Source organism: Schistocerca gregaria, chromosome 1 (genome assembly GCF_023897955.1).
Source record: "Schistocerca gregaria isolate iqSchGreg1 chromosome 1, iqSchGreg1.2, whole genome shotgun sequence".
NCBI lineage: Eukaryota > Metazoa > Arthropoda > Insecta > Orthoptera > Acrididae > Schistocerca > Schistocerca gregaria.
In genome coordinates, this window is record NC_064920.1 from 554,163,413 (window position 1) to 554,307,591 (window position 144,179).

Genomic DNA, 144,179 nt, shown 5'->3' on the forward strand with positions numbered 1-144,179 from the left:
CAATGCTCCTTCACATATGGCAAAACTGGTTCATGACACACTGGAAGCACTCAGCTGGGAAATTCTACCCCATGCGGCTTACTCATCAGTCTTGGCTCCTTCCAATTACCATTTGTCTGCATTGATGGGTCACATACTTGCTGAGCAGTGGTTTGGTTTGTATGAAGATGTTAAAAAAATGGCTCAATGAATGGTTCACAGCAAAAGGCGAAAATTTTTACTGCCGTGGTATTCACAAATTGCACAAAAGTGGGGAAAATGTATAACAAACAATGGAGCATACTTTGAACAAAGCACTATTTATCATTCTTGTGAATTTAACATGTTTTTCAGACAAAAAAATCCACATTTCATGCTTGTACACCTGGAGACAGTCACAGAAAATAATAACTACTGCTATCTTGTTATTTAATGTTTATAAAATTTGGTGAGTGAACATGTAAATTGGCATTCTCAATGGAGCAATTCTTCTGAAATCCAAACTGTGGTTTACTGAGAATATTATTCTTGTTCAGGTGAGATACTATAATAGAATTCTAGAATATCACCTCAAGACTTTTGAAAACTAGTGTCAGCAATGATACCGTACAAAGAATAAACATATATGAAGTTTGGAGACGTACTCATGACAGGAGTTACAAGAGACTTTAGAACCAATTTCAGATATGATACAGAACAGATTTTTTTTTTTTTTTCCACGGCACATCATGAGTACACTCCACCTTCAGGCCACGAGTGTGCCTACCGGGACCATCCGACCGTCGTGTCATCCTCAGTAGAGGATGCAGGGAGGAGGGGCGTGGGGTCAGCACACCGCTCTCATGGTTGTTATGTGGTATTCTTGACCGAAGCCGCTACTATTCAGTCAAGTAGCTCCTCAATTGGCATCACAAGGCTGAGTGCACCCGGAAAAATGGCAACAGCGAATGGCAGACTGGATGGTCACCCATCCAAGTGCCGGCCACGACCGACAGCACTTAACTTCGGTGATCTCACAGGAACTGGTGTATCCACTGCGGCAAGGCCGTTGCCTCACATCATGAGTACAGATGACAAAATGTTGATCAAGAAGATATGGAACACAACACGCTTAACAAGGAACAATCGGCTGAAAGGAGCAATGGTGTAATGGAAAGGAAATGGAATAAAGGGAAAAGAAGCCATACAAAGCAGGCAGAAGCACATAGGTGGACTGAGTTAAGGATCAAAATTAAGATCATATAAACACAAAGAATTAAAGGGTAATGGGAAGACAAAAGATGTGCTGAACAATTAACTTGTCATGCTAAAGGACTGGAACAAATAAATATTAGCAGTTAATATCCCTCTTCTAGTATATCAGTTCACATCCCTTTCCCAAACAGCTGTCATGTGACTCAAGTGTTCATTTTATGTATCTAAGAGACTAAGACTTGATGAAATAACCAGGTTGTATTCATCAATATCAGTAAAACCTCTACAAGTACCTAAATTACAAAAAATTAATTTTTCATTTTCTTCAGTTTTACTTCCCAATAAATTATTAAGTAACTATGCAATTACAATTTACTACAGGAATACATTAATAAGGAACGTACCAGTTTAAAATCCTGTTAGTGTTACCAACATCAGAGAGAAACATTAGCTCAGAAAAGAATGGGAGAACGAACCTGATATTGCCTTGATGAAATAGTCATCCTGCCATTCACCTAAAGTGACTCAGGAAAACTATGAAAATTCGAAATCAGTATGGCTTGAAAGGGATTCAATTCATTTGAATAAAAGTCCATGTAGATGCGAAAGGTTACTTCAAAAGGACAAGGAGGAGGAGCAAACAAGAAAGAGAAAAGTAACAGATAGCCACAGATCTAATCTGCACTTAAGGTGGTTCAAAAGCTCTTAAATAAAAAATGTTATTTGCTATTAATTTTTGTGCACTTTAGTTGAAGATTTGTCTCTCTTATTTACACAATTTCTACACTTATTATCATCTGGACTTAGAGTCTTTTTTTCTTTCTGTGTTTAAATTTTGGTGTCTCCTCAAAACGAGCTTTCTTGTTCCTGTGAAAATCAGTTCCTCTTTTTCTTTTAACTCCTTTGTCATTGCCAGTGAACAAACCTGAAAAAAGAAGTTAACAACCTAAATTAATTTCACATACAGTCAAGAATCCCCGTTATTTTATAAAAATAAAGTGAAAAATGAAAAGCGCATTGCAACAAATACATAAAATGATCACATTAGACTGAAGATTTGTGATTATTCTTCAACGATGTGCACTACGCTTCAATTCGATTTATTTACTTTTTCAATTAAAGTCTTCCTTTTCTGATTCAGCATTATTTCTTAGTTTTGCTCCTGTTATTACACAAATGTAATATATGTGACAGTATGAAGTAATTATGCAGAAGAATCTCCCATTCTGCAGTGAGGAGTGTGCTGTTTCGAAACTTCCTGGCAGATTAAAATTGTATTCTGGACCAGTAACTGAACCCAAAAGTTTGTCTTTGTGGACAATGTTCTATCGCCTAAACAACCAAAGAGCAACTCATTATCTAACCTCACGACTTCAATTCTGTGAGTCCCTAGGCTGTGGCTAAGCCATTTCTCTGCAATATACTTCTAGCAAGTCCCACAAAGCGTACAGTAGTGCTTCTGCAAAGTTTGGAAAGCAGGAGATAGTCGCAAAATTGAAACTGTGATGATGGGTTGTGGTCACGCATGAATACCACAGCTGGGCACTGAGTGTTCGACGTTTGAGTCCACCAGAAACAAAGTGTTCATTTGCTCAGGAGTTTCAGAACGGCGTACTCTTATATGTAGATCATAAAACATTTTAGAAATGTTATGATATGGGATGATTTAAAAAACTGCATGTTGAAGAGAGCATATGCTGAGCAAGATTATTTGGATGGTTGTGATCTACATCTACATGACTATTCTGCAATTCACATTTAAGTGCTTGGCAGAGGGTTCATCGAACCACAATCATACTATCTCTCTACTATTCCACTCCCGAACAGCGAGCGGGAAAAACGAACACCTAAACCTTTCTGTTCGAGCTCTGATTTCTCTTATTTTATTTTGATGATCATTCCTACCTATGTAGGTTGGGCTCAACAAAATATTTTCGCATTCGGAAGAGAAAGTTGGTGACTGAAATTTCGTAAAAAGGTCTCGCCGCGACGAAAAACGTCTATGCTGTAATGACTTCCATCCCAACTCGTGTATCATATCTACCACACTCTCTCCCCTATAACGCGATAATACAAAACGAGCTGCCCTTTTTTGCACCCTTTCGATGTCCTCCGTCAATCCCACCTGGTAAGGATCCCACACCGCGCAGCAATATTCTAACAGAGGACGAACGAGTGTAGTGTAAGCTGTCTCTTTAGTGGACTTGTTGCATCTTCTAAGTGTCCTGCCAATGGAACGCAACCTTTGGCTCGCCTTCCCGACAACATTATCTATGTGGTCCTTCCAACTGAAGTTGTTCGTAATTTTAACACCCAGGTACTTAGTTGAATTGACAGCCTTGAGAATTGTACTATTTATCGAGTAATCGAATTCCAATGGATTTCTTTTGGAACTCATGTGGATCATCTCACACTTTTCGTTATTTAGCGTCAACTGCCACCTGACACACCATACAGCAATCTTTTCTAAATCGCTTTGCAGCTGATACTGGTCTTCGGATGACCTTACTAGACAGTAAATTACAGCATCATCTGCGAACAGTCTAAGAGAACTGCTCAGATTGTCACCCAGGTCATTTATATAGATCAGGAACAGTAGAGGTCCCAGGACACTTCCCTGGGGAACACCTGATATCACTTCAGTTTTACTCGATGATTTGCCGTCTATTACTACGAACTGCGACCTTCCTGACAGGAAATCACGAATCCAGTCGCACAACTGAGACGATACCCCATAGCTCCGCAGCTTGATTAGAAGTCGCTTGTGAGGAACGGTGTCAAAAGCTTTCCGGAAATCTAGAAATACGGAATCAACTTGAGATCCCCTGTCGATAGTGGCCATTACTTCGTGCGAATAAAGAGCTAGCTGCGTTGCACAAGAGCGATGTTTTCTGAAGCCATGCTGATTACGTGTCAATAGATCGTTCCCTTCGAGGTGATTCATAATGTTTGAATACAGTATATGCTCCAAAACCGTACTGCAAACCGACGTCAATGATATAGGTCTGTAGTTAAATGGATTATGATATGCATAAATATAAAGGGTTTATGGAAGAGCACTTGATATTGTGGTTGTCTGCCAGCAATACAGCTTGCACTCACAAGGGTGAAATTGTAGCCTGCACAGCACATAATACTGTTGCAGTGAGATATGCTACATACCATATTTATCTGGCAGATGCGGTCCCCAGAGGTAGACTTTTTGAAACCAAACATTCGGTGTTGTAGATTAAGATCCCAGGTATCACAGCCTGCTTTTTGACACTTAATAGCATTAAACAGCTGTATTATACAGTGAGCTTGTGTGGTGTGATAGATACAATAATGGCTTCAAATGCACCAGGTTGTGGATTCGAATCTCATCAGGTGCAGTAATTTATTTTTATTTTTTAAATGTAATTTTTTATTTCCATTTCTTTGTCACGCCATTTTAATCATAATATCAACTTCTTCATTTGATTTCATTTTTCTTCCTATCATTCTTTTTCCAGTTGAAATCTTGGTTCATTTGTTTTTAATTAATTTTTTGTGTTAATTTTGATTTAATTTCCCTTGTTTTATCATCCTGATTTTTCTTCCAGGTTATTGCAATCATTATATCTATTTCTTATTTGCTTGAATTTTGTTTTACTTATAAAACCTTCTTTCAGTTACACCTTTGGCTTTATTTTGTCCATAGTGCAACAGGAATTTAGGTTCTGTTTTAAATGTTTGTGTGACGATTACCATGCAAAAAAATTGTACATCTGGTAATGAAACACACATTTTTCACACCACTTCTCAGTCAGTACAAAAAGATGATTTTATCTTTTGTTTTTAACTGATAGATTGGGATTTTAAGTACCTGCTTAAAAAGTTAACATTATACCTATTCCAAATTTATGCCGTGTCAACATTTTGATACTACAAAGAGACATAAACTAAACAGAAAGAAATAGATTACATTAATTTGTAGACCTTTCTGTCCCCTACATTTTTTGCTTGATAACCCTGTCATCTGTGGTGTCACTATTTTTAATCACCACCACCACCACCACCACCACCACCATCATCCTATTAGAAAGACTGTGAAATTTCTCTCTTAGCTGTCACAAATATTTGGCTATTTCTTCTGAATATGTTGTGATTCCTGAGGTTATGGTTACTATGGAGTACAAGATTAAAGCTGTTTTAATCTGAATACATATCAGATTTCACTTCTATATTGACATGAGAATGTTACAATGTCTCTTGCTTTGAAACTTATTGTCTGCCCCCCCCCCCCCCCCCTCTTTCTGATCTGCGGTGTAGAAGCAGCAGTTGACACACACAAACCCTTTCAGTCCCATCATAAGTCATGATGAGCAACAACAAACTGCAGCACAAAATACATAAATATGCCAATGGCTCCTATATAGACTTTTACACCTTCTGCAGAAATGAGTATTACTGTTGCATATCTGTCCAATTTTAAAGTCAATTCAGTTCCATATAAAAATGGATTTAGGCAAACTGCATTTTAAATGTGGTAGATGTTTCTAAAATGCCAAATTACCCAGTATAGATTTCCATGGTTGGCAACATGGCATAATTTGCTGCTCATTCACAACCCCCCCCCCCCCCCCTCCCTGTACTAATCCTATTTCTCAGCCAAGCTAACATCTCTGATCCATCTACAACCCATCCGTAGTGCTGTGTTAGAACAACTGTGAGAAACTGACTGCAACATCATCTAGAGTGCAAGTCATATGCAACAACTGCAAGTAACATTTCATTGCAACTAATATTTCACATGTTTTAGGGAAACCTGCTTTGTACGGTGTCAGGAGAAGGCAAACACAAAAAGGGTAGGATTCTATTAATTGTCGGTAGTTGAAAGGTATGGTGAATGATGGTACCCCTTAGTGAAATGACAGAAAAGGACACCAGATGCACTCAGTGTGTAATTCCAGCAGCCGTTGAGGGAGCAGATTGCAACTAACTGCGGATTGTGGTGTAGATTAGAACAAATGATACCTGTTGTCTGGGCTCCAAGGTCATTCCAGTGAATGGCAGAAAAGGTTGAAAAAACCACCCTTGTGCAAGGAGTTTCAACTAAGTTCACAATTTGCAGCATTGTCCCCAGAACTGATCGTGGCCCTCTGGTTCTGAGTCAAGTGGAAGGACTGAACCAGATACTTCAAAAGTTCTGTGACAAGCTAGGCTGTAGCTCTCTGAAATAGTGCCATGGGGTTGAGAACTGTAGTCCTCCCCTGAATGGGTCGCTGTGTACTACACATCGGAGTCTACTACTCAGGGAGCTGACTGTGTGTGGGGTGCGCACAAGAGTTTTGTCAATTAGGCTACTCCCCATGCAATCCAGACAATGGTAACCGTATGAAACCCAGAAGTATCAGTGTAAGATCGAAAGAAAGGCCTCCCACCAGCGAGAGTATTAAAATCCTAATGATAAACTGCCAAAGTATTAGCAACAACTGCCAGAGTTTGAATCACTCATTAAAACCAGTGAAGCTGAAATAATACTAGGTACAGGAAGCTGGTTGACACCTGAAATTGATAGGAGTGAGATTTTTGGGGAAAATTTAAGTGTATATCAAAAGGATAGGCAAATAGGAAACAGAGGTGTGTGTTTATCACAGTAGACAAGAAATACAAATCCACCAAGATAGACATTGAACATGCATGCGAGATTGTTTGGGCAAGATTCAGTATTAGGGGCGGGCATAAAATAATAAATGGATCTTTCTATTGCCCAACAGGCTCATCTCCTAATGAAACAGAAAACTTTAGAGAAAACCTTAGTTCACTTGTATGTAAGTTCCCAAAACATACTGTATTCATTGGTGGAGACTGCAATCATCCAACAATTAACTGGGAAAATTAGTTTTGTTCGTGGTAGGCATGATAAGACATCCTGTGAAACTTTACCAAATGCCTTCTCTGAAAACTACCTAGAACAGATAGTTATGAACCCCACTCATGATGGAAATATATTGGATCTAATAGCAACAAACAGACCTTACCTCTTTGCAGATGTCCACATCAAAACTGGTATCAGTGACCATGACACAGTTGTGGTAACAATGATGTACAAAGGACAACTAAAACAGGCACAAAGATGCCCATCTTATCAAGATCTGATTGAATATTTATGCAGCTTCTTTCAGGTAGTGCTTCATTATAGATGCCTGCATAACCTGCAAAAACTCTGAGATAACTATTAATATTGTCTCCAAGATCATTAATATACTACATGAACAGCAAGGGTTCCAACACTCTTGCGTGGGGCACACCCGAAGTTTCTTCTATATGTGACGATTACTCTCCATCCAAGAAAATGTGCCGCACCCTCCCTACCAAAAAGTTCTCTGTCTAGTCACAAATTTCACACGCTACCCCTTATGATTGTACTTTTGACAGTAAGCCTAGGTGTGGTGCGGAGTCAAATAATTTGGAAAATCAAGAAATACAGCATCTACGTGATTGCCTTGATCCAATGATTTCAGTAGTGTCATATCTCAATGAGGAACTTGAAACTTTCAACACAGGGTAGTGTCATGTAGAGGAACTATGGCTCAAGTTTAAAAGAATAGTTGACCATGCACTTCATAGATATGTACCCAGTAGAGCAATACGTGATGCCTTTAATAACTATGAGCAGAATATTGTAAAGCGATCTTTTGCAGAACCCAAAGAAATTCTGGTCATATATAAAGGCAGTTAGTGGTACCAAAGTTTGTGTTCAATCCCTAGTCAATGATACAGGAACTGAAACTGACAGTAGCAAAGCAAAAGCCGAAATGTTTAACTCCTTTTTCAAATTTTTCTTAACAGAGGAAAACCAAGGAGAACTACCCCAACTGAATCCTTGTACCACTGAAAAGATGAATGAAATAAGCATTAGTGAGAGAGGTGTTGAGAAGCAACTGAAATCATTAAAACTGAACAAAGCTCCAGGGCCCGATGGAATCCCCATCCCCAGGGCCCGATGGAATATGGAATCCCTATCAGATTCTGCACTGAGTTTGTAGCTGAGCTAAGGCGTCTTCTAACTATAATATATCATAGATTTTAAAAAAAGTTCTTGGAAAAAGGCACAGGTCACACCCGTCTACAAGAAGGATAGTAGAAGTGATCTACAAAACTACTGTCCAATATCCTTGACATTGATTTGTTGTGGAATCGTAGAACCTATTCTGAGCTAAAACATAATGAGGTATCTTCAACAGAATGACCTCCTCAATGCCAACCAGCACAGATTCCAAAAACATCGATCATGCGAAATCCAACACACACTTTTCTCAAAACATACTGAAATCATTGGATAAAGGCAATCACGTAGATACTGTATTTCTTGATTTTCCAAATTATTTCACTTCATACCACACCTAGGCTTACTGTCAAAAGTACAATCATAAGGTGTATTGTGTGAAATTTGTGATTAGACTGAGGACTTTTTGGTAGGGAGGGTGCAGCACATTATCTTGGATGGAGAGTAATTGTCACATGTAAAAGTAACTTTGGGTGTGCCTCACGCAAAAGTGTTGGAACCCTTGCTGTTCATGTTGAATATTAATGATCTTGGAGACAATATTAATAGTAATCTCGGAGTTTTTGGAGGTGATTTAGTTATCTATAATGAAGTACTACCTGAAAGAAGCTGCATAAATATGCAGTCAGATCTTGATAAGATTTCAAAGTGATGCAGATATTGGCAACTTGCTTTAAATGTTCAGAAATGTAAAATTTTGCACTTCAAAAAATGAAAAGTATCCTATGACTACAATATCAGTGAGTCACTGCTGGAATCGGCCAACTCATACAAATACCTGGGAGGAACACTTTGCAGGGATACGAAATGCAATGATCACAAAGGTTCCATCATGAGTAAAGCAGCTGGTAGACTTCTGTTTAGTGGTAGAATACTTGGGGAGTGCAATCAATCTACAAAGTAGATTGCTTACAAATCAATTGTGTGACCAGATCTAGAATATTGCTCAATGTGTGGGACCCACACCAGATTCGACGAACAGGGGATACTTAATGTATACAGAAAAGGGAAGCATGTTCGTTTGATCCATGGAACAGTGTCACAGATATACTGAAGGAACTTAACTGTAAGAGTCTTAAAGATAGATGTAAACTATCCTGAGAAAGTCAGTTAAAGTTTCAAGAACCAGCTTTAAATGATTACTCTAGGAATATACAACAACTCCTTACACATCACTCACATAGGGATTGTGAGGGTAAGATTAGAATAATTACTGCATGGACAGATGCATGTAATCAATCAGTCTTCCCACAATCCACATGAGAATGGAATAGGAAGAAACCCTAATAACTGTTACAATGTGATGTACTCTCTGCCATGTATATCTCATGGTGGTTTGCAGACTATAGATATAAATAAAAATATAGAATACATTCAGACCAATTCTTAAATTTCTTGTCATCCCATTATCTACTGACGTCTATTGGTATGCGATGAGTCTTGCCGCTGAAATTTATTCTCACGATAACAGTTACAGTCAGTTTATTATTACTTATTCTGTTTGTTAGACAGTTCAACTGGATGAATTTCCCTCCCCTGTTCCATTTGAGTGCCACTATCAAGTACTAAAGCTGATTAAAAGCAGATAAAGTTTTTACCCGGGACTCTAATAAATGAAAATCCAACCATATTTCTCATTTGCAACCCACTCAGTAAATCATTACATCCTCTCATAATTAAATAAAATACTGCTCTGGGTTCAGAATCAAGCTCGCACTATTCGTCCATGAGATTCAGAGGGCCATAGACACAGGTTCACAGGTAGATGCCGTGTTTCTTGACTTCCGCAAGGCGTTCAATACAGTTCCCCACAATCCTTTAATGAACAAAGTAAGAGCATATGGACTATCAGACCAATTGTGTGATTTGATTGAGGAGTTCCTAGATAACACAACGCACCATGTCATTCTCAATGGAGAGAAGTCTTCCGAAGTAAGAGTGATTTCAGGTGTGCCGCAGGGGAGTGTCATAGGACCGTTGCTATTCACAATATACATAAATGACCTGGTGGATGACATCAGTAGTTCACTGAGGCTTTTTGCAGATGATGCTGTGGTGTATCGAGAGGTTGTAACAATGGAAAATTGTACTGAAATGCAGGACGATCTGCAGCAAATTGACGCATGGTGCAGGGAATGGCAACTGAATCTCAATGTAGACAAGTGTAATGTGCTGCAAATACATAGAAAGATAGATCCCTTATCATTTAGCTACAAAATAGCAGGTCAGCAACTGGAAGCAGTTAATTCTATAAATTATCTGGGAGTACGCATTAGGAGTGATTTAAAATGGAATGATCATATAAAGTTGATCGTCGGTAAAGCAGATGCCAGACTGAGATTCATTGGAAGAATCCTAAGGAAATGCAATCCGAAAACAAAGGAAGTAGGTTACAGTACGCTTGTTCGCCCACTGCTCGAATACTGCGCAGCAGTGTGGGATCCGTACCAGATAGGGTTGATAGAAGAGATAGAGAAGATCCAACGGAGAGCAGCGCGCTTCGTTACAGGATCATTTAGTAATCGCGAAAGCGTTACGGAGATGATAGATAAACTCCAGTGGAAGACTCTGCAGGAGAGACGCTCAGTAGCTCGGTACGGGGTTTTGTTAAAGTTTCGAGAACATACTTTCACCAAAGAGTCAAGCAGTATATTGCTCCCTCCTACGTATACCTCGCGAAGAGACCATGAGGATAAAATCAGAGAGATTAGAGCCCACACAGAAGCATACTGACAGTCCTCCTTTCCACGAGCAATACAAGACTGGAATAGAGGGGAGAACCGATAGAGGTACTCAGGGTACCCTCCGCCACACACCGTCAGGTGGCTTGCGGAGTATGGATGTAGATGTAGATGTAGAAGTAATGCTTTTTGAAGGGCAAAATTTCCACTTTTCAATGTTACCTTTACCTAAAAAGCAACTTTAATGTTTGTATATGGTATCCACGTATGTATGAGAACTTTTACTTTGTTCAAATAAAACAAGAGTTTGTAGGATGGTAGAACTTAGTGTTTCCTCCTGTGTTTCACAAAACTGTCCAATTTTAACTAGTGCAATAAATTGTTATAGTGTCTAGTTCATAGTTTCTCACCTGTCCCTTGGACTAGTGCCATATGAATCGATGTCACATGATTGTTTGAGCAACGCTGATACTGTATCAAGCATTTAAGGAAATCTTGAGGCTAACTGATTGTGAATACTGTTCGCCCAACCCTGCCCTTCTGAATTCTTCAAAATAAATTAGTATGTGACCTAGATAGCCAAAGTTTGATCTGTAAATGTAAGATGACACCTATATACTCTATGAAACAACATAAAAATGTTCACCTCAGCAGCAATATTTTAATCTGTATTTTTATCTGTATTTTAATATGTATTTTTAAAATGATGAATTTGGTAACGAAACCTTGTCCCATAATTGGGGAAATATGGTGCACTGAATAAAGAGAATCAAACAAGCTGACAATGGGCAACAAAATGTTAAATACATAATTATAGATCATGTAATCACTATGTTTTACTTGAGCTACAGGCATATGATTGGTCCCATATGTTTCAGGCATCAGCTGTAGCTCTGTCTGTCAGCATATACAGGGTCTGCCTTAGAAGATTTTTGGTGGCAGTGAGACACGGTAAGGATAGTGAACATGAAAATTACTAGCTTCTGCATGGTCTATAGCGAAAGGAGTCTAATGACTAGGGACTGGAAAATGTAGCTCCTTTTTTATTATTAGCCACACAAATTTAGAAGTGAAGACAAACAAAGCCTTAGTTCTTTGAAAATGGCAAAAAAGTGCAAAATGGGAACTTTGTCACTGGAATGTTTATTTTTGCAAAAACTTCAACACTTTTTCTTCCAAAATGGCCTTTGTTTCCTTCTTTTGGCTGTGTTTGAGATTTCAAAAGCAGCAGCAAATTTGCACCGGTGAATTGAGTGCATCTCCGAGTTATGATGTTTCAGGACATGATTTGTTTTTTCCCCAACCAATTTAACGAACATATAATATGCAGACTATTAATTTTGACCTTTCGTGGGCATTCATAGCCTTGCAACCCATGCTTCTTCACAATGCTACAGATATAACTGATATGGCAGTTAGTGTAAAACTAGCACCGAACACACAGTGACTCTATTTTAACATTATGGGAAGAATTTTGGCACTGTTGAAACATGTTACAAATTTTGTTTTCCATTTGCTATAGGGCAAAGTGCAGGCAAAGGGATTGTAAGGGTTGCAATTGAAATCTGTGGACCAGGATTGTTCGCTTCATTTATTCAAAATAAGAAAACAGCAAGCAATGTACAACACAAAGCACTTGCGAACAGTTACCGCACAATTGCTTGTTGAGTTTAGCAGAGTATTGTAGGAGACTTAATTCAGGTCAGCACTATAATAATATTCGATGCAACTACAGTTCAAAACATGTCACCTAAATTGCCACATTATAAGAGCCCACATAATTAGGTTTAGCTAAACATACATCCTACCCCCATAAACCATGGACCTTGCCATTAGTGGGGAGGATTGCGTGCCTCAGCGATACAGATGGCCGTACCGTAGGTGCAACCGCAACGGAGGGGTATCTGTTGAGAGGCCAGACAAACGTGTGGTTCCTAAAGAGGGGCAGCAGCCTTTTCAGTAGTTGAAGGGGCAACAGTCTGGATGATTGATTGATCTGGCCTTGTAACACTAACCAAAATGGCCTTGCTGTGCTGGTACTGCGAACGGCTGAAAGCAAGGGGAAACTACGGCCGTAATTTTTCCTGAGAGCATGCAACTTTACTGTATGGGTAAATGAAGATAGCATCCTCTTGGGTAAAATATTTCGGAGGTAAAATAGTCCCCCATTCGGATCTCCGGGCGGAGAATACTCAAGAGGACGTCATTATCAGGAAAAAGAAAACTGGCATTCTACGGATCGGAGCGTGGAATGTCAGACCCATTAACCGTGCAGGTAGATTAGAAAATTTAAAATTTAAAAAGGGGAATGGCTAGGTTAAAGTTAGATATAGTGGGAATTAGTGAAGTTTGGTGGCAGGAGGAACAAGACTTTTGGTCAGGTGAATACAGTGTTATAAACACAAAGTCAAATAGGGGTAATGCAGGAGTAGGTTTAATAATGAACAAAAAAATAGGAATGCGGGTAAGCTACTACAAACAGCATAGTGAATGCATTATTGTGGCCAAGATAGATACGAAGCCCACGGCTACTACAGTAGTACAAGTTTATATGCCAACTAGATCTGCATATGATGAAGAAGTTGAAGAAATGTATGATGAGATAAAAGAATTTCTTCAGGTAGTGAAGGGAGACGAAAATTTAATAGTCATGGGTGACTGGAATTCGACAGTAGGAAAAGGAAGAGAAGGAAACATAGTAGGTGAATATGGATTGGGGGAGAGAAATGAAAGAGGAAGCCGTCTGGTAGAGTTTTGCACAGAGCATAACTTAATCTTAGCTAACACTTGGTTTGAGAATCATGAAAGAAGGTTGTATACATGGAATAATCCTGGAGATACTAGAAGGTATCAGATAGATTATATAATGGTAAGACAGAGATTTAGGAACCAGGTTTTAAATTGTAAGGCATTTCCAGGGGCAGATGTGGATTCTGACCACAACTTATTGATTATGAACCGTAGATTAAAACTGAAGAAACTGCAAAAAGGTGGGAATTTAAGGAGATGGGACCTGGATAAACTGAAAGAACCAGAGGTTGTACAGAATTTCAGGGAGAGCATAAGGGAACAATTGACAGGAATGGGGGAAAGAAGTACAGTAGAAGAAGAATGGGTAGCTCTGAGGGATGAAGTAGTGAAGGCAGCAGAGGATCAAGTAGGTAAAAAGACGAGGGCTAGTAGAAATCCTTGGGTAACAGAAGAATTATTGAATTTAATTGATGAAAGAAGAAACTATAAATATGCAGTAAATAAAGCAGGCAAAAAGGAATACAAACGTCTCAAAAATGAGATTGACAGGAAGTGCTCAATGGCTAAGCAGGTAGGGCTAGAGGACAATTGTAAGGATGTGGATGCTTATCTCACTAGGGGTAAGGTAGATACAGCCTACAGGAAAATTAAAGAGACCTTTGGAGAAAAGAGAGCCACTTGTATGAATATCAAGAGCTCAGATGGAAACCCGGTTCTAAGCAAAGAGGGAAAAGCAGAAAGGTGGAAGGTGTATATAGAGGGTCTATACAAGGGCGATGTACTTGAGGACAATATTATGGAAATGGAAGAGAATGTAGATGAAGATGAAATTGGAGATACAATACTGCGTGAAGAGTTTGACAGAGCACTGAAAGACCTGAGTCGAAACAAGGCCCCAGGAGTAGACAACATTCCATTGTAACTGAAGGTGGCAGGGGTGAAGTACAGGGAGCGAAAGGCTATTTACAATTTGTACAGAAACCAGATGGCAGTCGATGGGCACGAAAGGGAAGCAGCGGTTGGGAAGGGAGTGAGACAGGGTTGTAGCCTCTCCCCGATGTTACTCAATCTGTATATTGAGCAAGCAGTAAAGGAAACAAAAGAAAAATTCGGAGTAGTTATTAAAGCCCATGGAGAAGAAATAAAAACGTTGAGGTTTGCCGATGACATTGTAATTCTGTCAGAGACAGCAAAGGACTTGGAAGAGCAGTTGAACGGAATGGACAGTGTCTTGAAAGGAGGATATAAGATGAACATCAATAAAAGCAAAATGAGGATAATGGAATGTAATCCAATTAAGTCGGGGCATGCTGAGGGAATTAGATTAGGAAATAAGACACTTAAAGTAGTAAAGGAGATTTGCTATTTGGGGAGCAAAATAACTGATGATGGTTGAAGTAGAGAGGATATAAAATGTAGACTGACAATGGCAAGGAAAGCATTTCTGAAGAAAAAAAATTTGTTAACATCGAGTATAGATTTAAGTGTCAGGAAGTAATTTCTGAAAGTATTTGTATGGAGAGTAAGCATGTATGGAAGTGAAACATGGACAATAAATAGTTTGGACAAGAAGAGAATAGAAGCTTTCGAAATGTGATGCTACAGAAGAATGCTGAAGATTAGATAGGTAGATCACATAACTAATGAGGAGGTATTGAATAGGATTGGGGAGAAGAGAAGTTTGTGGCACAATTTGACTAGAAGACGGGATCGGTTGTTAGGACATATTTTGAGGCATCAAGGGATCACAAATTTAGCATTGGAGGGCAGCGTGGAGGGTAAAAATCGTAGAGGGAGACCAAGAGATGAATACACTAAGCAGATTCAGAAGGATGTTGGTTGCAGTAAGTACTGGGAGATGAAGAAGCTTGCACAGGATAGAGTAGCATGGAGAGCTGCAGCAAACCAGTCTCAGGACTGAAGACAACAACAACAACAACAACAACAACAACAAACATACATACACCCATGTTTCTTTGTCATAAAATGCTAGGTCCCATGGCCAAGTACCATAGTGTGTATCTTAAATAGACCATTCAACTGCCCACAGTTGGCATGGCACCAGATCATTGAGTGCATTTTTATGTCACTGTGTTCTTGCTCATTTTATTTTGCAAACAGAGATATAGAATGTAAGTTACTGAAAACTGGTTAAATTTTTGATATTTGTATGCAGAAAATAAAGCTATTTCAAACTATATTTGGTAAAATAGTTCATACGGATACAATTCATTACAAAACAGTGTTAATTAAGTAATTTCGCATTTTGAGGCAGAATTTGCATCTGCCTTGCAGTTATCGCAAAATGTGATTTTTTCCAGTCGCTGCACATGACGTACAGTACAGACATAACTATTTTTTAAACATTTTTTAATATTTAGTCACATTCTTTTATGACAATCTGAAAAGACAGATGGCTATTGACCAGACAGAGGAGGAGGAGGAGTCCAGTCGCAGACAGGCACAATAAAAATGGATGACCTGTGACTCAATGCCTCCTCTAAGGCTATCCTTTCCAGGTGATGTTATTCCATCCTGGATTTTCTGTTCTTTAATGTTTTTAAGTACAGCGTGTGACTCATGCTGGATTTAGGTGTAACAGCTCACTTTGTGTTTTAATGATAACATCTTACTTTTGAATTTGAGGAACCCAAATACCGAAACAGCATTATGTTCATACACCTGTTAAAGTTTTTCACAGATTCACTTGCAACTGTTACAGGCAAATGTGCTTGAAAATGGGCATTATGCCCTATTGAGAAAATTGGCCCACTTCAATGCCTTTGGTTTCATCAATAAACAATACTTCCAGTTCTAGGTGGGAGAAATTTCTTGTTCACTTCATGAGAAGCCTCATCATGCTCAAGAAAGCAACAGTGTGGTGTGCAATTTCAGTGACTAGCATGATTAGTCCTTTTTCTTTTCCTGACTGTGGCTGGTAATGCAGCAACTAAATTCTCAGGAATACATTAAAATGATTCATAATTCCCCACTCCCGTCGGAGATTCGAGTCCTCCCTCAGGAATGGTTGTGTGTGTCGTCCTTAGTGTACGTTAGTTTAACAAACTATGGTGCAAGAGATACTGCTAAGTTTCCAGGCAAGACTCAAACATTGCCTTACATACAATGGAGGACATTTGCTGGATGCAGTGTTAAGAAATGTATTTATTTATTTAAAATTTTTCCCCAAGTGGCTCGTCTTCTTCTTCTTCAAATTTACATGGAATAAAATATTCAAAAACTAATTCTTCAACAATAAATCACTTTCTGAAATCTTCCTGTCTCAATGGTTATCCCCATACATGGCTTTAAGCAATTATCATGCTCCAAACCAAATGAGTCTGGCTATAATTGCTCCATAAATGCAACTGTGTGGTAACTAGAAACATGGCATCTTTTCCCAATTAACTAGTGCTGCTTATTAAGGATACAGGGTACTTTACTGGCTCAATATTATGTAAAAATCAACACCTATTTCTTTCAGGGCCTGTTTATAATGTATATGTTTCACAGATTTTTTGTTGATATCAGGTAACGCAGCACACTTTCTAAACAAATTAGAAGTATATGTAATATTTTTGAACCTGCTTATGGCTATTTAAAAAATTACACAGAAATTGATGCTATTTTTTCCCAAAAAGCTTCCTCAAATTGAGGTACCACATTATCCAATGTTATACATTTGAAGAAGACCAAAATTTTACCAGATATGCATGACATGATAGCTGAGGTACTAGACCTATTTAATTCCACGTATTATGTATATTAAAAAGATAAATATCACACCATACATTTTAATTTTTAGACTTTTTTCCTAATAAAAATGTTATTTTTCTATAATTTAGTTGATTCTGCAATAAAGCTTAGGTGTACTACATGTATGGACTACTGCAAGTTACAGAAAACAATTCAAGAATGCTTTATAAACAATAGGAAATATTTGTACCTGAATTCTGAAAAATATAACTTGCGGGAAATTGCAAATGAAGATATGAGTCAAATTAAACTGTGCCTCGGAACACTACTGCAGCATTTCTTCATCTTCAAGCTTCCTCTTGGCACTCCTTTTAGCACTTCTTGCTTCTTTGGTAACTTGAAGAGCGAATATTTCAGCTTCATGCACTCGTTGTCTGTCACATGGAAGCAATTGATCTTCCATATTAGAGACACATTTTATGCCTTAATTTCTCAGGACTTCCACCCTCCCTATCACTCCATCATTGAAACATATCACTGCATTTAGTACACCAACTTTTAATGTATTTAGTCCTACAAAAACATGCATGGGTAATCTTTCCCATATGCAATGGTGGGAACTTTCATTTGTATTCTGAGTGCCTCCATGAAGACATTTACTAAGCAAAACAGGTCACTCAGGTCTCTAAAAATTGGTTTTATTTCATTCATAACAGGTTCAGGAAGAGAATGCTTATGATGGTATATTTGACCACTTTCTTCTGATTTTTGGTAACCACACCAAGAATCTGCCCCTTTAGGAGAAAGTCCATGCACAGGGTGGTCATCTGTGGGCAACTTATGAAATTAGGTGGCCCATACGGCTTTTCTCATTGCCATAACATCATTCAGAGGTGCAGTTAATCTAATGGTCAGTACATAATAACTCTGAAGGAGGTCTATTTCAGTTTTTGTCAATCTGCCTCGGCCACAGATTTTCCATCACATAGCAACTTTCCTTTCATTTCTCCTTGTAGCTTTCTCAATCTAGCACCCATTCTCTTTTGCACATGTCCACGACACTCCAGTTTTGTTACCAAGGTATCACCATAAACATTGAACTCATTAATTTTATTGAAAGCTGTAGAGTTCCCATCGCCCAGTTTTTAAATTTGGTATATATAGGTCATTTTTCATTGGAAACCCTATAACATACACATCAATGTAATCAGTAAAGACTGTAGAATTTAATAATAAAGTCATTTAAAAAAAATCAATTTTTCCACCATTTATAAGTACCCTGTATCGTTAAGGGTTTAAGGAGACTAAGCAAGTAAGGTTGTCAGTTTCCTTTTCATTCTCCAGGGTGGAATCAGTGTACCCAATTGCATGTGCCAAGTAAATTCTACGTGCAAGTGCGATAAAGTTTCATATGGGTACCTACATGCAGTAGGATGTGGGAAACTGTCTAAAAACCACATCCAGACTGGCCGACACACCAGCCCTCATTAATCCACCAGCTTCATTGCACTTCCCAGGGTTTTCCAAATGAATCTTGCTTGAATATGTCTGTGGAGATAGCTGAGTATCCATGAAATCTTACTGAGGTAAATGGCATCTGTCAGTGCACCACACACCATCATTATGGACAAATATGTGGCACTTTAAAAAGTGCAGGTATTCTCTATAGTGAGATCACAGAAGTTGTGGAGACAAAACTGATTTCTTTCCTTCAATACCTTCCTGTTTCATTATATCAAAAGGACCACATTTGTGCTCATGATCTCTTCTCAAATCATCTTCTCTGAATGACAGATAACACTTTTTCCTTGTGTTGTCAGTTCACTTGCCTTGACTTGCATTGAATATGCCTCAGTTTCTGTTGCGCAATGTCTGCATTATAACCCTTCGAAATCAGATTTAGATTTTAAAAAATAAATAATAAAAAAAAGAACTGCCATTCCTCAGGGGCACATTCAAAGCTTTCTAGCTATGATATTAAACATGGAGGCTCCCAATACAATATGTAGCCACTTCATTGCATATTCATTTTATTTATGCAATATGTTTTCTTGTTCCATATATACTGTTTCTTAATATAACTATAAATTAGACTGCACAAGAACAAAATGTCATTCACTGTCAATGGTTCTGTCACGATATTTCAGAAGCAACAAACAATGGAATTAATACGATGATGAGAACTCGGGAAGAAACCAACAAACAAAATTGAAGGAAGTCTACCACTCACCTGGAGCTGATTGTTGGCTAGTCTTACAAACCACTCCCCCCCCCCCCCCCTTTCCTCTCTCACATACACACACACTGGTCCTGGGAAAGACTACTTGTAAGTGTGTTTCATTGTGTATCTTTTGTTGCTATGTAGCAGCACCTGTATGGAATTAATTATCTGATATTTCACAGTTGCCCAGGGCACGCCCAATTGTAGTTTCCATAACATTTGGGGAGGCCTTTCCGATTCCAAATCCAAACGGGACAAGCTAGATGTGGATACTGTGAAAGTGCTGTGTGGGATGGTGGTCCCAAGAAATGGACAATTAGACATCTTGTGGAAAACTGCCCACTGCAGCGATCATAAAGCAGTTACTGCATCGATGATTTCAGCCGTAAATAGAAATATTAAAAAAGGTAGGAAGATTTTTCTGTTTAGCAAAAGTGACAAAAAGCAGATTACAGAGTACCTGACGGCTCAACACAAAAGTTTTGTCTCAAGTGCAGATAGTGTTGAGGATCAGTGGACAAAGTTCAAAACCATGGTACAATATGCGTTAGATGAGTATGTGCCAAGCAAGATCGTAAGAGATGGGAAAGAGCCACCGTGGTACAACAACCGAGTTAGAAAACTGCTGCGGAAGCAAAGAGAACTTCACAGCAAACATAAACATAGCCAAAGCCTTGCAGACAAACAAAAATTACGCGAAGCGAAATGTAGTGTGAGGAGGGCTATGCGAGAGGCTTTCAATGAATTCGAAAGTAAAGTTCTATGTACTGACTTGGCAGAAAATCCTAAGAAATTTTGATCCTATGTCAAAGCGGTAGGTGGATCAAAACAAAATGTCCAGACACTCTGTGACCAAAATGGTACTGAAACAGAGGATGACAGACTAAAGGCCGAAATACTAAATGTTTTCTTCCAAAGCTGTTTCACAGAGGAAGACTGCACTGTGCTTCCTTCTCTAGATTGTCGCACAGTTGACAAAATGGTAGATATCGAAGTAGACGACAGAGGGATAGAGAAACAATTAAAATCGCTCAAAAGAGGAAAGGCCGCTGGTCCTGATGGGATACCAGTTCGATTTTACACAGAGTACGCGAAGGAACTTGCCCCCCTTCTTGCAGCGGTGTACCGTAGGTCTCTAGAAGAGCGAAGCGTTCCAAAGGATTGGAAAAGGGCACACGTCATCCCCGTTTTCAAGAAGGGACGTCGAACAGATGTGCAGAACTATAGACCTATATCTCTAACGTCGATCAGTTGTAGAATTTTGGAACATGTATTATGTTCGAGTATAATGTCTTTTCTGGAGACTAGAAATCTACTCTGTAGGAATCAGCATGGGTTTCGAAAAAGACGATCGTGTGAAACCCAGCTCGCGCTATTCGTCCACGAGACTCAGAGGGCCTTAGACACGGGTTCACAGGTAGATGCCGTGTTTCTTGACTTCCGCAAGGCGTTTGACACAGTTCCCCACAGCCGTTTAATGAACAAAGTAAGAGCATACGGACTATCAGATCAATTGTGTGATTGGATTGAGGAGTTCCTAGATAACACAACGCACCATGTCATTCTCAATGGAGAGAAGTCTTCCGAAGTAAGAGTGATTTCAGGTGTGCCGCAGGGGAGTGTCATAGGACCGTTGCTATTCACAATATACATAAATGACCTGGTGGATGACATCGGAAGTTCACTGAGGCTTTTTGCAGATGATGCTGTGGTGTATCGAGAGGTTGCAACAATGGAAAATTGTACTGAAATGCAGGAGGATCTGCAGCGAATTGACGCATGGTGCACGGAATGGCAATTGAATCTCAATGTAGCGAAGTGTAATGTGATGCGAATACATAGAAAGATAGGTCCCTTATCATTTAGCTACAAAATAGCAGGTCAGCAACTCGAAGCAGTTAATTCCATAAATTATCTGGGAGTACGCATTAGGAGTGATTTAAAATGGAATGATCATATAAAGTTGATCGTCGGTAAAGCAGATGCCAGACTGAGATTCATTGGAAGAATCCTAAGGAAATGCAATCCGACAACAAAGGAAGTAGGTTACAGTACGCTTGTTCGCCCACTGCTCGAATACTGCGCAGCAGTGTGGGATCCGTACCAGATAGGGTTGATAGAAGAGATAGAGAAGATCCAACGGAGAGCAGCGCGCTTCGTTACAGGATCATTTAGTAATCGCGAAAGCGTTACGGAGATGATAGATAAACTCCAGTGGAAGACTCTGCAGGAGAGACGCTCAGTAGCTCGGTACGGGCTTTTGTTAAAGTTTCGAGAACATACCTTCACCGAAGAGTCAAGCAGTATATTGCTCCCTCCTACGTATATCTCGCGAAGAGACCATGAGGATAAAATCAGAGAGATTAGAGCCCACACAGAAGCATACCGACAATCCTTCTTTCCACGTACAATACGAGACTGGAATAGAAGGGAGAACCGATAGAGGTACTCAGGGTACCCTCCGCCACACACCGTCAGGTGGCTTGCGGAGTACGGATGTAGATGTAGATGTAGATGTAGATTTTAAAGACGGAATGAAAGCCTTGCATTATGTGACAAATTGCTGCCATTTGTTTCTCAAATGTAAATATTAATGTGTAAATACATCATGTACCTATGTGTGTATGTTTTATAATGCAATATGATGATAATAGCTTTAAAGTAGTAACTTCAGAATAAAGAATGTTTCCTACTAAAGTGAATGGTCTTGCCACAGAAATTAAAAGAGTAAATACCGTAACGCAGAACAATGCTGCCTGTTTGAAACTTACATTTACAACATACTGCAGGACGAAATTAAGAGTTAGGAAGTTTTATTCTTTGTGAGTACTACAAAATCCATGCAAAACCAATTTTTATAAATGACAAAACCTCAAGTTATACCCATGGTGCCCAATCTCTGCTGCAAAACAGGAAATGTGTATAGAATTCAATTTTCACTCTACAGTGGAGTGTGCGCGCTGATATGAAACTTCCTGGCAGATTAAAAATGTGTGCCGGACTGAGACTCGATCTTCCAGGAAGTTTCATATCAGAGCACACTCTGCTGTAGAGTGAAAATTTCATTCTAGAAAAATCCCCCAGGCTGTGGCTAAGCCATGTCTCCGCAATATCCCTTCTTCCAGGAGTGCTAGTTCTGCAAGGTTCGCAGGAGAGTTTCTGTGAAATTTGGAATGTAGGAGAAGAGGAACTGGCGGAATTAAAGCTGTGAGGACAGGGCGCGAGTCATGCTTGGCTAGCTCAGTTGGTAGAGCGCTTGCCCACGAAAGGCAAAGGTCCCGAGTTAGAGTCTCGGTCCGGCACACAGTTTTAATCTGCCAGGAAGTTTCAGGAAATGTGTAGTTTAATATTAGGGTATATCAACTGGTCTCAAAATAATTATAGGATAATTATCTGCCGATAGGAAAATGCTATCTATTTTCTTTGCTCTAGGGGAGTACCCAAAACAGTCACTGAGAAGTAACACATGAAACAATATCACATGCCTCAAGTCACTGAGCCAACTCTACAGCACACAGATGCTTCTTTTAAATATGCTAAGGAAAGTTCTGGCAGAATGTATATAATTTAAGACTAAAGAAGGCCACACAATGGATAGCAGTTCATGAAAGGAGAAAGGATTTGTGTACCTTTCGACAAATTCTTCTTTTATCATAGCATGGTAGGTAGTGGCCCAAAATGTTGCAGACTGTTTAGCTGCAGTAGGATTTACAGGTTTTGGGCCTACAGCCTCGATCTTGCGTCATTTTGTCTTTACTTCTTAAATGAAGACTTGGCTCAAACAGAAATGAATTAAGAGGTACTCCAAGTCTAACAAGGTGTGTGTAAAACTGCCTAATGGTTTTTGGAGCAGCTGTCTGTAAATGTTGCTGAATAAAAGAATTTTATAGCGTCAGGAAATGAAAGGACAGGAGGTGCACATTTCAGGCACATGTCACTTATTTATCCATTTTACGTGTGAAAAACTATTGTCACTTAAATAAAATTATACAGACAGTAATTTACAGCATGAAATTTCTTAATTAAGGTTCCTCACTGGAGCCACAAATTTTTTTTTCCTTGATCCCCTATGTTAATAATAGATAACGAAGTAGTTGAAGTTTCCACAATATAATTAATATAGTATATGCTTATTGTGAATGAAAAGAAATTAGCCACTAGCAGTAATGTCCTGTGAACCATGACTCATGGTGTAATTTAGTCACTAGCTCTCTGTTGCTTTTTAGCACTTGTGATGCACTCAGTTTATCATTTAATTCAGTACTCTTTTCTTGTCTGACAGAATAGGATTACTTGCAGTAAAATTAGTTTCATCAAGGATATCTTTAGAATTCTGTTTATTTGTCAATGTTTTAAGTCTCAGTAAGACTGTACAGAATGGAGTAAACAAGTCAAATTGCTAGTACACAGTTCCTGGTGTCAAAAATGCTTGTGCAACTGACACAGCTCCAGCTTTGGACCTAAGTGTGAAGGATATTTTACTACTTCTCAGATTTAAAGGGACTGATAAGATATACTGGTTGGATTGCAATGGAGGTCACCTTAGATGTCAAATTTAGTGAATCTGTTTAAAAAAAACACACACACACTTACGTGGCTGCACTGTGCCAACTGAACACACAATACCTGGACTGCAGTTTGGCAGGTAGAATGAGGTGTTAGGTGGGTGGATATGGGAGAAAAGATGCAGAAAGTGGAAGGTGGTGCTGGAGAAGGGTGACTGACAGCTTGGAGGGAGGCAACGCATGTTCAAGATAGGAATGGTAAAGGTAGAGGCAGTAGGTGACCAAGACAGGAATGTGATGCAAGAACCAGTGCCAGGGAGTTCATGCAGCACAAAATAACTATGCTGCGGAGGAGTGTTTGGAGGGAGTGCTCATCAGAGGAAGGGAAGACTGTTGAGTAGAGGGCGTCAGTGCAATGCGTCAGCAGACAGAGAGGCCCAGATGATTGTGGAACAACAGGTGTGTTGCAAGAATATCTCCAAGGTGTGTTGCAAGAATATCTTCAAACTGCATTGTTCAGAAAAGTTAGTGCTGGAGGGAATGGTCCACATTGACCAGGCTGTGAAGCAGCCAGTGAAATCGAGCTTGCTATTGCTCAGCAGCATGTTGTGCCACAGTTTGGCAGTGGCCATTCATTCAGGTGAACAGCTGGTTGGTTGTCACACTGCCTTGTAAAGCTGAGCAATTATTGCTGCAGAGTTTGTATACAACATGACTGCTTTCACAGGTGATCCTGCCTCTGATGGGATAGGGCAAGTCTTATGACAGGACTGGAGTTGGAAGAGCTGGGCAGGTTGACTGGATAGGTCTTGCACCTGGGTCTTCCAGAGATATATGATCCCACTGGGAGTGGCAAAGGCATAAGGATGGACCACGATGTTGTGTAGGTTGGGTGGCCAATAAAAAACCACTTTGGGAGGGGTGCAAAGGATCTTAGGTAGGGTGACCCTCATTTCTAGTCATGATGTTAGACAATCAAAGCCCCAACAAAGGATGTGGTTCGGCTGTTCCAGTACATCATGGTATTGGGTGACGAGAGGGTGCTCTTTTGTAACTACGGAGGATTGAAGCATGTAACGATATGGCATATGAAATATGTTTGCGAACTAGGTTTGGAGGGTAGTGCCTGTCTGCAAAGGCCCCATGAGACATTCAACATACTGGGCAAGGGAGTTCTTGTCATTGCAGATATGCCGTCCTTGGGTGGCAGGCTGTGTGGTGTAATAGCTGTCATAGGGATAAAATTATGGATGGAATCATCAGAGAGATGGGTGTCAATGTCGAGGTGGTGGCATGTTGGACTGAGGAGGACAAGGTGTTGAAGCTGTGGAGGAATGAGGGTAGGGTGTCTTGGCCCTGAATCCAGATCATGAAGATATTCAACGAATCTGAACCAGACAAGGGGTTTAGCATTTTTTGGGGGGGCAGGGCAGAGTAGAAAGGTTTCTTTTGGATTGTCTATAAAGAATGTCATAGGAGGATAACTGTCAACTTATTTCTTACATCTCTAACCAGTTACATCCTCGCATGTAACAACTTTTTTTTTAAGGAGAAAATATATCAACAAATCTGTGGCACAGCCATGGGCACCTGCATGACATTCAAAAAGAGCATTCTTTTCAAGTTATGAGAGGAAAATGTTTTATCTTTTCGATTGAGATGGCAAATTCGTAATCAGTATTCCAAGAAAAAGGAATTGGCAGATTTTCAGAACCTTTCTAAAACTTCTCAGATGATGATAACCATTTTCCAGTAATGACAGGATACGAATCCTGCAAGAGCCACCTTTGTAGAGTTATTGAATAAGTGTGCTACAATGTACATGTGGTCAGTAGAAACAACAAAAATGGCACCCACCCAATTTTCTTCATTGTTCCTTTTTTGACAGTCTGCAGGTGATGGGAGTTACATTTTGTGTTGCATTAGCTTAGACAAACAATGGAAAATCCAGGATGGAATAACAATATAAATTAGGGTAGATTGTTACTCACCCCACAGAGAGAGCACTAAGCAGTGAACAGGCAACTTTAAAATCAGACTAAGCTATTAGACAAAGTCTTTAATTAGATTTGAAAAAACACACACACACATTCCTAAAGGCACAAATCACGCACACATGAACGTTGTCACCTCAGTGCCCGGAGACAACAGTAGCCGTGTGTGTGTGTGTGTGTGTGTGTGTGTGTGTGTGTGTGTGTGTGTGTGTGTGTGTGTGTTTTAACACTGGAGAAGAACTTTGATAGCTTAGTCTATTTTTAAATGTGCCAGTCTGCCACTACATGCATCCTCTACGTGGTGAGGAGCAACCTATCCTAATTCCTGTTGTGAGAATTACTTTAGAGTAAGAGTGGAAGGAAAGAAAGAAAACCAGAAGGATTTTTATGTGCCGTTGACAAAGAGGTCTTCAGATATAGAGCACAAACTCAAACTGAAGGTGGACAGTGAATTAAATTGACCATATGCTTTCCAAGAACCATCCTAGTAGTTGCCATGAGTGATTTTGGGAACTCACGGAAAACCTAAATCAGATGACTATTTGGGGATTTGAACCACTGTCGTCCTGAATAAATGTCTGAGGTCTTACTCTGTGCCACCTTACTTGGTAGTGAAATTGAAACCCGTATAAGATAACCTAAAACACAGTCCATTCATATTTGTGCACAAAGAAATGTGTATGCTTCAGTGAACCAAATACGTTCAGGCATTCTGTCTCTCACTGCCCAATGTAAATCTGCATGTATTATTCACATTCACTTTTGCAATGTTTCCAATGTGACAAAACCAGAGGTGTACATATTATTTACCCACTATTACAGATGGTGGTGTTTATAACACAGCCGAGCACAGGTGAAACAGACCTCGGAGCAGTCACATAAGTCCGGAACCGCGCTGCTGCTATGGTCGCACGTCCGAACCCTTGATGTGTGTGATGTCCTTAGGTTAGTTAGGTTTAAGCAGTTCTAAGTTCTAGGGGACTGATGACCACAGATGTTAAGTCCCATAGTGCTTAGAGCAATTTGAACCATTTGCAGTCACAGATGAGTACTGAGTTCATATCATTTCCCACAGTAGCCTTAAAAGGGCCTGACAAGAATGATCAAATGTACCAACAAAATAGGTTCACATTGTTATGGACATTGTTATTAACACCCATACTGTTTAGGAGCTGTTATATTTTTACTAGGGATGAACTGTACATTTTACATTTTTGTAATGACTTACAATGGTCTCAAATCCTCATTATTTTGTTCTCCCTGTTGCAGGAACCCAAGTAATGTTGTAAGCATTAGGTGATGAATTTAGTGAACTGTGATATGAGGATGTAGACAGTGTGACACATGGAAGTTTGGGTCCGTCCTCGGAGTATGTATGGATAGCCAAGATGGTTAAGGCAACCACTTGATATAAATGGAAAACCCAGATTCAAGACCCAGTCTGGCACATATTTCCATATGTCATTATTGGATAGTACATCTGTACCTAATACAGCTGTTGTCAATCAGCAAATTAATTTTGAATTACCTGAAGGATGTAAAATATAATCTGATATTATGTAGTTCATCAACACACTGTGGCATTATAATGTTCACCCTTACGTAAGTGAATTTTAGTCAAAATGCATTCTCTCCTTACTGTGAAATTTTCGCAGAGCTTCTGTGCCACACTCCCTGTTTTGCCACATATCACTTATTATTCCTGTGTACTAAAATGATTCGCTAATGTTGTTGGTTACAATCCTAAAAACACTGATGAATATAAAAATAACACAAACCTTCATCTGGATCCTGTCCCACTTCTTGCCTATACCACTGGGCATCATCATCTTCATTTTTCATTTCCTGTTCTTCATTTGCTTCTTCAACTGCCTTCCGCATTAAAATATCACTTTCCAGTTGTCCTTTCTGCATGCCCTTCAGTGATTTCTGCTTTAAAATTTCCTTCTTTTTCTCCTTTGCTGCTTTATTTTCCATCTGAATCTTCTTTCTCTTTTCCTTAAGTTTTCTAGAAGAGAAAAATAATTCTCTAGGTAATAAATAATAATTCTCTAGGTAATAAATGATATATTATTATTATTTGATGTAAATGTTGCAATATATATATGAAAGACACAACTGTGTTTACTTTTCAAAGGCTTTCTTAAGCGTCACAATTTATTTTTCTAGTTAAGTAATTTTCATTTATAAATATCCAAATGGGCGCCAGATGAAGGATGGATAATCATCAGACACATGGATGAAGTCAAGAGTGATATATGGAACATGGTGCACCCATGCATTTATAACAGAAGAGTGTATGCTATAGCGGCTTTTTAAAAAAACTACAGAGAACAATTAATGAAGACTGTTTACTCAAAAATTCACTGACAAGTATTCAACTAAGTTTTATTTTACATTGCTTCATGTTTCTTAAAACAAAGCAGATAAGACATTTTTGCTGATCTGTACATATTTATTGTTCATTAATAAAAATTGTTACACTATTTGCCATTCCTGTGATCCACACTTTACTAATAAATGGCTATAAGAAAAAATGTTTTTTTTTTTTTTTTTTATATCTGAGACCACTAATCCAGGCAAAACATACAAACAATCAGTTCATATCTTGGTGGTGGACATTTTATCTACATATAAACGATTTACATTGTATAGTATGTGATAGGCAAGTTCAGAGGCAGAACATACTATCATATGCACAGATTTTTTAAAAGTATCTGCAGTTCAATGAATATTTTAGATGCACTTTGTACTTTGCTTACAAAAATAGCTGAATTGTATAGAAAGCAACATTTCTAATTGTTATCATGCTATCACAGAGAAACAATATGCTGACAGCATCCATATATAAGTTGTAGTGGATGAGGACTATGACCTGGTCACTAGTATAATTTCATGGAGAAATATTAAATTATCAACCCATAGGACATTAACTGTTACATTGCAGTTTGCAGTAACAGTAGTAAAACATAAAATAGGAATTCTAACCCCTACAAATGGTCCACTGACATCCCAACAAGATTTATAAGATAATTCCATAAACGTTTCTTTTTGCACAGAATAAAAAATAGTTAACTGCTCAAGAAGAGTTTTGCAGCACCTAAATGCCTTGCAGGAAGTTTGTGGTTTATTGAACAGAAATCTCTTCTTCGATACTTGTTTCACTACAGGAAATTGCAATGCACAACCACCTGTGTAATGAGGGTAAAAGTAAACCTGCATTCTCAATGCAGTTCAATAGAGAGCACTATCTCTTCGATCACAAATGCGGCAATGAGTTCAGTCTTTGAAGACAAAGGGTAATTCCATATAAAGCTTTGGCCATGGTGAGTTTGTTGTCGCATTATGGCAAGCAGGACGGTCAGTACAGCCAGCCATCTGCCAAATTTACAAACAACATATCACTGTCATCTGAACACTCACCACTATCGTGAGACATAGTTGAAGATACGCCACTTGCAGTCACACACAGAGAACACCACTAGCAGATGATGGAACACAAACCTGTCATTGGCCGCACTGTTACTGAAATTTAAAAGTTGTTATGTGATTTCATGTAACTTTTACCATTCTGATAAGATAGTTTTAGAACTATTGAAACCTGGTATGTGTGTGTGTTTTTTTTTTTTTTTTTTTTTTTTTTTTTAAGTTGTGTGCAACCTGTTACCTGACTTATTACATTTTATATAATTGCTAACGTATTTGTTCAGATGCAGACTCTTTACAGCAATACACCACCATTCTCACCTCAGTCTTCACTGGACTTAAGGGGGGGGGGGGGGGGGGGGGGGGTAGGACGTCGAGAGGCACTACAGGACATTTTAATTTACACTGTCTATACATGTACAAATAAATTCATAAAACTTTGTTAGCATGACCAGGAAGGGTTCAGAATTCACACTCATAGCAGTGCAAGTTCGAAAACATAACAAGTAATTTCTTTTACATGTGAAATTTCATCATTTTTTCAGTTACTAATGGCAGCATTTGTTGCTATAGGTACACTTTTCTTCATAAGTAAGACAGATTCTTCGATGAATTTTGCACAGCATAAAAACCATACTTAAGGTGTATGAAACTAGAATTTTCCAAATCTATTAAAAACTGTAGTAAAAATTGAGGTAATTAACTATAAACTTTGTGTTTTTCCTTAACATTAAGTTTAAAATATAACAGCTCATTCGTTTTTTCATAAATTAAATGAATTCCAGAGTTTCATATAGCTGTAAGTATGGTATGTATGCAGTGCAAAACTCATCAAAGAATCTCTCTAACTTATGAAGAAAAGTGTACCTATAGCAACAAATGCAGCCATTACTAAGTGAAAAATAATGAAATTTTGCACGTAAAAAGAAAATTATTTTGTTATGTTTTCGAACTTCCACTGCAATGAGTGTGGATCCTGAATTCTTCCTGGTGATCCTGACAAAGTTTTATGAATGTATTTGTAAAAGTATAGACACTGGAAATTAAAATGTCGTGTGATGCCTCTCCTGCTCCAACTTGATGTCTAACCCCCCTTAATTTCCACACCAGCCTGGTTCAGAAGCAGATCACATCCAATCCTGGTACTGCTGATTTCTCCACATCAACACTTGGCACTTACTAGGGAAACTCCCCATTGCACCCCCTTCGATTTGGTGGTATTAGTGGTAAAATGGAACCAGTGGATAGCCCATCAAAAACTGAACACAGATCAAGCATGAAAATAGGAAGAAGATGTACTGAATTGTGAAAAAGAAGAACATTCCAAGCACAGGATGTGCAACATCGAGCGAACTGCTAGAGCCACAGTGTCATGGTTGTGTGGTCGCGGTGTCTGATTACAAATAGGGAGATCCGTGTTAAGACCTACCTTGTGCCCATTTTTAATTTACTTTTTCACAAACTTATGAACTGTCCATCTGGTCACTGACATGTCTGCTCTCCTCTTGTAGTCTTGACAATTATCATACTATAAATTGTTTGTAGACTGGCAATGGCAAGGAAAGCGTTATTGAAGAAGAGAAATTTGTCAACATCGAATATAGATTTATGTATCAGGAAGTCGTTTCTGAAAGTATTTGTTTGGAGTGTAGCCATGTATGGAAGTGAAACATGGACGATAACTAGTTTGGACAAGAAGAGAATAGAAGCTTTCGAAATGTGGTGCTACAGAAGAATGCTGAAGATTAGATGGGTAGATCACGTAACTAATGAGGAGGTATTGAATAGGATTGGGGAGAAGAGAAGTTTGTGGCACAATTTGACTAGAAGACGGGATCGGTTGTTAGGACATATTTTGAGGCATCAAGGGATCACAAATTTAGCATTGGAGGGCAGCGTGGAGGGTAAAAATCGTAGGGGGAGACCAAGACATGACTACACTAAGCACATTGAGAAAGATGTAGGTTGCAGTAGGTACTGGGAGATGAAGAAGCTTGCACAGGATAGAGTAGCATGGAGAGCTGCATCAAACCAGTCTCAGGACTGAAGACAACAACAACAACAACAACAACAAATTGTTTGTAGAATGAGTCATGTGGTAAGAATATATTACTGTTACAAGTAAATGAGATGAAAAGTGAGAGGAGGTAAGATGCCGATAGACCTCTTACAGAATGAAAACAATAAATAAATGGGTGTGAACTATGTTACAACAAAGGGATTCAGAAGTCAAAACTTCCAAAACAAAATGCAAGTGTCATAACATGCAATACCTGTGTAGAACAAATAGAAGATACACAAGTATCAGAATCCTTTACTTACACCTCGCAATAGCAAACTTATGTTACATAATGAGACAAACATACTGGGTGATCAAAAAGTCAGTATAAATTTGAAAACTGAATGTCAATTTTTACCTCTCTATTTACATTATTCCGTGGTTTATTAAGGTTTTAAATTTATACTGACTTTTTGACCACCCTGTATATCTGAATGCAGCGAACAGACACGTCAATGACGGGATGAACAGTTCATAACTTTGTGAAAAAAATATAGGGCACAAGGGAGAATTGAACCCAGACCACCGCCTTCACAATTCAATTATTTTTCACATAACCACGAAGTCACTGCTATTCAAATGCACTCATTATTGTCTATCTTGAACTTGGACTGTTCACTGTTTCTATTTTGCCTTTTTTTTTTGCAGTTCAGTACACCTCCTTCCTGTTTTCATGCTTTATCTGTTTCAGTTTTTGACATACTGTTCACTAGGTCATCTTAACACTAAATCTGAGGAGGGTGCCATGAAGAGTTAGTTTTATCCTGGCCTTGAATGTATTAACTACCTACTTTGACAAGGCTACCAAAAATCATGCCCTGAAATGAGTCCATTCTGTCTGACATTTTGGCCATCACAGCTACAAATGCTTTTTGTCGTCCTCCCAATCTCCACAATAAACTTATCAGACACTATGATGTGAGTACCTAATCACTAAGAAAATAGCGGTAATGAAGAAGCTGATAAGTTGGTCTGGGGAAGGGTGATGACTCCATGTCTTGGACTAGAACCAGTCCCAACTATCACTAAGGCAGTCATAAAATCTGAACTACTTGTTTGAAGGAGGAGGCTGCATGTAAAACATTGCACTAAAACCCAAAAGCAAAACAGTGTAAGCTAATGAAACCAAAACTATGTTTAAAATGAAGTTCTGTAATCCTAGGCTTTAACGGGAGGCAGATTACACTCGAGTAATGATAAGTATAATGACTGGCCATGGGAAATTTAACAAATACCAGTACACAATGGGAATAGAGATAGGAGGCTCTAAGTGCAGACTATGTGGTATGGGGGATGAAACTGTAATCCATTTAATCTTCCAATGCAAAGCACTGGTGGCTGAAAGAGACAAAATATTTGAAACATTAATTCCTGAAGAAACTGTGCTAATGGAGACCTAGTAAAGAGACTCCTACAACTCTCTAAGGATACTCGTTATGTTTATTAGAATGACAGGGAGATATACTGTACAATGAACACAGTTTCTGTGTGGGTAACAGGGAGGTAAGACTATAATTATTTTGTCTCCCTGGTTAAATCAAATCAAATCCACCTTCATGGCAGTTATGATACTGAACTTACAACTGTTTATAACTGAACAAAAGAAAATCTATGAACGAATAACAAAGATGGATTGCTACTCAACATATAGAGGAGGTACTGAGTGGCAGACAGATACATGGAAAAAAAAGACTGCTGGATATTATAGTTATTGAGTCAGGCCTTAGTGCCCAGAGATGACGAAGGCAATGACCGTGTGTGTGTGTGTGTGTGTGTGTGTGTGTGTGTGTGTGTGTGTGTGTTTTGGTTTGTCTACTAATGTGAAGAACACAGTCCAATATCTAATAATATCTATCTAGCAATTTTTTTTAAAAATGTGGCTGTCTGCCAACCAACACCTCCTATGTTTTTGTTGTTGTTGTTGTTGTGATCTTCAGTCCTGAGACTGGTTTGATGCAGCTCTCCATGCTACTCTATCCTGTGCAAGCTTCTTCATCTCCCAGTACTTACTGCAACATGAATCTGCTTAGTGTATTCATCTCTTGGCCTCCCTCTACGATTTTTAGCCTCCACACTGCCCTCCAATGCAAAATTTGTGATCCCTTGTTGCCACAGAACATGTCCTACCAACCGGTCCCTTCTTCTTGTCAAGTTGTGCCATAAACTCCTCTTCTCCCCAATTCTATTCAATACCTCATTAGTTATGTGATCTACCCATCTAATCTTCAGCATTCTTCTGTAGCACCACATTTCAAAAGCTTCTATTCTCTTCTTGTCCAAACTATTTATCGTCCACGTTTCACTTCCATACATGGCTACTCTCCATACAAACACTTTCAGAAACGACTTCCTGACGCTTAAATCTATACTCGATGTTAACAAATTTCTCTTCTTCAGAAACACTTTCCTTGCCTTTGCCAGTCTACATTTTATATCCTCTCTACTTCAACCATCATCAGTTATTTTGCTCCCCAAATAGCAAAACTCCTTCACTACTTTAAGTCTCTCATTTCCTAATCTAATTCCCTCAGCATCACCCGACTTAATTCGACTACATTCCATTAGCCTCGTTTTGCTTCTGTTGATGTTTATCTTATATCCTCCTTTCAACACACTGTCCATTCCATTCAACTGCTCTTCCAAGTCATTTGCTGTCTCTGACAGAATTACAATGTCATCGGCGAACCTCAACATTTTTATTTCTTCTCCATGGACTTTCATACCTACACTGAATTTTTCTTTTGTTTCCTTTACTGCTTGCTCAATATACAGATTGAATAACATCAGGGAGAGGCTACAACACTGTCTCACTCCCTTCCCAACCACTGCTTCCCTTTCATGTCCCTCGACTCTTATAACTGCCATCTGGTTTCTGTACAAATTGTAAATAGCCTTTCGCTCCCTGTATTTTACGACTGCCACCTTTAGAATTTGAAAGAGGGTATTCCAGTCAACATTGTCAATAGCTTTCTCTTAAGTCTACAAGTGCTAGAAACGTAGGTTTGCCTTTCCTTAATCTTTTTCCTATAACAGTTTATAATTACACAGAGATGGCCATTAGCTAATGGATCTTTACAACAGTTTCTTTGATCATAAGCATAATGATAGAGGAATAATGCTTAGAATATAGAGCAAAGTGTGTCACCTTTTCTCTTCCCTTTTCTTCTTAATCAACTGTTTTTCTTCTTCAGTCTTTTCAACAAGTTCATGGAAGAGTACTTCCCCTGTCAGCAAACCCTCTTCAATCTTGATTAACTGAAATTTAAGGAAACAGGGTGTTTCTCATTAACCAAATTATAATGTGTGCATATGTATTCTATTCAAAATAACAGAGAATCTAATCTATTTCTAACTATAAATACTGTAAGTAGACTACCCTCAAGCAAAGGGCAACCAATATGGCAAAATGATCCAGTCAACAATTTATACTGTTACCTTTTAATTTTATCTTTTGTATGAAGTTTTTTAATGGACCACAAATTTAAATGTTACATTGAAGGCTATAGTAAATCTTTCACACAAAGGCACTGCCAGGTTTTTACAATATTTTCACTATGAAAATTACTTTCGTTTTCAGGATGAATATTCAATGGATGCATGACTTTGCCCTTTCTCTCTGACATTACACAAAATACGATTATTTTATAGGATAAAAATATGTTTATTTCCAACATTAAAGATTTTATTCACAGTTAAAAAATGGAAAATCCAGGATGGAATGTAACAATATTATGAAAAGGAAAGTTGCTATTCACCATATAGCAGAGATGCTGAGTCGGAGATAGGTACAACAAAAAAACTGTCACAAATAAAGCTTTTGGCCATTAAGACCTTCGTTCACAATAGGTGTATAGGTGCACACACACACACACACACACACACACACCCACACACATGATCATGTAAATAAAATAGAAAGAAACTTCCACATGGGAAAAATATATTAAAAACAAAGATTCCAAGACTTACCAAGCGGGAAAACGCCAGCAGACAGGCACAAGAACAAAACACACAAACACACACACAGAATTACTAGCTTTCGCAACCAATGGTTGCTTCTTCAGGAAGGAGAGGGAAAGACGAAAGGATGTGGGTTTTAAGGGAGAGGGTAAGGAGTCATTCCAATCCCGGGAGCGTGTTATTTTGTTGTGCCTGTCTGTCGGCACTTTCCCGCTTGGTGGGTCTTGGAATCTTTGTTTTTAATATATTTTTCCCATGTGGAAGTTTCTTTATATATGACTGCAGTCTCAGGCAACTGAAACCACAGTCATTTGATTAAACTCTCTTTGTGAAATAATGAACAACTAGGAAATGGAAATACTGCTTATTTCTCCAAGATGTCATTCCTAATGATGGAAGTATGCAGTTTCTGCCACATGAGTTTGGGAACATCTCAGGCTACCTACACATGTCTACCATGTCTACATGCTTGATTAAAACTTTGTCACTAATGTGACAATACTATTTTGCGTAGTTCTTGCTTGTGCTCGTGCTGTTTTCTCTCTCTCTCTCTCTCTCTCTCTCTCTCTCTCTCTCTCTCTCTCTCTCTCTCTCTCTTTTCCCAAAGAGTTGTATTATATAACTGTCCAAAATATACAAACCAAAAAGTTCAGAGTACAGTATTTTTGCAAGAACTTTGACTTCAGTTTATTTTACACACACATAGTCAATCCTAAACTAAAAAAATATTTGACAACTATACACTATAAATAGATTCACGAATCATGTCAGCTGAGTTTCCCCTTGTGAGTTATTTAGTGTTTTTATTCAATTTGTTGTGTGTTGTCACAGCTGATGGTGGTGGTAAGCGATAAATTTTACATAAGCAAGCAAGATGCATACTTTACAGGATATACACTCCTTTCAGGCACAAAGCAGACATTTGCGCATACCACAACTGTTTCTTGCAACTGACAACAGTACAATCCCCAGCTGTGGCTCTACCAGCAAGAACTGCCATCATTCGTGAATCGGACTATAGTTAATGCATGAAACTGGAGGCATAAATACAAACCTGCAAAGTTAATCTTGGGCCCATTTCCACAAGCCTTATTGCAGACTGCCCAGAAGTTATGTTTCCTCTAGAGGCTATCTTTTGTGGTAGTGTCACATGACTTGAGGGATCGTCTTCTGCCTCACTTTCTGACAACTGGTCGGGGCTAACAAGTAAAAAGTCATATTTGTACCACACTGTAAATTGAAATCATTTTTATATGAAACGAACATGAATTGCATGGATCATGCTGAAAGCTTTTACCTGAATCAACTGCAAAGAATTTATGTAGTAATTAAGCATTTCTTTCAGAATATTACCTATGAATCCTTTGTCCTTTATCGTCAAAAAATGTCATTATAAAAATAGAAACGTTTTTGGTTGGCTGTTTTGGGGGAGAAGGCAAACAGTGACTTCAAGAGTCCCAACAGTCTAGGGAGGAATGGGAAAGGAAGTCAGCCATGCCCATTCAAAGGAACCATCCTGACATTTGCCTGAACTGATTTAGGGAAATCACGGAAAACCTTAATCTGGTTGGTCAGATGCAGGTTTGATCTGTCGTCCTCTCAAATGCGAGTCCAGAGAGCTAACCACTGTGCCACCTTGATCGATGAAACATTTTTCTGGTGACTGCAAAATATTATTTATTTGATGAAGATTTGGCTTTCAGCTTTTGTAATTTTACATGCATGTAAGTGTGCTCAGAGCTGTAGACATTACTGAAAGCAATCAGTCTGATACTCTATAGTTCTGTCTGAAAAGCAGGTTCTAATAATAGAATCTGTGGGTGCTGGAAGCATGCAGGATTACAGTACTGATAGCTATTGTTTTTCTCTAAATGTGTTACTTTGTAATAATGTCTACATTAAAGTACAAGAAATTTAGAAATGCCTCCCCAGCTCCACTGCAAAATGAATTTTAATGTTTTGGGAGTTCACATGTTGCACATGTTGCAGGGAAGTATTTAACAGGCTAGTGGTACCAGTCCACATACACAGCAAATCTGCATAGATGATCCAGTATTTAATTTTGCAACTCCATGGCTCTTTCAGTATGAATATTTTTCTTTCAGTATGAATATTTTTTTCAAAATTGTTCATGAAAAATTCAGATAGGATAGAACTAAAGAGGAAAACTCATGTCTAGGCCATGAAACTGTGTATAATAAATCTTCTAAAACTGGATAATTATGTATTACAAATGCTTGAGAAGCAATGCCTATGTCATGTATTTCTACAGGATTTACAACAATAACGGAAATTCCTGGATGGAGCAATACGTAAAATAAAGAAAACGCAACCACTCACTTACAGCAGATCAATGTGGAGCATAGAAACATATAACAACAGCATTAAAGCACAAGCTCTTTTTCTAGCAGAAGTACACACATTGACACACACAACCACACAGATAGCCAAACATTAACTTCTGTGGCCATGCCTTTCCCTTTTTCTATAGGATTTACTTTACGTTTGAGCAAAAGTTCTGTTAATATGTTAATACATTTATCAGTGGGAACGTTTGTAAACAAGCAATTAAACAGCATATGATACTTTTTTGGAACTGGGTGTGACCAGTATATATTATCAATAAGTATCGATATTATGAGAAGGAAAGTTGCTACTCACCATATAGAGGAGATGCTGAGTCGCAGCATGGTTTCAGTTGCCTGAGACTGCAGTCATGTGTGTGAGTTGTGGTTGCATGAGTACGTGTGCATATGTGTGACTGTTGTGGACAAAGGCCTTAATGGCTGAAAGCTACAATTGTGAGTCTTTCTGTTGTGCCTATCTGCAACTCAGCATCTCCGCTACATGGTGAGCAGCAGCTTTCCTTCTCATAATACTGTTATACTCCATCGTGGATTTCCCATTAGCAATAAGTATTAATTTTCTGATACAAAGCTTAAGTTTTAGATTTTGTTCTCATTTTTATGATGTAATCTAGTTCTCTCACTAGTAAACAACAAAGAGCAGAGAAGGATGACTAACAGACGTAGTGGAATGCCATATTTACAGAAATTAGGTAAGTCATATTATTTGGGAGCCACAAGACTCATACAAGCATACAGTTGTTAGTTCCTGGTATAATACTTTTACATGATTTGATAGTGATTTTTACACAATCTCTGACTGTTGCAGCCAGATCTTTATGTAGGGGGAAATCACAGACAATGGATAGGTCACATCTCTCTCAGGTGATTCTGATTGTTGATCGTTATAACTTACCTGTAATTGTATGTCTTAACAGCTGATATGTGTTGACTGTTACTGGTAAGGGACTTGTGCCAGCACAAATCACATAAACTACTGATATTATTGCAAGGTACAGCCTTCCACAGAGAGTGTAATTGTTTTGTTTTGGAATTCCAATATTAGATGGGTGATGAGGCCAGGAAGTATTTAATTACCTCAAATACATTTCCCAAGGGATCTGGTACGGGATGGAGGTAGTTGGTACAGCCAGCTTCAAGTCTGGACTCAAGTTGTCATCAACCGTTTCTCATCTGGATTTACAGGCTATCCTGGCTTCCTTTTACTGATTTAATAAAGCAATAACAGCTACCCTTGCTCACCTGCAGTACACTATTTGAAGTCATGAGGAAGTTTCTATGAGAATATGAGCTGGAGATTCCTTGACTTGCTTTATCGGATGGAGAGTTGAATGGTTCCCTCAAATATCTGATACATGCACTATGGGCAGGAAGCACCAAATCGGGTAGCAAAGTAGGTGAGGCACTGTACGCATGCATCTGTTGGCCCTAGTAGTACACCACAAAATTTCTCATTTAATGTACTCAATTTCCATACAAGATGAGTTGCTTCTTTGCTAGTATCTCTTCTTGAGCAGCTCTGGAAGCTTTGCAAAAGTTTTTCAGCGTTAAAGATTTTGCATGACTTCATCGGATTACAAGAAATTCAGAACAGAAAGAACTGTCGAGCAGGGAGATTTTATGTTACCACAGTTATTTTCAGCAGTCCTACAGAAAGTTGTCACATACTTAAATGGGAAAAAGGAAGAACGAATGTTTGTTAATGGATCATATCTAACCCACTTTTATTTTGCTGGTGACATTATCTACCTTTAGAAAAGATGAACTTCAATAATGAATTAAATGTCTAAAAGTAGGGTTGAAACTCAATTACTAAAAGACATATCCAAAATAAAATCATAAAAATGAGCAATTAAGCCACAGAAACAGAAGAAATATTAGTGCATAATATCATGTCAACAAAATGGTCGTTTGAGACAGAGCACAAGCTCAGATTGAGGACGGATGGTGAATGAAACCCACCATACCTTTTTAAAGGAATCATGTCTTGGTGTAGGATTTTATATTTAGGGCACTTTAAGACAATGACCAGATGAGCAGGAAAAGAAACAAACAGAACTTTTTTAGATCAAGCTTAAAATGTATCCAAAAAGGAAAGTTTACAATCACTAAGAATTTCAAAAGCCATCCAAAAACTGAAGTTGCTCAGCAAGTAATGGAGAGATGCATGTTGGAAATTACAAGGAGACACATATAACAAACAAATAGATTAGAGAACAGACTGAAAAGGATGCTGTAATTAAAAACAATGAAAAATAATTGGAAGTGGATGGGACAAGCAACCAGGTCAACGAACGCAAGATAGATGAAGGAAGGCCTTCATTGGATTCTAAGGGATAAGAAAACTGGCTAGGCGACATTATGAAACACTGAGGAGCTACATGGCAGAAGGCTGTAAAGCCTTTATCCAGCAGTGGATGTTAAATGGATGATCAACATCTCATATGCTGGGCATAATAAATAACCATTTTGGAGGTGGAACAGTGTTGGAATGTGAATGGAGCCTGTTTCTTCAAATTATCAGGTCCTGGAGATGATTACTGTCATTTGTAGAAAACATTGAACTGTCTGGTGATGAAAGGTATAACATAAAACACACATAATACACTGTGCCTACACTGTAATTCAAAGTAACACACTACAATTCATTGCATAACTTTATTCTAATTTGGTTAAAATCTGTATTTCCTTCCTTCACAAAATCTGGAATACGCTTAGGTAGCTGCGTATTTGCATTGGTTATGGCAGAAGCAGGTGCTATGATGATACTAAGCACTATTTATGACATTTCCCTCCTCATTATGTGTTTTACTTGTAGAACTTTGTCTCAACAAAGTTTTGGTGTATTCATGATTTTATGAGTTGAAACGTCACTTTTGTTTCTTTCTTCAAAGTGGATGGTAAGCAATAGGTTGCCTATTACAAGGTGTAAGAGACATTATGAACAGTGTGTAATTCCAACCCTTTTAAATGTGTAGATTTAATCTAAAAAAGAAAAAAAAAACATACTACATTTTTTTATCCCCAACCATCAATATGAGTTTCACAAATCTCAATTCTAAAGACCGCACGAAGTGTGGTGAACATTATTTACCACAATAACAAAGACAATCATGTGCCAAATTATTGTCAGTTTATCATCACTGCCATTGCTTTAGTTAAGAATTTTTGTTTTATTTCTCTCTTTCTGTGGTTTATTTAACAGCAAAGGGTAATTTTTAACAGAATGGTTCATATAAAGACATTACTCACTTTGTTAGAAATTCAGATACATCACTATATCTGGCTAGATTTGGAACTTTACTCTGCACTAACTTCTTGACACTTCGAGACAGGCCAACAGGCACAACTTTTATTGCATAATGTCTGAAATCAATTAATTTTGATGTAGAGTTGTAGTTCAACATTACACATCGTCTTATGTTGTTAAGGTTCACCTGCAAGTATACAATAAATTAGGTGAAGATAAATAAACAAACAGCTTCAACATTTATTTACTGTATGCAACATTTTAAAAAAAAATTCCCTTTCCAAAAAAAAGTTATTTTTCTGCACACAAAAAGAGAAAATGTGACAAAGAAATGTGGAAGCAGAGAAATATTACACAAAATGGCATGATCAAGAACATGATGATATATCTTTATGCAGTGGACAGGAACACAAGCTCCTAAAAATGATGCAAATGCCCTGGAACATGTTCTGCAACAGAATTACAGGAACAAGACCGCCAGAGAAATCTGAATATCTCCTTCAAGCATTCTCATAAGATTTGCTCTCCAACATGCGAACTGTTTCCCTATGTACATTACAGAACATGGACATTTAACATGATTTTTGCATTCAAAATTTGCCTTGCTAATGCCTAACCCCTTCACCCACCATGAACAATGGACCTTACCGTCGGTGGGGAGGCTTGCGTGCCTTAGCAATGAAAACAGGTATACTGTAGGTGCAACCACAGTGGAGTGGTACCTGTTGAGAGGCCAAATGTGTTGTTACTGAAGAGGGGCAGCAGCCTTTTCAGTAGTTGCAGGAGCAACAGTCTGGCTAATTGACTGACCTGGTCTCATAACATCAACCAAAATGGCCTTCCTGTGCTGGTACTGAGGACTGCGGAAAGCAAGGGGAAACTACAGTCATAATTTTTTCCGAGGGCATGCAGCTCTACTGTATGTTAAATGATAATGGCATCCTTTTGGGTAAATTATTCTGGAGGTAAAATATTCCCCCGCTCGGATCTCCGTGTGGGGACAACTCAGGAGGACGTCATTTTAAGGAGAAACAAAACTGGCTTTCTCTGGATCAGAGTGTAGAATGTCAGATCCCTTAATTGGGAAGGTACGTTAGAAAATTTAAAATGGGAAATGAATAGGTTAAAGTTAGATATGGTGGGAATTAGTGAAGCTCCATGGCAGGAAGAGCAGGGCTTCTGGTCAGGCGAGTACAGGGTTATAAATACAAAATCAAATAGGGAAATTGCTGGAGTAGGTTTAATAATGAATAAAAAGATAGGAATGTGGATAACCTCCTATGCACAGCATAATAAACACATTATTGTAGCGAAGGTAGATATGAAGCTCAAATCTACCACAGTAGTATAAGTTTATATGCCAACTATCTCTGCAGATGAGGAGGAGATTGAGGAACTGTATGATGAGATAAAGGAAATTATCCAGATAGTTAAGGGAAACGAAAATTTAATTGTTATGGGAGAATGGAATTCTATAGTAGGAAAAGGAAGAGAAGGAAAAGTAGCAGGTGAATATGGACTGGGGGAAAGGTATGAAAGAGGAAGCCATCTGGTAGAGTTTTGCAAACAGCATAATTTAATCATAGTTAACACTTTGTTTAAGAATCATAAAAGAAGGTTATATACATGGAAAAGACCTGGAGACACCAGAAGGTTTCAGATTGATTATATAATGTTAAGACAGATTTTAGAACCAGGTTTTAAATTGTAAGACATTTCCAGGGGCAGATGTGGACTCTGACCACAATTTAATGGTTATGAACTGCAGGTTAAAACTGAAGAAACTGCAAAAATATATGAATTTAAGGAGATGGGACCTAGATGAACTGAAAGGACCAGATCTACATCTACATTTATACTCTGCAAGCCACCCAACGGTGTGTGGCGGAGGGTACTTTATGTGCCACTGTCACTACCTCCCTTTCCTGCTCCAGTCGCGTATGGTTCACGGGAAGAATGACTGCCGGAAAGCCTCCGTGCGTCCTCGAATCTCTCTAATTTTACATTTGTGATCTCCTCAGAAGGTGTAAGTAGGGGGAAGCAATATATTCGATACCTCATCCAGAAACGCACCCTCTTTGAAACCTGGACAGCAAGCTACACCACAATGCACAGCGCCTCTCTTGCAGAGTCTGCCGCTTGAGTTTGCTAAACATCTCCGTAACGCTATCACACTTACCAAATAACCCTGTGATGAAACGCGTTGCTCTTCTTTGGATCTTCTCTATCTCCTCTGTCAACCCGATCTGGTACGGATCCCACACTGATGAGCAATACTCAAGTATATGTCAAACAAGTGTTTTGTAAGCCACCACCATTGTTGATGGGCTACATTTTCTAAGCACTCTCCCAATGAATCTCAACCTGTTACCCGCCTTACCAACAATTACATTTTATAAAATCATTCCACTTCAAATCATTCCGCACGCATACTCCCAGATATTTTACAGAAGTAACTGCTACCAGTGTTTGTTCCGCTGTCATATAATCATACAATAAAGGATCCTTCTTTCTATGTATTTGCTATACATTACATTTGTCTACGTTAAGGGTAAGTTGCCACTCCCTGCACCAAGTGCCTATCCGCTGCAGATATTCCTGCAATTTGCTACAATTTTCTAATACTGTAGCTTCTTTGTATACTACAGCATCATCCACGAAAAGCCACATGGAACTTCCGACACTATCTACTATATATATATATATATATATATATATATATATATATATATATATATAGAGAGAGAGAGAGAGAGAGAGAGTGAAAGGCAATGGTCCCATAACACTCCCCTGTGGCACGCCAGAGGTTACACATGCTGTGTTGTTTGCTAAAAACTCTTCAATCCAGCCACACAGCTGGTCTGATATTTCGTAGGCTCTTACTCTGTTTATCAGGTGACAGTGTGGAACTGTATCGAACACCTTCCGGAAGTCAAGGAAAATAGCATCTACCTGGGAGCCTGTATCTAATATTTTCTGAGTCTCATGAACAAATAAAGCAAGTTGGGTATCACACTATCGCTGTTTCTGGTATCCATGTTAATTCCTACAGAGTATATTCTGGTTTTGCGGAAATAACACGATACGCGAGCAAAAAACATGTTCTAAAATTCTACAACAGATCGACGTCAGAGATATAGGTCTATAGTTTTGCGCATCCACTCGACGACCCTTCTTGAAGACTGAGACTACCTGTGCTCTTTTCGAATCATTTAGAACCTTCCGTTCCTCTAGAGATTCGCGGTACATGGCTGTTAGATGGGGGCAAGTTCTTTCGCGTACTCTATGTAGAATCGAATTGGTATCCCGTCAGGTTCAGTGGACTTTCCTCTGTTGAGTGATTCCAGTTGCTTTTCTATTCCTTGGACACTTATTTAAACGTCAGCCATTTTTTCGTTTGTGCAAGGACTCTGTGAAACAGCTTTGGAAAAAGGTGTTTAGTATTTCAGCTTTTCGCGTGTCTCCTCTGTTTCAATGCCATTATTGTTCCAGAGTGTCTGGATTTGCTGTTTCGATCCACTTACTGATTTAACATAAGACCAGAACTTCCTAGGGTTTTCTGTCAGTCGGTAGTAGAGTTTTACTTTCGAGTTCACTGAACGCTTCACGCATAGCCCTCCTTACGCTAACTTTGACACTGTTTAGCTTCAGTTTATCTGAGAGGTTTTGGCTGCATTTAAACTTGCAGTGAGCTCTCTTTGCTTTCGCAGTAGTTTCCTAACTTTGTTGTTGAACCACGGTGGGTTTTTCCCCGTCCCTCACAGTTTTGCTCGGCACATACCTGTCTAAAACCCATTTTACGATTGCCTTGAACTTTTTCCATAAACACTCAACACTGTCAGTGTCAGAACAGAAATTTTTGTTTTAATCTGTTAAGTAGTCTGAAATCTGCCTTCTATTACTCTTGCTAAACAGATAAACCTTACTCCCTTTTTTTATATTCCTATTTACTTCCATATTCAGGGATGCTGCAATGGCCTTATGATCACTGATTCCCTGTTCTGCGCTTACAGAGTCGAAAAGTTCGGGTCTGTTTGTTATCAAATAGGTTCAAGATGTTATCTCCACGAGTTGGTTCTCTGTTTAATTGCACGAGGTAATTTTCGGATAGTGCACTCAGTATAATGTCACTCGATGCTCTGTACCTACCACCTGTCCTAAACATCTGAGTGTCCCAGTCTATATCTGGTAAATTGAAATCTCCACCTAAGACTATAAAATGCTGAGAAAATTTATGTGAAATGTATTCCAGATTTTCTCTCAGTTGTTCTGCCACTAATGCTGCTGAGTTGGGAGGTCAGTAAAAGGAGCCAACTATTAACCTAGCTCGGTTGTTGAGTGTAACCTCCACCCATAATAATTCACAGGAACTATCCTTTTCTACTTCACTACAGGATAAACTACTACTAACAGCAACAAACACGCCACTACCAGTTGCATGCAATCTATATTGAGTTTAATTGATGAAAGGAGAAAATATAAAACAGCAATAAATGAAGCAGACGAAAGGGAATAAAAACATCTGAAAAATGAGACTGACAGGTAGTGCAAAATAGCTAAGCAGGGATGGCTAGGGGACAAATCTAAGGTTGTAAAGGCATATATCATTAGGGAAATTAAAAAGATCTTTGGAGAAAAGGGAACCTTCTGTATGAATATCAAAAGCTCAGATGCAAAACCAGTCCTGAGCAAAGAAGGGAAAGCAGAAAGGTGTAAGGAGTATATAAAGGTTCTACACAAGGGAGATGTACTTTAGGGCAATATTTTGGAATTGGAAGAGAACATAGATGAAGATGAGAAGGAAGATATGATAGTGCGTGAAGAATTTGACAAAGCGCTGAAAGACTTAAGTCAAAACAAGGCCCTGGGAGTACACAACATTTTGTTAGAGCTCTTAATAGCCTTGGGAGAGCCAGCCATGACAAAACTCTCCCATCTGGTGATCAAGACATATGAGACAGGCAAAATACCCTCAGGCTTCAAGAACAACATAATAATTCCAACTCCAAACAAAGCAGGTGCTGACAGGTGTGAAAAATGTGGAACTATCAGGTTAATAAGTCATGGTCACAAAATACTGACACGAATCCTTTATAGAAAAATGGAATAACTGGTAGAAGCCAGTCTTAGGGAAGATCAGTTTGGATTCTGGAGAAATGCAGGAACACGCAAGGCAATACTGACCCTATGACTTCTCACAGTAGATGGATTAAGGAAAGGTAAACCTACGTTTATAGCATTTGGAAACTAAGAGAAAGCTTTTGACTATGTTGACTGAAACTCTCTCTTTCAAATTCTAAATGAGGCAGGGGTAAAATACTGGGAGCAAAAGGCTATTTGCCATTTGTACAGAAATCAAATGGCAGTTATAAGAGTCAAGGGGCACAAAAGGGAAGCAGTGGTTGAGAAGGGAGTGAGACTATTGTAGCCAATGTTATGCAATCTGTATACAGAGCAAGCAGTGAAGGAGTTGTTGTCGTTGTTGTTGTTGTGGTCTTCAGTCCTGAGACTGGTTTGATGCAGCTATCCATGCTGCTCTATCCTGTGCAAGCTTCTTCATCTCCCAGTACCTACTGCAACCTACATCTTTCTCAATGTGCTTAGTGTAGTCATGTCTTGGTCTCCCCCTACGATTTTTACCCTCCACTCTGCCCTCCAATACTAAATTGGTGATCCCTTGATGCCTCAGAACATGTCCTACCAACTGATCCCTTCTTCTAGTCAAGTTGTGCCACAAACTTCTCTTCTCCCCAATCCTATTCAGTACCTCCTCATTAGTTATGTGATCTACCCATCTAATCTTCAGCATTCTTCTGTAGCACCACATTTCGAAAGCTTCTATTCTCTTCTTGTCCAAACTATTTACTGTCCATGTTTCACTTCCATACATGGCTACACTCCATACAAATACTTTCAGAAATGACTTCCTGACACTTAAATCTATACTCGATGTTAACAAATTTCTCTTCTTCAGAAACGCTTTCCTTGCCATTGCCAGTCTACATTTTATATCCTCTCTACTTCAACCATCATCAGTTATTTTGCTCCCCAAATAGCAAAACTCCTTCACTACTTTAAGTCTCTCATTTCCTAATCTAATTCCCTCAGCATCACCCAACATAATTCGACTACATTCCATTATCTTTGTTTTGCTTTTGTTCATGTTCATCTTACATCCTCCTTTCATGACACTGTCCATTCCATTCAACTGCTCTTCCAAGTCCTTTGCTGTCTCTGACAGAATTACAATGTCATCGGCGAACCTCAACGTTTTTATTTCTTCTCCATGGGCTTTAATATCTGCTCCGAACTTTTCTTTTGTTTCCTTTACTGCTTGCTCAATATACAGATTGAATAACATTGGGGAGAGGCTACAACCCTGTCTCACTCCCTTCCCAACCACTGCTTCCCTTTCATGTCCCTCGACTCTTATTACTGCCATCTGGTTTCTGTACAAATTGTAAATAGCCTTACGCTCCCTGTATTTTACCCCTGGCACCTTTAGAATTTGAAAGAGAGTATTCCAGTCAACATTGTCAAAAGCTTTCTCTAAGTCTACAAATGCTAGAAACGTAGGTTTGCCTTTTCTTAATCTTTCTTCTAAGATAAGTCGTAAGGTTAGTATTGCCTCACGTGTTCCAACATTTCTGCGGAATCCAAATTGATCTTCCCCAAGGTCTGCTTCTACCAGTTTTTCCATTCGTCTGCAAAGAATTCGCATTAGTATTTTGCAGCTGTGACTTATTAAACTGATAGTTCGGTAATTTTCACATCTGTCAACACCTGCTTTCTTTGGGATTGGAATTATTATATTCTTCTTGAAGTCTGAGGGTATATCGCCTGTCTCATACATCTTGCTCACCAGATGGAAGAGTTTCGTCAGGACTGGCTCTCCCAAGGCCGTCATTAGTTCTAATGGAATGTTGTCTACTCCCGAGGCCTTGTTTCGACTCAGGTCTTTCAGTGCTCTGTCAAACTCTTCACGCAGTATTGTATCTCCAATTTCATCTTCATCTACATTCTCTTCCATTTCCATAATATTGTCCTCAAGTACATCGCCCTTGTATAGACCCTCTATATACACCTTCCACCTTTCTGCTTTTCCCTCTTTGCTTAGAACCGGGTTTCCATCTGAGCTCTTGATATTCATACAAGTGGCTCTCTTTTCTCCAAAGGTCTCTTTAATTTTCCTGTAGGCTGTATCTACCTTACCCCTAGTGAGATAAGCATCCACATCCTTACAATTGTCCTCTAGCCCTACCTGCTTAGCCATTGAGCACTTCCTGTCAATCTCATTTTTGAGACGTTTGTATTCCTTTTTGCCTGCTTTATTTACTGCATATTTATAGTTTCTTCTTTCATCAATTAAATTCAATAATTCTTCTGTTACCCAAGGATTTCTACTAGCCCTCGTCTTTTTACCTACTTGATCCTCTGCTGCCTTCACTACTTCATCCCTCAGAGTTACCCATTCATCTTCTACTGTATTTCTTTCCCCCATTCCTGTCAATTGTTCCCTTATGCTCTCCCTGAAACTCTGGACAACCTCTGGTTTAGTCAGTTTATCCAGGTCCCATCTCCTTAAATTCACACCTTTTTGCAATTTCTTCAGTTTTAATCTACAGTTCATAACCAATAGATTGTGGTCAGAGTCCACATCTGCCCCTGGAAATGTCTTACAATTTAAAACCTGGTTCCTAAATCTCTGTCTTGCCATTATATAATCTATCTGATACCTTTTAGTATCTCCAGGATTATTCCATGTATTCAACCTTCTTTCATGATTCTTGAACCAAGTGTTAGCTATGATTAAGTTATGGTCTGTGCAAAATTCTAACAGACGGCTTCCTCTTTCATTTCTTAGCCCCAATCCATATTCACCTACTATCTTTCCTTCTCTCCCTTTTCCTACTGTCGAATTCTAGTCACCCATGACTATTAAATATTCGTCTCCCTTCACTACCTGAATAATCTTTTATCTCATCATACATTTCTTCAATTTCTTCGTTATCTGCAGAGCTAGTTGGCATATAAACTTGTACTACTGTAGTAGGCATGGGCTTCGTGTCTATCTTGGACACTATAATACGTTCACTATGCTGTTTGTAGTAGCTTACCCGCATTCCTATTTTTTTGTTCATTATTAAACCTACTCCTGCATTACCCCTATTTGATTTTGTATTTATAACCCTGTATTCACCTTTCCAGAAGTCTTGTTCCTCCTGCCAACTAACTTCACTAATTCCCACTATATCTAGCTTTAACCTATCCATTTCCCTTTTTAAATTTTCTAACCTACCTGCTCGATTAAGGGATCTGACATTCCACGCGCCGATCCGTAGAACGCCAGATTTCTTTCTCCTGATAACGACGTCCTCTTGAGTAGTCCCTGCCCGGAGATCCGAATGGGGGACTATTTTACCTCCGGAATATTTTACCCAAGAGGACGCCATCGTCATTTAACCATACAGTAAAGCGGCATGCCCTCGGGAAAAAGTACGGCTGTAATTTCCCCTTGCTTTCAGCCGTTCGCAGTACCAGCACAGCAAGGCCGTTTTGGTTAGTGTTACAAGGCCAGATCAGTCAATCATCCAGACTGTTGCCCCTGCAACTACTGAAAAGGCTGCTGCCCCTCTTCAGGAACCACACGTTTGTCTCGCCTCTCAACAGATACCCCTCCGTTGTGGTTGCACCTACAGTACGGCTATCTGTATTGTTGAGGCACGTAAGCCTCCCCACCAATGGCAAGGTCCATGGTTCATGGGCAGTAAAGGAAACAAAAAAAACTTTGGAGTAGGTATTAAAAACCGTGGAGAATAAATAGAAACTCTGTGGTTATCCAATGACACTGTAACTCTGTCAGAGATAGCAAAGGACTCAGAAGAGCAGTTGACTGGAATGGACAGTGTCTTGAAAGGAAGATATAAGATGAACATCAACAAACACAAAATGTGGATAATGGAATGTAGGTGAATTAAATCAGGTGATGCTGAGGGAATTAGATTAGGATATGAGGCACTTAAAGTAGTAGATGAGTTTTGCTGCTTGGAAAGCAAAGTAACTGATGGTAGTCGAAGTAAGAGGATATAAATGAAGACTAGCAATGGCAAGAAAAACATTTCTGAAGAAGAGAAATTTGTTAACATTGAGTATTTGTACAGAATGTAGCAATGTAAGGAAGTGAAACATGGATGATGAACAGTTCAGACAAGAAGAGAATGGAAGCATTTGAAATGTAGAGTTACAGAAAAATGCTGAAGATTAGATGGGTAGGTCACATAACTAATGAGGAGATGCTGAACAGAATTTTGGACAAGAGAAATTTGTGGCACAATCTGACTAGAAGAAGGGTTTGGTTGGTAGGACACATTCTGAAGCATGAAGGGATCATCAATTTAGTATTGGAGGTATGTGTGGAGGGTAAAAATCATAGAGGAAAACCAAAAAATGACTGCATTACGCACATTCAGTAGGATGTAGGTTGCAGTAGTTATTCAGACATGACGAGACTAGCAGTGGATAAAGTAAGGATAAAGTAATCTGGAGAGCTGCATCAAACCAGTCTTTGGACTGGAGACAGCAACAACAAGAATGCCTAAATTTCTGGTATACTCTAGAATGAGTCTCTCATTCTGCAGAAGGGTGTGAACTGTTGTTTAGTTTTGTTTGTTTTTAGGACACAAAAATAACTAGGGTCAAATGTGCCAATAATAAAACTGTAGAACACGAAGACAAAGAGGAGTTAAAACGACTACATGTCAGTCCCAATCGACGGAAGAGATGAGAGCTAAAAAACAGGGATGTGTAGAAATTCTATAAAATACACCATAGAAAAATGGAGGTCCAGAACTAAACATTAGCTACAAAGGATAAAAAGTAAAACGTGGTTGCCAACCTGCATGTCGTTCGCTAAAACGGTCATTAAGTCATACGGCGATCATAATAAGGGACGTAAGTGGTTAAAAAAAAGGGCATTCCATCAGAAAATGATGGACAGTCGAACATTGAGCACAATTTGCACTAAGAGAGGGGGGGGGGGGGGGGGGGAGAGCACCACTTAAGAAATGGTGATGGCTAAAAAGACAGTGCCCAATAAGCGACCTAGTTAAAACGTTCTCCTTGTGGCGAGAGGGCCGAGAGGAGGTTGTCCAAGCCATTGGAAGAGGCTTAATTCCCTGGAGCTTCTTCTCATGAAGGCTGGACAAGTGGTGATGCCAAAGTGACACCAACCGCTGACAGACAGCAACACAGAGATCATCAGAGGGAATGTAAGAACCAGCGGGCTGAGATACAAGGACAGCAACCTTGGCTACAGCATCAGTGGCCTCGTTTCCAGTCAGATGGACATGACCATGAATCCACATAAACATCACAGTGGGTCCATCAAGAGTGAGCAAGTGACAGCATTCCTGGACCCATTGCACTAAGGGATGGACACTGTACAACACACAGAGGCTTTGAAAGGCACTGAGAGAGTTGGAGCTGATGATGCAATTGAAAAGCCTGTGTAACAGGATGTACTATGTGGCCTGATATAGGGCGAAGAGCTTTGATGTAAATACTGAGCAGTGTACGAGAAGCTGATACCAGAAAATGTCAGCGCCAATGACGAAGGCACACCCAACACCATGGACAGTTTGAGAGCCATCAGTGTACGCAAAGTTCCTTCGGAAGGTTATGAAACTAAAGGCAACAGAGCGAGGCTGGAGTAGTGTTCTTAGGAAGCGAATGAAGCTCAGGTGTATACGGGCCACCGCATGAAGCCAAGATGGTGAAGAGTTCACACCCAAGAGAGGGACGCTCCCCATACTGACAACCAAAGGAGTCATCAAGGGATGGGTGGCCACGCATGACAGACAAACAACAAGTATATCTCCTCAGGAGAAAGTCACGGCAATAAGACATCAGTAATTCAGCAGCTTCTGCATACAGACTGTCAAACAAGCTAGTGTACAAGGTGCCAGTGGCCAAACGGATGCCATAATGGTGGATAGTATTGAGACAGTGTAAGAGGGACAGACGAAACACCCATAATCTAGTTTGATACAGATAAGAAACTGGTATAAATGGAGGAGGGTGGTTCGATCTGCACCCCACTAAGTGACATGGAGGACATTAAGGGACCACACTCAGCAGGCTGCCAGGTAAGACACATGGGAGCACCAAGAAAGTTTTCTGCCGAGCATGTGCCCCAGGAATTTTGTTGTTTCAAGGAATTGAAGAGCAACAGACCCAAGATGTAAAGACAATGGAAGAAACTAATTTCACTGCCAGAAATTCATACAAACAGTTTTGTCAGTGGAAAAACAAAAGCCATTGTCAATGCTCCATGAGAAAATACAATCAGGAAATCACAGAAAGTGCCACTCAATGACATAAAGCCGTGGAGAACTGCACTGGATGGCAAAATCATCAAAGAAAAGGGAGTTGGAGATGCCCGACAGGAGACAAGCCATTATAGCATTAATCTACAGGGTAACTGTGCAGTGATTAGTAAACTGCAAGACTCGGGCCACCATATCAGCCGGGCATGACTTGTACATTCCATCATCTTGCAAACACAGCTGGTGAGAGAAATGGGGTGGTAGCTAGAAGGAAGATGTATGTCCTTACCGGGCTTAGGTATGGGTATGAAGGTGCTTCAAACCAGTGTCTGGGAAACAGGCCCTCTGCCCAGATGTGGTTGTATGTATTAAGCAGAAAGTGTTTGCCTGCAAGAGAAAGATGCTGCGACATCTGCATGTAAATAAAGTCTGGCCCTGAGGTGGAGGGCAAAGTGAGAGCCCGATCTAGCTTCCTCATAGTAAAGGTGGCATTGTAGCATCTTGATTCTGAGAAGAGAAGGGCATCGACCGAGTCTCCTGCACTCATTTCTGATGGAGGAGGGCAGGTTGATAGTGGGAGGAGCTCCAAATCTCCACAAAATGGAATCCCCAGGTGTTTGAGAAAGCAATACGGTCCACAATGACATCATCTTCTATTGTCAAACGGGGAATGGATCTTGGCCCCAGACAGCAATCGGAAGTTGGCTCACATGACAGAAGAGGGAGTGGAACTGTTAAAAGAACTAGTGAATGAAATACAGCTAGCTTTTTTGCTATCCCAAAGAATGCAATGACACTGTGCATGTATCTGTTTATAATGAATGCAGTTTTCCATCATAAGATGATGGTGAAAAGCACGGGGAGCATGTCTCTGTGTGCAAATTGTGTTGTGGCACGCCTTGGTCCACCAAGGCACAGGGACATGGCATGGCGTGGTAAAGAGGAAGTGCCAGGAACGAAACGTTCTGCGGCGGTAAGGATAACATTTGTACGATATTCCACCTGGTCATCACAACTGGGGAAATGTTTGTCGAAGGTCGCTAGGGAGGAATAAAGCCTCCAATCAGCCTTAGTAATCTGCCATTTGGGTGTGTATGTAGGGGGGTAGGTGTCAGCAAATGGACAGCACACGGGAAATGGTTGCTCGAGTATGTGTCAAAGAGAACGGATGATTCGAGATGACGGGCAAGTTGGGCAGTGCAGAAGGATACATCCAAATGGGAATAGGTGTGCATGGAGTCTGTACGCGGGTGCTCCTCTGTTAAGGCAAAAGAGGTTACGTTGATTCACAAGGTCAGCCAAGAGGGCACCTCTCGAACAGGTTCTGGAAGAACCCCAAAGGGGATGGTGCACATTAAAGTCACCAAGCAGCAGAAAGGGGTGAGGTAGCTGCCCAATGAACTGGAGTAAGTCTGCCCTGGCGATATCAAATAACGGAGGGATGTAAACGGTACAAAGGGAAACGCTTAAGTGGGGAAGGAAAAGGTGAACTGCAACAGCTTGAAGGCAGGTAGTCAGAGTGATGGGTTGACTATAAATGTCATCCCATATCAGCATCACGACTCCCCCATGAGATGGAACACCATCAATAGGGGGAAGGTCAAAATGGACCGAGAAGAAATGCGAGATTCAAAGTGGCCATGAGGACGCAATTTTGTTTCCTGGAGGCAGAGAAAGAGTGGAAGCTGCGATTCTAAGAGCAGCCGTAAATCCGCTTTGTTGGATCGGAGATTGTGAATGTTCCATTGGAAGAGAACCATGAGGAGGAAAAAAATGAAGAGGTTTAACGGCGGCGGTTGCCAAATGCCAGCCTTCAAAGGCTGGCTGCTGTAGGGCACAGAGGCAGGAGGATCCTGCTCTGTGAGGTTCACAGAACTGTCGGCATTCTTCTGCTGTCAGCCTGTGGAGTCCAGGGCAGAAAAATGGTTAGTGGTGTGCACTGGCGACACAGAGGTCATTCAGACAAGGGTATCACATGGTGACACTGTTGAAGAGGATCTTCGAGTCAGTGAAGCCTTTGTTGGACTTCTTTGGGCCTTTCAGATTAAAAAAAGGAAAATTCAGATGTTGGTTGGCTAGAGGGACATAGGAAATCTTCATGGGAGCATTCCTTCTATCCTTTCTGGCCTGCCGGTTGTGTAGTTGGTGATTTCGCCCCGTGAGGTGGAAGTTTGGTGGCATGTTGCACATCTGAGAAAAATCAGGGACACTATCATGATGCTGGGTGATACAACAACTGGAGTACTAAATTTGAGGTTGCGTGTCTGCGTGGGCATGACCTTCGTGGAGTCAGATGTAGCAAGAACAATAATGTAGGTGCCAGGTGGTAGAATGTAGGGTTTCCGACTAGACAACTTGTGAGTGACTGGGTAAGGCACTTTTTCCTTCACCTGGATCTTCTGGACAGCTCGCTCATCGAGATATGCGGTTCAATTTTGGGAGGAGGCAGCATGGTTGCCATTGCAGTTGATGCAACAGTGAGAAGGAGGCAGACAATCGCTCTCGTGGGCATCCCTACCATAGATTACACATTTGGCAAAGCACCAGGTTCAGAATTTATGGTCGGAATGTGATTACTTTATAACCTGCATTAAGGAGGCATCTTCCTTTTTTCATCGTCTGATGGACAGCAATGACATTCTGACCAGAGAGATACATTTGGATTTCTGCCTCACTCCGATCATCGAGCAGCATAGTGTAAATAACACCACATGAAGAATTCAGTGTTCGATTGGCCTCGACACGAATAGAACAGCCACGGATGAGTGAAGCTGCAAGCAACTGTTGTGGTTGAGAGTCAGAAGCAGTCTCCAAAAGCAAAGTGCCATTGCATAAATGAGAGCATGATTTCACAGAGCCAGCAATTGCATCAGCACCTTCCTGAATAATAAACGGATTTACCGTAGTGAAGAACTGACCATCTTCTGTATGTGAAACCACAAGGAACCTTGGTTCAATGGGAGGGTTTTTGAATTGTTAGCTTCAGTGTTGACTGTGAAGATGATTGGCTCATTGCAAAGAAACTACCCCATGATTTCCAGCATCTCTGATGACGCGCTCCTTCCAACTGGGGCCCCCCCTTCAGAATGGGGTGCACCCACCTTAGGTGATTGTTCACACCTCCCGAACACCTGGCAGAGGGACCAGTAAGCAAATTGGAAAGGTAGCAGCCCAGGCAGTCACCCCTCCATGGACCTGGCTTGTACCACGGGGTACATGCGAACCCCACATACCATCCCAGGGGTGGGAATTGCGCTTTACCCAGTAACCTGTTATGTATCAGACGTATGCGCCATCCTGCAGGGACTCACAGGGAGGAAGAAGTAAAAGAGGAACCTCAAACGCTGAAGTGAAGGAAGTTTAGGAGAAGGTGAATGAAGAAAGAAAAAAAGGAACAGTGGAGAGTATTCTGATACTGACTACCAAAAATGCAGAGTACATTTCCAAAAACAGCTCAGACATGTTCCCCAAGGGAGGGGAAAAAGAACAGCATGAGGAAAGACATGCAGCATCAAATAGAAAAGATGCTGCAAAGTCGGGGTATCTTGCTAACCAAGCACAAGCCCGCCAAAGAGTAGCAAGCCCCCTAGGGGGGAGGGGGGGGGGGGGGGCTGGGGGCGGGGTAGTGTGCACTGTTGTGAAGCTCACTAATAATGTCCATGACTTTAACCTGGAGCTTTACCTTCTGTGGGCTAAGCTCTTACTAACTGAGCTATCAAGGCATGATCCACAAACTAGAGCTTCAATTCTTTCAGTACCTCTCCACTACTTTCCAAATTTCAATGAGCTCTCCTGTGCACCTTGCTGTGCAAGTACTCCTTGAAGAAAGGATATAACAGCCTATGGATTATTTCCAGGATGAATCTTTCATTCTGCACTGGAATATACACTGTTATAAATCTGTGTACTGGATTGGGACTCCAAACTTCACCAATCACGTACTGTGAGGATGTTCTAGCACCTTTCTCTGTCCCACATTCCCTGGCTAATTTGTCACTCCTGCTCTGAAGAAAAAAAGAAATGAAACATTTAAAAGATAATAATAAAGCCTGGCAGTCATCATTTCCTTTCATATACCTATACACAATTAGATGTTTTGTCTAAATGGCCTCACCTGAATTATCCTTCAGAAGCAGACGCTTTGAAATCATGTGGCTAGCAAGGCACAGTGAAGACAATGTGTGTCATTCATTCAAAATAATTCTATACAGTTCAGCCTGATCACAAGTAGTCAACTTTCATGTATACTGGATAAACATAGGTGACTGCCTGAATATTTTCTTGAGTGAAACAAATACAATTTTGTAGCTATGTAAATAAACCCACAGATTTCAACACCTTAATTAAAGAACAATATACACTGAGTGAAGCTCTTGGTATAGGTAATCACAAAAATGTGATTAATGCCAGAGCAAATTTTTAGGTCATTAGATTCGAAAGAATGTATTTAGACCAGTCTAAGATCATACCTGACAAATCTCAGAATGTTCAGTGAAAACAAATGAAAATGAAATTTGTGAAGAGAAATAATTTCCAAAAATCAAAGAGGAGATGAAATGAAAAAATAAAGAGGACTAAAACATAAGGTCAACACTTAATTTCTGCAATTATTTTCTAGAAAAAAAAAAGGAAAACAAGAAAGTTCACGTTTCTACAGTACTTATTTAAAAAATTAATTAACAAATCAGTTAATACAAGCACTTCACAAAAGCTGTGGTTCTTCAAAAACTGCTTGAGCACACATTTACCACAGAAAATAAAACACAAGTACCTTTGTAAGATTAATTGTGGGAAACATGTTCTGGAACATTGATGCTATAAGTTTCAAGTGCCTCCCTTCCCCAGCAAAATTGTTAAGAACCACCAATGGGGCATGTTCAAACTGACGATGGAAAATAAGTTGTCTGCGCAAACTGGAAACAACATCTCTTGCCAGTGTGTAGTTTTCAATGCGAAAAGTAAGTGTTGGTCCACGAGGCAGACGGGCCAGCTTCATGTATGGGCTTAATTCAGTTCTTGTAAATATTCCCATGTGTGAAACATGTAGAAGCCCAGCCACAGAGACAAAATCTTTAATTACATTCTTCTTGCGAGCCTGTAAACAATGTTTGAAATGTATTGGTCAGTGTCAAAAATTAAAAGTGAAGTCCAGTAACACTGTTACAACATTCACAAAGGCAAAACTTACATGACAAACAAAGCACAGGAAAATGTAATGGTGATAATAGAAATGCATATGCATATGAAATATATAATTTTGTTAGCGTAATCTAATTATGTTTACACAAAATAGGTACGCTCTGAACTTGTAAAAAGACTGTTACCCAAATTCTCAAATATATGCACTGATCAGATGCCTTTTACTATCCCACAGCAACAGTGCAAAATGAGCTGAATTCTATATTTCATTTCACAACAGTTTTCAATGATTACTTTGAACAGGGAAATGAGATACATATATATCGCCACCTTTGTAAATACAGTAGACTCTTGACTATCTGGCCTAATGTGGCAAAAAGTCAAGATGGATACGCCACAGTTCTATAAATTCTATTTTCTGACACCAGCTGTACCATTCAGAACACCTTTTTTTATAACACCACCCAATTTCATTAACATTTTCTGACTTATTACATAATACATGCTAGTTGTAACTGGTTGTTACGTACATACTTCACCACTGAAAAGTTACTACAGGAATCACAAAACGATCTGCAATATAAAGTATAATTGTATGATTACACACAAGAAAAGCCACATTTAACAAAAATTGTGAGACATACAAGTCTGAGATTTTAAAAAGTCTTTGACAGATGACTTGAGTGAGTTCCTCATGCTCACTAAAACTGCTGTCTCAATTGTCTTGAACCCTTCTGAATGTGAGATGAGATTTCTCCTGTAATCTAAGTTTACTGCCTCCTCTTGTGTTACTTCCCACTGCATCACCATTTCCACAATACTGTTGTCAGTTGGTTCATGAACTTCAACATCTGCCATCCATTCTGCAACATCTGCATCGACATCTTCACAGCCCAGCACATTTATGAGCAACAAAATGCTACTGTTAGTTCCAACTTCAGTTTCACATGTAAATTCGAATTTAAAATGGTCATGACCTAAAATAGTTTTTCCAACACCTTACAAGTGATATGTTTAGAATCTTTTCCCATGATTTGGCCAACCACCTTATGACACACGGTAAGTCTGTCTTCTTCAGGTTGGCTACAAAGTCTTCATTATTAAATCACTGATATCAACAAACTGGGAAGACAGTGGCGATATTACTACTTAAGCATTTTAAGGGTGCCTCAGTACACCGTCTGACAAAAAGCAGCCACATTTAATGGTAAAAATAATGCTTTGATACCTCCATCTGTGAATGGCGGGATGTGAAATATTTATGTACAGCTGATACGACTTCATTCTGGAATCAAGTTTTTAAGATTTCTTAATGAATCCATGCTTTCTTTTGCTGTGGGCAATGTGGGGGCAGTGATTTCTAATTTTTCAGGTTTTTGAAAACTCTAGGTTTCCGTGATTTTTCTATTAATATAAGCCTAAGCTTGTGGTTACCAATTCCATTACTGCAAGTCAATACAGTAAATCTTTCATCACTTTTCTTGTATATGGGTGCTGCAACTTCATTTTTTTGAAGCAATCATTTTCTTAGGGAACAACTTGTAATTTTAACCACTCTCATTGTAACTGTACAGCTGTTCACCAGAAATTCCCTCTTGATCAATAACTTTGAAAAGACGATCATTAAATGATGGAACAGCCACTTTTATCAACAGATAAAATCTCTCCACTATTGGTAATCTAGTGAATACCAAATCAGTTTTTCCACCGATCCAACCACCCATCACTGGCAGTAAATTCTGAATCTTCTCCTTCTACCTGCCACTGAAATTGCAATGCTTTTTCCTGAAATATGGGCCCAGTACAGGCAAACATTTTCCTCTTAAATGTTTATGCCACAAAGATAAAGCTGCCTCAATTTCTTTATGCTTACCTTTCAACATTGCCTTTCTTACTTTTCAGAATGAGATTTTCACTCTGCAGCAGAGTGTGCACCGATATGAAACTGTGTGCTCGACCGAGACTCGAACTCGGGACCTTTGCCTTTCTTACTTTTATTCAACCTCCACTAGCTTGGGGAGCATATCACTTTTCAATTTCTACTTGTCAATTTTTTCCCCCACTCCTAAATCCAATCTGCTACCTCAGAATCCAGTAACAATACAGCACATAGTTTCTGATTCATATCACTAGAAGGTTGTTTTTTTTTATCACCAATTTCAGACTCTTTAAATAAAACACAATGGAATGCTCAAAACAATAATTTAAGAATACATGCACTTGATGTATGATATACATCTGAAGAAACAAGGAACATAGGGTAGCAAACACACCTACTCTTTATTTGTGTTCATTGTTGTTTGGGAGGCCCGTAAGAGGGTTTCTAAGTATCATTTTTTTGAAGAGTGGCTCTGGTAATTTATTTAATATTAACGACAGAATATGTATCTTATAATTGTAGCTCCAGATGACACAGAAGCACAAAAGATGTATAAAACATTTCAAAAGACCACACAACATTGTAGCTAGCAGCCACTTGCTAGAGTTCTATAAAAGTATAGTACAAACAACAAATTATCCTCAGTTACCATGGAGAAGTGTTACTATGATATTAATTAAGTAGGCTGGGATTAAGGAGTAAGATAGCACAGAGGCTAGATAGTCACGAGCTGGATAGTTGAGAGTCTACTGTAATGATATTCTGGTTGAAGCCATACAAACCACCTGCTATGACATCGGTCTGATGAAGTGACATTAGTTTGTCAATTTGCTGATTTGAGGCATGCTGCCTTATGATGGTGGGTCCACAAATGTCTAGTACTGAAGAAATTTGGTATTCTTTGTTTATTTTGTCTGTCTCAGTTGCACGAATATACAAATTTTGATGCAGTGGTTACCAGTTTCAGGCTGACACACCCACTGTCAAACCCTAGACCTTGTAATTAATAGTAACTAGTCACATAATATGGAGCCAAAAGGCACAAATAGCTCCTGTACAGAAGGTCAAACTGTGAGCAGCAAGTACTCTCAATGATAAGATCCCTATGTTTCTACTGTTGCACCTGAAAGACACAAGAATATACAAAGAATAAAAAATAAATTATCAAATTTCCTCGCTTTGTGAAATTATTTCACAAGTAAGTACCTGAAGCCACTAAGGATAGTGTGGGAAAATATACACTGCAAATATGTTGGATCTAAAACTTTACCCAGCATATAGATTGTTCCATGAAATTTTGAATGAAAAGACACCAAACAGAAACAGAGGTCCAAAACTAAAAATTAAATAGCCTTCACCATATTGCTTTAGCAGATAAAAAGTAAAATGTGGTCAACAGCTCGCATGTTATTTGCTACAACGGCCAATAACTCAGACGGCAAACCAAAGCGTGAACATAAATGGTTAAAAAATGGGCATCTCGTCAGGAATTGGCAGACTGTTAAAACTTGGGTGCAATATGTACAAAGTGGTGGGGTAGCAGCGATGGCTAAAAAGGCAGGGCCCATTACGCAGCCTAGTTAACATAACCTCCTCCCAGCGGGAGTGCCGAGAGGATGTCAACCAAGATGCTGGAAGAGGCTTAATAAGCTGGAGTTTATCCCTTGAAGGGAGGATGATTGGCAAAGCCAAATGACACCATCACCTGACAGGCAGCAACACAGAGATCATCGGAGGGGATATAGGAACCAGTGGGCTGAGGTACAACGACAGCAGCCTTGAAAGCAGTGTCAGCAGCCTCGTTTCCTCGAAGACCGACATGACCAGGAACCCACAGAAACATCACACTGGCTCCACCAAGAGTAACAAGTTACTTGGACCTGCTGCACTAAGGGATGGGCGGTGTACAGCACACAGACTTTGAAGGGCGCTGGGTGAGTCCAATCAGAGGACACAAATGAAAAGGCTGTGTCGCCGGATGTACTCTGTGGCCAGATACAGGGTGAAGAGCTTGGCTGTAAATACTGAGCAGTGTGCCGGAAGCTGATATTGAAAGACACGGGTGCCAATGACATAGGCTCACCCAACCACACAGTCAGTCCGATAGCCATCAGTGTATACAAAGGTACTACCGCCAAGTTCCATGTGAAGGTCACGAAACTAAAGGCGATAGAGTGAGCCTGGAGTAGTATTCTTAGGAAACCAATGGCGGCCAAGGTTAACATGGGCTGCTTCACGGAGCCAAGGTGGTGAAGGGTTTACACCCACTGGGAAAGTTGCAGGTAGTGTGAAGTTAAGCCACCGTAGCAAGTGCCGAAAGTGGAGTTCAGGAGGTAACAGAGAATCGCCCATACTGGTGATCTAAGGAGTCTTCGAAGGAGGAGGCATAGGATGGGTGGTCATGCATGGCAGACAAAAGGCTTGCATACCTGCTGTGGAAAAAGTCATGGCGGTAGGACAGTGGTAGTTCAGCAGCCTCAGCATACAGACACTCAACCGGGCTGGTGTAAAAGGCACCAGTGGCCAAACGGATGCCACGATGGTGGACAGTGCTGAGACTGCATATGAGGTATGGACATGCAGACGCATAAACAACAGTTTTGAGTGGACAAGGGACCAGTACAAATGGAGGAGGGTGGTTCGATCGGCACCCCAGTAACTACCATTGAGGGCACGGAGGAAATTGAGGAACTGTGTACAGCGGGCTGCCAGGTAAGGCACATGGGAGGACCAAGAGAGTTTCCTATAGAGTATAACCCCAGGAATTTCATAGCTTCAACAAATGGAAGGACAACAGGCCCAAGATGTAAAGATGGTGGGAGAAACCAATTACATCACCAGAAATTCATACAGATGGTTTTGTCAGTGGAAAAACGAAAGCTATTGTCGAACTCCATGAGTAAAGACGATCAAGACATTGCTAAAGACACCACTCAGTGTGACAGGTCCATGGAGAACTGCAATAGATGACAAAATTGTCAACAAAATGGGAGCCGGAGAGCGCAGGAGGAGACAAGCCATTATAGGAATAATGGCGACGGCAAAGAGGATGATGCTCAGAATGGAACCTTGAGGCACACCGTTTTCATGGATAAGTGTCTGACAAGGTAGAACCCACATGCACCTTGAAAACTTGGCCTTTTAAAAATTCGTGAAGGAAAGCCTTCTCTAAATCGAAAAACATGGCCACGGTCTGGGATTTCCACAGAAAACCATTCATGACATGGGTGGACAAAGTAATGAGCTGGTCAACTGCAGAACGCTGCACTCGAAATCCACACTGAGCATTCATCATCAAAATCCACACTGTGCACTAATCAGTAAATTGCGAGACTCAAGCCACCATACCAGCTGAGCGTCAATCATACGTTCCATCACCTTGCAAGTGCAGCTGGTGAGAGAGATGGGGCGATAGCTAGAAGGTAGGTTTTTGTCCTTACCAGGCTTAGGTGTAGGTATGGGTATGATGGTGGCTTCACAGCAACAGCTAAGAAATGTTCCCTCTGCCCAGCTGCGGTTGTACATGTTAAGCAGAAAGTGCTTGCCTGTAAGAGAAAGGTGCTGCAACATCTGAATGTGGATGGCATCTGGCCCTGGGATCGGGATGAACTGAAAGCATGTTCTAGCTCCCTCACAGTAAAGGCAGCATTGTAACACTCGCGATTCAGAGAAGAGAAGGGTATCACTCGAGCCTCCTCCACTCGTTTCCGATGGAGTAAGGCAGGGTGATAGTGGGAGGAGCTCGAAATGTCGGCAAAATGGTGGCCCAAGGTGTTTGATATAGCAATAGGGGTCACGATGACATCGTCTGCTACTGTCAGGCCAGAAATTGGGGAAAGGATCTTGGTCCCAGAGAGCCACCGGAGGTTGGCCCACACGACAGAGGAAGGGCTGAAACTGTTAAAAAAACTAGTGAATGAAATACAGCTAGATCGTTTGCTATACCAAAGAATGCAACAACACACTGCACACATCTTTTTATAATGAATGCACTTTGACATCAAAGGATGATTGTTAAAAATGCAGAGAGCACGTCTCCATGTGTGAATTGCATCGTGGCATGCCTCAGTCCACCAAGGGATTGGGACACGGCGTGGTGAAGGGAAAATGCAAGGAATGGAACGTTCTGCAGCAGTAATAACAACATTTGTGAAATATTCCACCTGGTCATCACAACTGGGGAAATCTTGTATGTCGAAGGTCGCCAGGGAGGAGTAAACCTGTCAGTCAGCCATTTGGGTGTGTACAAAGATGGGGTAGGAGTCAGCAAACGGATAGCACATGGAAATGGTCGCAGGAGTAGAACGGACCACTAAAGACGATGGGCAACCTGGGCAGTGCAGAAGGATAGGTCCAAATGGGAATAGGTGTGTGAGGAGTCAGAAAGGAAAGTGGGTGCTCCAGTGTTAATAAGGGATAAAGTATATTAAAGTCTCCAAGTAGCAAAAATGGGGGGAGGTTGATGCACAATAAGAAGAGGGAAGGAAAAGGCAAACTGCTATGGCTTGAAGATGGGTAGTCAGGGAGATGGGTTGACAAGGAATGTCACCGCATATGAGCAGCATGATGCCCCCATGAGATGGAATGCCGAACTCAGGGGGGAGATCAAAATGAACCAGTAAGAAATATGAAAGCTCAAAGAGGTTGTGACAGTGCAATTTCGTTTCCTGAAGGCAGAGTACAAAAGCACCCATAAATCCTCTTTGTGAAAGGCCACAAACATTCCATCGGAGGAGGGTGAATGATAAGGAAAAGATGTAGGGGAATCACCTCGATGGCTGCCGAGTGATGGACTAAGAGTCGCTGGTATAGGGCACAGAAGCAGGAGGATCCTGTTCCATGGGGTCCACAGAAGCATCGGCTTGCTCGTGCGGTCGGTCTGTGGAGTCCAATGCTGAAAAACTGTTAGTGATGCACACTATGACACGGAGGCTGGCCAGTGACACCATCAAAGAGGATCTTCGAGTCAGTGAAGGAGAAGACCATTTGGCTTTGGTGGACTTCTTCGAACATTTCTGGTTAGAGGAAGACTCAGGTGTTGGTTGGCTGGAGGGACATAGGAAGTCTTCACAGGAGTTAGAGGTGGGCCAAACGGTTATTCTGGAGTTTCGCTAGCAAATACCGAATACTCCGAAGGGGCTACAGTTAAATAACGACATAGTTGGAATCCATCAGTTTAGTTATCAGTATAACTGCGAATAGTGTGAAATGGCAGGAATGTCGTCATAACCTTAGCTAATTAACTCCGGGTACATTTTAGCTGATGTTAGAACGATTATTAGTGTTTCATATTATATGTTTGTAGGTTATCGGTCGCTACTAGAAATATTATCTTCGCAGCCGCAACAGGAAGTACGCGGAACTTCGCCACAGCACTGTTTAAGTAAAATGTTAACAACGTGCGTTTTTAAGTATGAAGTAATATGTAAACTGAATACTGTAGGTTAAATTGGAAGCTTAATTTCTTGTGCTGCACACTTAACAGAATAAGTGTACAGCCTTGTAATACAACAAAAAATATACATAATGTGACAGATTCATTTACTCCTGTCCTGTAAAAGATAGTCCTATTGGGGAAAGTGTGTGTACGCTAATCCAAGTTTTATGTGAGATTTCTCCAGTTACAGCATGTTTATAACATATGAAGACAAGCAGATCGAAAAGGTTGACAGTGTTACATTTCTGGGACTACAACTTGACAATACGTCGAAAATATGTAGCGCTACACAGGCATGCTTTGCAGGAACAAAGATAAATACTGGGACCAAAACCTCTGAGTCAGTAAATAAATTTAAAAAAAGGTGGAAGATGATCTTTTTTTCTCCACCCCGAGTTTCGACCACTGCATTTTCATGCATTATCCAACGAAGTAAATACAAATTCCGTATTGTTCACCTTAGAATGTAGCAGCATTTCAATGTACTATGAAAATCCGACTGGCAAGACTGTTTGGGATGTTTGTCAATATGGCCAACTCTGCATTCTGAATTTTTTCCTACCTGTGAGAAGAGATGGTTGCTAATAGGAACTTTTATGAATTGTGAAACAGATGCAGTATTCTCTTCACCATAAGAATAATATGAATATAAACATTTTGCATGTATTCTTTTGTGTTTGCTGCTATCTCATTTAAATCCTGCCTGCCTAATAAACTATGAAACTAGTATGAGACAACAGCAAACACGGAAGAATATACATATCACGTCATGTTTATATTCGTATTATTCTTATGCCTAATAGTGATACAGTCAGAAATGAAGCACGGCAATTGACTAGATTTTTAAATCTAAGATGACTAATTTCTGTGCAGAATGTAATGTACAAAAGAGGCTCTGCAAAGATTTTCAAACAGCGGAAAATTTTAGCTAAACTCTCGTTCAGAACATCTTCTATCATACGCAGTCTATTTTATTTATTTATTCTTTTTTTATTATTTTTTTTAATCGTAAGCGGCAGTAGCGCACACAAAAGCAAGCCATGCCGCGAGCAGCGACAGGTCGTAAACACACATTATCAGAATGCGTCAAACAATGCATGACACAATACAATAACGCATTTTCAGCTTGGAGTGGCGTGACCACCTATAACAAAGACAACAGCACTTATTAGATCAAAGAAAAATAAGCAATCAATTCAAACCAGACGAAGCACGTGAAAAAGGAAGGGTACCCTATAAATACGGACGGAGTGCCAGACGCATAGCAATGGCTACCTGGTAAAGCTTAACTGCTAAGCTTACGACTCGAACAAAACTACTGAAGCTGTATTGTCATTCATTCGACCGAAATTGGGTCTCATATTTCAATGAACCAACTTTGTTTCGATTTGGAGGTGCGGGCTAAAACTTTTCTCTCCCTTGAATTTCGAGTCTCAAATTTCAGGTGTGGCTTAATTCGGGAAAAATCTTTTTCCTTGATTTCGAGTCTCATTTTTCAGGTGGGGCTTAGATTCGAGTGTGGCTTAGATTCGAGTAAATACGGTACATAAAGACCTAAAATCACTTACCTTGGTCCAAAAGGGGTCCAATATTGAGGAACATGCATTTTCAATAACCTCCCAGCAAGTCAGCAACCATTAAAAACTTGGTTTCAGATAAAGGATGGTTTCCACTGTGTTTGAAAGACTTTTTGATACAGAAGTTTCTGATTCCACCCGTCTGCTTTGACCCAGGACATCATCAATATGCCGGAAATGGCTATTTTAAGTGTGTGTATGACGTCACTACATACACATGGCAACAAACATGAAGATACATATAAATAATACAATAACATCTCCCACCAAAAATACAATCAAACCAACGGGACAACTACGGGAAGTTGGGGGTCTTAGGGTGAGGACAAGCTAGTATAAAAAAAAATAAAAAATAAACACACACCATGATCCCAAAACACAAAGTGAAGAATAAAAAGAAAAAAAATACAGCTTTCCTCTACACCAACAAAATCTGTAGGAATCTGACACTTCCCTTGAACAATATAGGTCAACCATAGATGACCACACCAAAACACTAATATCCATAACTAAAAGTACGAAAATTGGAATCAGACATTTCCGTTGACCTACATAGATCAATCTCAGATGATGATAGCAAAACATCAACACCTACAACTATGAAAATGGGAATCGGTCATTTCCGATGACCTATATAGGTCCACCACAACTACTGATGCCAAAAAACCAACACCTACAACTGCGAAAAATAAAACCACAATCCCAAAAATCCACAAATCAAACATCCCTACATAATTTAAATCACATTCAATACTCCATAAATACACAGAACATGACAACTAGAAAAAAAAATTAATTACCACCAGCAAATTCCGGCACTGCAAATTAGATCGGCCAGCCCCCCCCCCCCCCTCCCACACACACACAATAACAAACTCAAACACCATGCCGTAATGACATTCACACATCACAACACCTTTACATCAAAGCAGACGCGTGGAATCAGACACTTCCATTGACCCTCCTTCTACTCTGCAGATGAATATCTTAACATAAACTGATAGACCAGCTTAGGTAAAAATTCTGCTATATTTCAGTTTTGACAGCACTTGGTCGCAACAGTCAAGATCGGGTATTCTATGTATGATAAATTTATTAAAAGTGCGTAACTGTGTTTTACTCTGACAGTGTATCAATTCTGTAAATATTAGCAGTTACTGTAATATATTCACATATTTTGACAATATACTGACAAATGATGAGGATAATAATTATTATATTCAACTGTATTATGTTACTAACAAAGAGATAGAGGGGCTGGCCAGTACTTACCTCAGCTCAGTACAGCCGATAGAGACACAAAAAACAACCGAAAATTTAAGCTCCTAGCTTTCGGAATAAATGTTCCTTCATCAGGGAGGAGAGAGGGGAAAGAAAGGGAAGAAGGGAAAGTGGATTTAGTTACTCACAACCCAGGTTATGAAGCAACAGGGAAAGGAAAACAGGGAAGGTAGCAAGGATGGAGGCATGGTTGTCAGAGGGAAGCCAAAGATATTCTACTGCAGGTACTGTGCCAGCTTCAAGCCAAAGAGGATGCATACAGAAGTAAAGAGGTGTATAGTATAAAGATGTAGGATGGAAAGATGCATGAATGGCTAAAGAGGAAAGGGAAAGAGGAGAAGACTGAAAAGTAAATGGGAGTGAGGTTGTTTAACGTAGGTTTAGTCCAGGGGGATGGCGGGATGAAAGGATGTGCTGGAGTGCAAGTTCCCATCTCCGCAGTTCAGAGGGACTGGTGTTGGGTGGGAGAAGCCAAATGGCACGTACAGTGTAGCAGGTTCCTGGTCCCTAGAATTATGCTGGAGGGCATGCTCCGCTACTGGGTATTGGACATCTCCTAGGCGGACAGTTCGTCTGTGTCCGTTCATGCGCTCAGCCAGTTTAGTTGTTGTCATACCGATGTAAAAGGCTGTGCAGTGCAGGCATGTCAGCTGATAAATGACATGTGTAGTCTCACACGTGGCCCTTCCTTGAATTGTGTATGTCTTCCTAGTAGCGGGGCTGGAGTAGGTGGTTGTGGGGGGATGCATGGGGCAGGTTTTGCAGCGGGGTCGGTTACAGGGGTAGGAACCGCTGGGTAGAGAAGGTAGTCTGGGAATATTGCAGGGTTTAACAAGGATGTTACGGAGGTTAGGGGGACGACGAAAGGCAACTCTGGGTGGTGTGGGGAGACCACTGTATTATGTTATACATTCTAACATGTTATTTGTCAGCAGCTATTTCCGAAGAAGTATGTAAATATTTGTTCACTCCAGTAACTATTGTCTTTGGAAATATCACCAGTGTCTAAGACTGGAGTCACTGTGTCAGGAACACAGACACACAGTTATTCCATTACCAACTTCCAGGTTACCTGAAATGGTAGCCCGATAACTGCCAGAGAATGAGAACTGTGAGCCAATAACGATAACTGCCAGAGGAAAACACCGATCTCTCATAGTTATTTCCATAGTCACTCGAATTCCTTATGATAACTCTCTTTATACTACCTGTACAAGCTAAACTGACAAATAAGGCGGTGGCTCAAGGGAACAACCGTACTTGTTAATGCCTGTACTGCAGATCCTATCAGCCACCACTCAGACATTAACTTTATTTAATTGTTTGTGCTAAAAGTAACGAAGGCGCACAGTATAGTACACAGTTCTTATCAACAGATGGCGCGCAGTCTCACAGTTATTCCCATGGCCTATAAAACGCCTTCCAAATGGTCTATCCCTCTCCTTCGCTCGTAGCCAGATCTCCGAAGAGTTGATGGGAAAGCGTAGTACGATCTTCGGTCAACAGATGGCGTGAGGCACTGTTGACACTAGACAGTTACTGAAATAACTGCCTGTATCAGAGGAACGGTTATCGCAGTAACCGTTACTTCTCAGTAACGTTATTTTTTGCCACCTCTAATGGGAGTACTCCCTCTGTCCTTTCCAGCCTACCGGTTGTGTAACTGGTGGCTTCACCCCTTGAGGCGAGAGAGTGATGGCTTGTTGCACAGCTGGATGGGGAGATGGTGATGCTACCTTGACACTGGGCGACGATTTCACAACCTCAGAGCTGAATTGGAGGTCACATGTCTGCATGGCCATGTCCTTCATGGAGCAAGGGGTAACAAGAACAGAACTATAGGTGCCAGATGAGAGAACACAGGGTTTGCAACTATTCAATAGCCTGTGAGCAATTGGGTAAGGCACTTTTTTCTTTACCCGGATCTTTTGGACAGCTCACTCATCAAGATACACAGGACAATCCTGAGAGGCGGCAGCATGGCTGGCATTGCAGTTGATACAGTGGTGAGGAGGTGGCGGACAACTGCCCTCTAGCTCATCCTTACCATAGTTTACACATTTGGCTGAGTGTCTACAAGATGTTCTAGTGTGGTTGAAATGATGACACTGGTAGCAGCGCATTACGTTCAGAATATACGGCTGGGCTGTGATAATTTCATAGCCTGCTTTGATCTTGGATGGAAGCACCACTCTACCAAAGGTGAGAGAAAAAGTGTGGATGGGCACTAAGGAGGAATCTACCTTCTTCATTACATGATGGATGGCAATGACACCCTGATGAGAGAGGTAAGATTGGCTTTCGGCCCCGGTTAGACCACCAAGCAGCTTAGTGTAAATAGCACCACAGGAAGAACTAAAAGTTCTATGGGCCTGGACATGAACAGGGTAGGTGTGGAGAAGTGAGGCAGCAAGCAGTTGTTGTGCTTGAGAATCAAAAGTAGTGTCCAAAAGCAAAGTGCCATTCTGTACATGAGAGCAGGATTCCACAGGGCCAGCAATTGTATCAACATCTTTCTAAATAATAAACGGATTTACCATGGCGAAGGACTGACTGTCTTCAGTATGCGAGACCACAAGGAAGCGTGGTGCAGCAGGAAGGGTCTTTGAATCATTAGCCTCATTACATTTACGTTTTGTAGACATTGATTGTGAAGGTTATCGACTCATTGCGGGAAAATCCCCCATCATTGCTAGTGTCTCCGATGGCATGCTCCTTCCAACTGGGGGCCCCTTAGGTGATTCACACCTCAGGCCACAAGTCCCGAACACCTAACAGAGGGACCAATCGGAGATTTGGGAAGGTTGCAGCTCAGGCACTCACCTCTCCCTGGACCTGGCCTACACCAGGGGGTTGTGCGAACCCTACCTGTCGACCGGGGGCTGCGAATTACACGTTACCCAGTAACCTGTTACGTGTCTGACACATGGGTCAGCCTTCAGGAGTGCACGGGGATGAAGAAGAAAAAGAGGAACTGCAAACACCGAAGCGGAGGAAGAAGAGGAGAAGGGAGACAAGGAAAGGAAAAGGGAACGGAAAACAGTGGTGAGACTGTACTTATGTCGCGACAGACAATCTGGAACATTCCCAATAACACCCCAGACATGTTCCCCAAGAGAGGGGAAAAAGAATAGCAAGAGGTGAGACATGCAGCACAGAAGGGAAAAGATGCTGCAAAGGCTGGGGGCATGTTGCAGCCAGGCACAAACCTGCCAAAAAGTGACAAGCCCCATGGGGGGGATGGAAAGAAAGGATAGAGAGAAAGCAGAAAGGTGGAAACAAGAGGAATCAACGTAGAAAGGTGCTTGCATGATTGTAGACAATGTGAACAGGTATGGTGAATGAAAGGTTGTGGAAGCTCCTGTAAGTTTACTTGATACAGAAACTATTAGCATTGTGGAAGTAACAAAGTAATGTAATAGCGTCAGCTCCAATATCTTGAGAAAATACTGAACTACCTGAAATGCCAAAAAAAAAAAAAAGTCTGTGCTGTATGGGAACAAATGTGTGTGTGAGTAGCAACACAGGCGAAACTGATACAGATGCAGTGGTACCACTGGGTGATAATGGTGGTTGTTTTGAGGCTGTGGAGTCTGCGCCAGATTTACAGGGAAGTATACATGCCACTAATTTTTGCCTCGTGCAGAGTGGAACAGCAGATGATGATTCACAGATAGATACTATGGTGAATGCACAGCAAACTTCTGATGATGTTAGTTGCGGATAATGAAGCAGTACAGACAAATTTGTTTTCGAAGGATGCAGATTTATTACCACAAGGGGTGCACCACCTTCACGATAGGGGTGAGGGAGGAAGTGAAGTAGAAAAAAATGACTGTAGATAAAGATCACGTGACAACACTGAATCCTTTCAGGAACATGTGCCGACAATCTGGGTCAATTTCCCAAAACTTGTAATGATATAGGGAATGTGGTTGAGAGGAAATGTCGTGTAATTGTTCTTAAAAGAACTGTCAAAATTGAGGAGACATTGTTTCAGCCAAAGGAGAAGCTGCAAGCAAGGCATAGTCGCAAGGAACTAAACTGTGTGTAATCAGCTGTTTATTTTGGGAAAATGTATGGGAATCTTTTGTTTCAAAGACAAAGTTGCAGATTATAAGTCAAAACAGCAGGTTAAAAAAACACATGATAGAAAAAAAGAAAACCATAAACTTGCTGTAACTTGTTAAAATGTAAATAAAGATAATGTAAAATAACAGTAAAAAGGGTTCAGTAAACTGAAACTTAAGAATAATGAACAGAATTAGTTATAACAAGACAGTCCACGTAAGGCAGCTCTCACGATCAAAAAAGTTGGTACTACATGCACAATGTACAATTGTGTGCAGAGGATAGGCAATGGGAGGGATGTTATCAGCAGAAAAATCTTATTGTACATTTTTAATTTTTTGAATGTTCTATCTGGCAAGCTCTGGGCTGGTTAAAAGACGAGGGCTAGTAGAAATCCTTGGGTAACAGAAGAAATATTGAATTTAATTGATGAAAAGAGAAATGCAGTAAATGAAGCAGGCAAAAAGGAATACAAATGTCTCAAAAATGAAATCGACAGGAAATGCAAAATGGCTAAGCAGGGATGGCTAGAGGACAGATGTTAGGATGTAGAGGCTTATCTCACTAGGGGTAAGATAGATACTGCCTACAGGAAAAAAAAGAGAGACCTTTGGAGAAAAGAGAACCACTTGTATGAACATCTCAGAAGAAAGATTAAGGAAAGGCAAGCCTACGTTTATAGCATTTGTAGACTTAGAGAAAGCTTTTGACAATGTTGATTGGAATACTCTCTTTCAAATTCTAAAGGTGGTAGGGGTAAAATAGAGGGAGCGAAAGGTTATTTACAATTTGTACAGAAACCAGATGGCAGTTCTAAGAGTTGAGGGACATGAAAGGGAGGCAGTGGTTGGGAAGGGAGTGAGACAGGGTTGTAGCCTATCCCCGATGTTATTCAATTTGTATATTGAGCAAGCAGTAAAGGAAACAAATGAAAAATTCGGAGTAGGTATTAAAGTCCATAGAGAAGAAATAAAAACGTTGAGGTTCACCGATGACATTGTAATTCTGTCAGAGACAACAAAGGACTTGGAAGAGCAGTTGAATGGAATGGACAGTGTCTTGAAAGGAGGATATAAGATGAACATCGACAAAAGCAAAACGAGGATAATGGATTTCTGTCGAATTAAGTTGGGTGATGCTGAGGGAATTAGATTAGGAAATGAGAGACTTAAAGTAGTGAAGGAGTTTTGCTATTTGGGGAGCAAAATAACTGATGATGGTCGAAGTAGAGAGGATATAAAATGTAGACTGGCAATGGCAAGCAAAATGTTTCTGAATAAGAGAAATTTGTTAACATTGAGTATTGATTTAAGTGTGAGGAAGTCGTTTCTGAAAGTATTTGTATGGAGTGTAGCCATGTATGGAAGTGAAACACGGATAATAAATATTTGGGACAAGAAGAGAATAGAAGCTTTTGAAATGTGGTGCTACAGAAGAATGCTGAAGATTAGATGGGTAGATCACATAACTAATGAGGAAGTACTGAATAGGATTGGGGAGAAGAGAAGTTTGTGGCACAACTTGCCCAGAAGAAGGGATCGGTTGGTAGGACATGTTCTGAGGCATCCGGGGATCACCAATTTAGTATTGGAGGGCAGTGTGGAGGGTAAAAATCGTAGAGGGAGACCAAGAGATGAATACTCTAAGCAGGTTCAGAATGATGTAGGTTGCAGTAGGTACTGGGAGATGAAGAGGCTTGCACAGGATAGAGTAGCATGGAGAGCTGCATCAAACCAGTGTCAGGACTGAAGACCACAACAACATGTTGGAATTAAGTAAAATGTTACCTGCCTCTTCTAGGGACAATCTTTGCTAAAGAGCATCCCACAACTATGGTCAAGAAACCTAGATTAACACGTAGTCTACTTCTAAAAAAAAAAAAAAAAAAAAAAAAAAAAAAAAAAAAAAAAAAAAAAAAAACAGTGTAGAGGTGGATTGACCCAAACAAAGACTGTTCATTATCAGGTGTTTTATTGGCTTCCCAGTGGCCTCTTACACATGGAATAATGTTGAAAGTATAATTTTATGAGCCCAAAAGGCACAGCAGCCTCAAATAAATGTGGTACAATATTCTGTTTGGGGATTTTATAAGATGACACCCAAACCCAAAAAATAACCAGCATTTCCAGCAGTGACTGAGGAATATTGTTGCTTGCACTGAAAAGTGTGTCCGCTCACTCACTTGACAGCATTCAAAATAAAGCTGAGAGGTAAGCCGAAGATGAATTCCTAATTAATGGTTATGCAGTCAGTTTATATACCACAAATGTAAGCAGTAATGTGAAAAGAGGACTGTAGTGTGCTGGGCACACTTGGGGGTGAGTGAGTGTTGGTGACAGGCTATGGGGACCACAGCAAACACTTTAACGAGTAGATGATGATGTAGACTGATCTAAAACAATAACAAATATTACAGCAAATATCAAGGCAGGGATCAGTCAGTTTCCACAGAAGTCAGGTGACATAATTATAATGGAAACAGCTAGAATTTTATGTACCTCTAAGCCACCTAACTGTAATTTGTCACAGGCAAAAAGGAAGGTGCTAAGGGGTATCAATGCAGATAAAACCATGATCCTTCTTACAATAAACAATGATAACACCATGGTCCTGATGAGGAGTGAATACTATCATGAAAAGATCAATAATATTTTGGATCCCACCAATCATTTAAAAAAAAAATCAAAAGGACCCAACAATGAAGATTTTAAACATCATTGATAGTCTGGTGAAAGTGTCTTTAAGCTCCTCTGACGACAAGAAGTTACTCTGCAAAACAGAAGTGTACCCGACTAGGCTCTATGGATTACCAAAGGTGCACACACCATAGAGTACTTTGATGTCTACTGTGTAAGTGCTAAAGGTTCTCCCATACACAAAAATTAGCTACACACCTTGCCTCATTGCTGCAACCTTATGTGAGTGGAGCTGACATACATATTAAAAATACATGTCATTTCATTGTAAAATTAAGAGAAATGCACAGGACCAAGGTATATCCTTGTTAATTTTGATGTTGGGTCATTATTAATTATTAAAATAACTTCCGGCCGCCGCACAGCGAGCGAGTGGCCTTATCAGCGCCATTGCGCAACCGGAAGTTAATTTTTCTGCAACACGGGCCTAGTAATACTAGGGTCCGTGTTGCCGCGGCAGCCTCGCCAGCGGCTAAGTCCCGTTCAAGGTCACCCGCCTAGCAAGCAAACCAGAGGGCCATCTTAAAAAAAAAAAAAAATTCACGAGCGGTCTGGTGCAACCCATAACCACCTAAATCATTATTTTTTTAGAAAGGAAATAAGGAAAGGAGATAAGGATCTTTATTGTCTATAATAAATCATACAATCGCCGTTGATCTTTATTTTACAATTGCCATTACCAACTTTGGCCCATATAAAGAGGTACTCATCAGCATTTAATTTCTTCTTCTTTCTAGTACTCAAAACAAATGGCATGCTTGGAACTAGAGTACCATAAGGCTGTTTAGCCAACAGTCCTGTAGTCTCCGAAATACTCCATGTCTTCCAAGTCAGAATGTTAGCATCAGGAAAAGCTTCAAGGCCACCATAATCTGCTTGATTGCCCCACAAAACAGCAAGTGTGAGCCAAGTACTACCTCCAAACACTGCTTGTACATCACAGGTAAAGTTCAGATGGAGTCCACGAAATACATTCGGACCTCCAATCAACTGCTGTTTATTAATTGACCAGCAAGGTCAATATCAATAGCCTTCAAACTGCGATAGACAGGTACACTGCGCCGCCAGCGACGACGCCATGCACGTCACAGAGGCATTGCTGTGGCACGTTTTCCAGTAGATATTGTGGTGTAGATATTTAGACACTGCTTCACCACGGCCTATTTTCAATTAGTGATTTTTATCAATAGATTGATGGGATGGTTATGGCAGTCCTCTTAGTCCAGCTGTTGCCAATTTGTTAATGGAAAACCAAAAAATAGGTGTTGCAGACTACCAGAAAAAGCCCAGCCAGGTGGTAATGCAATGTCGATGATACTTTCATAATATGGACATATGGTGCAGAGGAATTGGATGCCTTTCTGGTACATCTCAACAGTATCAATCCAAAAATATGATTTACTATGGGGACAGAGAATAACGGCCAGCTGAATTTCTTGGAGGTGTCTGTTATCAAGCGAGGGGATGGGACACTGGGCCATGGAGTAGACAGAACATCACGCATACTCACAGTTACCTACATAAAGATTCTAACCACAACCCCAAACAATAAAGTTTGATTAAAACCTTGGTAGATAGCACACAAAATTTGTGAATCAACTTACTTAAAAGATGAGCTTGAACATATACGGTCGATATTCAAGAAGAATTGTTATTCTAACTATAAGATAGATAGAGTGCTTCACCCTATGGAGAGAACCCAGGACCAATGAGGAAAAGTTTTCCTCAGTACAATTACAAAGGAACAGTGTTCAGCACACATTGGGAAAGTGTGGAGAAAGTGTAGTGTGGAAACTACTTTCAGACCCACCAGAAAGATGAAAGAATGTTTAAGATCGGCACAAGACATATGACACCTTTGGCGACACTGGGTGTATATAAAATTCTTTGAAGTTGCAGACTGGTTCACATTGGTACCACAAAAATAAGTGTTAACACTCATCTAGTTGAACACAAGAGGAATTTCTGCCTGCAACATATGGATAAATCAGCCATAGCAGAACACCTTTATCGAGAGGGTGACCATGAAATAAAATTCACTGAGACAACTGTCATATCGAAAACATTGTATTACCATGCGCTTATGTATAGAAAGGCTATTGAGATATATAAATACCATATCCATTTTAACAGAAAAGAGGAGCATCCCAAATTAGATGAAATTTGGATGTCAACAATGCAATGTAAGAATGACGATGTATTAGTTTCAATTGAAAATGTTGGCAATACCAGCAATAAACTCACAGCTGACATCACTTGATAGACTGTGGTGCCCTCTACAAACCTATACACTTAGTGCTCCTTACAGTTCTGGTTGCAGTTCACCATTTTACCTCTGAAGATGTCTCCCACAGTCAGAGAAGAAATGTTAAGAGAAAGTTTTCAACATCAACATTCGAGGTGAGCTCGTCGACATTGATAAAGAAACAACAAACATCTGAAAAACATCAATACATGCAACATGGGCTGAATAAAGTCACACTTTCACTTGTGTTTGTTTCAACTGAATTTACATTGAGTATTTGGTGAAATTATTACACTGAAACATAATTTCATTCTGCCCAGATTCTATAAAAAGGAAACTTTTTCGATCAACTTTCTAGTTTTTACTGTACACAAAGTAAATGCAATGCTAGTATTAATTTCTTACTATAGATTACCGCAATGGCAAAGACCCTACTTACTTACCTTTAACGAAGTAGCTGTAAATGGCTCCATCACTCTTCGAAAGTCTTTCACTAGCTCCAGAATGGAGTTGCCAACAATTCCACGGTGAATTATAAATGAATGAGGTGCTCTTGTGAATTCCTCTGGTTCATCTTTGTTGACCTTATTGTTTTTCACTGATTTCCCCTGAAACGATTTGTTGAGTTTACTATTATTTATTTGTTACATGGAAATATACACATCAAAAAGAGTTTTGCGTCATCCCGGTTCCCAGAACTCCTGAAGACAGACACTGATTGTGGATATTGCATAACAGACACAGTCCCTTTGACTGTTCAGAGATGTCACTAAACCCACCCACAGATGTAAACAATCACATATGAACAGTGCCTATTAGACGGAGGGGGTCCGGCAGCCGATCAGTTGGCTCGTGTTGTCTGTAGTTCAACCACGCCTAGATGGTCAATACCGCAGTTCGATTGTATCCATATAGTTACTTTGTGCCAGGAAGGGCTCTCAACAAGGGAAGTGCCCAGGTGTCTCGGAGTGAACCAAAGTGATACTGTTCGGACATGGAGGAGATACAGAGAGGCAGGAAATGTTGACAACATACCTCGCTCAGGACGCTCAAGGGCTACTACTGCAGTGGATGAGCGCTACCTAAGATTATGGCTCGGAGGAACCCTGACAGCAACTTCACCATGTTGAATAATGCTTTTCGTGCAGCCACAGGGCATCATGTTACGACTCAAGCTGTGCGCAATAGGCTGCATGATGCACAACTTCACCCCCCATGTCCATGGCGAGGTCCATCTTTTCAACCATGTCACCATGCAGCGCGATACAGATGGCCCCAAAAACATGCTGTATGGACCGCTCAGATTGGCATCACGTTCTCTTCACTGATAAGTGTTGCATATGCCTTCAACCACACAATTTTCAGGGATGTGTTTGGAGGAAACCTGGTCAGGCTGAAGCCTTAGACACATGTCCAGCGAGTGCAGGAAGGTGGAGGTTCCCTGCTGTTTTGGAGGGAGGGAGGAGCATTATGTGGGGATGACGTACGCCACTGGCTGTCATGGAAGGCACCGTAATGGCTGTACGATATGTGGATACCATCCTCCGACTGATAGTGCAACCATACCGGCAGCATATTGGCAAGGTATTCGTCTTCATGGACAACAATTTGCGCCTCCATTGTGAACATCTTGTAAATGACTTCCTTCAGGATAATGATATCGCTCAACTAGAATGGCCAGCATGTTCTCCAGACATGAAGCCTATAGAACATGCATGGGATGGATTGAAAAGGGCTGTTTATGGATGATGTGACCCACCAACCACTCTGAGGGATCTACGCTGAATCGCTGTTGAGGAGTAGGACAATCTGGACCAACAGTGCCTTGATAAACTTGTGGGTAGTAATGACAAATACAGGCATGCATCAATGCATGAGAACGTGCGAGAGGTACCGGTGTGTACAGCAATCTGGACCACCACCTCTCAAGATCTCACTGTTTGGTGGTACAACATGCAATGTGTGGTTTTCATGAGAAATAAAAAGGGCGGAAATGAAGTTTACCTTGATCTCTCTTCCAATTTTTTGTACAGGTTCCAAAACCGAGAGGATGCAAAACTTTTTTTGATGTGTGTATACATATTATCACATGCAAGCAATAAACAAATCTGAAAGAAATGCATTCTGAGGATAGAGTAAGCAACCATTCATTACTTTTCTCGAGAAACACCACAATTCACACCATTACTACAATAGATAATGCACTACACTTGCACCTATAAAGGGGTGATTCCATGAAAAGTAGCAACCAGATGCATATTTTAAAAGAAACATTTTTGTGTGCTGTAACTGCATTAAATGGTAATTAAATATATCAACATAGAACTTAAGGAAATTCACATATTATCAATTTGTAGCATTAGGTTACCCAACAGCTGATTTGTATATGCTGAATTAGTATATCTCCAAGTGGTACAACTGCATACTCGAGGTGTGATACACTGAAAGTGGTTCTAGTTTCCGAAAATAGTAAGTATTAATATACTCAACATGGATATTTTAATAATATATGTATAAACATATCTTAATTTCACCTTTGTCCCACCTGTGACACTATATATTTATTTATATTTTATTTATGCATTTATTTTACCTTGCAAGATTAGGGCCTTCAGGCCCTCTCTTACACCTAACCAGGCATGCTCAGATTGAACGAGTTACAGTTTCTACATAACATTAAGGACATATAATGTATTATGCAATATTGATGTTAAAGAAAAAAAAAGAGAGATTGTAACAGTAGTACAATGATAATTATAACAATAAAAAAATAATTATAACAATCAAGAATAATAATAATAACAATAATAATGGCTATGTATATGAAAGTAAACAAACTTTTCTTTTGTGAATGTCAGTCCCATTGGTAGTTGGGAATTTTCTCGTTATGTTCTTGCTGCTTGTGAGTTATTCTCATCGAGCAGAGACATAAGACGATAGAATGGGGTGAAAGAGATATATAAGAGGTAGATAGGTTAGAGAAAGAGAAATAGAATGGTAAAATTCGAAGCTGTGATGGAAAGGAGAAAGGAAGAGATGGGAGGGGCACAACAATGGTGGCTATACTGTCCCTAATATGTAAGTTTTGAGTTCCCTCTTGAATGTTGAGTAGTTCTGGATAAGACGCAGATCACAGGGGAGCGCGTTCCATAGTCGTATTGCTGAGATGGAGAATGACACGGAGAAAGATTTTGTGTTATGTACAGGTACAGCCAAGATGCTAGACGTATCCGATCTGGTACTGAGATTGTGGAATGATGATAGGTGTTTAATGTCAGAAGATAAGTATTGGGGGCACCAGTGGCTAAGAAATCGATGAAGTAAGCACATCGTGTGGAGATCGCGTGCCTTATGTGGGCGTATCCAACCTAGCTGGGAGTATGAAGGACTGATATGATCATACAACCGAATATTGCACACGTATCTAACGCAAGCATTCATCACTAGCTCGAGGCATCTAGAATTTTCACTATTTGTGCCGTGTTGAACTACATCGCAGTAGTAAAGATTAGGCAAGACTAGTGTTTGGACTAATTTTTGTTTAACATGGGTTGGAAATATTTTTCTAAATTTTTGAATTGCATGTAGGGAGGAGAGTGATTTCCGGCAAACTGTGACTGTTTGTTCTTCCCAGTTTAGGTGTTCATCCAAGATTATTCCAAGGTCTTTTACTGTTTTTTTGGTATGGTAGTTGGGTACCACTGAGGAGTATTTTAGGGACTGTTTCGCGAAAGTACCGGCTGATTAACTTTGGATGAGATATAAGTATGACCTGGGATTTCTTGGGGTTTAGTTTCAGACTTAGGTTCTGTATGCACATGAAAATATATAGAGGATGCTAATTTTACTTGAACAGTGCTGTAAGAGTATGAATTTACTTCTTTCTATCCATATCTACAGTCAAATAATTTAATTTTAAGATGTTCAGAAGTTTAATTTGGTTGACGTTTTGACAGAGACAGCAGATCAACCAAAACAGACATCAACAAGTGCAGCAAGGTGAGGAAAATGAGAAGTCACCGCAAAGAAGAAAATCTATGGTTACAGAAAGAAAAAAATAAAATGGTAAATGAAATAATAAAAATAAAAAAGAATGTATGACCGAACTGGAACTCCAGAAGTTTTGAAAGAAGGAGCATGATGGCTAGCTCCTTCAGAGGACAAAATAGAAGAATGCTATTCTTCTGTCCAATCCAATGCCAACTATACTACCATGCCGGTGTCCTGAGACATTCGGCAAGGCTCTATCAAAATCTGTCAGTGCACTATCCACATTCCCTTGGAGAAAGGTAGCTGTAGTTTAAGGACTGACAAAGGAAGTTGGTCTGGTCCCTACAAATGATACAAATGATATGCACAAGAAAATGTCCTCTAATCTCTATAAAGATTATTCCCAAGTTGCTGAGTTTTTCTTTTGGCCTGATATTGTACACACATGTCCAGGGAAGAAAGATAGTATGCGTATTTGGTTAAACAGAAATTTGATGCACACTAATGCTTAGATATGAATGTGTTAATAATACCTATTTTTAAATTGATACTTTGTAAAACTTATGTTTTAACATTTACTAACTTTTCTACACATGTAAATCTGACAATGTTTTGAGTGATACAGAAAATAAATAATGATGTACATTAATTGTGTTCTGCACCAGAAACCATTCAAAATAGAACATATGCCCATATGAAATTTTTTGCTTAAAATCAGTTCCTGCCATATCACTGGATATTGACCACTCCTTCTGTGACACCTAGTATATGTAGCTATCAACAACTTGTACAACAGGGTCTGAACATACATTTTTCAGGGTGCATGAATAATTATAGTTATCTTTCCTTACTATAACTGGAATTCAAGACAATCAGAGTAGCTGCAATAATGCACAAACAACTACACTGCTGAACACCCGAAAGCTCAATATTAATCAAACATGCTAAGAAAACCTGAGAGGTCAAATGATTTACTGATTGAACAGCAAAATAAGTTAACAGTTCTCAGAAAATTACAGGACAACAGCCTATTTTTAAATAAATTGTTTATATGTAAACCAGAATAACAAATTGACTGATGGTCAGTGGTTCATGAGACAGTCGTGACACTTGAGCATGTGGGATACATGAGCCAGTCATGTTTTCTCATCAGTACATCAATTTATTTCCCCATAGGTAGTATCACTGTTTAGTTTTCATTAGTATTTCACAAGGGACAAATTATCAGCTGTCTTGAAGCATGATGGAAGTAGTGCTGTCTGCTTACTGTCTTTGCTATCTAAACAGTAAACAATTAGGTAAATGGTTTCAAACAATGCAAACTCCAGGTAGGAACATCAACAATGTAGGAAAAGGTCAAGAGTGTAGGAAAAGACAGATTGGTACTCACCATAAAGAAGATACACTAAGCTGCAGACAGGAACAGCCTTCATCAGCAAAAAGAGGAACACACACCATTCATACACACAGCAAGTACACCCCATGCGCACATAACCACCAATTCTGCCCCGAGGTGCCGGAGTTGGTGATCTTGTGGGCATCAGGTTTCCTTGCTTGTGTGTTTCTCTTTTGCTGATGAAGGCTATGGCCAAAAGCTTTATGTAAGTGCCTTAATTGTGCCTGCCTGCAGTTTAGCATGCCTTCTTCTTGTAAGTAGCAATCTGTCTCTTCATGCATTGCTGCTGTAGGTAAATGGTTTCCAGTTTTTATGTTTAACTAAAAGAAACTTAGCAACTTATAGTTAGAACCATTTTTTCATTGTCTAACAGTCTGAATATTTGCATACATATGTTACATACATGAGCCATGGCTCAACTACCCCTAAGCTAAAATTAAATTCATTGCTACATATTGTACACAAGAACTTTTCTCACATAAACAGTCTTATAATATTGTTATTACAGAAACATGTTTGTAAAAGTCTTTAGATAGTTACAAAATCTTTAAGCCTAACAGAATAATTTGTTAGTAGGTAAAGCTTATCCACTAGCTTTTACGAGTATGAATATCTGCGAACACTTTCAAGTTATTGGTGTTTTCACCCTGAATACTACTACTTTCACTGATGATGAATTTCTGAGACAGTAACTGATAGGGCACTGGCATTCGTATGTCCCTGTGGAAACTACTCTGGCTTCTTCAAATAACCGAAAAGATACTGAGAAAACTGAAACCAGTGGGGATGGGCTTAGGTCAGAGCCCTCGCCAAGTGCAGCCATTGTTTCACCACGAATTGTGAGACTTTTCCTAAAACCTTGCCTTCCTTAATGAAGGCAGTAGGAAAAAGAGTAAAATCATAAAAAATGGGAAGTCAATTAAAACAATGCCCTACATGAAAACAGAAACAGTTCAAAGCGCAGCGTCTCCCACAAAAATCCAAAATGAAAACTTCCGCAGAAACATCTGACAAACAACCTGAGAATTATTCAACAAAAAGCACGAGCTCATCCGTGGCATAGTGTAATCTGAATAGCAGTGATGATTTAGCAGTGGACAGAAATAGTTTTTGGTAAAATTTGAGGGGGAAAAAGTGTTAAGCAATTGGTTGGAAAAGCTATTAATAAAGAAGAGGTAGGAGCGAAAGTTAAGTTTGCAAGGCAAACTGCGGACTAACATTAATTGGTCTCCATATGAAGGCAACACTGCTGTTGATAAGATGAAATAGAACTGATTCTTCAACATTCCATCATCAATACCAAAACGATCATGTGACTATTTTCATTTTCTTAACTAGTTTTGAAGGACTTCCTGTTTCTTAGAGTTTAAGTTTTTAACATTATAGTGTTATTAACGTGAGATTTTAAATTCCACACATAAATGCTTTGAGAATAAAATGATGGTTTAAGTGTGTTATTTTCGAGCTCAAGTTTCCCCACATGGGAATCCTTGAGCCATGGTGTAAAGAACTTTTTTAAACATTTTTTTCATAGTTACATATTTTCCAATTCATTTTTTTAAATAAATAGGATTTAACGGGAAAATGTAATGCTCATTATCACAGTTTCAGTTTTGTTTTAAACACACAAAAAAATTAAAAAGTGAGTCAACTATCCCCTACAGATCAGGTATCATAGCAATGGGAAATTAGAGGACCAATTATGCCACAATATTTGATCTATTCCCCAGATGTTATTGTGAAACCCAAAGCCCAGTTGACCACAATCAGTTGCAGATGACAACTGCAACCAATAATGTTATTCCTGTTAATTATTTACCATCCTTTCTTTCATTACACTGTATTGTCAGCTTATGTAATAGTGTGTCTGAAGGCAGCAGCAAAGTGCACAGAAAAACAAAAATATTATGATCCCGAAAAAGAGAACCTGATACTGCACAGTACAGGAGCCTGTTAATGTCAACAATCAATTGGTAATTATACAATAGTTATTACCACAGCTATAATGCACACACACACAAAGTGACAACATTTTAACTTTTAAGGTCAACTATTATAGCATTGTGCAGGTAGGAATATGATACCCGATGTATCTTGTGCAAAGAAGGATGGAAAATACTTTGCAGCAGTGCCAGTGTGCTGCCAGCCTCTGTCCTGCACCATCCTCTTCAGCTCTCGTATAACCTGGTAACATTGGGGTAACTGCAAAATTGATCCCATTTCTGATTCTGCTTTGAAAACTACACTTGGAAAACTCTTTGTGTCACTCCTCAACATCATACTTGTCCCATCTGCATTATACCACATATAATGAACACTGCAATGGCTCAAGTACCTTTTACATACCTAAACTACCACCAAAATCAGAGTTAAATGTTCTATGTGCACCCCAAGTGCACACTACAGGCAGCTACGGGAGAAACACACCATTACCTGCAGTGTCATGTGATACACTGTGCCTTGCAACTGGACTTATTACTTCACCATTTGCCTTCTTGGTGCATACCACAATAAACACTTTGTAAAATTGTCAAGATACATTTTCCCACTTTATTGTGGAATATCCGTAAAACCATAAGGGTGTATGGAGAGAGCGAATTGTGCCAATTTCCTAATGTTGGTTCTTTTATTAACTCCTCATCTTTTTCTGCATTTATTGTATTCAGTTTTATAACTTTTTTTATATCATCCAAAGCTATGTGTGTAAAAAGTGATGGACAATTCACATGAGCATAGCTAGATGTAAAGGCAAACTTCCATATAAACTACGAAATATATTCCCACATTTCTATCATATGTCAACACACAGCTCCATAGCAAGTAAGCCAAAGAGAACAGGTGATACTAGGCAAATTCAATATTGTCTATACGTGTACACGCGCGCGCGGGTGTGTGTGTGTGTGGAGGGGGGGGGGGGGGGGGGGGGGCGGTAAGTGTGTAACGTCTCATAAAATTTTTACTAAAAGATAAAAACAGTCACCCGCTGTTTGTGCAGAACTTATTCGATGTACGGCACTATTACAGTAATCAGGTGCATACATATCATTTTCTTACCCCTCGTTTTAAAAAGATTTCAGTTTCTTCGAATAAAACCTGCAAGCCTTACAAATACAATTCTATGTGGTATCAGAATAGGCAAATGCTTAATTCTGTTTCCCGAGTCACTCTCGGGGTTCACAGATATTACTTAATATTGTTTGAAACACCGCGGGAAGTGGCTGTGTACTTTCCGAACCTACTTAGGAGTACATACATGAAACATATTTACAAAACATTTTAAAAGGCCAAATGCATTTCCTTAGCCCAATAGCTTTTACTCACCTTCTTATGTTTCTTTCCCATGACGACGCTTTAAATTAGGCGAAAATACTAATGTAAAAAGGTTAAAAGTTCTTTCGACCAAGGCCTTCCTTCCACTCTACACCCTCATTCGCACTTGACAGCCAGATGATAACAGCTGAAGTTGCTACCCCACGAACTATCTTGTATTCGCGCTGCATGTAAACCACATTATCAACAAAACACCGTAGCACGTGCCTATAAAAGTAAACACTAAACAATCCAAAGCTAAAGTCATATACTCTTTGAACAAGAGATCACCCGCTACATTGCCATCCTCGTGTCTTTATTTGTATATACTTCGTGAAAGATCTTTGGTTTCAAACAAGTAAAGAGCAATAGTTACTCTCCCATTTCTTTGTGAAAAAAGCAGGAAAAAGTTGTTAAAAAACATACAAGTCGAGTGTATTAAATAAAAACAGCAGGACCAGAACAATAATTACGGACAGTGCCCCCGTCGTGGAGCTACACAATCGAGAATTACAGGGAGCGGCAGCTCTCCTGAACATGAGTATGGACATCGAGCGAACGACGAGCGCTGCAACAAATCGCACACTGGAGCGGAAGGAAGAATTATTTAAAAGAGAGGAGACGAGCAGTCATCATTCCACAACTCCAACAACAAATAACGAAGGAGATAAAACATCCGACATCGCTCAACACAGGTATGTGACAATTTTAATTAAAATAATGGATCAAGTTCCCTTCCACGAAGGGGGACTTGGAGGTCGGCAGCGTGTGATTCTGAGTACAAGCAGAAAATCATAAATCTCAAGTTTGTGGCGAATTCGGATTGATCTAGCAGAAAGAGAGGCTGCAAACAAGCGTGTGGAGGACAACACGCTTCATCAGAAACAGATGGTAGCAAACATATCAGCAAGGAGTTATTAGAAATGTAGATCCCAAATTAACAGAGTTAAAGTTGAAACATGCTATTCAGTCTACTTTCACAGTCACCCATGTACGCAGAATGATCAAAAGAAAAAGTAATTTAGAAACAACGAACTACATACCCTGGCAAACGCAGTTCCTACCAGAATATGTGACTATATACGGTATGAAGTGTAATGTTAGACCCTACATACCCCTAGTGACACAGTGTTTTAAATGCCTTTGATATGGTCATCTTAGTAATCAATGTCAGTCACAGTCTCAATGCAGTCAGTGTGGAATGAACCATGGACATGTGAAATAATGTGCTGTGTCCACTGTAAAGGGAACCACACATCGAGAGATAAGTCTTGCTCAGTGCATCTCAAACAACAAAAGATTAAGAAAGCGTGAGCTACATACAATATATCCTTTAAGAAAGCTGAAGAATATGGAAACCAAAGACCTTATGCTGCTGTGGCAGAGAACCTTGATACGAGTAAATCGGATTGGGAGAAAGAGTCCCCCACCCTCCTGTCCCACCTGTGAAAGCTATTCAGTACGGTTTCATGACAACTGTTCATCACAGTAGGCCAAAACAAGACTAAGCCAACTCCAAGTTCTGTTTCTGCAAATACAAATTTACCAAAATCTCCTGTTAAAGAAAATACATATGCACCATGACCACATACTCCTGCACCACAACACGCAGTTATATCAGGAGTGGAGGATAAGAACATGGCGATAATCGAATAGTTGGTAGCTGGAATAACAAATCTAATACACAGTTTACTTCATTAAACAAAGATAGTTTGGATCAAGCGAATATGTACAATATGGTTGCTCTGATAGTATAAAACGAATATGGATCAGGACAGAAAGAGGTTATAATTACATTCTACTCAAATAAACAGATATTAATGTTCTCCACTGGAATGCTAGATCATATATGCTACTAGAGAGTCATTCATGTATGAAATTTTTACTGAAGACTATTCTATCGCTGTTATAAATGAATCCTCTATTAAACCAAACATTTCTATTAGATGTCGAGGATATCAGGTGATAAGATCGGATCGAGAGGATGGAAAATGTGGGGTAGCCATATCAATTGGAACAAAATTCAACAGTAAACCCATTACAGTGACACTGCCTAACCTTTACTTTCAACCAATGACAGTAGAAGTAAGTACTAACAAATTTAATTTCTCCAGTGCATCTGAAAATCGTCCCCCAAACATGTATAAATTTCTAACAACACATATGTTGCAACATACATCAAAACCAATCCTAACATGTGGGGACTTCAGTGCCCATCAAACAGCACGGGGGTGTCATATGAATGATAAGGCAGGGGAGTATATAATGTATTGCATTGATGATTATAGCACAATGATGGATTTGTAACATCAAACCAAAGACCGTGAATGAGACCAACTGCAGTGGCTTCTCCCTGTATGAACCAAATCACAGCATGCTATGTTCTGCAGGATGCTATGGGATCAGATCATTTCCCTATAACCATGAATATGAGAAAAGTAACTGAGCACATGTTGCCAACAGATTGACACAGAACATGAACAAAGTGGTTTGGTATAAATATCGCCAAATCTTTGAATTGGAAGTAAAATCGATAGGAAAAACCAACCTTCACACAGGGCCTATACACAACTACAGAACAGCATATATTATGTAGCAAATAAATTCATCCCAAAACGACATTTACCAACAAAAGCAAGATGAATGGGTAATTCATTGTGGAATAAAGACTGCAATAAAGCAAAACAAGACAGAAAGCAGCGTTATGTGAATATGTTAAACAGCCTAATGTGAACAGATTTTTGTTCTATAAACAAATGGCGGCTAAAACCAAGGAAATACTGAAATCCAAAAAGGAGAGTAGTTGGATAAAATATTATAATAGTTTGAGCAATAACACTAAATCAACAGAGATATGGCAGAAGGTCAACAGATTTAGGAATATTGGCCGTGGAGTCAATAATATACAATAATATGAGTGGATAGAAGAATTCTGTGACCGTCTTGTCCCAACAAGTGTTCACAATAAGCTAGTCAGGAGACAAAGGGGAACTCCTGCAACTCAACATGTGCTGACTATGCACTTAAGTATTGATGACTTAATGTCGGTCATCAAAGACAGCCCTAACACTGCACCAGGACTCGACCAGATCACATATTCCACGACACAAGATTTGCCTGACAATGCTATAGAATTACTTCTTCAAATCAATAGTGGAATTTGGATGCATCAAGAATTGGTTCCAGAATGGGAGACATAGATCATAGCCCCCTTATATACTAAATGGAAAGCTCCATTATTAGTCACATCCTACACACTGTTTGCATTGTCATCATGTCTTGCTAAAATACTGGAAAAACTAATCAAAAGGCGATTGGAATGGTGGGTAGAGTCTTTGTTCTTACTAACTGGATTGCAATTCGGGTTCTATAGAGGCTACATGGACAAAATTTCAATATTAGTTTCCACCATGTTAGCTGGTTCTGGTGAGAACAAATACGCAGAACCACTATTGTCGGATACTGCATAAGCATACGATAATATTCAGACAAATGTATTATTAGATAAGTTACTACTTTTAGGAGCTCCACCTGAATTTTCTAGAAGTCATATCGTCATTAATCTGTGAATGAACTGTATATATTAGCAACAATACTGGATTCAAGGGTCCACACTTGGTGGACAGCAGCATGCCCGAAAGATCGTACTCAGTCCACTAGTACAAGCAATATATACCTATGAAATGGAAAGGGCAGTAACTCAACCAGATAGAATTATAGAGTCTGTAGATGACATATGTGTATTTCCTTCCTATGTATTACTGCAGGAGGCGATGAACAATCTTACATCTTGAATAAAGAACGTGAGTTGGTTGCTTTGTGGAAATGACCTGGTAATGGCGCCTGAGAAATCTTCAGTAATCATATTCGCCAGGAATGGCTACATACAAAGAAATTGTTTAATATGCATAGACGATAAAGTAATACACGTCAAAACGCTTATTTGGTTTTAGGAATGACACTAGGCAGCAAGCTTCCTTGGATGGCATATATTCAAATCTTAATTGAAACCAGTGAGCTAACGCTTAATACTATTCGATTACTACAAAATGGTGGGGAGAGCATACTTCAGTGCTGCTGCTACTGTGTAGTGTCGCCACATTGTACTCGACAGGAATAAAGGTGTTATGAATTAATAATGTTTCTTTGGCGTTTCTGACGCTTCCACAGCCATTTCCTAGCATCCTAACAACTCGAGAGGTCAGCGCTCGGCCATCCAGTCCACTGTAGGCGACCGGGACCACCAGGGCGCCTACAACTATATCGCTCACTCATTAGATCCAGATTAGATTATCGATGTATATACTAGAAATAAACAACATGCAAAATGTCAGAGAAGCTGGATAATTGCAGTACCGCTGTATACAAACCTGCTTACAAGTAATGAAATCCACGCCAATAAATGCATTCCTGGTGGAAGCACAAGAGATTCCGCTCCTTATGAGGAGAAAGATGCTTGTGCAACAATACATAGTACAGAAATTATTATGCTCTTAGCATCCAATCCATCAGATTTTACGACTGTACTGTCCTCTCCAGATGGCAGAAAGCCTTTTGATTTAATTCCAACATATAACGATTTGTCAGATGAGTGCAAAGATATTGCCACATATGACCTTTTTACCAATATGGCTATTTCATAATCAGGGATCATCTAATTTGAAACAATAGAGGGAGAGTCTGACTTCTTGGAGATAACTGCAGCCTGCAGACACAAATGGAGGAAACAAGACAATGCGTAAGCCACATACACGCAGAAGGATCAAAGATAGCAGGAGAAGACAACACAGGATGTGGTATATTAGTCCACAGCTCCAGATGACCTGAAAATATAAATATCTGCAACTGTTTCTATGACAGTGGTTTGAAAATTTCCCAGAACAGAATAGAAAAGAAGTACTTACATCGCTGAAAGTTTTTTATTTTTCAAAGTAGTCTCCTTGTAGATTAACCCTTTCGATCACGAATTATTTTTTCCTGAAAAAAATCCTTGATTTTCTATCCAGTACTTCGAATTAAATTATGATTTTTCAGATGTATAAAATATTCCTAGGTGCCCCAAAGGGGGGATACAACGCGTCCCGAAATGTGTTCAAGTGAGTGCAGTATAAGTCAAAAAGTCAAAGTATTTGATTTTATTTCAAAAACATACATAAATTAGGGAAAGTTTACTTAATGATTATATACATAAACTATGGTTTTTCACTTTTGAAGAATGATAATCAAAGAAACAATTTATTTTCTATACAGACATAAGTGAAAGTTATATGTTACATAATAACATTTGGTTTTACCTTTGTAACCCGATTTCTTGTACCTGTCAAATGATTTTTTGTCGCTGACCTCTGGAAGAGACCCAAAGTTTTCCAAACAAACTTCAGCTGACTCTGGACGAACTTCCGCATTGGCTCATTTTGAAGTACTTGGACTCTCACTATTGGGACACCCCTTTTCCTGGCACCTGGCTTATCTGCTTTTGTCAGTAATTTCGCCACATTTTCCCTAAAATGAAGCAAATCAAGGGTCTTATTTTTAGGAGCACCTAATTCTTATGCACTTTTCTTGTACTCAGTCCATGCATTTACACATGAAATACCAATTGTATGAGCGAACATGCGTCCACCTTTAGGTTGGAAATTTGGCTATAACCCGTCGAAAATAACTGTCGAAAATAGTGTTTGGTTTCAAGAGCAGCTAACTGCATGATGTCCTCGGGTGCAAAGCCTGCTAAATGCCCTATAGGCGTGGCTCTCGCCCTGTCATGTTCAGATACAAAGCACGTGAACAGACATCAGAGTTTCCAATCTGGACATTCAAAGCTATCTTTCAGAGCGGATATTTTTCTTATTCAGCTTTACATTGGCTGGGCTGTAACAAATTCTTGCGCAACAATAACAATCCTGCTTCCAATGCATAGTCATTTGGATGGGCTGAATGTTTCGTGATTATCTCAGTGTCAATTATCATGAAGTTAGCGAGCTTTGCGTCTAGACTACTCAGCTCACAGTAAGTGTTGTTGTTGCGGTCTTCAGTCCTGAGACTAGTTTGATGCAGCTCTCCATGCTACTCTATCCCGTGCAAGCTTCTTCATCTCCCAGTACTTACTGCAACCTATGTCCTTCTGAATCTGCTTAGTGTATTCATCTCTTGGTCTCCCTCTATGATTTTTACCCTCCACACTGCCCTCCAATGCTAAATTTGTGATCCATTGTTGCCTCAGAACATGTCCTACCAACCGGTCTCTTCTTCTAGTCAAGTTGTGCCATAAACTCCTCTTCTCCCCAATCCTATTCAGTACTTCCTCATTAGTTATGTGATCTACCCATCTAATCTTCAGCATTCTTCTGTAGCACCACGTTTCAAAAGATTATATTCTCTTCTTGTCCAAAATATTTATCGTCCATGTTTCACTTCATTACATGGCTACACTCCATACAAATACTTTCAGAAACGACTTCTTGACACTTAAATCTATACTCGATGTTAACAAATTTCTTTTCTTCAGAAACGCTTTTCTTGCCATTGCCAGTCTACATTTTATATCCTCTCTACTTCAACCATCATCAGTTATTTTGCTCCCCAAATAGCAAATCTCCTTTACTACTTTAAGTGTCTCATTACCAAATCTAATTCCCTCAGCATTACCCAACTTAATTCGACTACATTCCACTATCCTCGTTTTGCTTTTGTTGATGTTTATCTTATATCCTCCTTTCAAGATACTTTCCATTCCATTCAACTGGTCTTCCAAGTCCTTTGCTGTCTCTGACAGAATTACAATGTCATCGGCGAACCTCAACGTTTTTATTTCTTCTCCATGGACTTTAATACCTACTCTGAATTCTTCTTTTGTTTCCTTTACTGCTTGCTCAATATACAGATTGAATACATTGGGTAGAGGCTACAACCCTGTTTCACTCTCTTCCCAACCATGTCCCTCGACTCTTATAACTGCTGTATGGTTTCTGTACAAATTGTAAATAGCCTTTTGCTCCCTGTATTTTACCCCTTCCACCTTTAGAATTTGAAAGAGAGTATTCCAGTGAGCATTGTCAAAAGCTTTCTCTAAGTCTACAAATGCTAGAAACATAGGTTTGCCTTTGTTTAATCTTTCTTCTAAGATAAGTCTTAACGTCAGCATTGCCTCATGTGTTCCAGTATTTCTACGGAATCCAAACTGATCTTCTCCAAGGTTGGCTTCTACTAGTTCCATTCATCTGTAAGGAATTCGTGTTAGTATTTTGCAGCTGTGGCTTATTAAACTGAAAGTTTGTAATTTTCACATCTGTCAACACCTGCTTTCTTTGGGATTGGAATTATTATATTCTTCTTGAAGTCTGAGGGTATATCGCCTGTCTCATACATCTTGCTCACCAGATGGTAGAGTCTGGTTAGGACTGGCTCTTCCAAGGCCGTCAATAGTCCCAATGGAATGTTGTCTACTCCCCGGGCCTTGTTTCGACTCAGGTCTTTCAGTGCTCTGTCAAATTCTTCACGCAGTATCGTATCTTCCATTTCATCTTCATCTACATCCTCTTCCATTTCCATAATATTGTCCTCATGTACATCGCCCTTGTATAGACCCTCTATATACTCCTTCCACCTTTCTGCTTCCCCTTCTTTGCTTAGAACTGGGTTTCCATCTGAGCTCTTGATATTCATACAAGTGGTTCTCTTTTCTCCAAAGGTCTCTTTAATTTTCCTGTAGGCAGTATCTTACCCCTAGTGAGATAAGCCCCTGCATCCTTACATTTGTCCTCTAGCCATCCCTGCTTAGCCATTTTGCACTTCCTGTCAATCTCATTTTTGAGACGTTTGTATTCCCTTTTGCCTGCTTCATTTACTGCACTTTTATATTTTCTCCTATCATCAATTAAATACAATATTTCTTCTGTTACCCAAGGATTTCTACTAGCCCTCATCTTTTTACCTACTTGATTCCCTGCTGCCTTCAGTGCTTCATCCCTCAGAGCTACCCATTCTTCTTCTACTGTACTTATTTCCTCCATTCCTGTCAATTGTTCCCTTATGCTCTCCCTGAAACTCTGGACAACCTCTGGTTCTTTCAGTTTATCCAGGTCTTACCTCCTTAAATTCCCACCTTTTTGCAGTTTCTTCAAATTTAATCTGCAGTTCATAACCAATAGATTGTGTTCAGAGTCGACATCTGCCCCTGGAAATGTCTTACAATTTAAAACCTGGTTCCGAAATCTCTGTCTTGTTGTTGTTGTTGTTGTCTTCAGTCCTGAGACTGGTTTGATGCAGCTCTCCATGCTACTCTATCCTGTGCAAGCTGCTTCATCTCCCAGTACCTACTGCAACCTACATCCTTTTGAATCTGCTTAGTGTACTCATCTCTCGGTCTCCCTCTACGATTTTTACCCTCCACGCTGCCCTCCAACGCGAAATTTGTGATCCCTTGATGCCTCAAAACATGTCCTACCAACCGATCCCTTCTTCTAGTCAAGTTGTGCCACAAACTTCTCTTCTCCCCAATCCTATTCAATACCTCCTCATTAGTTACGTGATCTATCCACCTTATCTTCAGTATTCTTCTGTAGCACCACATTTCGAAAGCTTCTATTCTCTTCTTGTCCAAACTAGTAATCGTCCATGTTTCACTTCCATACATGGCTACACTCCAAACAAATACTTTCAGAAACGACTTCCTGATACATAAATCTATATTCGATGTTAACAAATTTCTCTTCTTCAGAAACGCTTTCCTTGCCATTGCCAGTCTACATTTTATATCCTCTCTACTTCGACCATCATCAGTTATTTTACTTCCTAAATAGCAAAACTCCTTTACTACTTTAAGTGTCTCATTTCCTAATCTAATTCCCTCAGCATCACCTGATTTAATTTGACTACATTCCATTATCCTCGTTTTGCTTTTGTTGATGTTCATCTTATATCCTCCTCTCAAGACACTGTCCATTCCGTTCAACTGCTCTTCCAAGTCCTTTGCCGTCTCTGATAGAATTACAATGTCATCGGCGAACCTCAAAGTTTTTACTTCGTCTACATGAATTTTAATACCTACTCCAAATTTTTCTTTTGTTTCCTTTGCTGCTTGCTCAATATACAGATTGAATAACATCGGGGAGAGGCTACAACCCTGTCTCACTCCTTTCCCAACCACTGCTTCCCTTTCATGTCCCTCAACTCTTATAACTGCCATCTGGTTTCTGTACAAATTGTAAATAGCCTTTCGCTCCCTGTATTTTACCCCTGCCACCTTTAGAATTTGAAAAAGAGTATTCCAGTCAACATTGTCAAAAGCTTTCTCTAAGTCTACAAATGCTAGAAACGTAGGTTTGCCTTTTCTTAATCTTTCTTCTAAGATAAGTCGTAAGGTCAGTATTGCCTCACGTGTTCCAACATTTCGACGGAATCCAAACTGATCCTCACCGAGGTCCGCATCTACCAGTTTTTCCATTCGTCTGTAAAGAATTCGCGTTAGTATTTTGCAGCTGTGACTTATTAAACTGACAGTTCGGTAATTTTCACATCTGTCAGCGCCTGCTTTCTTTGGGATTGGAATTATTATATTCTTCTTGAAGTCTGAGGGTATTTCGCCTGTCTCATACGTCTTGCTCACCAGCTGGTAGAGTTTTGTCATGACTGGCTCTCCCAAGGCCGTCAGTAGTTCTAATGGAATGTTGTCTACTCCGGGGGCTTTGTTTCGACTCAGGTCTTTCAGTGCTCTGTCAAACTCTTCACGCAGTATCGTATCTCCCATTTCGTCTTCATCTACATCCTCTTCCATTTCCATAATATTGTCCTCTCTGACTTACCATTATATAATCTATCTGATGCCTTTTAGTATCTCCGGGATTCTTCCATGTATACAACCTTCTTTTATGATTCTTGAACCATGTGTTAGCTATGATAAGTTATGCTCTGTGCAAAATTCTACCAGACAGCTTCCTCTTTCATTTCTTAGCCCTAAGCCATATTCACCCACTATGTTTCCTTCTCTCCCTTTTCCTACACTCGAATTCCACTCACCCATGACTATTAAATTTTCGTCTTCCTTCACTATCTGAATAATTTCTTTTATCTCATCACACATTTCATCAATTTCTTCTTCATCTGCAGAGTTAGTTGGCATATAAACTTGCACTACTGTAGTAGGCATGGGCTTCGGGTCTATCTTGGCCACATTAATGCGATCACTATGCTGTTGGTAGTAGCTTACCTGCACTTATATTTTTTCATTCATTATTAAACCTACTCCTGCATTTGTATTTATTTGTATTTATAACCCTGTATTCGCCTGACCAAAAGTCTTGTTCCTCCTGCCACCAAACTTCACAAATTCTCACTATATCTAACTTTCACCTAGCCATTACCCTTTTTAAATTTTCTAACCTACCTGCCCGATTAAGGGATCTGACATTCCACACTCCGATGCACAGAACGCCAGTTCTCTTTCTCCTGATAATGACGTCCTCTTGAGTAGTCCCCACTTGGAGATTCGAATGGGGGACTATTTTACCTCCGGAATATTTTACCCAAGAGGACGCCATCATCATTTAACCATACAGTAAAGCTGCATGTCCTCAGGAAAAATTATGGCTGTAGTTTCCCCTTGCTTTCAGCCGTTCGCAGTACCAGCACAGCAAGACCGTTTTGGTTAGTGTTACAAGGCCAGATCAATCAATCATCCAGACTGTTGCTCCTGCAACTACTGAAAAGGCTACTGCCCCTCTTCAGGAACTACACCTATGTCTGGCCTCTCAACAGATATCCCTCTGTTGTGGTTGCACCTATGGTATGGCCATCTGTATCTCTGAGGCACGCAAGCCTCCCCACCAACGGCAAGGTCCATGGTTCACAGTATACCATATGATATAGAACGTCTAACATTACCTCCACCATCGTCCTCTTGTTCAAAATTATCGCCAGGATCATAGATTAGATCGTCAATTTCAAATGAATGAGGGAGCTCTATAACTTATTCTGTAAGTAGCCTTCGTCTATCTTGGACACAGAGCGTTGTGAAATCACCATAAGATGACTAAAAAGATAGCGAAATAATGTTCTAAATTTCTTTGCTGTTACAGGCTTTCAAACACAATGTCCTCATTTGGAGATGTGATACAGTATTAAATATGTCACTTACCTTCCGTTCTGGTGTTTTCTGTATTACACCCTCTGCTGTTCTAATGAATGAATCATTCTAAGACAGAAATACAAGAGCAAGCTAGACAGTAACACCTTTCAGAATTTTCAGTCAAATCAGTCTCCACGGTGTCTATGTTGTCATAGTTTCTTGGAAAGACTTTAAAAACAGTTTCTTCTGTTTATGAGCCTCCTTACAATTCAAGTCACCAGCTACCCTACAGCTACATTTCACGAAATACTATTGTGTAGAAATATTTCATCTGAATCGAACTTACTGTGGCGTCCTTCTGTTGACAACTTTATCGGATCGTGTATTACATTGTACACAATTTTTAACTTACATTCCACATATGGGGTGCCACCAATCTATAGCTCCTGCTGCCTTTTCTGTGCTTAATATTTACACATTTCTTTCTTTAAATAATAATAATAATGGTACACCTGTTATAGCTGCTCCATCAATGTGTGAGAAGTTGTTTGTGAATGGAAGCTATTGCATATTTTTTTTGTATACTTTATTCGGAAATCCAGAAAGATCTCTTTCTGGCCAGACAACAAATACCTGATCTTTCAACTAAATTCAAGATATATATATAAACATGAAATGATGTACGCAAAAATATTCTGAGTTCTCTTCAGTAGTTGGCAACTTAACTCGACATGAATGCTATTCTGGGAATAACTAACTGAGGAATAATATGGAGATGTAAAATATGCACTTCAAGTTAACCAGTGGTTAGCCTATTCCCCAGCTGTACACCTAGCCTTCAATGACATCAACAACGACTTCCTTCCAACCCCGACTGTCGATGTATATTCATAATATTGGAAAACTATTCTGTGATTCTTAAATACTTAATTGCACTCACTCAGTGAGGTAATTGTGGTTTTATACCTGAGAACGTTTCAGTTCGACGAATAATTGAGGCCACAGAAGTAGCCATGATCACCCCAGTCATCAACCAATATTGACCACTGCCAGCAGAAAAGAGGAAGGCTGTGCAAACGGCAAAAACCAACCTGCGGGAGACGTCGCCAGTTGCCGTCCACCACTGTCTGCCAGGCAGACACAGCAGGGGCTACAACCATAGTCAGATTCACAGACAACTGGGAGTGAGCCGAATCAAGATAAATCCAGTTCACATCTGTCACTCCTTGCCAAGTAGTCAGAGCATAGGCTTCCACTCATCATCATGGAGGTTAAGAAAGCCTACTAAGGATTCCTGCAGTATCTCAAACAGTGAACGATAGCCACCTTCGCTATGTGAGCTGCAGATATGACAGTGTGCGAGACCAAATTTCAATTGTCAAGAGACTTTGCTTCTTTTTTGCACTTGCCATTGTCCCATAAATTCACCAAGGTTGTCTAAAATGGGTTTCGCACAGTGTGCAGACCATGACCTCTTAAAAGAAGTTCTAGAGCACACTGGATTTGGTGTTTGTACAGTGACATACATCAAATCCACTCAGATGCAGAGAGGGTCATATTCACTCTTGGTGGCTGCCAACAACAAACAAGAGAGTAGAGGGTGGCTGACACTCTGGCCATTGTCGAAAGTCTGTGAGAAAAGGAAGTCTTGCCCTAGTGCCTCCACTACCAAGAGCTGGGAAATTTGGCACGCTACTATACCTTCCCTGTGACACACATGAGTGCAAGATGCCCACTACCCAAGATGCACCCTCCCAAGTGCAACAACTGGTGGCCTGCAAGTCATGAGCTTCTATGACTGTGAGGTGTTGAAGGTCGTGGTAGCCCCCGAAGTGGAGTCCCACTCAAGAAGCTGACAATCCCATCCAACATCCACAAGCAGGTGCACAGACTCCCGCCAGACCATCAGTACTGAAGAACTTGACAGGTCACAGTATAAACTGCCGTTTACACATCTTCTGAAAATGAAGTTCTTATTATGTTTATACAGAGAAGTGGCGCAATATACGAGAGTTTGCGATTGAATCTCGCCTCATGCACTTTAATTTGTTCCTCTTCCAGTCAGAATGATTTTCTTACCTTATACGGCATTTCTCCATCATAAACATCCTTGATAATGGAGGAAGTGATAAAACACTCTTGATATTTTGTCCAACAATAACACTTTATCCTTCTCCATGAACTGACAAACCAGCCAGCCAATAAAACCGGGCCAAATTATTAGGTACAGCCAGCATGCTATTGTTTTTTGTTTCATGATAGCGTGCATTTAGGACAACTTCACAAACTGCCACACATAGGTTCAAAACTAACATTCAAGAAGCTGGGGAAGCAGCTTTCTTCAGACAAAATACACAATTTGTATATTGCAAGTTTTGCATCTTCAATCCTTGTTATATAAGGGCACTTGTTAAGGATATACCAAGTTCTGATACTTCATCGTACAATGAATTCACTGAGTTTTGATTTGCAAGGAAAAGTGGATACATCGACTTTTGCAACTGCAGTCTGTTCTGCAGGTAGGTTTTAGGACAGACAAAAGCACTTTTGCTTGTGTTTCAAAGGGATATTCGATAGAGGGCAACATGGAGCACAAAACGGTCGCGAGTTCGAATCCTGTGATATCCTTAGGTTAGTTATGTTTAAGTAGTTCTAAGTCCAGGGGACTGATGACCTCAGATGATAAGTCCCATAGTGTTTAGAGCCATTTGAACCATTTTTTTAGATGGAGAGACGAACCATAACAGGAGCGGAGAAAGTATGTGCAGTCATGTGGAGAGCTAAACATACCCTAATTGTAAAATTTATCAGATAGAAGTCAAGCCAACTATAGATAAGCTAAGTAGCATAAAAACAGTTGATGTGCTATACAAAGCATTCCCAAGCAGCACACAGTAAACTCAGAAGTAATAGTTATAACATCACAGCGCTCAATGGCGAGGTTATCAGCGTCCTTACAAATATTAAAATAAACGAATGTGGATAAAAGGGTTAAAAATGTCACAATGTGAGGAGCAAACCTATAAAATTACACTCACTCACTTACTTTCTCACTCACTCCCACCTCACTCGCAGTGGCCCAGACAATCACTCCATCGTACACTCTGTAAGACAAAGGAGGAATACCTGGGATTAAAACATATGTCAAACGACAGAGGAACCAAAAAATGGCAAAATTAATTGCGACCGGCTGATCACTTACAGGAAACATGGGGAAGCCACCTTCTCAGCACATTAAGATCATCTCCCTAAGATTTTTGGAAACTAGTTGGAGATATCACAGAACCTTAAAACTGTAACCAAATTCAAATTCATTTGAACGACACTTAAAATAGTGCTGCTGCCCTCTGGTCTGAAACTGAAACACAGTATAGTAAAATGTGGTGCACAGTGATAGTTACGCAACAAATACGAAACATTGGATGGTCCTCTCGTTGGAGCAAGAAGTCATGCATCAGAGGGCTGTGGCTTATGTGAAAACGAATAAGAAGGATCCCATACATTCATCATGGCTCAAAGGAAGCATGCCACAGCTGTGTTGTAGACTTTACTGCATGTAGCCTATTATATGTCATTTCCAGCCACTGGTCTTTCTACCAACACGTTACTCTGTAGCTCAGCAGGAAGATGATAGCATGTAGGGGGATGGCACACTGAAGTATGTGAGGATCATGACGTGTCTCCTTGGTTACTACATTCGCCATTTCGTTTTATTAATACTCGAAGTGCCCTGGTACCCAGCAAAAAGACGCTTCCTTCCCAAGCCTGTGTAGATAAAATGGGCCTCCTGGATATCCGGTATTATTTTATTTGCTAAATACAATATTGTACTTGGAGACTCGAAACAGACAAGAAACTTATTACTAGAAGCAGGCCTCATCTGCTCCAGTGCCTGCAAGATCGCCTAGCTTCTGCTTCGAATAGAGTAATATCTTAAACAGTTGAACTTCGAGAAGATAATGAGGGAAAACCACAGAGCAACTAAAGGACTCCCCCCGTTTAAACTCATCTGTAAAGACGATTGTCGAATCGTGGTGCTCAGTTAAAATGGTCCAAAATAAAGTATTAAAAACATATTCAGGAATGGAATCTCTCCTGTATTGCACTAAATCTAAAATTACTCTGGGCCTGAGCAATAACCAGAGTGGTAAATTGCTCAAAGCTAGATTTCAGGTTGTACTTGCTCCACACCAAGTGACTCCAGAACATGCTGTACATGGATCTCAGACAATCTTCTTTGCTTATGGACGATTGGAGAAAAGGTGTCACAGAGGCGGATGAGCAACAGCATGGTATTGCAAGTGAATTAGGAGCTGTGAGGAACTCACATGCCTGACGCCCTATGGAGAAGTGTCGCTAGATGGTGAGTGGCAGTTCCTCAGTCTGAGCACAGAGAGTGGGTATGGGGTTGGTCCTATAAGCCCCCATCACCAGCCTTATCCCTTCATGGTTAATAGCGACAATTATGTTCTGACAAGAATGCCTTGCTGATTTGTGTACTGTGCACCCCTAGTCTAGTTTGTAACATAGAAAGTTCTACAAAAAAGGCAGTAAAAACAACCTGTCTGCTCTCCAACACCCATGCCTAAGGCATTTTATGATATTCAGGACCTTCTGAGTTCTGGCTTACTGGTGTCTCAGGTATGGCAACCACGACAATTTGGAGTAAAAAATTAGGTCCAGAAACCTCACTGAGTCTTTAAAATGTAGAATGGTGTCTCTCATATGCAGTCAGATAAATTAAAAATACGAAGAGAACGATTAAAATGAACACACACACACACAAATCAGATAAATTAAAAATACGAAGAGAACGATTAAAATGAACATACACACACAGACACTTATCTGCACAAAACTGAAAACATGTCTTTGCAGACCGCTCCTCTATTTTTTGCATTATAAGCTGCAATCGATTCGTAGCTGTTTGAGCACTGGAGGAGGAACAGAAAACAGCAAAATAATCCAGAAGTAAGGAGCATTGTACAGGACTCCTTACTGTAGTCATGATACTGTATATGGCTATGGCAAAGAGTGTAACAATTTAAAACACTGCCCTAAGTGACACCATTCTCCTGCTCAAAACAATCCAATAGTGTGTCAACAACTCAGGACCTAAAAACCGCTTACACGAGAAAGACCATATGAAAAGGGGGAGGTGGTCGCGAAAGCCTCTCTAATGAAATTTCTCTAGAATACTTTGTCTCCAAGTACTGTCGTACACATTACTGATATCAGAGAGTACACTGAGACAGTGATGTTTACGTAGAAAAGCCTGCTGAATAGTCGCCTCTTGCAGGGCCAGGTTGTTGACAGTGCCTCTAACTCTCCTGAATCTGCACTGAGACTGTCCAAGCAGTTGCCTGGTCCCTAACAACCAGAGTAGATGATGGTTTACCATTCGCTCCAGGGTCATTCCGACACAATTTGTTAAAGCGACACTCTGGAAAAGTATTAGGGCATGTATGGTCCTTTCCTGGTTTGAGGAGAGGTATCAAAACTTCCTCTCTCCAAGAATTGGGAAAGTGAGGTGTCTGCCATATCAAATGGCAACAGTTCAGGAGGATTGCCTTTGATGTCAGCAAATGTTGGAGCATGCAGTACCGGATTTGGTCGTGACTGGTTGCACTATCATGTCCCAGACAGTGCCAATTCCAGCTCGCAAATGGAGAAAGCGTAATTGTAAGGCTCTGAATTGGTGGATCTGAAGTCCAACTTATCCCTCTCTACAGTTTCACTGTAGTGTCAAAATGCCGAATCCTGGCTACCAGTTGCAGTAGTCTTTGCAAAGTGTTCTGCCATCATCTGAGTGACGTCTCTGGGTGTTGTTTGGATACACTCCTGTTTCAGCATTGCTGCTATTGGTAAAGGACTGTTTCCTGAATATTTTCAGTGCACTTTCCACACTTTTTTAGAGCAATTTGAATGATTGATAGAGTCCAGGAGAAAAGAGGAGAGCAATTTCTCCACATGAGCAACTGACAGCGACTTAAAGATTCCTTCCAGTAGGAAGAAGCTACAAGAATCTACAACATTTATGTTCAGAAAAAACAGAACACCTTGAACGACTAGAGACAGGATGTTCATATTCGAAGGACTTGTACACTAATGTGTTCTAAAAAAATGATTAGCGTTTGAATCATGTCGACCTATGAGTTCAAGGTCAACATAGATATTGCAGTACAACACCAACTACCGGTAAAATGTGTCTGCAGCTCTTGTTGTCGCTATAAACCGAATGTAACGGATCAGTGAGACTTGAGCAGACATACAGGATGCCTCGTATCCATGAACCGTCAGTGAGTCTGACAGAGAGCCCATTATGAAAATTGCAACTCGTGTGGGATGAAGTGTTTCAGCAGTGCAATGTCCTTGTGCAGAATGGTACTAGGAAGATCATAGAGACCACCCCCTGAGAAGATCAACATCTCATATGAATGGCATTGCAGCACAGATCTACGTCCTCCTCGGTTCTGGTGGAACAATGGAACAGTGTAACACATAGTACACTATCCGGTGTGGCAGTCTGTCGCCATTTGTTATGGCATGGGTTAAGTGCACATCATCTACTTCTCTGCCTAACTTTGACGAATGTGCAGAAACATGCTGATGGCAATGGTTTATGGAACGACGTCATTGGGGGTTGGAATGGCATTATATAGACTGTGTTCAAACCAATCCACATTAGATCTATTTGAAAATTATGGCTGCATTTTCGTTCACCATAGACGGGGGGGGGGGGGGGGGGGGCGGGGAAGAGCGGTATCACAATGACTGCATTCGCACCAGACATACAGCGCTAACTGAAGACCTTCTTTCCTCCTTGCTACGATCAACTTGGGCTAATTTTCCATTATCATAAAAACTGAATTTATCTTTTGAGGAGTCTATTATGAAGTCCTTCTCCCTCACTGTATTCATTCTGATGATACAGTCTTCAAGTAATTTGTGAATCAACAGGAATAGGCACAAAATCTCTGCTGCCCCCACTTCATTTATAATGTCATCTGTATATGGATGGTTTGCAATCAGGTACCCATGACTCCAATCATCCTTTAGTTATGTACTGGAAATTTTGGCAGCTCTGTCTTCTGGGACACTCTCTTAAACAAATTATTCGATATTGCGTTTTCTTAAGCTCCAGTATTGATATTACCTTAATACGGGTGTCTAAGATTTCTGTCCATAGGGCTGAGACTGGTACTGTATGAGCAACTTCCTCACATGGATTCACATCCTCAGTTAATTCTTTCATTATACATAAATAACTGTTGCACCTAAAACAATTTACATATAGTTGTTTGCTCCCTCATAACCTCTTCATTGACCAAACCGCTTGCGCACACCCCAATAGTACTCGGCTCAAATTTATATGTCTGTTTAGATGGTATCATCCTTCACCTCTGATATTATGAGTGTTTGTTCTCTTCATTTTTGGTTATGTTCTGGTCTTGACTCTGGTAAATTTTGGTTACCCTGTGTCTGATGTTGCGACGTTATATACTAGATTATATCTGCTATTGTATTGTCCCTGACTGTTCCTGTTTGGTCTGAAACTGTTGTTGTCATTTTAGGGACGACATCTGTTGTTCTGTCCATTAAGATAGCTGTTATCACTGTCCTTTACCGTTATTTATCTCCAGACCATTGTTTTTACCATTACTGTCATTATAATAGACTCGCATATTCTCCTGTGTGTAACATTTATTTAGTTAACCCTCTGTCTCTGGTCTCCTTGCAACAAATCGAGTGAATTCAAAGCTGACAAAAATGTTCTAAATTTTCCTCAGACATATGAACTAATTTCTCTCTTAATCCCATCTGTAGCTTGGCCTTCAGGATCCTTAGAATACTTTGGTGATCATCGGTTTATCCCAACATTTTGCTTTGTTTAAGTATTTCTCAAAATATCTTCTTACATTCCCATTTCTATTTGAGAATGATTGGGGGTTGGAAACCTCCATTTTCAGTATCTCTTGAATGGCGCGCCTTCTCAAATTCTTCATGTGTTCAGCACCTATCTATCATGTCTGTTACCCATGAACTACCATCTCCTTGGATATATCCTGCTACATAATCAAAGCATTGTCTTACTGACCATTCTCATGATAACACACTCTTAAGTCTCCATGTAAATAGACTTGGATTGAGTGACCTTCTCCCTCGAAAAAATGCTTGAAATTGCCTCCATAATTGATTTTGCATAATCAACAGATGGTGACACAATTCCATAAGTATGTTCATTTGGGCTCCTACAAGAGTGTGCTCTGTACTTGCATAGTCACAAAAGACTCATGACTTGGGGCTCATGGTCTCCAGTCTAGATTAGATTAGATTAGATTAATACTTGTTCCATAGATCATGAATACGACACTTCGTAATGATGTGGAACGTGTCAGGTTAATAAAAGATGTCTGTACAAGAAATTACATTACACAAAATATTGCATGACACTAATGATTAAGTTTTTTTTTTTTTTTTTTTTTTTTTTTTACTTTATATCTAAAAATTCAGCCAATGAGTAGAAGGAGTTGTCATCTAGAAATTCTTTTAATTTATTTTTAAATGTTAGTTGGCTATCTGTCAGGCTTTTGATGCTGTTTGGTAGGTGCCCAAAGACTTTTGTGGCAGCATAATTTACCCCTTTCTGTGCCAAAGTCAGATTTAACCCTGCATAGTGAAGATCATCCTTTCTCCTGGTGTTATAGGTATGCACACTGCTATTACTTTTGAATTGGGTTGGATTATTATCAACAAATTTCATAAGGGAATATATATACTGTGAGGTTACTGTGAGGATCCCTAGATCCTTAAATAGATGTCTGCAGGATGACCGTGGGTGGGCTCCAGCAATTATTCTGATTACACGTTTTTGTGCAATGAATACTTTTCTACTCAACGATGAATTACCCCAGAATATGATGCCATACGAAAGCAGTGAATGAAAGTAGGCATAGTAAGCTAATTTACTGAGATTCTTATCACCAAAATTTGCAATAACCCTAATAGCATACGTAGCTGAACTCAGACGTTTCAGCAGACCATCAATGTGTTGCTTCCAGTTTAACCTCTCATCAATGGACACACCTAAAAATTTTGAAAATTCTACCTTAGCTACAGACTTCTGTTCAAATTCTATATTTATTACTGGAGTTTTGCCATTTACTGTACGGAACTGTATATACTGTGTTTTATCAAAATTTAAAGAGAGTCCGTTTGCTGAGAACCACTTAATAATTTTGTGAAAAACATCATTTACAATTACATCACTTAGTTCTTGGTTTTTGGATGTTATTACTATACTTGTATCATCAGCAAAAAGAACTAACTTTGCATCTTCATCAATGTGGAATGGTAAGTCATTAATGTATATCAAGAACAGTAAAGGACCTAAGACCGAACCCTGTGGGACCCCGTGCTTGATAGCACCCCAGTTTGAGGAATCAGCTGTTTTAACATTACACGAACCACTTATTTCAACTTTCTGTTCTTATTCCTACCTTCTCTAATTGCTCCTCACATTTCCTCTAAATCTTGAGTATATACTTCTGCATCTTATGTGAATTCCTTTTTCCATTTATCAAGTTCTATGTCTGTTTGATCTTGGACTTCCTTAAGTTCTCGATTCATTTTACTAGGTGGTTGTAAGCCTTCATCTACTGTGTTCTTCATGACTTCTTTAATACCTTTATCAACACACAGCAAAACTTGTAGCTCCTTATCTGACACTCAATTGTCTAACTGTTTGTTGAATTGCTGTTTTTGTGCTTGGGCCGTTTGTTCCTTAAGCACTTCGCATCCTGAAGCTATCTCCTTTGCCATTATGGAAATATTCTGCACTTCTGTCTCCATTGCCTGTTCTCTTTCCTGTGCGGTTTCTAATTTCTGTTTCATTCTGGTCATCTCCATGGGAAACTGCTCTTGAGCTTCTTATATACTCGTTATCTCCTCTTTCATTTCTGTTTGTTCATTGAACAGAGTAGTAACTTCATCTAATACCTTGGAAAGGCTTCCTTAGTGGGCAGTTTATCCAGCTTCCCCGACAAATTCTTCGCTTTGGTGGACAACTCTATTTGTTCAGTGGCAAAATTATCCACATTAGTTGATAAATTCACCACTGAGCCCAAAATGTTGGATTCCTCCAAAACTATATTGTTTACTGTGGCCAACATATTTACCTGCTCAGGGAATAAACTTGTTACAGTAGTCGAAATACTGTATTCGATTCTTCGGTAGCTAAATTTATTACTGTAGTCGATATATCCGCCTGCTAGGTGACTAAATTTGTTACTGTTGACATTGAGATTTTCATCTGATTGAATAGATCTGTCAAAGGATCGTTGCCTTCTCCCTGGCTTGTATCTACTGCTTGTTCTGAACTGGATTCCTCAGCACTCCTCTGACTGTTGGCTTCTTGTTACCGCTGCATTTTATAGTATGATCTGATTTTTTCCAGAACATGACAGTTTCCCTTAATCTTTACCTTCATATTATGGGATACCCTAACTGATCACCTAAATCACTGACAAAATTCACTAACACAAGATTCTTAAACACTTTATAAATCACTAACATATATGAACCAAACACTGGAAAATCCAGGATGGAATGTAACAATGGCATCTATGAAGAACACTTCACTATCTAAATATTAAATTCAGAAACAATGGTCTAGCTCTATTCTCTGAAAAATTCTCTATATAAACCAGATTGGCGTAGACAATGAGCTAGTATATTTCTCTTGTGTTTGCCTCAAATCCAGATTTGATCAGCATGAAACTCGTATGTGATGGACCCCCCTCATTATAGGTGACTGAGAAACTCAGATACAGCTGACACAGATTTACTGTATCACCACCAGTCTTATATGAGATCGTACAAAGACAAAGATTAATACACACACATCATGATACAACAATCACAATGATTTACAGCAAACTCATCCATCTGATAGTGCAGCAGCAGTCGACAATGACCTCAGATCAGTTGTGAATTTACTGTTCATATATAGGAACTCACCCCCCCCCCCCCCCATGAACCACGGATCTTGCCGTTGGTGGGGAGGCTTGCGTGCCTCAACGATACAGATAGCCGTACCGTAGGTGCAACCACAACGGAGGGGTATCTGTTGAGAGGCCAGACAAACGTGTGGTTCCTGAAGAGGGGCAGCAACCTTTTCAGTAGCTGCAGGGGCAACAGTCTGAATGATTGACTGATCTGGCCTTGTAACATTAACTAAAACAGCCTTGCTGTTGTGGTACTGCGAACGGCTGAAAGCAAGGGGAAACTACAAGTGTAACTTTTCCCGAGGGCATGCAGCTTTACTGTATGGATAAAAGGAGGTATTGAACAGGATTGGGGACAAGAGAAGTTTGTGGCACAACTTGACTAGAAGAAGGGATCGGTTGGCAGGACATGTCCTGAGGCATCAAGGGATCACAAATTTAGCATTGGAGGGCAGTGTGGAGGGTAAAAATCGCAGAGGGAGACCAAGAGATGAATACACTAAGCAGATTCAGAAGGATGTAGGTTGCAGTAGGTACTGGGAGATGAAGGAGCTTGCATAGGATAGATTAGCATGGAGAGCTGCATCAAGCCAGTCTCAAGACTGAAGACCTCAACAACAACAACAGATAGGAACTTATGTAGAATCCTCATATAGTGATTTGGAGCTATTCAGTTCGCATTTAGTCATATGGTGCGTAGCTGTTAAGCAGATTTTTCTTAACGGCAGGAAAATATCTCCTGTATTTCCTAGTGTGCTAGCAGGTCCATCAGCAAACATCACTAATCAAATGTCCAAAGTTCCTATATGGAAACTTTCCACAAACCCGAACTTCTGCAAATAATTAAGACTAGACTGATAGAATTACCTTTTAACACACCAGTACGTTCTTCTCCTGAAACTTACTCCAGTGGCTTCTGTATGTCTTTCTACACACTTGAAATAATTCAGTTCCAATCTATTTTACACCTGGTGTAAAATAATAGACGGTCATTAGTGTCAGAATCATGTACATATTCACATTAGCGACTCTCACAGTAGAGTCCCTCATTAATCACTAATTTTTCACCTAAGTGATCTCCTCACCCCAGAGCAACTATATGTCACAAAGTAAACATATTTCTCCTGCAGGTGAAATGCACTAGGTCCCTGTATTTTACAAAATTTCGCCTTAATATCTGAAAGGTCACTGAACCTTAGTTGATCGCCAACTAGCACAGACTCATACCAGGATAATATAATGCATGTTTATGCTCGCAGTCCACTTCTGGAGATGCTTCCACTTGCTTTTGAGGCAACAAATCCGTGGCCTGTTCATGCCACACAGTGGCTGGGCCTGCAAGAGCCACCTTGTATTGATGTGCTGCATTATTGCAGTGACTGGCCTGGACTGCCTCACGCTATATAGATATCTAGTTTTCGCTCCCACGTAAACACAACAGGTTTTTTGAAACGTGCTTAGATTGTCAAGTTACGTCTTGTTTTAAGAATATTCGATTACTATGGAGTTATAGTGCAGAGAAGGAGAAGAAGAAATGTTAGTCTGAGTATGAAGCTATCTGCCTATATATTTAAGTGAAGAGAAATAATGATTGTATTGACTGAATCAGAAACTGGTTCAGCTGTTTTCAAGGCACCATATTTAACTTGGCTAACACAACAGCGAAAAACGATTTCCGAAATTCCGTTTTCGCCTTCCGGAAGATGTGTCGAATGTAAACGGAATGCGTGAACTGGTCCGTACACATCATGTTCAGTCAGCTTTCGCTCAGTTTCACTGACGGCATGTGCCCGTGCTGGTCTCTGGCTAGGACCGTAGCTTCGGCACAGGACACCAAAATAATTCTGTGTTAATCGATCTATAGCAGTGATCTAGTATAGAGATCACTGATCTACAGGAACGCACAGCCAGTTTCTTGCGAGATACTACTGGTCAAGTGGTCACGGCTTGTGGCACCAGGCACAGACATAAATGTATGTCCGTGGGTTTGGTCATTAATGAAAACCTTTGGCGTCAATTGAGCGAGTGTTTATGTTTGAATCAGCGAATGTGTAGTGTTTATTTCTTCAAGTAGTAATGCTGAAGCGTTATTTGCTGTGGTTTGCCAATGAACATATTGAATTTAGAATACCGGTACGTGTTTTGTAGCAGCAGTGAGAAAGTACAAGTATAAATGTGTCGTTGTTGTCATAGCGCAACGAGGAAATTTCTTGTGTAGGTTTAGATGCTAAATTACATCAATGCCAAAAACTAAAGAGTGCTTGCATATCATTACCAGGAACACTGGTGTTTATTTTCTGTTGTTTCTCACTTGCTTTGTTGCTATTGTTTAAGTAAACTATGAACGTGTAAAACCCTGAGCTTAGATTGACTATACGACAGGAAAGTTGTGCAGTAGAAATTTGTGAAGTTTGTACTCCGGGAAGAAACACTGTAACGAAACAGGTTTTTTATTCCTAATATTGATCTAAAATTTTTGTTACATGACATAACATTGCCGATTTACATAAAAACCCAAAAGCTGTACTATAGAAATCCAAGAAATGAAGAAAAATTGACCTCAAACGAAAGCTTAGTGAAAGCCCTACATATTGAATGACCAACTGTTTAGTGAACTAATATTCATGGCTTATTACTATGGTCATCTGTCTGACACAAAGAGCGACAGCAAATTTCTTTACAAATAGAGAAAATCCACCTGAAGCTCAGATCGCAGTTCTATATCCGCTAGTGCCTCCTCGCAATGTGAGCCTAAAATTCGCTTCTCAAAAGAAGTACCTCTTTCTCTTTTGATATTCATGCATCTAAGTATAACGCCAGACAGTAATTATGTATTAAGAACAACATTGCGTTGGAGCATGGAAATTACTCTGTGGAGAATATGTTGTTATGTAAAGAATGAAAGTCCTATCTGCAAGAGTAACTCTGGCTTACACCTTTACTTTAGGCGACCATAATTTTGTTGTTAGGATGCTGGGAAACTGCAGTTTGTTTACAGAACTCAGATCTTTTACAAAACCCTTGTTGTAACTCACAGTGAAATGCTGTTCAGATGCATGGGTTCATTGCCAGAAACCATTCTTTCCTTGCACCACTTGTAGGTGGAACAGAATGAAACTTTGATGTGTTGTTCATTCCGTTCCACTACAGAATAGTTGTTTGCAAATATGTATTTGTCTTGCGAATGACCTTGCATTTCTAGTAAACCTGTGTACTGTGCGTCTATCCACTATGCCTCAGGTTATCATTAAAAAAAAAAAAAGTGAGGCTACACTGCATTTATTCATTCTTCATCTCCTGTAGAGCCTATGAAGAAGGAGAACCTTCAGGGATCTAGACTGAGCCAAGATATACACAAAATAGCCAAGATATATACAAAATAAATTTTATTTATCTACTTTTTTTTTCCATGGACCTAACACAATGATGGCTTTTGCAAATTCCAGACATTATAAGATGACAAAAATTATGTTTACAAAATATTTTACATACTACAGTAGTTTGAAGTGCTATCTTTCATTGAAACTGACCCAGTGTTAACTGAAACTGATTCAGTGGGCACACTTCGCCTTTTTTGGAGAAACCTGTTTTGTCCAGTGTCGAGAAGGCAAATGCAAGGGTAGGGCTCTATTAATCATCAGCATATCAGATGTATGGTGAATGATTTTCCTCCTGAGGGAAATGGCAGCAAGGGATAGGAAAGGACACCAGTTGGACTCATGTGTGTATGTCTAGGAGCCTCATTCAGTATGTTAGAGGCTATTCGGACAGCCATTGAAGAAATGGGATGCAGCCAACTGCAGAGTGTGTTGCATTTTGGAACAAATTATGCCCAATATCCTGGCTGGAAGGTCATAGTTGGTACATTCTAGTAACTGCCAGAGAGTGTTGAGTAGAACAGTAGCACTGTCCCAAAAGCTGATTATGGCTTCTTGGCTCCAAGTCAAGTGGAGGGACTGAACCATAGACTTTGAAGATTCTGTGGCAAGCTTGGTTGCGACTTTCTGAGCTTGTCCCATAGAGTTGAGAACTTTAATCATCCAACAGTAAATTGGGGAAAATTACAGTTTTGTGAGTGTTGGCAAGGGTAAGTCATCCTGTGAAACATTACTAAATGCTTTCTCTGAAAATATGTAGAACAGGTAGTTTATAACCCCACTCATGAGGGAAATATATTGTATGTAATGGCAAGTAAGAGACCTGACCTCTTTGAGGATCCCTACATCAATACTGGTATCAGTGACATGGTTGTCACAGCAAAGATAACCAAAGGACAACTAAAACAAGCAGAAAAATATATAGTTCAGTAAGTGAGACAAAAAATCAATAGCATCATATCTGAAAGAGAAACTTGAAATTTTCATCATAGGGTAGGAACATGTAAAGGAACTATGACTCAAGTTTAAAAGTCTAGTTGAGATGCACTGGATAGATACATACCCAGCAGAATAGTTTATTATGGGAGGGACCCTCCATGATATATTTTTACTGTAAAGAAACTTCTAAAGAAACAGAGACCACTGCATAAAGGGTGTAAAACAAAGCATACGACTATAGAGAGAAAAATGCTGAATGAAACATGTCTGTTAAGTGAGCATTGTGTGATGACTTTGATGACTACCATAGCAGAATACTGCAACTGATCTTTCACAAAACCCGAAGAAATTCTGGTCATGTGTAACGGCTTTTAGTGGCACCAAAGTTAGTGTCAAGTTCCTAGCAAATGAGACAGGAACTGAAATTGAGGAAAGTGGAGCAAAAGCTGAACTTCTCAAATGTTCCTTTGCAAAGGAAAACTGGGGATAATTGCTCCAATTTAATCATTGTACCACTGAAAAGATGAGTGAAATAAGCATCAATGTCACTGGTGTCGAGAGGCAGCTTAAATCCGTAAAATTGAACAAAGCTCCATGGCCCAGTGGAATACTTGTCAGCATCTACACTGAATTTATGGCTAAGTGATCCCCCCTACTGAATATCATAGATTCCTGGAACAAAGAACTATGCCCAGTAGTCACAGGTCACAGTCGTCAATTAGCATGGATTCTGAAAACATCGATCAAATTAAACTCGACTCTCACTCTTCTCACATCACACACTGAAAGCTTCGGATCAAGGCAGTCATGTAGATACAGTATTTCTTGATTTCTAAAAAGCATTTGACTGAGTACCTCATCTAAGCTTTTCAAAAGTGCAATTGTGTGGTGTATGAACTGGAATTTGTGACTGGACTGAGGATTTTTGATAGGGAGGATATAGCATGTTATCTTGGATGCAAAGTCATTGACAGAATTAGAAGTAACTTCTGCTGTGTCCCAGAGAGCTGTGTTAGGACACTTGCTGTTCATTTTGTGTATTTTATGATCTTGCAGACAGTATTCATAGTAACTTCAGACTTTTTGCATATGATGCAGTTACCTGTAATGAAGCACTGTCTGAAAGAAGCTGCATAAATATTCAGTCAGATTGTGATAGGATTTCAAAATGGTACAAAAATTGGCAGCTTGCTTTAAATGTTTGTAAATATGAAATTGTGCACTTCACAAGACAAAAAAAGATAGTATCCTATGACTGTAATATCACTGAGTTGCAATCGGAATATGCCAACTCATACAAATACCTGGATGTAACACATTGTAGGAATATGAAATGCAATTATCACATTGGCTCAGTCATGGGTAAAGCAGGTAGTAGACTTCTGTTTATTGGTAGCCTACTGGGGAAGTGCAGTTGGTCTACAAAGGGGATTGCTTACAAATCACTCATGTGACTCACCCTAGAATATTGCTCAACTGTGTGGGACCCATATCAAATGGGACTAACAGGTGATATTGGACATATACAGAGAGGGGCAGCATGAATAGTCACAGGCTTGTTTGACCCGTTGGAGAGTATCATAGAGATGCAGAAGAAACTTAACTGGCAGACTACCAAAGGTAGATGTAAACTATTCCAAGAAAGTCTACCAATAAAATTTCAAGAACCGGCTTTAAATGATGACTCTAGGAATATACCACAACCCCTTATGTATTGCCCACATGGGGTTTATGAGGAAAGATCAGAATAATTATAGCACACACAGAGCCATTTGGTCAGTCATTCTTTCCTCACACCATATGTGAATGGAACAGCAGAACCCCCAATAACTGGTACAATGGGACACACCCTCTGCCAAGCACTATACAGTGGTTTCCAGAGTATAGATGTAGACTATCAGGCAATTCATTTGGTGTGGTGGGTAGCATGCCAAGAACTTATGAAGTCTGATGATCGACTTTCCAGGTGTTTTTGTCAACCTTTTGTGGATGCCATGCCAAGAAAGTATGTGGTGGTTGACATTCTAGTTACTTTTGCCAGTCTTTTGTGGATACCATACCAAGAAAAGTATGCAGTCGTTATAATGGGTGAATTTCCAAGTGTCTTTGGCAGCCTGTGAAGTTTGCAAAGTTAAGAGAGTGCCAAGCTTCCAAGTGTCGTAACAATAGCCTGGTGGGTTATTGTGAGTGACTGATTGGATAAAGGTAATCAAACACTTTAGTTTAGGTAGCCCACAAGGTTCAAATGGTTCTGAGCACTGTGGGAATCAACTGCTGAGGTCATAAGTCCTCTAGAACTTAGAACTACTTAAACCTAACTAACCTAAGGCCACCAGTGGCCGGCGCACAAGGATCAATATTCTGTGATAATACACACTTTCAAATGACATCTATTTTATGATGTTAACATATATCTTTCTATTTGTCCTTTTGTTTGAGGAAAGTAAGAATTTGGATCAACTGAGCCTACTGGTTGTGTATGTCAGCTTCGTCCTGTGACCCAATGATGTGGTATTGATGTTATACATACACAAGCAGGAAGAGAATAGAATACAAACAATATTTTATGTGGGTATATATTATTTTTAGGAATTTAAGTTATAGTGAAAGACTGATGTGTAGCATAACCTGTGGCCTACAGTACATTGATTTTAATTTCAATGTCTTTAGTGTATCAAAATTCAGTGATCAGAGTTGCACTGATCTGTGCAAAACCCTGAGGGCTCCTCAATGAAGTCACTCGTATTGGTAATAAAAGTGGACAAGAGATCCCAGTGTATTGTGGTCATAGTTTTTCCTCAGTTAACATGGAACCTGTCACAACAGCAGAACCTTTCACAGTGTAACCAGTTTCATTCATATAGTATTCATATTCTATTTCTACTCACATGTGTTGTATTCAGTGACACCTGGTGCTCACAATATGCAGTTATACTGCCACAAGAGAAGTGAGGTAGGTGTAGCAAATTCTTGTACTTTCTAATTACGCTTAGTTACAGTGGTCACCTTAAAAATAGAACCTATTTGAGTCCACACAAGTCTGGAAAGTGTCCCTTTCACTGCTGGAAGATTTTACAAGACTTAACATGGCAAAATTCTACCCCTATGTTGTGCGGGATAGACACACAGTGCTGAGATTGCCTTTGGGCTCGTGGACTAGCACGGGACAGGGGATGTGTAGGTTTGAGCGAGCCTTTCAATGACTCAACGCTTCTGCTATCAAGTGAGTTGTGTCACCTACTCCTAAATTATTTACATTCTGCCAGAACTTTCATATTATCTATTATCTGTTTTTCTGCTTACGTGGTACAGTATGTATCCAGTGTCATGAACATCTGCAATAAAACTTGCAGTTGTGGTGGTGTTGTGGATGTGACAAATGCATAGTCACTGGCACAAGAGTTCAGAGAAGGCTGATTGTTGTATGGCAACGAGCAAAAGCAGTGAGCACTAATCATATTGACATTGTTATTGAACAAGCAGTTTTTGTTCCTCTGACTGGGTGTGAAAACTATACGGTCAAAGTTGATGGTTATGTGGTATCTATGCTTACTGTCCTGCATGAATGCCTGGAAACAAAGAATGTCTCTTCGTTGAAGGTGTAGTGTATGCAGACTGAAAACCACAAGGCTTGCAGTTTGTCAGGTGATATAGTTATACGTGTAAGTGTCCTCCTTACATCATTCTTCAATGAAACGTAGAAGCATTGAAATCCTGTAACAAGACAGATAGCATAGTGGCAACTACCCTACTCAGTGGCACAGTAAATTGTGGGTTGATAATGGAGAAAAAGATAATGCCCATGTTTTCTGATAAACCAAGTGTTATTGTGTCATTGTACCCCTAAGAATACGTGGCTATGGTCAGTGAACTTATTTTACAAGTGATGTTTCTTCCAGTTAAAAACTTAAGAGTTTGTACACACTTTAACAACAAGGGAGATGATGTAGTGGTTAGTACACTGAACTTGCATTTGGGAGGATGAAGATTCAAATCTGTTTCTGCCAATTTAGGTTTTCCATGATTTCCCTGAATCATTTAAGGCAAATGTTGGGTTGGTTTCTTCAGAAGGGCACAGGTGATTTCCTTCCCCAGAATTCCTTATGCCAAGCTTCTGCTTCATCTGTGATAATCTCATTGTTGACAGCGTGTTAGCCACTAATCTTCTTATCACGAAGAGCAGAACATTGATTTGTCAGGTATTCCTGATGCAGGTACCCTTCAGCCACAGAAAATAAAACTAAGGTGATGTCTGATATTCTTTACTTGCCAGCAGTTGCTTCCAGGAGTTTTAGTTGTTTTATGTGATGAAGGATGCTGCTTGTAGTTGCTCATTTTTATCAGGGCACTTTTATATCAGCAGTTTGCAATTAGATATCAATGACCCAAATAAATGTCGATATTAACAACAATGAAGACATGTTGACAGAGTTACCTTCAGTATTCTTATGGAGTATCATCTCAGTTATGTGACTGGATTCGCGATTTCCTGTCAGAAAAGTCACAGTTCATAGTATTTGACAGAAAGTGAATGAGTAAAACCAAGGTGATAGCTGGCAACACCCAGAGAATTGTTTACGCTCTCTTCTGTTCCTAAATTATTCAGATGTTGTAGGAGACATATTGAACACCTTTCTTAGATTGCTGATGATTCTGTCTAAGTCAACGAAAGGTTCAAAACTGATTGCAAAATTATTTAGACAAGATATCTGTCAGGTGCGAAAAGTGGCAGTTGACTCTAAATAATGAAAAGTATGAGATCATCCACCTGAGTTCTAAAAGGAATTTTGGTTGCACAATAAATCACACAAATCCAAAGGTGTCAATTTAACTGAGTATGTAGGGGTAACATTTACATATGTCTTGAATTGGAACAATTACATAGCTAATGTTGTGGGGAAGGCAAATCAAAGACTGTGTTTTATTGGTAGAAACACTTTAAAGGCGCAACAAAACCACTGAAGACACTGCCTACACTATGATTGTTTGTCCTCTGCTAGAGTGTTGCTGTGCATTATGGGATCTTTACTGAAGAGGATTGATGGAGGACTTGGAAAAAGTTCGAAGTAAGGCAGCTCATTTCGTACTTTTGTGAAATACAGAAAGAGTTACAGATATGATATTCAAGTTGGGCTGATTCTCATTAAAACAAAGGCTTTTTTGTGTGGTGTGATTTTCTTTTTATGGAATTTCAATCTCCAGTTTTCTCCTCTGCATGCAAAAATATTTTGTTGATGCCCACTGAACTAGATCAAAATGATCACTGTAATAAAATACAAGAAATCATAGCTTGTACAGAGAGATTTAAGTACTCATTTTTACTGGGAACTATTAGAAAGTGGAAGGGTAGAGAAAAAGTGTGAAAGTGGTTTGATGAACTCTTTGCCAGGTACTTCAGTATGAAGTGCAGAGTAGTCATGTAGACTAGATGTAGTAGTGGTGGAATTTTCAAATTTTTGCACTATGTCTTTTGACAGGAAAAATATTTAACATGAACACACAAATCAGTGTGGGTTTAGGCCTCTTAGAGGTTGTCAGGACCAGATCTTTAGCTTACAGCAAATAATGGAGAAGTGTTATGAATGGAACAGGGAATTGTATCTATGCTTTATAGATCTAGAAAAGGCATATGACCGGGTTCCTAGGAGGAAGTTATTGTCTGTTCTACAAGATTATGGAGTAGGAGGCAAACTTTTGCAAGCAATTAAAGGTCTTTACATGGATAGTAAGGCAGCAGTTAGAGTTGACGGTAAATTGAGTAGTTTCAGGGGTAAGACAAGGCTGCAACCTGTCTCCACTGTTGTTCATATTATATATGGATCATATGTTGAAAACAATAGACTGGCTGGCTGAGGTTAAGATAGGTGAACACAAAATAAGCAGTCTTGCATATACGGATGACTTAGTTATGATGGCAGATCCGATTGAAAGTTTGCAAAGTAATATGTCAGAGCTAGATCAGAAATGTAAGGACTATGGTATGAAGATTAGCATCTCCAAAACGAAAGTAATGTCAGTGGGAAAGAGATATAAACGGATCGAGTGCCAAATAGGAGGAACAAAAAGAACAGGTGGACAGTTTCAAGTACTTAGGATGCATATTCTCACAGGATGGCAACATAGTGAAAGAACTTGAAGCGAGGTGTAGCAAAGCTAATGCAGTGAGTGCTCAGCTATGATCTACTCTCTTCTGCAAGAAGGAAGTCAGTACCGAGACTAAGTTATCTGTGCACTGTTCAATCTTTTGACCAACTTTGTTGTATGGGAGCGAAAGCTGGGTGGATTCAGGGTACCTTATCAATAAGGTTGAGGTTACGGATATGAAAGTAGCTAGGATGATTGCAGGTACTAGTAGATGGGAACAATGGCAGGAGGGTGTCCACAATGAGGAAATCAAAGAAAAACTGGAAATGAACTCTATAGATGTAGCAGTCAGGGCGAATAGGCTTAGGTGGTGGGGTCATGTTACACACATGGGAGAAGCAAGGTTACCCAAGAGACTCATGGGTTCAGCAGTAGAGGGTAGGAGGAGTCGGGGCAGACCAAGGAGAAGGTACCTGGATTCGGTCAAGAATGATTTTGAAGTAATAGGCTTAACATCAGAAGAGGCACCAATGTTAGCAAGGAATAGGGGATCATGGAAGAATTTTATAAGGGGGACTATGCTTCAGACTGAACGCTGAAAGGCATAATTAGTCTTAAATAATGATGATGAACACACAATACACTTCCCAAACCATGAGGCTGGTTTGGGGCCTGTGTCTCATGGGCATATGCACTCCAGAATAGACAGCTCGCCAGGTATACACTGTCCACATTTTTGTCCATCACTTACATACAGACAGAACCTGCTGCCATCCTTGAAGAAAACAGAGTGCCATTCCACCCTCCAGTCAACTCTTTTACAACACGAGAGTAGCTGTGCTTGGTGGTATTTCATGTTGGCGTCTGCCTGGACAGAGGCACATGTGATCTCAGTCCTGTTGCAAGCAAATGATTCCCAAATAGTCCTTTGTTACACTGCAAGTGTAACATGTGCCCCGATTTCTTCCCTGGCCAATATTTTTTCCCTGGACAGTATTTGGTTGGCCACTGCTGCTTGAACAATTCACATCCAGCACCTGGTCTACAGATGTGAGACTGTTCCATAAACCACTGCTGAAACCAGCCACATACGCCCGGTGTATTGTGCCCAATATCTGCAGTGATACATTGATGTACCCATCCTGCTCTCTGCAGGCCTACAATGCAACCCTATTCACATGATTGTATTGTTCAACAGGAGTACACACTCATTGACAGTGAATGTTGCAATTAGTGTTCACTGCTAAACTTAGCGCAATTACTATCTGCAGACAAAAAATGGGGCAGTAAACAAGCCTCTTGAGTACCAACTGATCATTGATGACACTGTCAAATAATTCACTACCACAACAACCCATCAGTATATACAAATTATTCCCTGTCCACGAAACATAGTCCTTGAGAGAGTTGAATTTTTTTCTGACACTGCATATAGCTTTGAATTACTGTTAGTATGGACTGGCAGGTTTTAATAAGGTTCTTGACTTTCATAATATGTCGTTGTGACTGTTAGGTAACTGAGGGAATTCTGCAGTTGTAGGCAGCAAAGAGTGTTGACCACAATAAAGAAATAACTGTTTTCAAGATGTGATTGCCAAAAAAGCTGATAGGGAAAACAGTTTTAGTGTTACTTGATTGGCCAGAATATATTGAAAAACTGTTTACATGCCTCAGTTCTACAGAATTCCCTAAGGTACCCTACAATCCTACAGAGAAATATTCTTTGGAAGTGAAGAACTTTATTACGGTCAGCCAGTCCATATTTACTGTTAGTAACTCCAAATACCTCACAAACATGAATCATATAGCACCCAAATAGTATGGGTTTTCAAAGATACTCTAGTAAGGCTCGTAGTGTTTTTAGTTCCAGCCCCTTGTTTGACAATAGCCAGACTTAAAAATTTAGAATACCTAATTTGCTTGCATTAGTGGAAGAATTAAGAGCTGTACCTATTCCACCTAGTGCAAACTAATCTTGTTTGACATCAGCAGCCTATTTTCAATATTCCTATTGGCGAGGCTATGGAAATTTTAACAGAACATTTCTGTTGGACACAAACTACATCTTAGACATACTTAAAGGAGGATTATTAAAGCTTCCACAAACTCTGTACAGTCAGTCAGCTCTGTACAGTCAGTCAGATGGTTTATTGATAAAGTACCCTTTGTGTCTCTTATTACCTGAAAACTGTTTGTATAGTTTTAAACAAACATGTTTGTATAAGCAGACTATGAGTCCTAAAGTACAGTACTCTACTAGGTTTATGGACAATAAACATGAAAACTGTTTGTATAGTTTTAAACAAACATGTTTGTATAAGGAGACTATGAGTCCTAAAGTACAGTACTCTACTAGGTTTATGGACAATAAACTGTGCTCGTGGATAGGCACCACTAGACAATGAAACATTTACAATTTTTGATAGGCAGATTGCTACTCACCATAAGGATGACACGTTGGGTTGCAGACAGGCACAATGAAAACTTTTTTTCGAATTTAGATTTTGACCAAAATCATAAAAGGAAATACACACACACACACACACACACACACACACACAAAGCAAGCACACCTCATGCACACATGATCACCATCTTCAGCATCTCAAATCTCAATGCATCCGTCATGCTGAATGGGCCTGGCTGCCACCAGGTGCAGCATTAGAAGGACATGAGGTGGGGAGGGAGGGGGGCCAGTGCAGAAAAGGTGAGGAGCAGGGAAGGGGAAATACGGGGTTTGCATTGGCAGAGGCGGCATAGAAAGAGGCTGAGGGGATGATTAGGGAGGAGCTGACAGGAGAGAAATTGTGGAAACTGTTGGGTTGAGGATGTGGGGACAGTAGATTAAAGCCAGGATAATTTTGGAAGTGGAAAATTGGCTTTAAGAATAATACCCACATGTGCAGTTCAGAAAAACTGGTGGTGGAGAGGAGGATCCAGATGGCCTGGGTTGTGAAGCAGCCATTGAAATCAAGCATGTTCTGTTCAGCTCCATGTTGCACCACAGGGTGACCTACTTTGCTCTTGGCTGCAGGTTGGTGGTGGCCATTCATCCTGGTAGACAGCTGGTTGGTAGTTACACCAATATGAAAAGCTGTGCAATGGGTGCAGAAGAACTGGTACATCACATGGGCTTTTATAGGTGGTCCGGCCTCTGAAGAGGTAGGATAAGCTTGTGATAGGACTGGAATAGGATGTTCTGGGTGGGTGGATTGGGCAAGTCTTGCACCTGGGTCTTCCACAGGGATTTGATCCCAATGGCACGGGTTTGGGATTGGGAGTGGTATAAGGATGGACTAGGATGTTGTGGAGATTGGATGGCTGATGGAACGCCACTTTAGGAGGGTTGAGAAGGATCCTTGATATGATGTTCCTCATTTCAGCTCGTAACGATATATAATCAAATCCCTGACGAAGAATGTGTTTCAGGCATTCCAGTCCAGGATGATATTGGGTGACAAAGGGGGCACTCCTTTGTAGTGGGTCACTGGGGTTGGTGGGGGATAGGGGCTGTGTGGAGAAACGGCACAGGTAATCGGTTTGCACTGGGGGTAGCATCTGCCTTTGAGGGTCTTGGTGAGATCCTCAGCATAATGGTCAAGGGATTTCTTTTCACTACAGATACTTGGTCCCCAGGTGGCCAGACTGTATTGTAGGGACTTTTTGGTGTGGAAAGAATGACAGCTGTTGAAATGCAGGTACTGTTAGTGGTTGGTGGGTTTAATGTGGACAGAGGAGTGAATTGAGCCATCAGAGAGGAGAAGGTCAGTGTCCAAATGGTAGGATGCTGGGTCGAAGAGGACCAGAAGCGTATGAGAGAGAAGGTATAGAGGTTGTGAAGGAATGAGGGTAGGGTGTCTTGGCCCTATTGGCAGATCATGATCATCAGTGAACCTGAACCAGACGAAGGATTTGGCGTTTTGGGAGGCTAGGCAGATTCCAACTTTGCAGAATAAGCTCTGAATGAATGTCATTTGTACGATATTAAATGGGATGTACTCCATAGAGCAAATAAAGGCAGATAACTAACATTACATCAAATTTTAGCTATCATTGAGCACTAGTTACAGAATCCTTAATGATCAAACACAATTAGATCATTCACTCTTGCTAAAGTGGCAGCAGCCAGTTCGCATTATTCACGCCGTACGGTAATAGACATTATGTAAATTGTGTAATAGCCTCCCCCCCCCCCCCCCCCCTCTCTCTCTCTCTCTCTCTCTCTCTCTCTCTCTCTCTCTCTCCTCCCCCGCTTCCCTCTCCCTCCTCCCCCCTCTCCCTCCTTCACCCTCCCTTCCCATCCCCTTCCCTCTCCTTATTCTTTTTCTGTTCATTTCATTAACCAACTTCTGTATTTTTGCCTATATACCATACCTGTGTATTCTTATACTTTTGAGTATTTCCAACAAACTAGATAAAGAGGCAGTAGAGTCTTATCTCAATAAGGAACTCAAAACAGTTAGCTCTGGAGAGGCATGTGTAGAAGAACTCTGGCTGAGGTTTACAAAATAATTGACCATTCATTTGAGGGATATGTGCCCAATAGAACAGGTTATAGTGCAAAGAACCCTCAAGGGTACAAAGTCTAAAGGAACAGGGACTATTGCATAATATGTAAAACAAACCAAAGGGCTTGAGATAGAGAGAATCTGAATGGACTGTGTTTGGCTGCCAAGAGGACAATTGTCAAGCCTTCAGTGACTACTGTAGCAGATTATTGAAGGATCTCACACAAAATATAAAGTAATTTTGGTGGCTTTTAAAGGCTGTTACTGGTACCAGAATTAGTGTTCATACACTCATGGACTGCGTGACTCAGATTAAGGGGTGGCAAAGCAAAAGCAGAAATGCTTAATTCTGTTTTCAAATGTTCTTACAAAGAAAAACCAATGATTAATGCTCCAATTTAATTCTTGCACCTCTGTGAAGATAGTTACTAGTGTCAGAGGTGTTGAGAAACAGCTGAAATCAGTAAAATGGTACAAGGCCTCAGGGCCCATGGAATCCAAATCAGATTATGTAACAGATTTGCAACTGAGTTGGCCCCTCTTTTAGCTATAATCTACCATAAATTCCTCAAACAAAAAACCATGCCCAGTACTTAGAAGAAAGACAGATCACACTTGTCTACAAGAAGGATAGCAGAAGTGATCCATAAAACTACTATCCAGTATGCTTCACATCCATTTATTGTAGAATCTTAAAATGTATGTGAAACCCAACTCTCATTTTCTCACGTAACATCCTGAAACCCATGGTTCAAGACTATCATTTAGAGGCAGTGTATATTGATTTCTAAAAAAACATTTGACTCAGTACCACATCTAGGCTTATCAAAAGTATGATCATATGGGGTATGAAGTGAAATTTGTGACTGGATGGAGGGTTCTTGATAGAGAGGACACAGCATGTTATCTTGGACGGAGAGTCTTTGGCAGATTTAGAAGTAACTTCAGGTGTACCTCAGAGAAGTGTGTTGAGACTCTTGCTCTTTATGTTGGATATTAATGATCATGCCAAACTAAACTTCACCCGAACAAGCCTTGAAGGCCCAATGGTACCAACCGGCTGCCATGTCATCATCAGCCACAGGTGTCATTAGATGCAGATGTGGAGGGGCTTTCGCGGCCATATGTCAGTTTACAAGATCAGAGCTGCTACTTCTCGATCAAGTAGGTCCTCTGTTTGCCTCACAAGGGCTGAGCGCATCCCACTTGCCAACAACAATCGACAGACCGGATTGCACGCATCCAAGTGCTAACCCCACCTAACAACACTTAATTTTGGTGGTCTGACGGGAATTATTGTTACCACTGTGGCAAGATTGTTGGCTTTAATGACTGTGCAGACAATATTAACAACAAAATCAGGCATTATGCAGATAATGTAGTTATCTATAATGAAAGCTCGCCTAAATAGAAGCTACACAAATATTTATTCATATCTTGATAGGATATGAAAGTGGTGCAGAGATTGTTAACTGGTTTTAAATTTTCAAAAATGTAAAATTGCGCTCTACATGAAATGAAGAAAATGTAGTATTCTATGACTACATTATCAACGAGTCACAGTTGGAATCAGCAAATTCATACAGATACCTAGGTGTAACACCTTGTAGGGATGTGAAATGGATCGATCACATAGGCTCCATTGTAGGTAAAGCAGGTGTAAGACTTTTATTTATTAGTGTAATACTATAAGGAAGCCCACTCAGTCTGCAAAGGAGATTGCTTGCTTATCACCTGTGACTCTTCTTAGAGTATTGCTGAAGTGTGCAGGACTCAAACCAGATAGGATTAGCAGGCTACATTGAATGTATACAATGAAGACCAGCACACATGGTCGCCGGTTTGTTTGACGCATGGGAGAGTGTCACTGAGACGCTGAAGAAACTGAACTGGTGGAGATTTGAAGAGGGGTGGAAACTTTCCTGTGAAAGTCCATCTACAAAGTTTCAAGAACCAGCGTCAAATGATGTGTCTAGGAATGTAGTACAACCCCCTTTGTACCACTCCCATAGGGATTGAGAAGACAAGATTAGATTAATTACAGCATCCACAGATGTATTTAAGCAGTGAGTCCATGTGGTCTGTACGTGAATGGGAAGAAGCGCTAATAATGGGTACAATAGAAAGCACCCTCTGATATTCAGTTCACACTATTTTGCTGAACATGGATGTAGATTAGATAGTTAGCACCTGGCGATGATGGAGGTAGTCATGTTATCCAGATATGATGCAGGTTTACCGAGAACTTTTTATCCAAGGACTCCAATGTGGAAGATTTTATAGTCAGACAGATAATAGTTATAAGCTTTAGCACATGTTTGGAAAAACAATCTTTATACAGCTATAAAATACTGCTGATGTGTGACTATCTGTTTAGTTCTAAGTTGGATGCGGACGGCTTAGAAAGCCGAAACTCGGTTCATAAGGAACTGAAAAATAAACGTCTCGGTGCAACATCACTGCTGTATATTTCAGCTTTTAATGTGTGTATGTTGCTCGTAAGTAGCAACACAATATTAATTAAATGTTGTGAATAAGTTTTTTGGTTTTATGTAGTTTAACAAATGGGAAGCACTTAACACTAAATTAAATTACAATGATCAGGTTGTAATTATTTCATAGAGCTATTTTAGCAAAATTAAGCATGTTTGATGCAAAATTCATGAGAAGTTTCAGTTACTAACCAAGCAAAACAGGACAACAAATTTGGAGTATCTGTACTTCCACTGAGTGCGGCCAGGCAGCACTATTTGGCAAATGAAGCAAAGTAGATATGGTATATTTTTTGTTGCATATAATCTTTACTTGTCCCTCTTCTGACACCTGCATGTGACAGCCTGTCCTGATCACAAACATTTACTGAAGATTATTTCCATTAGCAAAAGATATTAGTGTTAATTATTCACCAAACTCTTGATTAACAAGAAAGTGGTAGAGGTATTTTCATCTGTAAATTGTTTGTACTTCCTGCAGTCAACATTTATACACATGTAAAAAATTCACCTTGTGTGACAAGAAAAATATATGCTTTCAAAAATTTTCCAGTGACGTTTACAACCATAGTTATTCACATGTAGTCTGTGGCACAAGCCCTCGACTGGACTGTTGGGCTGACTGCATGGAGAGAGCAACCTTTCTTCACCACAGCACTACGAAAGAGATTTTGGCAGGCCTATTGCTGTGGCCACATTTTACTCGTGGGAAAGAACTACAGTACTCATTTGATAGTAGGCCGAACAAATTTGGGGCCATTCTGGAGGGACCAGAATAAGGAAACATCCCGGCTCATACCCAGAATCAAGCCCACCACATCCAGGGCTGGAGGCTAGTGCTCTAACTGTTAGATCACCACTGCAACCCTGTGCATAAAATATCCCCTTCTTATGATGGGACATCTCAAATTTATTGAGCCTAGCATTTAGTTATATACTTGTAACAGGAGAAAATATACAGAAACAATAGAAATAATAATTCAAATTAAATTGAAAATTTAAAAAAAGTCCTTTTGCCTCACTTTCTTATTTAAAAGTAAATTATGTAAGTCTGTTGACTGAATTCTTTGTAATCCTATACCCTGTAACTATCAAGCAGAGTCCATGCATTATCTTAATTTTGCTTTGAATGTGGGTTGTGTTTTTACATTCTTTATAAGACAAAGAATGTCCTTTTGCTAGCAAATATTCATGGGAAGGGTAATGTCCACATTAGTACAGAACTCCTTGGATACTGAATACCAGGCGAATAGGATTAACCCAAGTATATCACTGAGCATACTCTTCATTCAGATGAGAAAATTATGTCTCTCTTGGGCCTGTAAGAAATGCCCCAAATCAAGTATTTTGTTGAAAACAGTTTTTCAGTTGCCTTCCCAAAAACTGACCTTACATGATCATTTCATTTTATCTCTCTTTTTAGTATTAGTTCTAAATACTTATGCTATGTAACATGCTCAACAAGTTCACCACTAATCTTGCTCTTGGATAGTATTGAGTTCTTTCTCTTTGATATATGCTTTATTGTACATTTATTCATGTTTAGAGAGAGCTGCAATTTATTTTATCCAAGTCTTTTTGCTTACCCTGTCTGATATATTGTGCATATATATTTAGAACATTAGAAGTTGTAGTATGCTCCCTTGGGTTACATTCGATGTTACTTTTGTTTCTATAGAACATTTGCCATAAGGCATAATGTACTGTGCCCACAGCACATGGTCTAGTGGCTAGCGTTGCTGCCTGTGGGTCACCAAGTCTCGGGTTCAATTCCCGGCCGGTCCGGGAATTTTCTTCGCTTGTGGACTGGGTGTTTTTGTTGTCCTCATAATTTCATTGTCATTTGTGAAAGTGGCGAGACTAGACTGTTTAAAGATTGGGAATTTATATGGGTGCTGATAACTGTGTACTGGAGAGCCCTACAAACCAAATACCATCGTCGTCATAAAGTGCTGTCCTACATCCGAATGTTTGTGGCGAGAGGTTATGTAGATATCTAATTTTCAGAAGCATTCAGTGTAACCAGAAGACTATGTTTCCATTCAACGAGTTTTACAGTATTTCACTAAGCCATTCAAATGTAAATATTTTGGAAAGACGGAGTTGCTGAATACAGTGGCATACATTAGTGGAAAAAAATGGCAGCTTGGACAGTGCAAAGGGTAAAAATCATAATAAATCAGCAATGTCACATCGAAACTGAAAAAGCTTGTTGAATAAGGAACTCAGCTTCTTAGATTGCTATTGTAAATTGACAAATCTAAAGGTGTTTGCACATACACTATGTGATCAAAAGTATCCGGACACCTGGCTAATATTGACTTACAAGTTTGTGGCGCCCTTCATCGCTAATGCTGGAATTCATTATGGTGTTGGCCCACCCTTAGCCTTGATGACAGCTTCCACTCTTGCAGGCATATGATCAATCAGATGCTGGAAGGTTTCTTGGGGAATGGCAGCCCATTCTTCACGGTGTGCTGCACTGAGGACAGGTATCGACATTGGTCGGTAAGTCCTGGCATGAAGTCAGGATTCCAAAGCATCCCAAAGGTGTTCTATAGGATTCAGATGAAGACCTTGTGCAGGCCAGCACATTACAGGGATGTTATTATTGTGTAACCACTACGTCACAGGCCACGAATTATGAACAGGTGCTCAGTCGTGTTAAAATATGCAATCGACTTTCCCAAATTGCTCTTCAACAGTGGGAAGTTAGAAGGTGCTTAGAACATTAATGTAGGCCTGTGCTGTGATAGTGCCCCACTCCTTGAAAAACATGATCACACTATAACACCACCGCCTCCGAATTTTACTGTTGACACTACACATGCTGGCAGATGACATTCAGCGGACATTTGTCATACCCACACCGAGCAGTTGGATCACCACATTGTGTACTGTGATTCGTCACTCCACACAACGTTTTTCCACTATTCGGTCGTCCAATGTTTATGCTCCTTACATCAAGTGAGGCGTCATTTGCCTTTTACTGGCGTGATGTGTGGCTTATGAGCAGCTGCTCGACCATGAAATCCAAGTTTGCTTACCTCCTGACTATCTGTCATAGTAATTGCAGTGGATCCTGATGCAGTTCGGAATTCCTGTGTGATGCTCTGGATAGATGTGTGCTTATTACACATTACGACCCTCTTCAACTGTCGGTGGTCTCTGTCAGTCAATAGACGAGGTCAGCCTGTACAGTTTTGTGCTGTACGTGTCCCTTCACGTTTCCACTTCACTGTCACATCAGAAACAGTGGACCTAGGGACCTTTAGGAGTGTGGAAATCTCACATACAGATGTATGACACAAGTGACTCCCAAACACCTTAGCACGTTCAAAGTCCACGAGTTCCGCAGAGCACCCCATTCTGCACTCTCACAATGTTTAATGACTACTGAGGTCACTGATATGGGGTACCAAACAGTAGGTGGCAGCACAATGCTCCTAATATGAAAAATGTATTTTTCGGGGGTGTCCGGATACTTATGATCACATAGTGTATGTGCTATGCATAACTGGACATCATTTGAAAATAACAAAAATTGGACATATGCACAGTCTACCTTTAGTGAATGCATAACATGGAGTGTCCCACTCATTAGTGGTCCTGGGTAAAGTCTCTTCCCTCTTTACTGCAGGAATGTGGACTGTCATGTAGCACGTATCATATAGCTGTTCAGAAAAAAATTCACTCCTGTATTCCTACAAGTTTACAGTTTTCATGAACTGATGCACACTGACTGCAATAAATGCCCAACATACTACCTGTGGCTTCAGCAATTTTTTATCACTAAAAGGCTAGACATATTGCTGTATATGTGGTAGAGTAATGAAGTGTAGTTTCACTTTCCAGATTGTGTGAAGTCACGAAACATGTTCCTGGAGTAGTAAAACCAGCATGTAGTCATTGAGGAAGTTTTTCATGCACAGAAGGTGGCAGCATGTGTGCATTATCACAGCAGAATATCACAGGACTATTTTTTTTTACTCCACTGTCGCCAGTCAAGTGTTCCAGGTATTGTTTAGTGAATTTGTAAACCACTTTGGTGACAAGTAATGGACAGTTGGCTGGTACCAGTAAGATGGAGCAAAGTGCCACATGTCTAAAGTGAGTATGGCTGCAGTGGGCTCCTTTTTCCCTGACAAGAGTGGTTTCAAAAGGATTATGGCCTTCAAGGTCACCTTACCTTGTGCCCACACCCCACCCCACCCCTCCCCCCAGGGGCTCAGCATTCACGTGCTGAGTACGGGCTTGGCAACCCCGGGTTCCTGAGCTGGGGACTGGTTAGCGCCGCCAGTCTCCTGTCACCGCAGCCCCCGGACATGCTTCGGCGACCACCATATGGCGCGGCGGTGAAATATTGTGTGCTGCAGGGAATGGTAATCTTGGCTTGATCGCCTGGATTGCGAGGAAGGCCAACCTCTATAAAAAACCCTCAATCTTTCGGTGTGCTCCGCGCCTAGAAATGCATGGCTGTTGGAGTGGAACAGTCGCAAGCGGGCAACCTCTGGGGCACCTGCCGCACCCCAGTTGTATAAGGCTTACTCAGGCACACGGGGCTCTGTCTGAGCGGACCTTTAGTTCCCTAGCTGCTCGTGGGACCGCAATGGACCCTTCAACCTCTACATTTCCCCCTACCAGTGGCTTGGGTGGGCCTCTGGTAGGAAAACACACCCCATCGAAAAAGCGGCTACGCACTGCGAGTCTTCCAGCGCCTGGTGTTGCTAGAGATTTAACAGACTGTAGTAACGGAGCACATGCTGATAATCAGAATGTGTTTTTAATTATTAAAAGGAAGCAGGGTAGCTTTGAGAGGGTTTCTCCCTTTTACATCCACAAGGGTCTTGAGGGAATTGCAGGAACACTGAAATCTGTGAAGCGACTGCGCAATGGGACTCTGTTAGTTGAGACTTCCAGTTCCCATCAAGTCGCTTCCCTTCGGAAAGCAACCTGTCTAGGAGAGTACGCTATCGAGACCGAGCTCCACTCCACTTTGAATTATAGTAAGGGTGTTGTGACATGTAGGGACTTGGTGGATATCCCCATAGACGAGTTAAAATCTGAGTGGGCTGACGAAGGTATTGTTGACGTGCAGCATATTATGAAACGAGTCGATGGGGACCTCGTCAAATCTGACTCATTTATTCTCACGTTCAGTTACCCGAGACTCCCAGAGCATTTTAAAGCAGGGTTCTTACATTTGCCAGTACGGCCATATTTCCCCAACCCACTGCGCTGTTTTAAATGTCAGCGCTTTGGGCATACTACGTTGGGGTGCAATGGGATAGCCACTTGTGGTAAATGTGGTCAGCCTGCCCATGAAGGAGCCGATTGTTCATCGCCTGAGAAGTGCGTGAATTGCTTTGGGAGTCACCTTGTGTGGAGCCGGATCTGCCCCATCTGTCTCGAAGAATGGAAGGTACAAGAGATTAAAACATCTAAGCACATCCCCTATGGTGAGGCCAAGAAGCTCTTTAAGGCCATGCAACCTCCTGTGTTTTCAACATCTTTCGCTTCCGCTCTGAAAAAACCGGTACAAATGGCCACTGTTGCTACGCAAACGGAGGTTGCTAGTGTTAGCACTAATACCTGCGTTTGCCAGTGCACTTGTGCTGCTACGGTTGTTTTGCAACCTGCGGCTCTCCCCGCTACGTTGGACAAGGCCGTGATTGCTGACATTGGGGTACTTCCTGCCTCTCCCCCTATGGCGCCTTCTGCCCAGGCGAGTAAAGCTCCAACTGTTGACAAGGCTCTGCATTCTAAGCCCCCCAAGACAAAGCCGCAGAAGGTGAAGGTTTTGCCACCTGCAGAGACCAGTCAGCGTCGGTCCGATGACGAGGCCATTGTACTGTCTGACATCTCCCGTGGGTCGTCAATGGAGCTTATGGACATTGATGTCGACCAGGGGCGATCTTCTCGCCCCAGGAATAAATCTCCGGCCAGTACGGGCTCTCCTCCAAAGCACAGAGGCAGGGTGAAAGTTCAGCCACCCTGATCACTGGCTGCCATATTACAGTGGAACCTGAATGGGTTCAGGACGCATGTGGCCGAATTACAACTCCTTATAACGAGAGTGCCCCCTGTGCTTATGTCTCCAAGAGACACATTTTCGGGCCACTGATGCTCCTTCTTTACGGGTCTATACCGTATATCGGAAAGATGATCTGACGGGGGAAAGGGCAAAGGGTGGTGTAGCGGTTTTTGTCCGTGACATGCACCCCTCATCTGAGCTCCCGACTTGCAAGCAGTTGCACTTGACATTCTTGTGGGTCGGAGGCTCGCAGTCTGTTCAGTTTATTTACTGCCTCAGGATGCAATGGACTCTGACGCTCTCACAAACCTTATTAGCCAACTCCCCCGCCCATTTCTTCTTCTGAGGGACTTCAATGCTCATAATGTCTTATGGGGCTCTCCGACTACTTGCCCCAGGGGTTGCATTCTGGAAAGCCTCATGATGTCTGAAGAACTGTGCATCCTCAACTCTGGTGCTCCCACTCATTTCTGTACTGCTTCCAGGTAGTCGTCGGCTATTGACCTTTCCTTTTGCTCTCCAGCACTTGCAGATTCTGCTCTGTGGGAGGCTGTTGCTGACCTACATTCTAGTGACCACTTCCCCCTTTGGATTCGCCTCCTGGATGAGGCTGTGGCATTACCAGTGCCGCCCCGGTGGCGCCTCTGCAGAGCTGACTGGACACTTTTCAGCCAACTGGCTGTTTTGCAACACCGTGCCAGCGTCCACGAATGGGTAGACCATGTTACAGCCGTGATCTCCCATGCTGCTGAATCGTCAATCCCACGGTCATCCGGTCATCCCAAGAGGTGTTCTGTCACTTGGTGGACCACTGAGTGCCACTCAGCCATCCAAGCCTGCCGTGCAGCTCTGTGCCACTTCAAGTGCCGTCCCTCAGCTGACAATCTTGCGGCCTTTCAGGTGGCAAGGACCAAAGCATGGCGAGTGATTAAAGAGAGCAAACGACGGTCATGGCAATCGTTCTTGAACTCCATCTCTCGCTCCACTAGTTCTACGAAAGTATGGGAAGCGATCAGGAGGATTTCCGGGAAACTCAGCCAACTACCTGTCACGGCATTGCTGCATCAGGGATGTCTCCTCACGGCACCGAGAGACATTGGCCAGACATTGGCCATGCATTTTGCGGACTCTACCGCCACTATTAACTGTGATCCAGATTTCTGCCGCTACCGCACTGCCATCGAGAGGGGTCACTTGGACTTCCGGTCTCTAAATTCTGAACCCTACAACTGCCCCTTCACAATGTGGGAACTGGATTCTGCACTGTCTGTGGCTCATGATACTGCGCCTGGTCATGATCAAATGTGGTACAGCATGCTGCGGCACTTGTTGCTACCATCCAAGGAAGTTCTCCTGAACTGTTTTAATATGATATGGTTATCCGGCACGTACCCTGACTCGTGGAGGGAGGCGATTTTGATTCCCCTCCTCAAACCAGGGAAGGACCGAACGCATCCCAGTAGTTATCGCAATATTGCTTTGACGAGCTGTGTTGGGAAGATGTTGGAACGCGTGGTCAACGGGCACCTGGTTTGGCTGCTCGAGACCACGCAGCTCCTTAGCCCCTTAGTACTGTCACGTGGCACAATCTTCTGGTACAGTGTAACTGGGCACAAAATAATATTTGTTTTACAGAGTCATGATGTAAGACTATTATGTAAAGTCAGTAACCAAACATATTGCATAAACCTCTTCTGGGTCTTTTACACTTATTTGCCAATATATTTATTCGCCAATTCTATTTGTAGTCAGTAATAGAGTAAATTTAGGATGAATTTTGAAATTCACACTCCTAAACAATAGTATAGTTAAAAATAATTTCGATGCAGACTATGTGTCACTGTCTTTGGTTTAGGATGAAGTTTTATATTCTGGGACAAAAATGTAATAAAAGTTGGCTATAGACATCAGACAATAAGTAGGAAGCCCTCAGATATTCAAAAACAAATTAAAAGAATACGTTATTAGCCACTGTATATGGGCCTGAGGATGTAAAATTAATATTAATGGTGTGATTCTTGAGTTTCTCGCGGCGTATTTGATAATCAAAATATCCACGGGTGTACTGCCGGTCTATAGTGTCCAACGGGCACAATATTTCGGTGATCAAACATGTCGCCACCTGATGATGGCGACATGTTTGATCGCCGAAATATTGTGCCCGTTGGACACTATAGACCGGCAGTACACCTGTGGATATTTTGAATATTAATGGTAATGAACTTTGGTCCAACTGGCCCAGCTAGGAGTAAGTTGTAAGAATGTCTTACAAAAGTTAAGATAAAGATTGCAATGCTATGTGAACCTCATTAATAAAGATCCCAAAGTGGGAAACGGCACCCCTCTCTTGGTGTAAGCTCGCAGGGAGCTGCATAATGGAGGAAGCCAACAGTTCCTTCACTTCTCACATCTGGCATAAATTAGGGAGACTGATATGGCAAATTTGATGTATATGCATGAATGGTTGGAATGACTTTACAACTGCAGGATTCTAGTGTGGAAGGCAGTAGAAAAGTGCAACATTATCTTTGTGTAATATGTGCAGTTCACAACTAAAAATATCCTAATGGCTTCCTCTTGGGTAAAATATTTATCGAGTTACCAGTTTTGGTGATGTATTATGACATCTTCAGGCCCACTGAACAATGTGTAGGAAGATTCCCCCTCTAGTCCAGTCAAAATAGGTGCCAGCATTCAGTGGGTGGAATCTGTATGTTTTTGAGACAGCAATCACTTCAAACGTCACCTGTGGCTAACATCACCTGTAAAAAGGAGGCTAACAAGGTATTTTTAAACAGATGAGAATTCCCAATTTCATTCATTATGTAAAATGAGTGTTTGCTGATTACCTCTGCTTCAGAGTACACAACTCCTCTCTAAACCCAAGACAAGCAGGCAAAGTGTACATGAAAATAATTTTTATATCTTGTGTTGTTTAGTTATGTTAGGCTTCCTTCAGCTGAACTAGTTTTTATCATCAGCAACAAAAACAATCAAGGAGTAGATATATTTGGAAGCGAGTGTAAGAATTCCAAGATCCTTAAAAATGGTGGTGCAATAGTTACAGTTACCTACTTTGCAAAGTATTCTTATGCATGCTTCTGCTGAATAAACAATTTACTTTAGGTTCAGTGCTCCAGGAAATAATGCTTAGTAATAAGTGTTTGGCATAGGCTTTGTACAATTATTTTTAGGCTATTTCTCACTGTTCAATACTCAAATACCGTGTGAAACAAATAAAAAATGAACACCTAAATCTTGACAATTGAGCTCTGATTTTTCTTAATTCTTTTTCTGAGTTGATAACCTTTATAACCAAAATTTAACAGTATCTTTTTTGGTACTCATATGGAGGACTTCACACTTTTTATTATTTAGAGTTGATTGCCATCTTCTGCACTGTGTAGATTTGAAATTGATATCATTTCTGAATTTGTTTTGTTCTTCCAATGACTTTACTAGGTGCAACATGACAGCATTATCAACAAAAAATCTAAGAGGGCTACTCATATTGTTTCCTAAATCTGACAAAAGAATTGAAGCCCCCAGAAGGGGAGGTGGAAATGAAATGATACAAAATTGAGTAAAATTTACAAAACAGGTGGCACTTTGAGACCAATTATCAGTATGGCATTGCACCCTCTCTGGCCGGATGTATGCACTGATTTGGGGGAAGGGTTGCGTAAAGTCTTCAAGTCCTCTCCTGAGGCAAGCTGGCCCATAACTGTTGTAACTGGTGCGTGACAGCCAGGATACTGGCTGGAGTAGGGAGCTGACGTCTGAGCTAATTCCAAACATTATTTTGGGGCTGTATCTGAGGATCTTGCTGGCTGTAGGAGTACCTCTACATCACACACAAACAGGTTTTGGAGACACATGCAGTGTGTGTGTATGAGTATTGTCCTACTGAAAAATGGCACTACGATATTGTCACAAAAGAGGTAACACATGAGGATGCAGTCTCTAAAACATACTTTTGGGCTGTCAGAGTTACCTGACTCATTATCAGCTGTGACCTGAAGTCATGCCATACCTCTCTCTCTCTCTCTCTCTCTCTCTCTCTCTCTCTCTCTCTTTCTCCTCCCTCCCACCTCTCCCCCCTCCCACCTCTCTCCGCCCTCCCTCCTCTCCCTCTCTCCCCCTCCTTGTGTGTGTGTGGGGGGGGGGGGGGGGGGGGGGAGGGAGAGAGAGATGGGGTCCCACATATATGTAGGTGAGTTGCAAGGAATTTTAACTTGTAAGTTGCTTTCCATTGGAAGCATGATTTCTGTCTTATGCCTTGTTTGATATGTGCCAAAGAATGACATGAATTACAATCTATCTTTTTTTTTCTTTTTTAAGGAAATTGAATCCATCTCTTCATTGTTCAGCATAGAGCTCAACTGGGTTGAGAAACATACTTACCATGTAAGTATCACATTGCTTAAGGCCACTGTGATTTTTCATTATAAATGTTGAAATATTAATTGATATTATCCCTAACAGTACCAAACCATTTTCAATAACCTATATTAATAATGGGAGGGGAAAGGGAGGTTATGTTACGACTGCCACATAAAAAAGAAACAAAAAAACCAACAGTTGCACTAATTGTTGTTGACTTTTATTTACAACAGACATTTTAAAGAGATGCTGATGTGTAAGTAGGATCCAGTATCTGAAAATGTTGAACAACACATTTGTTGAGAAAAGTCGCATCTACTTACTACTGGGTGTGGGTGGTGAGGAGAGGTGGCTTTATGACCACATTAGCTAGACCCAAATTTTTGGATTAAGTTCAGTTGGAAAACATTGAAACAATTATAGAATCTGATAGAAGAATTCATAAAAAACAATAAATATTTGTTTCAAAATTTTAAAATACGAAGTATGTGACTAGATTACAATATTTACAAAAGATGGACATAAAGTGCCTCCACCTGCCATCCCCACCACCTCCAGTTAGTATTTACCCAAAAGTGGATAGTTAGTACTTCATCACTTCCTTTGTGATGCAGTGCAGGACTTGTCATGTTTTGTAATTTCTACTCTTTAACTGTTTTCAACTTGTATTACCTGTTAATATGGTTATGTAACAAGTATGAAAAGAACTGCTAGAATACAGTGCATTAAAATGGTTAATTCAGTTGTTTGTGTGTTCCTTGGATCATATTTGCAACAGCTTCCTGTGATGGCGTAGAATGTGTCAGTAGGTTCAGAAATTTTATACGTTTTGTCAGTTGAGTTGAGATTGTGTGTTGATCATTTACTTAATTCAGTTATCATTTTACTCTTAATCTACAATAAAATTTAATAAATGTATTTTGTACATGTTCTGGGTGTGCATGTCAACTCAAATGGTATGTCAGAGGCATTATTGCTGTCCAGTAACATTACCACTAGGCTGACTTGCTAGGAGTGCTCTAAGTGAGTAACATGGGTTGTCCATTAGCAGCTCGCACTGGCAAGAATTGCTGCAGTCTACCACATGAAGCTATTTGTAGTGTGCCAGTGTATCGCTTGTTTACTAAACCTTCAATTCTGTTGTTATAATTGGTGCTGCTTTCTTGTTTAAATGATTTTGACATATTACAAGTTTGGCTTCACCCATGTTCTCCGGTTTCCACAACATGAATTCATTTGTCATTCAGTCTGTTCTTTATGCCAGTGGTGTGTTTGTTTGTGGCCCTGCTGTTGTGGACAGTGACTATAAATTTAGTGTATCACTATTGTTTCACATAGTAAAATGGTGTCTTGGATGACATCCAAATTACAGTGGCTATTTTGCTGCCATGGATCAAAAGTTTTTTGATCTGTGGAAACAGCTGGTACAGCAGGCGTAGTAATAGATGTAGATCTTCTAGCTGCAGTTAAGTGACCAACAAAAACACCATGAGCAGTACATGATAATCCATTTCAGAAACAGCATGTGCAACAGCAACAACAGTGAAAGTAGCTTCTACATCCGCTCTCACAACAACAATGGGTTATGGCAGCAGCATCACTGCAGCCATCTCATTTGTGAATTGTAAAGAAGCAGAAAAAATTGTGGTTTATTTGTGGTACTTTTTCCATCTCCATTGAAAGGCAAATGGTGTCTCTCCCACAGGTTGACTTACTTGGTATGCACAGCCGATCTTCTCTGGATAGCCAGCCATGTCGATCTCCAAAAACTTCGTCTCCAAAGAATAATACTGGTTAAGGGAATTTATCAGATACTCTGTCTACTCTTCAAATAATTTGGTACTTGAAGAACACTTTTAGTTCAGTCATGGTATGTTTCAACTTCCACAAAAAACAAATTTGCAACTTCTCATATAAATATTTGAACTCGTGCGTGTCAACCAAGTTGTCAAACATTAGACTCTATTAGGATACATTTACAACAGGGTTGGAATAACCACCAGAAAATATGAACATGTCTTGCTTCTAGCAAGTCCAACACATGAATTACTTAAAAGTCTAATCTCATTTCTTCATTTGTTCTTAACAATCGTCACAGTCACTAAACCAGCAAAGAATAGCACAGGTTCTTTTCTACACGTACACTGAAACTCTATGGAAAATACAGCAGGTTCTTGTCGGCCACCGTTCGGTCGCCTCGTACAAATTTTGCTCGTGACTGTTTTTAGACCTGCACACACAAACATGCAGTGCGCAGTAGGTCGGATTCATCTCTCTCAAACTTCTATTTAAAATATTGTGGGTTCGAGATGGAGGAAGACCAAATGGTTCTAGAATGTACACGGAAATTCTCGAAGCACTACATGGCATTAGGAATGTCAGACACTTTCCTTAGTGACTTATTGCAAATAATGCATGTTTCTGAAGTGTCTTCTTCAGCAAATGACCATTGATAATGACATACACAAGTTAGGCATACTGCCCAGGGAGATACAGTGGCTGTCTTGTAATTTTTTTAAGATTGTATGTGAACATATATTTAAAAAAAAGGAAATGTGTTGATTTCTCATAATTGATTTGAAGTCAACTAATGATGAACAAGAATTATCATATTCTCCCCAGTGCACACTGTCGCACAGCATTCTGGTCGTATTGTGGTACTTTTATTTGTACAACTGTTAGTGATTTTTTTCCACAATACTGGCAAATGCTTCAGGTTGAGAATGAAACTTCCTGGCAGATTAAAACTGTGTGCCGGATCGAGACTCAAACTCAGGACCTTTGCCTTTTGCGAGCAAGTGATCTAGCAGGAACTGGCAGAATTGAAGCTGTGAGGATGGGTCGTGAGTGGTGCATGGTTAGCTCAGATGGTAGAGCACTTGCCCGCGACTCTTGGTCCGGCACACAGTTTTAATCTTCCAGGAAGTTTCATTATGTATTGTGTACACGTGCTGCTACAAGCACTAACATTGTCAGTATCTGCTCTGCGACACAAAGTGCCACTACTGCAACAAGACTTTGTGCCTTTCTTTCTCCCAACAGACAACATGACGACAGCGCAACACTCAGTCAGGCCAGTGTCAGCAGTCAGTAGAATTCAAACAACCTAACGATAACTTAAGCCATCAACTAGCATTAGTCAGTGTTCCTGGTTGACACAGGGATTCCTATGCCTTTTTTTCACTTGCAACATGTGCCAGTGCACTGGTTCTCCTCCTCCCCGCCATCCTCCTTGTTTCGCCTTCTGCTCCAGCAGTTTCAGCATGCGGTCACCTATTGTGGATAAGCAATCTCTCTACAGAGACAGATAATACCACAACCTGGGTACAAGAATGTAACTTGGGCACTGAAACAACTGAAATATGTAGACTGCATCTGTTTTTCTTGTTTGATTTTTAAATTAATGACAAAGTAAACCTTGTATAATTCACTATTCAGTTTAATGGCTTGTGATAATTTTGTGAAAAATATGAACAGTTGATTGGTATATCATTAGGTTTTGTGAATAATTTTCAAACTTACCTATCACTTAAACCAGTTTTGTAGGTTGTGTCCAGTTGGGTTTGTCATAAGTCCAGGATTAGCCTGGACAGTCCTGGTTTTTTAGTGCTGTATGGGGTTTGAGAATTTTATGAGTGGCAAGGATTTTATTTTAAATCATAGACCACTGTGAATGACACTGTTTTCAAACATTCTCTTATGGCCTTGCCTCTTCTGTCAACTGACCTCAGAGCAAATGATGAGGCGATGGGGAGGTACATGGCTACCAGTTCTGCCACTTATCACTTACTATTAGTCAATTTCAAACACAACAGGGGAAATGTGTTTATATTGTTTTCCTGTGTGAAGTAACTATTGAAGTAACTATTTTACATATTTTTGATCATTTTATCCCTTTTGGTTTTTTGTTTCACTGTTTAGCCATGGGCAAAACAAAGCATATGTTTAACTTGAATCTGCAGCAGGAATACAAATTTTTGAAATTGTGTAATGACAGAAGCAGTGAACATATTTTTGCACACTCTTTATTGGAGAATTTTCTGTTGAACATAAAGGAAAGAGTGATACTGAAGACCACATGAAAACAGCTAAATACAAAACATAAGAGATTTTTAAAATTCAAAGATGATAATGGTGATCTGTAGTATGCTGCTAGATTTTCACACACACTGCCAGATACAAACACAGTTTGAAAACATCAGACTGCACATCTAAACTTGTTAAAAAGCTATAAGATCCAAAAAATTTATTTTCTAGAACCACAACAGAGGCAATTATTGTTAACAGATGGCTGCATTTTGTAGACGTGGAGAATAAAGATGTAGAATGTTAGTAACATTCATTTTTTAAAAGATTTAAAAGTTTTCACACTATATTTTTTGGAGCCGTTACTTTTCAGCATAGCATGCCCTCATACTTTAGGTGTGCACAGCTGTCACAAGGTGAAGATGAAGAGGTACAGGGAACTGAATATGTAACTCACTAAACAGAGACGAAAATCTGATTCTCATGGGGGATTGAAATATTGAATGTTACAGAAGGGGAAGGAACAGAAGATAAAGTTAGGGAATAATATGCATTTGGTAGTAAGAATGAGGAGGGGGTAGAGATTCCTAAAGAAATTGTCTCTCCTAGACCTCAGCAATAAATTTCAGTCGGTGATAGGAAAAACATTGTTCAAGAATCACAAGAGGAGGAAATACAATATACTCTGAAAAGACATTGAGACACAGGAAAACACCACCTGGTTATAAAATCAGATACTAGATTGTAAGATACACCCATGAGCAGATGATGATGTGCATTTGAAGTGTTCTGAGTCCGTAGATAATGGTGGTAATGAATACTAAAGCAATTAGTTCAAAAGAGTAGGAGTTAAAATACCTAAAACAGGCCATCGCAGAGGTTGGACTGACAAATACAGGCACAAGGAAGATAACTGCAAAGAAACCTTTGCAAACAGGAGAAATACTTCAGTTGATTGTTCAGGAAAACAAAAGTGTGCAGCAGTATAATTGACTTAGGAATGAAAGCAAAATAGCTACAGGAAAAATGTGAAAAAATTGAAAAGCAAATAGTCATCAGAAGATATAGGAAAGTCAAAATAACTTTCAGTGACATTAAAAGACAAGGTGTCAACATTAGGAGTGCAAAAGGAATTCCACTATTAAATGGAGAACAGCATTGATTTGAAAGACATAAGGGATCAAATATTCAGGTCAAAGTTTTACAGAGCTTTGGAAGACTTGTTTTACGGAGCTTTGGAAGACTTGTTTTACGGAGCTTTGGAAGACTTGTGAACAAACATTGCATCAAGGATAGATAACATTTCTTCGAAGTTTCTAAAATCATTGAGAGAAGCTACAATTCAATGACTATTCAAACTAGTGTGTAGTATAATTGAGATTGGTAACATAACATCAGACATTCAGAAGAATATAATTTACACAATCCCAAAGGTAGCAAAGGCAGATAAATGTGTGAACTACCATTGATCATCTTACCAGCTCATAGATCAAAGTTGTTGATGAGATTGTTGTACAGAAGAATGGAAAATTGAGAATCATTTAGATGATGATGCACTTGATAACACAGGCAAGGCTTAAGAAAAATGAAGATACTTCGCAGAGTTCTCCTTTAAATATTTGTATTTTTAGATGCAAATTTGTTGTCTTCTCTTTGCTCTGAATGTCTGCACCTAAAAATAAATTTCTCTTCAGACCACACCAGTGCAGCAGAGATGAACCTTATTTCTGTTGCAGTTGTCCATATTCTGAAATCGAATACACTTCAATAAATTTTCAGTTTTCTACAAATGAATACAAAGCATTTCCTCTGTAAGTATATTTGTATATTCTATCACAATGTACAATACTTATTGTATCTCAGACACTACACCATAGGGAACATTTCTTGTATTCATATCAAGTTCATACATAGGAGACTAACATTGGAATGAATCAAATCATGTTAATTGATTTCTAATATCTTGCCATGATGTCATGCCACATTGTTACATGCTTTTAGTTTGTGGTGGACCACGTTACTACAATTGGGATTTCCACTCACAGAGGGTACACAAAGCCCACACAGGTACCACAACTTGTGATAGTACTGCAATCTCTGTCCCATCTTGAAGACGCAAAGCGTCCATTTGTATGTGCCTCACTAGCAAAACAGATAACAAAAACCCACAAACAGCTTTCTTATTTTAACCACTACTTCACTATAGGGTTTAACTATTGCAACTATCCTTTGTCTGCTAGGTAGACACAGAGCTACACCTCATTGTATGTGAGTGATATGTTACATCACAACATTCATGGGATTTGTCGACCTAGGCAAGTGTTTAACAATGTAAAATAGTATAGGATGTTTGAAATTCTCAGAAAAAATGATATGTGCTGTAGTTAAAGATGGATAATATGTAATATGGACAAGAAATAATAGAGAACAATAAGAAGAATGGAAGATAAGAAGTTAAGTACTCAGCTTAAAAAGGATGTACTGTACAACATTTGCATCAAAGAAGCAGTGAGGTAGATAAAATAAAGGTTTGAGGCTGAGATTAAATTCAGATTAAAAGTATGTCAATGATAGATGAGCATAGAATATGGATTTTGACAAAGACAAAGAAAATGAAATTAACCAAGACAAAGAAAATGAAATTAACCAGGGATAACAGAAATGAGAGTAGCGATAAACTAAATATCAAAATTGAGGGCTATGCAGTATGTATAGTGAAGGGATTCTACTAACTCAGAAGTAAACTAACACATGATGGATAAACTGAGAAGTATATAAGAAGTTGACTAACATGGGTAAAGATGACATAACTTGTAAAAAGAAAAGTATTACTACCAAAGAGAAATTTCTGGGAATGTATGCCTGGAGCACAGCACTATAAAGTAGTAAATCACAAGTGGGTGAAAACCAGACAAGAAGAGAATCAAAGCACTTGAGATTTGATATTGTGGAAGGACACTTAAAATAAAATATGCTGATAAGGTAAGTTATTACTTGGTTTTCTATAGAATATCCAACAAATAATTGAAGACATAGCAAGGTTGGAGGAGACAGTGTGAAACATGCAAAAGAATTCTGGAAAGCCAAAGCACATAATAATGTTTGAAGCAAATAATAATAATTTCACGTGGTTCAGTGGCCAGGTGCAAGTCTTTCAGTTTGATGCCTCTTTATTAACTTTCATGCCCCTAATCTACTCTAGTTATCCAACCAGGCAAAGGGGACCCACAGCTTAATGTGGAATCCAAATCATGTTTCATGGCAATTCATCACATAGTTGAGAAGGCATCCACAGCTTGATACTATGATACTGGGAGAAGCAATTGTGGCAAAAAATTACAGTGACAGCAAATGCTATAATGATTATCACAGATCGTGAGGTAATTTTATGAAACTGGTATGTAGACATGATGAGACTAGTACAGAATAGGAAGTAGTTCACAAGTGCATCAAGCCACTCATCATAATGTTGATCAATTACAAAATTCATCTTCCACAAAATCACAGAATATGTATTAGATTACAGCTAAAATTTAAAATTATCTTCCATGTTTTTCCAGAGATTGAAAGTATCCTTTATGTTTGTTGACTATATCATCATTATAAGATGAGTTCTTACCATGAAGATATCTCCCTATCAATGTTTGACACAATAAACCTTCATTGTCTTATAATGTGTAGATTGCACTTAATCCTTTATTAATATATTTCAGGTTAGTTTGTATTATTGTCTGTCAACCTTTGTGTGTTCTGATCCTATTCTGAACCCCTCCATTTTTTAAAATGTTATGTGTATCTTTGTTGCAGCCATACTGCATAATTGATTTGCATGATGAAGAGGCAGCTCTTCAAATAGCTTCGAGATCTGTGGCTCTCAGATGGTGTTTGGAATTGTGGGCACGTGCTAAAACAGATGAAGAGTTGCACAGGAATCTGAAGTCATACCCACATGAAAGGATGAAACCATTTCTCCAAGATAACCTCTCATTCAAGATCAAAGTGGAAACCTTCTGCAATAGTCAAACTCAGGAAGAAAAAGTCTCTAAAATTGAGGCATGTTTTAAATCTGTTTCAAAATGTAGAAAATGAAGTATTTGGTATCTCAGCTAGAAGGTAGTAAATTTAGAAGACAAAAAATGGCTATACTTCACAATTATTTCAATTTATTTCTTTCATTCATAAAGAAAACTGATTAAAATTCTCGAATGAACTAAATATTTTATTGCACTTTTTTAAATTGTTTTCATGACGCATGTATGAATTTGTAGATCATTTGCTGTATCCCAGATGTGTTGCAGTTAATAACAGGCAATTTCTTCAAAATCTGGCTGTGAACAAAACCCAGGTGCAGCTCATAATTAAAGGCTCTGATGCAGAGCTGCCCCAAAATATATATTAAAATAAATTTCTCAGTAACGTATTACAGAATTTCCTGCGTGGATTTGAATAATGCAGGTGTGCATTTTTGAAATTGTTGATGTGTGATTCCAAGTGATGTTTTTCGAACAGGTAGTAGCTAGTCTTAAGGCAGCACCTTGAAATGCGACTTAGCTCTTAAGTAGCAGCAGTTTGGGGACACAGATTCCTTTAAATTCAGCTCTTATGGGCATCCCAAAGTCTCTGGTGTTTCATCCTAAGGGTATCCTACCAATATGCACGCGATTTTCACATTCCACTACTTACATCAAAAGGGTGTGAGCGGAGTTGGTGGAACTTCGTTATTGAATTGCTGTCTCGGTGTATCTCTATTATGCTTTGATGTGTCATTAATTGACATTTAGTATTATTGTTTTGGTAGTGTCGTAGACAGTG

At 40.0% G+C, this 144,179-nt stretch overlaps 2 protein-coding genes across 4 annotated transcripts in view; one reads left to right on the forward strand and one right to left on the reverse strand.

Annotated features, from left to right (window-relative positions):
* Positions 1-283: 283 nt before the first annotated feature.
* LOC126356228 (protein Peter pan) lies at positions 284-85,779 on the reverse strand. Its single transcript, XM_050007049.1, has 8 exons — positions 85,469-85,779; positions 77,205-77,369; positions 57,208-57,531; positions 41,115-41,299; positions 36,551-36,695; positions 34,682-34,791; positions 27,830-28,059; positions 284-2,098 (listed from the first exon to the last, which is right to left on the reverse strand). The coding sequence occupies exons 1-8, from the start codon at positions 85,487-85,489 to the stop codon at positions 1,977-1,979; spliced, it is 1,302 nt and encodes a 433-aa protein (XP_049863006.1). The 5' UTR covers positions 85,490-85,779; the 3' UTR covers positions 284-1,976.
* Positions 85,780-109,429: 23,650 nt separating this feature from the next.
* The window catches only part of LOC126356210 (tRNA (guanine(10)-N2)-methyltransferase homolog), a 192,223-nt gene continuing 157,473 nt past the window's right edge, over positions 109,430-144,179 (forward strand). The window contains exons 1-3 of one of the 3 annotated variants that reach the window (XM_050007033.1): positions 109,430-109,657; positions 135,300-135,365; positions 143,175-143,420. In XM_050007033.1, coding sequence (XP_049862990.1) covers positions 109,601-109,657; positions 135,300-135,365; positions 143,175-143,420 — 369 coding nt within the window. In that variant the 5' untranslated portion in view covers positions 109,430-109,600. The remainder of the gene's footprint in view (positions 109,658-135,299; positions 135,366-143,174; positions 143,421-144,179) is intronic. The other 2 variants (XR_007565610.1, XM_050007025.1) reach the window with 2 other exon arrangements.

Excerpts from the sequence above, each read along its gene's own strand:
- LOC126356228 (XM_050007049.1), bottom strand. The coding sequence starts at position 85,489 with ATGGGAAAGAAACATAAGAAG. Across the intron at positions 36,696-41,114 it reads GTATCTGAATTTCTAACAAA|CCCCGACCAGTTGTCAGAAA; the intron begins GTGAGTAATGTC and ends TTTACTTGTTAG. Across the intron at positions 28,060-34,681 it reads AAGAAAAGGGAAGAGAAAAG|AAAACTTAAGGAAAAGAGAA; the intron begins GTGACACACTTT and ends TTTCTCTTCTAG.